General features: G+C 44.2%; 2 protein-coding genes across 4 annotated transcripts; one reads left to right on the top strand and one right to left on the bottom strand.

Annotated features, from left to right (window-relative positions):
- Positions 1-59408: 59408 nt before the first annotated feature.
- Positions 59409-94973, bottom strand: POP1 (POP1 homolog, ribonuclease P/MRP subunit). Its single transcript, XM_069731636.1, has 16 exons — positions 94914-94973; positions 92422-92568; positions 90169-90291; positions 89317-89492; positions 88764-89012; positions 88360-88447; positions 86829-87016; positions 86277-86530; positions 69341-69434; positions 68628-68733; positions 65338-65457; positions 64864-64979; positions 62717-62908; positions 62473-62627; positions 60690-60950; positions 59409-60188 (listed from the first exon to the last, which is right to left on the bottom strand). The coding sequence occupies exons 2-16, from the start codon at positions 92543-92545 to the stop codon at positions 59552-59554; spliced, it is 2883 nt and encodes a 960-aa protein (XP_069587737.1). The 5' UTR covers positions 92546-92568; positions 94914-94973; the 3' UTR covers positions 59409-59551.
- A 92-nt stretch (positions 94974-95065) lies between these two features.
- On the top strand, positions 95066-143963 carry RIDA (reactive intermediate imine deaminase A homolog). 3 transcript variants are annotated; one of them, XM_069731633.1, is made up of 6 exons: positions 95066-95228; positions 137267-137372; positions 140540-140594; positions 141051-141119; positions 141523-141578; positions 143727-143963. In XM_069731633.1, the coding sequence occupies exons 1-6, from the start codon at positions 95164-95166 to the stop codon at positions 143793-143795; spliced, it is 420 nt and encodes a 139-aa protein (XP_069587734.1). In that variant the 5' UTR covers positions 95066-95163; the 3' UTR covers positions 143796-143963. The 3 variants fall into 3 exon arrangements, with proteins under 3 accessions (XP_069587734.1, XP_069587735.1, XP_069587736.1); XM_069731634.1 differs by lacking the exon at positions 95066-95228 and adding an exon at positions 108152-108295; XM_069731635.1 differs by lacking the exon at positions 95066-95228 and adding an exon at positions 109960-110067.
- The last annotated feature ends 216 nt before the right edge of the window (positions 143964-144179 follow it).

Here is a 144179-nt window from a genome sequence, read left to right as displayed (position 1 = left end):
GGTGCGGGCAGATCGCGATTCTGCCCGCACCTATTGCGGGCACATGTCAGCTGTTCAAAACAGCTGACATGTCCCGGCTTTGATGCGGGCTCACCGCGGAGCCCTGCATCAAAGCAGGGGAGCTGGCATCGGACGGTATAGTACGTCCGATGCCGGTAAGGGGTTAATTTATTTTAGATTTTGATACCTCTGACATTTCTGAAGTTGGCGATACCAAATATGTGTTTTTTTTTATTGTTTTATTTTCAATGGGGCAAAAGGAGGGGATTTTAACTTTTTGTATTTTTGTTTTAAAAACTTTTTTACTTTTTACTGCATTTAACAGTCCCCTCAGGAGGCTGAAAGCTGTGATCATCTGATTGTTTGTTCTATACATCGCAGTGCATCAGCACTTATATATATATATATATATATATATACAGTACAGACCAAAAGTTTGGTAACCACTTCTCATTCAAAAATTTTTCTATATTTTCATGACTATGAAAATTGTACATTCACACTGAAGGCATCAAAACTATGAATTAACACATGTGGAGTTATATACTTAACAAAAAAGTGTGAAACAACTGAAATTATGTATTATTTTCTAGGTTCTTCAGAGTAGCCACCTTTTGCTTTGATGAGTGCTTTGCACACTCTTGGCATTCTCTTGATGAGCTTCAAGAGGTAGTCACCGGGAATGGTCTTCCAACAATCTTGACGGAGTTCCCAGAGATGCTTAGCATTTGAACCTCATCAAGAGAATGCCAAGAGTGTGCAAAGCAGTCATTAAAGCAAAAGGTGGCTACTTTGAAGAACCTAGAATATAAGACATAATTTCAGTTGTTTCCCACTTTTTTGTTAAGTATATAATTCCACATGTGTTAATTTATAGTTTTGAAGCCTTCAGTGTGAATTTACAATTTTCATAGTCGTGAAAATACAGAAAAATCTTTGAGAAGGTGTGTCCAAACTTTTGGTCTGCACTGTGTATATATATATATATACATATATATATATATATAATCAAAAGCTAAATGGTAGCTTTCACAGGAAGAGGATCATAATGACAGGGCCGGTGGCAGTAGTGGGCCGCTTGCCAGCGCCGACTCCCCGCCAGCACCGACTCACCCCCCCCCCCCCCCCCCCCACCAGCGCTGCCGCATTTAATTATACCGGCGTCTGACGCTGGTACAGTTGAATGCAATGATGGAGGAGAGAGCGTCTGCTGACACTCCCTCTCCCATCCTTCCCCGCTCTGCCTCTGATACTGCGGGTGCGCGATGACGTTATATCATCACGCACCTGCTGTGTGTCGGGCGGGCAGAATGCAGCTGCTGAGACCAGAGCCGGGAGCAGCGTGGGGCATGTGGAGAGGTCAGGAGAGTGTTTTTTTTTTTTTTAAATATATCAATGGGTGATAATAACTGGATTGTGAGGCTATTGGGGGGCTGCATTACATTCTATGGTGGCTGTGCTGTATTATATTCTATGGGGGCTGTGCTGCATTACATTCTATGGGGGCTGTGCTGCATTACATTCTATGGGGGGATTTATTACATTCAACTGAGGGGATTTATTACATTCTATTGGGGCTGGCTGCATTACATTCTATGGGGGCTGGCTGCATTACATTCTATGGGGGCTGGCTGCATTACATTCTATGGGGGGCTGGCTGGATTACATTCTATGGGGGCTGGCTGGATTACATTCTATGGGGGCTGGCTGGATTACATTCTATGGGGGCTGGCTGCATTACATTCTATGGGGACTGGCTGCATTACATTCTATGGGGGCTGGTTGCATTACATTCTATGGGGACTGGCTGCATTACATTCTATGGGGGCTGGCTGCATGACATTCTATGAGGGCTGGCTGCATTACATTCTATGGGGGCTGTGCTGTATTATATTCTATGGGGGGCTGTATTACATTCTCTGGGGGCTACATTATATTCTATGGGGGGCTGTATTATAATCTATGGGGAGGTGGGCTGTATTACATTCTATGGGGTCTGTATTACATTCTATGGGGTGCTGTATTATATTCTATGGGGGGCTGTATTATATTCTATGGGGGCTGTACTACATTCTCTGGGGGCTATATTATATTCTATGGGGGCTGTATTATATTCTATGAGGGGTGATTGCATCATACTCTGAGGGGGCTACACTATATTCTGTGGGGAGCTGCATTATATTATATGAGGAGGGCTGCATTGTATTCTATGGAGGGGCTACATTATATTCTATGGGGGGCTGCATTATGCTCTCTGAGGGGGCTACCATATATTATATATGCAGGGGCTGCATTATACTATATGAGGGGGCTGCATTATATTCTCTGGGGGGTTACATTATACTTCGGGCTACAATATATTCTGTGAGGTGGCTGCATTATACTCTGTATCGAGGACTATGGGGAATACATTATACTATATGAAGAACTATGGGGTGCCTTATACTATGGGAAGTGAATTGTATTACATGGATGACAATGGCGGGGCATTATACTATATGGAGCACTATGAGGAATGTATTATACTATTTGGAGGACTGTGGCAGTACATTATACTATATGGAGGACTGAGGAGTGTATTATACTATATGGAGGAATTGCAGTGCATTTTAATATATGGAGGACTATGAGGAGTGTATTATACTATATGGAGGACTGAGGAGTGTATTATACTATATGGAGGACTGAGGAGTGTATTATACTACATGAAGGACTATGAGGAGTTTATTATACTATATGGAGGAGTATATTATACAGGTCCTTCTCAAAAAATTAGCATATAGTGTTAAATTTCATTATTTACCATAATGTAATGATTACAATTAAACTTTCATATATTATAGATTCATTATCCACCAACTGAAATTTGTCAGGTCTTTTATTGTTTTAATACTGATGATTTTGGCATACAACTCCTGATAACCCAAAAAACCTGTCTCAATAAATTAGCATATCAAGAAAAGGTTCTCTAAACGACCTATCACCCTAATCTTCTGAATCAACTAATTAACTCTAAACACATGCAAAAGATACCTGAGGCTTTTATAAACTCCCTGCCTGGTTCATTACTCAAAACCCCCATCATGGGTAAGACTAGCGACCTGACAGATGTCAAGAAGGCCATCATTGACACCCTCAAGCAAGAGGGTAAGACCCAGAAAGAAATTTCTCAACAAATAGGCTGTTCCCAGAGTGCTGTATCAAGGCACCTCAATGGTAAGTCTGTTGGAAGGAAACAATGTGGCAGAAAACGCTGTACAACGAGAAGAGGAGACCGGACCCTGAGGAAGATTGTGGAGAAGGACCGATTCCAGACCTTGGGGAACCTGAGGAAGCAGTGGACTGAGTCTGGTGTGGAAACATCCAGAGCCACCGTGCACAGGAAATGGGCTACAGGTGCCGCATTCCCCAGGTAAAGCCACTTTTGAACCATAAACAGCGGCAGAGGCGCCTGACCTGGGCTACAGAGAAGCAGCACTGGACTGTTGCTAAGTGGTCCCAAGTACTTTTTTCTGATGAAAGCAAATTTTGCATGTCATTCGGAAATCAAGGTGCCAGAGTCTGGAGGAAGACTGGGGAGAAGGAAATGCCAAAATGCCTGAAGTCCAGTGTCAAGTACCCACAGTCAGTGATGGTGTGGGGTGCCATGTCAGCTGCTGGTGTTGGTCCACTGTGTTTCATCAAGGGCAGGGTCAATGCAGCTAGCTATCAGGAGATTTTGGAGCACTTCATGCTTCCATCGGCTGAAATGCTTTATGGAGATGAAGATTTCATTTTTCAGCACGACCTGGCACCTGCTCACAGTGCCAAAACCACTGGTAAATGGTTTACTGACCATGGTATTACTGTGCTCAATTGGCCTGCCAACTCTCCTGACCTGAACCCCATAGAGAATCTGTGGGATATTGTGAAGAGAAAGTTGAGAGACGCAAGACCCAACACTCTGGATGAGCTTAAGGCCGCTATTGAAGCATCCTGGGCCTCCATAACATCTCAGCAGTGTCACAGGCTGATTGCCTCCATGCCACGCCGCATTGAAGCAGTCATTTCTGCCAAAGGATTCCCGACCAAGTATTGAGTGCATAACTGAACATTATTATTTGATGGTTTTTTTGTTTGTTATTAAAAAACACTTTTATTTGATTGGATGGGTGAAATATGCTAATTTATTGAGACAGGTTTTTTGGGTTATCAGGAGTTGTATGCCAAAATCATCAGTATTAAAACAATAAAAGACCTGACAAATTTCAGTTGGTGGATAATGAATCTATAATATATGAAAGTTTAATTGTAATCATTACATTATGGTAAATAATGAAATTTAACACTATATGCTAATTTTTTGAGAAGGACCTGTACTATATGGAGGAGTGTATTATACTATATGGAGGACTGAGGTGCACATTATAACATATGGAGGACTATGGGGTGTATTATACTAAACAAGCAAAATGCTGCCTATTCATCGATTGATTGGATTGTTTATGTGGGAACAGAAATCCTTGTTCTCAGCAACACATCATAGGTGTAAACTGTAGATGTGCTGCTGATAACATGATACTGTATGGGGACAGATTGATCTAATTGTGATTGTTCTGTTCCCTTCATTCTTTCTCAGTTGGTGTATAGAGGCAGGGAAACAAGTGAACGACTTCAGTATTGTTGATCACACTCGTTTAGTGGCCTGAGATCAGCGCATCTAAATACAGCAGAAATGCTACGCAGGGAGACCAGGCAAGGATGATGACAGTTGTAGTTAGCACCCGGCGCCTGGGAATAGCGCTAACTCTACTGCTTTTCCCAGCCGCTAGAGCATTTAATTCTGGTATGTGTAATGATTTTTAGGGTTGATTTCAGATGCGTAATGTCAGCTGCTATCAATCCCTGGTGTAAGTAATGGAGAGGTGTCTATCAGACACCCCCAGTACTAGCCCAGACCTGGCGAGACCCAGTGACTCTGAAGAGTAGTGACGGTAGTAACAATACCGCTCTTCACAGTCGCCGAGCTCAGCGCAAGACCCGGAATATCTGAAGAGCGGTGACGTTACTGATGTCTCCGCTCTTCAGAGTCACTGGGTCTCATGCTGCGCAGCAGAACCAAAAGTGGCTGTAGGCAAAGTTTATGGAGCATCAGAATGAAGTTTCACAGCCTTTGGTCGTCTCAATCCCTTCATTATCTACGAGATCCAGTTATGTAGGTAAAGTAGCGGCTTTTCTTGGTACTGCAGCTAAAAGCAATAAATAGGACTGAGCTATAATGCTGGATACAGCTGTGATGATATGTTATATAGTCGTGTTACACTCCCCTCACTTCTTGTAACCTACAAGTGTACAAAGAGATTATACAGTCACCATGTGACAAGTGGGCCTGTGTAACTTCAAATGCCAGGGCTGAATTTTAGTCAAAGTCCAGCCCTGCCGATGTACACAGGGAATGGCAAATTAACATCCGTTAAACAGGTTAACAGAGGCATTTAACAACTGTTAGAGGCAGATGATGGCTGATAATCAGCCATCATCTGCAAGGAAATATGCGGGCTTGGCTTGTGAGCCTGCATCAGAGGCAAGGACATAACATATGACGAAATTGTACACCATATGTTGTGAAAGGGTCAAAAGTGTCCGTGGGCCCTGTTCTGATGCTTCCCTCGTATCAATGTACAGCGCACGTGAAATTAGCCTGTTATGGTAGCATTCAAAAGAGGAGTCCATGGCATCCATACTATGCTAGTGTCACATTAGAGGCCAATTTCACCCTAGTTGTAGACTTTTGCGCTACTATACACTAGTTATACTAGTGTGGACTTGCATGATCCTGTCTGTACTACGGTACTTCAAAGCATTGTATGGTGTTATCCAAAATAATGTTGTGATCAAGTTGCGGTTCTGCTCACCTGGTAGGGTTGTGTTAGACAAAGCTCTAATATGGTATTAATTAAGGTTCCAACTGCTGCAGCCCCTCCTGGTTGGTAGATTTAGGAATGGAGATAGCTGGTATTCTGTGTGGCGCTAAACTTTTTCAGGAGAATTTATGGTTCTCCTGAAGAAGTTGTAATACTTGGAAACATGTCGAGAATAAACCACACTGTCAATATCTTTGCTCGATTGCAACTTCGTTATTGGTTGCAGACTAGCAGCCCAGAATGCCATCTATCTCCCTTCCTTTATACAGTCATATGAAAAAGTGTTTGCCCCCTTCCTGACATCCTATTTCTTTGCATGTTTGTCACACAAACCAAACACTTCACCAAACAAATTTAAATATTAGACAAAGACAACACAAGTAAACTCAAAATGCAGTTTTTAAATGAAGGTATTTATTATTAATGGAGAAAGAAATCCAAACCCACAGGGCCCTGTGTGAAAAAGTTATTTCTACACACCCCACCCCTTCCTGAAAACATAAATTAGCTGTAGTTTATCTCATCTTTGGGAAGCTGAGTTCAAATTCCTTAGCCACACCCAGGTCTGATTATTGACACACCTGTTCTCAATCAAGAAACCATTTAAATAGGACCTGCCTGACAAAGAGAAATAGACTACAAGATACTCAAAAGCTAGACATCATGCTGTGATAATAAAGACATTTTGGAACAAATGAGAAACAAAGTAATTGATCTATCAGTCTGGAAAAGGTTATAAAGCCATTTCTAAAGCTTTGGGACTCCAGTGAACCACAGTGAGAAACATTATCCACAAATGGTAAAAACATGGAACAATGGTGAACCTTCCCAAGAGTGTCCGGCCAACCAAAATTAACCCAAGAGCGCAGTGACAACTCTTCTAAGAGCTCACAAAAGACGCCACAACAACATCCAAACTACAGGCCTTGCCTCAGTTAAGGTAAGTGTTCATGACTCCACCATAAGAAACATATTTGGGAAAATATGGCCTGCATGGCAGAGTTCCAAGAGGAAAACCACCACTGATGAACAATATGAACATAATGGCTCTTCTCAGTTTTGCCAGAGAACATCTTGATGATCCCAAATACTTTTCTGAGAATACTCTGTGGACTGATGAGACAGAAGTTGAACTTTTGGAAGGTGTATATCCCATTACATCTGGTGTAGAAGTAACACAGCATTTCAGAAAAGAAGCATGAAAGCAACAGTAAAATATGGTGGTGGTAGTGTGATGGTCTGGGGCCCTTTTGCTGCTTCTGGTCCAGGAAGACTTGCTTTGGTAAATGGAACTGTGAATTCTGCTGTCTACCAAAAAACACTGAAGGAGAATGTACGGCCATTTGTTTGACCCCCAAGCTGAAGCACACTTGGGTTATGCAGCAGAACAATGATCCAAAACACACCCTCAAGACCACCTCTGAATGCCTTAAGAAAAGCAAAATTAAGACTTTGGAGTGACCTAGTCAAAGTCCTGACCGTAATCAGATTTAGATGCTGTGGCAGCATGACCTTAAAGGGACACTGTCACTTGAATTTGGAGGGAACAATCTTCAGCCATGGAGGCAGGGTTTTTGGGTTTTTGATTCACCCTTTCCTTACCCGCTAGCTGCATGCTAGCTGCAATATTGGATTGAAGTTCATTCTCTGTCCTCCGTAGTACATGCCTGCACAAGGTAATCTTGCCTTGCGCAGGCGTGTACTATGGAGGACAGAGAATGAACTTCAATCCAATATTGCAGCCAGCATGCAGCCAGCGGGTAAGGAAAGGGTGAATCAAAAACCCAAAAACCCCGCCTCCATGGCTGAAGATTGTTCCCTCCAAATTCAGGTGACAGTGTCCCTTTAAAGAGGTGGTTCATGCTTGGAAACCATCCAGTATGGCTGAATTACAATGATTCTGCAAAGATGGGTGGCCAAAATTTAAGAGATTGTAAGAGACTCATTATCAATTATCGCAAACGTTTGGTTGGAGTTGTTGCTAAGGGGCCCAACCAGTTAATAGGTTTAAGGGGCAATCACTTTTCCATACAGGGCCCTGTAGGTTTGGATTTCTGTTTCCCTTAATAATAATGACCTTCATTTATAAACTGCATTTTGTGTTACTTGTGTTATCTTTGTCTAATATTTTAATTTGTTTGGTGATCTGAAACATTTAAGTGTGACAAAATACAAAAGAATAGGAAATCAGGAAGTGGGCAAACACTTTTTCAACTGAATCTAGCCTAAATGGCATGATAAAACTTATGTATGGAGTTATAGCATGGTAATATGGGTATTCTTCTAAACGTGCAAAAAAACAATGCAGGTCTTCATTAGTGTAATTTCCACTTTGCCAAATATTCAGATGGTATTTTCGAAAGTATCCTTCCTTTTTTGTGAGATTGTAGCTATAGATCAAAGAAGAAGGAAGTTAAAACCATAGATGCATGCCAAGTGTACATTGCCATACATGGGACACGGCGTTCTCCCCACCACAAATCTGCTCTTCTCCGGTTAGTACGTCATGTCAAATGACATTATACACACTACTTGTTTAAGTAAACCTCCTGTTTCCTACACAGAATTCAGCCCAAAGATATTTTTATTCTGAGCAGAAAACCCTCCAAACCACTAACAGGGAAAAACAAACTTTTCCATTCTTTCCAGATACGTTTACTGGCCGGTAATTAGCTTACCAGATGCGTACAGTCAGTGATCCTAGAGAAATGCAAATCACTGCTGCGAGGTGAGGCTGCTCTTCTGCATACGGAAATAAATTGAAAGTTTGAAATAATGTTTATGATTTGGTCCTTAAAAAAATATTTACTTGGTGAAGTAAAAAATTAGAGATTTAAATGTATTCGGTGTAGATAAAGTTGTGTGCGCTAATATATGGATGAAACAAATGAAAACTGAGGGTTCCCTGGACTCCAGACCTGGGACTAAAGGCGTCATCATCCCAACACACCAACTCTCTCTGGGCTCATTCAGACGGCGGATTTTTCTACGTATGAGAAAAATGGACCAATTGTTCTGATCAGAGTTTGGTCCAGTTTTCTCGCATGTGGAGCAATAAAAATTTTTTTTCTCCACCTCCTTTCTAACAGTCCATGAAATTCGGACTGCACTCTGATGATATCCGTGTGCAGGCCAATTTTTTCACATACCCATTGACCCTTGGCTCAAAATTGGACATGTCTCTGTGGTTTTTCATGGACCTTTTGGTCTAAGGCAAGAGTCGCACTTCCAAGATTGTTGGAAGACCATTCCCAGTGACTACCTCTTGAAGCTCATCAAGAGAATGCCAAGAGTGTGCAAAGCAGTCATCAAAGCAAAAGGTGGCTACTTTGAAGAACCTAGAATATAACACATAATTTCAGTTGTTTCACACTTTTTTGTTAAGTATATAATTCCACGTGTTAATTCATAGTTTTGATGCCTTCAGTGTGAATTTACAATTTTCATAGTCATGAAAATACAGAAAAATCTTTAAATGAGAAGGTGTGTCCAAACTTTTGGTCTGTACTGTACATACAGGACCCGTATACAGGCAGATAATGGCATCACAATTGCATATAATATGAATAAAAAAAGATAAATTTTATTTATAAAAATGTGAATTAAATAATCTACTATACATTCCAATTAGAGCAAAATGATGACCATAGAAACCGCTGATAGCAGTGCACCCCAAATTGATCTTGGTCTATGGATATCCACAAGCAAAACTCAGTGTTCTATGATATTTAAGTTACCTCTAATTGCATTAAAGTATAAACCTTAGTTAGGGAATTTGGAGAAGGTTGTTGTTCCTCATCTACTGTTACCGATCATTCTTCAACCTAATTACAGCCGAAAAATATATAAGCCCACATACCTACTTCTATGTTCAATTACGTCAAGACTATGTATACGGATGAATATAATCATTTTCTTGAATTGGAGATTATATAAGGAAGGGTTATACTATAAATCCCAACAGCAAACTCCTGATCGCCCCTCAATCCAGAAAAGGATATTCTATTATGTTAACCCTAACTTACAACAATTAACCCTGAGGGTCTTAATAAAACCATTGAGTACCCAATGGTTTTATTAAGACCCTCAGGGTTAATTGTTGCCAATTGATTGATCAATCTCTGAAACTGATCAGAGATTGTGTCTGATATGAGTTCTAATATTTTTAAACGCAGGTTCAGGGTTTTTTTTTTCATGATAAATAAAAAAAAATGTTTTGATAAACTGTGGTTCAATACCTCACTTCTAATGTTTTCATTCTATTGTGGGTGGCTGGCACCACCAACCTACTGAAGTCCACAGCTGCATTCGAGTAGATAAATTAAAAAAAGATGAATTACAATTTAACAATTGATTGATAGGAAAGACCTCACCAGTAATGGAATAGAATGGAAGTGTCTTCACCCATGTGGAATCGTCCCGCAACATAAACATTTAGAACCCCGCATCCATAAACCCCTACCAATTCAGGAAAAACGGAATAATAACCAGTTTGCAGGCTCAGTACTTTCTTACTAATATGGCTAGGTGTAAATAAAATCCTTCAAATTTCTATTTTTTTTTTAAAACAATATTGTTCTCTTATTTGGTGTATACTCTGAGCAAGTATAAGGTCATTCCCCAGAATGAATCAATACTCCCTAAGCAATCCCCTAACCTGATTGTGGGAATTGTTAAAAGGTTACAAAACTGAATTTGGACTTTTCATCAATCTAATATCCTGACCCAGTCATTGATTGGTTTATACTCATTATTGATTTTCGCTGAACAATCCAACTGCCTTAAGTTCCTAATACTTCTGAACGCAACTTTTAAAATGCCCTTAGGGATAGCCCTTTTCCCGGAACCGTTTCCTCAGAACCCGTAACTCCTGAAGAAAATCACTATCATTCGTTCACTTTTTTCGTATCTGCCAATATTGGCCGTACGGCACGTTCCTAATCCATTTATGTCATTGGCTACTTGAGAGATCCAAATGGCTATTTACATGCACTTTCTTGAAGTGGGTAGCCGTGAAGACTGAAGATCCCTACTGAGTCATTCTTAGAAATAACCAGATCTAGGAATTTTATACAAGTATCAGAAAAAGTGAACCCCCAAACCTATGAGTTTTTCTTCAAATTGTCCACAGACATTGGGCTTCATCTCGTGTTCCTGTCCAAATGAAAAATAAATTATCTATAAATCTCTTGTAGAACAGAATGTGGCCCATCGGCAGGAACAACTGCCCAATGAATAGGGATTCGAAGCGCCCCATGAGCAGATTGGCATAACTGGGTGTGAATCTTGTCCCCATGGCACAGCCCCTCAGCTGCTGTTAGGTCACATCCTCAAAAGAAAAAATATTATGATCCAAAATGAATTAAAAATGAATTAAATGATAAAAGATTTGTAAAATGCTATGTGAACATTGCAATAGTCATTTTTGGGGTTTCTCCATCAGGGCTTTAAGGGGTCAAACTATAAGTCTGTAGTAATTCTATGGGACTGAAGACTTGTGAATCCTCACATCAGGCTCTCCACGAGAATTCAACGTATCAGCGCCGGAAGCAGGTAGTCATGTGACTGCAACTACGTTATTTGCCTACTTCTGGCCACTTTCCGACTAGACTGTATCTGGCCTCGCTTAATACACTGGCATTGAGTGCCCAATGTAAGGGTTCACAAATCTGCAGTCACATAGAGTGACTGCAGAATTCTAATTGAAGACCTTTCAACTCCTTTAAAAAAAATAAAAATGAAATACCGGTACATTTTTTATATGCTATGTTTGCACAAAAATTGTGTGACATATCACCATTTTGTGCTTTCGTTCCCCATACATTTCAAAGCTGTGACAAGTGAGGTGGACAGTGGTTATGGGAGGTGGTTGACAGATTTGCAATAATTTACGCCAGAAATTGGAATTAATTACAGAACAAATCTACACCTGCTATGATTTCATTTTCTGGTTCATGGACAGATAAAGAAATGCCAAATTTCTAAAGCGAAGTGAGCCGCTTATATTTGGTTCATCCTGCTCCAGCACAACTGAATGTAAGATTGGTATATGACACGCCAGTCACAGTCAAATCTGCCCATAATCGTGATGTTCGGGGGCGTTTAGATGAAGTGTATATAGAAATGTCCGCCAAAGTCATCATATGCAGGGCTCCACGCCACAAGGACAGAACAGAGAGAACATGGATTCCTTTCTTGCTTCTCAGGCTGATTATATCACTTTGTGAAGACCAGGTGTCCTTCTTCAGATGGGTCGGGACTGGCCGTGTCTACACTCAGACCACAGCTGATTGGGGATGTTTTGATTGGTATTGGTCAGATAAGTAGAATGTAAAGCAGCTGTGGATTACATCGTCCTGTTTTATATATCTACGTCAAAAGCTTTGACATATGTTTATTGACATTTCTGTGTTTTCGTGGAGTAAGACAAGGGAATTTCAAAGTGCTCAGTGCAATCAAAAGAAGCCCAAATTATGAGGTCAGTTCCAGAGCAAGAAAATTGTGATCACCAAAACTTTACAATATCAGGAAAACGCTATGTGACATAAGTGTCATTTTGAAGAGGACCGGTCATCTCTTCTGAGATATCTGCTTTTGTATACAGTACACAAAAATAACATTGCTGGAGAATATTTTCTTTGAACTCTGAGTTGTGCTTCTTTAGTCTCTTGTCCCTGATTGTTGTCTGTGCCTTATCCCATCCTCATTTCAGTGTTAGAGATAGCAGGAGAGATAGGGACTTGTAAACAGAGAGGCCAGAAAGTATTTTGGAAGGTACAGAAAACAGGATGAAAACACGTAGAGAGGAAATAAATACTCTATTACACATATGCTGATACATGAATGCAAGTGAAGACACTAGCAACCTGGATATACACAGAGCTCGCATCCAGCCTATATTACTGGAAGAGACACTCTCACAAGAGAATCTGACACTTGGATCATACTGCACCTGCACATCTTTGGGTTGAAAATTAACGACAGAAAGAAGATTACAGGATGAAACGTAGTGGTTACCTTTACTAAAATTGTACTAATACAGTTGTGTGAAAGTGGTTTCCCCCTTCCTGATTTCCTATTCTTTTGCATGTTTGTCACACTTAAATGTTTTTGATCACTAAACAAATTTTAATACAAGACAAAGATAACACAAGTAAACACAAAATGCAGATTTTAAATTTTAAAAAATAAATACAAACCTACAGGGCCCTGTGTGAAAACGTGATTGCCCTCCCCCTTGAAACATAAATTAACTGTGGGTTATCACGTCTTTTGGGAAGCTGAGTTCAAATTCTCTAGCCACATGCAGGCCTGATAACTGCCACAGCTGTTCTCAATCAAGAAATCACTTAAATAGGGCCTGCCTGACAAAGTGAAGTACACCAAAAGATCCTCAAAAGCTAGACATCATGCCGCAATCCAAAGAAATTAAGGAACAAACGACAAAGTAATTGAGATCTATCAGTTTGGAATAGGTTATAAAATCATTTTTCAAGCTTTGGGACTCCAGCGAACCACAGTGAAAGCCATTATCCACAAATGGTGAAAACATAGAACAGTGGTGAACCTTCCCAGGAGTGGCTGGCCTACCAAAGTTACCCCAAGAGCGCAGCAATGACTTGTGCAAGAGGTCACAAAAGACTCCACAACAACATCCGAAGAACTGCAGGCATCACTTGACTCAGTTAAGTACAGTGTTCATGACTCCACCATAAGAAAGAGACTGGGCAAAAATTACCTGCGTGGCAGAGTTCCAAGACGAAAACCGCTGCTGAGCAATAGGCACATAAAGGCTCCTCTTAGTTTACCAGAAAACATCTGGATGATCCCCAAGACTTTTGGGAGAATAATCTGTGGACTGACGAGACAAAAGTTGAACTTTTTGGAAGATGTCAGATTACATCTGGCATAGAAGTAACACAGCATTTCAGAAAAGGTACATCACACCAACAGTAAAATATGGTGGAGGTAGTGTGATGGTCTGGGGCTGTTTTGCTGCTTCAGTACCTGGAAGACTTACTGTAGTAAATGGAACCGTGAATTCTGCTGTCTACCAAAAAAACCTGAAGGACAATGTCCGTTCATGACCTTAAGCTGAAGCACACTTCGGTTATGCAGTATGACAATGATCCAAAACACACCAGCAATTCCACTTCTGAAGGGCCTAAGAAATACAAAATTAAGACTTTGGAGTGGCCTAGTCAAAGTCCTGACATTTATATCATTGAAATGCTGTGGAATGACCTTAAAATGGCAATTCATGCATGGAAATCTTCCAAAGTGGCTGAATTACAACAATTCTGCAATGATAAATGGTCCAAAATTCCTCCAGAACATTGTAAAATACTCATTGTCAGTTATCGCAAATGCTTGATTGCAGTTGTTGCTGCTATGGGTGGCCCAACCAGTTATTAAGTTCAGGAGGCAATCACTTTTTCACACAGGGCCCTGTAGGTTTGAATTTCTTTTTCCCTTAATAATAAAGACCTTCATTTAAAAACTGCATTTTGTGATTACTTGTGTTATCTTTGTCTAATATTTAAATTTGTTTGGTGATCTGAAACATTTAAGAGTGACAAACACAAAATAATAGGAAATCAGGAAGGGGGCAAACACTTTTTCACACAGCTGTGTATTTAAAAATATGCTTTGTGCAATGTTCCATACTATAGGCCCCTATACTAATGTGTATGACGACCCCCAACAGATGATGTTGAAACAGATTTTGAAGGCTCTGCATATCTGATTTTGAAGGAACAACCACAGCCAACATAGGATAGTCCAAGAAAACTACCAAGCAGGGATAAGATATAAAAATGCCTTTATTTATATATAGTTGGCAATATTAAATAAAAAAAATATATATATCAACAAATGTGCGCACAACAGGACAATAATTGTAATGAATAAAATCAATCTGAACAATGGTACAGGCTGACCATAAAATTTTTTTTTTAAAAATATAGATAACAGGCTATTACACCCCCAGGGGGTGTTATCTATATTTTTAAAAAAAAATTTTTTAGGGTCAGCCTGTACCATTGTTCAGATTGATTTTATTCATTACAATTATTGTCCTGTTGTGCGCACATTTGTTAATATATATATTTTTATTTAATATTGCCAACTATATATAAATAAATATAAATATATATAAATATCTTATCCCTGCTTGGTAGTTTTCTTGGACTATCCTATGTTGGCTGTGGTTGTTCCTTCTTGGTACGGTGGTGGTTTCCACATTCTTTCTCCACAGGACGCTAGTCACTGGCACTAACATTCAAGTTGTACTTTATATTGATTTTATTATTTGGCATAAAGTGATTGGTGGATCTGTGGTTGTTGCTATATCTGATTTTGGAATCCTTTTGTTTTCTAAGGGCTTAGCCGCCGCCAGAGATGTCTGACAGTGACTTTTACCTGGCAGGCATGTAACTACAACAGGTGCAGGGGTTGCAATAGCGACCCGGGCCCTAGAACTGAGGGGGCCCCAAAAATCTCTCTGGTCTATATAAAAAGACCAAACCTATGAAAGACTTGCAATAATTGGGTCCCTGTTGGAATTTTTTCAGTTGGGCACACAAGCTTCAAGTTACGCCACTGGCTCCTGGTAATAAGAGAGTCAGGCGAGATACCAGACAGCCGAGCAATCGGTCAAATCATTGTTCGGCTGTCAGATATCTAAAGTGTATGGGGGGGACTAAGAGTACTATGATGGCAGACACAGGGACCGTCGTGTTACTCATCAGTATTTTGCTGCATTGTAAGTGATAATTACCAGAATTCCAAGAAGGCCGCAGTGTTTCCTATCACATCGGCTCATTGTGAATTCACGGCTCAGTACAGAACCTCTTGGTGAAATGTAACACTGTTAACCTCATTACATCCTGCAGACGGCACAGTACTCCTCCATTTATCTGCAGTATAAAGGAAATATGTGATGATGCTGAAGTGGTTGCCTAGTAACAGCCATCAGTACAGTCACCTGCAAAGCAATGAGCACAAAACTTCAGGCTGAGATGTTCCCATTAACACCTCAGGGACAATTCAACATGTAGCCAAGAAAATCAAATTGATGTCTCCCCCTTAGAAAGCACGTCTGTGTAAAGTGCGCAATATAATGACAGCTAGAGCAAATGTGCTCAATCCAATGTATTTCCTAGCTATCCATCATATAAATGCAATATCGATCCATGTATCTATCTATGGAAATCCCAGGATGGATAGACATGTGAATGATATGCAAATTATTTAAAAAATGGAAAAAAAATGTTTTGAAACAACTCGATTTATTCACTATGAGCTCCATGAACATAAATCCCTTCAGTTAAACATTTTGGCTGCGATACAAGAGGCTATTAATGGTTGTCTGAGGAATGTGTAACGTGGCACAGGGTGGTAACCGTGGGCGAAGAACTTGTGCTTCATGTCCCAGCATGCTAAGTGAAAATGGGGTCCTGGATGGGCGTGTGGACTATAGCTGGTGCCATTGTTTTCAACCGGCCAGGACCAGGTGTTTCAGAGATCAATGAGAGAGGCCATAGCTCATAAATAAACTTATTTTTACTGAACAATAACGTCTGAAGAACTATGTTCAGCAGAGACTAGACATTCATCTTCGTGGACGTTTCTGTTATTACAGGGAACATTATCACACACTTCTGCCTCCCTTTCCTGGAATCACTCTCTCTTTCCACTTCTCTTAGCTGTTCTCTCTTAGCACAGCACAGCCCAGCACACTGTCCCGGGAGCCTCCTCGTCCCCCAATAACAGCACTACAGTCCAGCAAGCAAGAGTCGTATACTTTCACCTGCGGTTCCATGTCCTTCTCCCAGGTTAGTTTTCTATGCCAATAATTGCGCAACTTAGCTTTCCATTTTATTGATGCTTCTGGAGTCTGGACCATGACACAGGGCACTTCCTCTTCATTTCGCTTATCTTTCCTTCTCTGGCCCATTACCCAACTGTCAGACAAGTCCGTACTGTCCCGCTAGGCTTCCTGCCCCAGGCCTGATACTTTTTACTTTCCTCTCTTTCACTCTGCACAGGTTCCAGACTGTGACTCGCTTCTCTGTAGGATTTTACTATCTGCTCGATTGTCCCTCTTTTGTCACAGGACACCCCCTGCACGCAGTTCTGCTTCTCAGTCAGACCTAAGGTCTGTAGTGCTACATGCTCGTCCCTATCTGACCCACTACCAGGAAGTTATTTGCTGTGCTGTTACTTAGTTCATCCCCTCTTTCCCCTGGGCTAGTCCCAAATATTAACTCCACCTATTTCTGTCAACTACCCTGTGCTGGGCAGAACAGAGCTCCATTTCCAACAATATAAATCATTAGACACTTCAAACACCGTAAGGCATAACATTATTTTACATATCTTCAAGGTGAAACATGGGCAACACTTCCACTTCCTTACTAATGTTCTGGCACACAGATTGCACTTGGGCATCAAGATCCACTGCTGACAGCTCCCATATGCAACCTCCCAGATGTGGTTGATGGTAGACAAGTGTAAAGTTGCAAGAGCTGTAATCAAGACTGAGCTTCTCTCCGGTAACGCTCTGGAACTTTAAAGAAAAACAATGTCCAAGTCAAAGTATGCTGGCAGGCATGGGGTGCATCACACTCACCTGTAGACAGCAGGTCTCCGCTATCTTGAGGCCTCCATCTTCACGAGCTGCTGCACACCGTTCAGGGAGTACCAAGTTCATTGCAACAAGCAGACGTTTACTGGTCAGTTCAAATTCATCAGGTTGTGACATGTGGGATAAGACACAACACTTCATACTTCCTTAGTACAACACCTCTTCAGCCCTACCATTTGTTTGTTCTGGACTGTCCCTAAGCCTGCTGACTTCATCAGCCTCAAGAATTTCCTGTCCACCTAAACAGTGCACCTGGATCCAGTATCTTCCATCTACACAGGTCACTGTCCATATTTCCCTGTACGCCAGAGGACAAGATGTGCCCCACAGCCCCCTATCCCAGACCTTGGGCTCCAGAAATGACAAGAGCTTCATCTCAAGACTCCAATATGCCTCTCACTGCTTCAAATGACTGATACATGCCAGACCTAGCAGCCCACTGTACTTGAACTTGACCTTGTCACTGCACTTCCCTATCTGACCTACTACCAGGAAGTGTCCCCTTTTTACCAACACTATCCACCACTCGCTGTGGGCTAGTTCTATACATTAACTGTATCTTATCTTTCTAATATCAACCAACTACCATCAATGTACATTAAGCATTTTATCACTATCTTGTCTATGTCTATTCCTGTGATTACCTTGCACTATACATTAGTCATAATGTACATTAACAACAGCCCTATAAGTACGATGTTGTTCTAAAACAAGTAAACAAAGTGGCCAGACAGAAGTAAAAAACAAGTACATGGGCAATAACCACAGGGTAGAAGGATTCACATGGAGTCAAAGAAATAACCTTATAATTAATGAGCAAGTATCTAACCACTTGGTTGGCATTAGCGTATACAAATGCTGTCAATACTCTGAATTGCCATACTATAAATGCATATTAGCGATGAGTGAACATGCTCGGATAAGGCATTATCTAAGCATACACCCAAAAAATGAGTACAGAGACCACTACACCACAGACAATATAAAATCAATAAAGTTTATTGAAAAATTCATCTAAAATACATATCATACCATGTGAGGATCTCAAAAAGACTCAAGACAATCAAAATTCCATATATAGCAGTGGTAACTTGTCAGCACCCGTCACCAAGCATTGTATGTTTAGTCTATACCAATACTTATCCCATATGAGGCTCACAAAAACATCCTTTAAAGGGACACTGTCACCTGGATTTGGAGGGAACAATCTTCAGCCACGGAGGCGGGGTTTTGGGGTTTTTGATTCACCCTTTCCTTACCCGCTGGCTGTATGCTGGCTGCAATATTGGATTGAAGTTCATTCTCTGTCCTCCATAGTACACACCTGCGCTGTGCAATCTTGCCTTGTGCAGGCATGTACTACGGAGGACAGAGAATGAACTTCAATCCAATATTGCAGCCAGCATGCAGCCAGCGGGTAAGGAAAGGGTGAATCAAAAACCCAAAAACCCCGCCTCCATGGCTGAAGATTGTTCCCTCCAAATTCAGGTGACAGTGTCCCTTTAAGGTTACCATTTGATGTATTGTTACCCGGATGATGAGAACTTAACATTAGGGACATCTAAGAGAATATTAAAAGTAAATCAATGCTTACCCATTCTGAGTTAAAGTGCCACTGCAAGGAACGCCCTAACGCGCGTTTCGCCCACGTGCTTTCTCAAGGGGAGTGTATTCCTTACCCCCACCTTACCTCATTAAATATCCCTTGAAATTTCAAGCTGGCCAGTAAAATGCTTCGCATGCGGAGACGCTCCATCCTACTCACAGGTGCAACAAGTCCGGCACTCATTCCCGATGTACGTCGGAGGAAATATCTCCTTGACGTCATTTGACGCACACCGGAAATTCATAGAGACCTTCGTTGATGCAGGAGCAAAGGATGTGCGAGTGCGCATGCGCATACCAGCGCCATCTTTAAGAAGTCCTACGGAGGCTACCATATTACGTTAGTCAGCGAGACAATAATAAGTGAGAAATGCGCCTGCGCACCTAGGCGCTATCTTTAAGAAGTCCTATAGGAAGTGACATATTTCTCAATGCGGAATATCTCGGGAGTATTCTCATCATCCATGTAACAAACATCAAAAAGTGCATGCCCGTGTGCTAACTGAGGAGTTTGGTAGGCAATGCCTAGATGTGTTGCGGCTATTGAACAGCCATGAGACATGCACCTGTGGGGACTCGCACATATGTTTCGAACACGCTGAAGACGGTCAATTAGCACACGAGCATGCTCGGATAACACATTATCCGAGCTTGTTTGCTCATCACTAATGCATATATGCTAAATGGTAGGATAATAAGCCACAATAAATCTCAATGTAGGAGGCTAAAATGCCTTCAAAAGAAACACCAAAGAACCCTGTTGAACCCACACAAGCTAAATACATATGTCCTATTAAACATAATAAAATACAGTGTCAAAGACAAACAAGCTCAGGTGGAGCCAGTTTTGCCTGAAATAAAAAAGGTACTATGGTCTGGCTATGTCTATTATCCAGAAATCCATAAGCCAAGTAACTTTTTACTTCAGGCCATATTGTCTCCACCTGAGCGTGTTTTTCTTTGATACTGTATATTATGTTTGAGTCCGTGATGACCACCACCTAGGACAGTGTTCCCCAACTCGGGTCCTCAAGAGCCACCAACAGGTCAGGTTTTCAGGATTTCCTTAGCATTGCTCAGGTGATAATTGCAGAACCTGCACAGGCAACAAGTCCATCACCTGGGCAAAACTAAGGAAATCCTGAAAACATGACCTGTTGGTGGCTCTTGAGGACTTGAGCTGGGGAACACCAACCTAGGAAATACTAATTTTAGTGGGATGAAACTGCATTGGCATTAGTTTACCACCGTTACTATTATCATCTATTTAATATGACACATGCATTTAGCATGTGTGGGTTCCACAGAGTTCAAATTTCTGTCTTGAAGATTGAGCTTTTAATTTAAAAAAGTCCCTAACGGACGATATACAAGAACATGAAGTGGATGAGTTATTATTCTCAATAACATTTTGGACTTCACGGTCTGGGAAATTCCAAGTAATTCCTTTCCACATCTCCCTTTAGAGGTCAATCATTATCAACCCTCTACACTAGACATCTCAGCCAGATGCGGGGTGTAGTACTAGTAACGCGTGTATATCCCGTAGATATAAAAGAGCATTACATTAAAATGTTACCTTTCACCTCATTACATAATTCCCATAAAATACAATATAAATGTGTTTATTGGGACTTCGTAGTACAGTTACTGTCCAACATTTAGGGAATGTGCACACAATGCCTTTTAGATGATGCTTTATCCCTGAAGAGTCTTTTTTTGATACCTTTTAGAGGTGCTTTTTTTATTTCTGTTTTATAAACTACTAGCTGAAGAGCCCGGCGTTGCCTGGGCATAGTAAATATCTGTGGTTAGTTATAGCACCTCACTTCTCTTATTTTCCCATCACGCCTCTCATTTTCCCAATCACATCTTTCATTTTCTCCCTCACACCTCATTTTCTCCCTCACTCCTCTCATTCCCCCCTAACACTTGTCATTTCAACCTCACATCTGTCATTTTCCGATCACTCCACTATTTTCCCTCAATCCTCTCATTTTGCACTCACACCTTTTCATTTTCACCTCACACCTCTCATTTTCACCTCAGTATATACATGTTTGTCATCTCCCTTATATATAGTATACACCTGTATGTCATCTCCTGTATATAGTATATACCTGTATGTCATCTCCCCTGTATATAGTATATACCTGCTGTGTGTCATCTCCCCTGTATATAGTATATACCTGTATGTCATCTCCTCCTATATATAGTATATACCTGTATGTCATCTCCTTCTATATATAGTATATACCTGTATGTCATCTCCTCCTGTATATACCTGTGTCTCATCTCCCCTGTATATAGTATATATCTTTGTGAAATCTCCTCCTGTATATAGTATATACCTGTATGTCCTCTTTTATATATAGCATATACCTGTATGTCATCTCCTCCTGTATATAGTATATACCTGTAGGTCATCTGCTCCTGTATATAGTATATACCTGTGTGTCATCTCCTCCTGTATATAGTATATACCTGTAAGTCATCTCCTCCTGTATATAGTATGTACCTGTAGGTCATCTCCTCCTCTATATAGTATATACCTGTGTGTCATCTCCCCTGTATATAGTATATACCTGTGTGTCATCTCCTCCTGTATTAGACCTCGTTCACACGTTATTTGCTCAGTATTTTTACCTCAGTATTTGTAAGCTAAATTGGCAGCCTGATAAATCCCCAGCCAACAGGAAGCCCTCCCCCTGGCAGTATATATTAGCTCACACATACACATAATAGACAGGTCATGTGACTGACAGCTGCCGTATTTCCTATATGGTACATTTGTTGCTCTTGTAGTTTGTCTGCTTATTTATCAGATTTTTATTTTTGAAGGATAATACCAGACTTGTGTGTGTTTTAGGGCGAGTTTCGTTTGTCAAGTTGTGTGTGTTGAGTTGCGTGTGGCGACATGCATGTAGCGACTTTTGTGAGATGAGTTTTGTGTGGCAATATGCGTGTAGCAACTTTTTGTGTGTCGAGTTGCATGTGACAGGTTAGTGTAGCAAGTTGTGTGCAGCAAGATTTGCGCATGGCGAGTTTTGCGCGTGGCGAGTTTTATGTGTGGTGCCTTTTGAGTATGTGCAAGTTTTGTGTGAGGCAACTTTTGCATGTGTTGCAACTTTTGTGCATGTGGCAATTTTTCCGCGTGTGCAAGTTTTGCGTGTGGCGAATTTTCCATGAGGTGAGTTTTGCACTTGTGGCGAGTTTTGCGTGAGCCTAGTTTTTGCATGTGATGAGTTTTGCGCGTGGCGAGTTTTGAGCGGCGACTTTTGTGTTTCGACTTTTATGTGGCGAAGTTGGTGTATGTGTGGTGAAATGTGTGCTGAGGGTGGTATATGTGTTCAAGCATGTGGTAGTGTGTGGCGCATTTTGTGTGTGTGTGTTCATATCCCCGTGTGTGGTGAGTATCCCATGTCGGGGCCCCACCTTAGCAACTGTACGGTATATACTCTTTGGCGCCATCGCTCTCACTCTTTAAGTCCCCCTTGTTCACATCTGGCAGCTGTCAATTTGCCTCCAACACTTTTCCTTTCACTTTTTTCCCCATTATGTAGATAGGGGCAAAATTGTTTGGTGAATTGGAACACGCGGGGTTAAAATTTAACCTCACAACATAGCCTATGACGCTCTCGGGGTCCAGACATGTGACTGTGCAAAATTTTGTGGCTGTAGCTGCGACGCCTCCAACACTTTTCCTTTCACTTTTTTCCCTATTATGTAGATAGGGGCAAAATTGTTTGGTGAATTGGAACACACGGAGTTAAAATTTCACCTCACAACATAGCCTATGACGCTCTCGGGGTCCAGACATGTGACTGTGCAAAATTTTGTGGCTGTAGCTGCGACGATGCAGATGCCAATCCTGGACATACACACACACACACACACATACAGCTTTATATATTAGATTGAACGAATTCCAAGCGGAAGCCACCTGAAGAAATCAGGTCACTTTTTTTTTTATAACTTTCGAAACCTGAAGAGATTAAAATAATTTCAAAAGACAGAAAATATGTACAGCAATACATTTTTACATGGAAAAGCATATGCTAATTCTTCTTAGAACATATTTAGTGCTGTTGTAAAGTGCTGCAGAGTGGTAGTCACAACTGAGCTGCTGTCCGGTTACGCTCTGGCACTTTATACACCAGGGGTGTCCCTGTCCCGGTGTGCTGTCTGGGGTGCACCACACTCACTTGTAGGCTGCAAGCCTCCGCTGCGTCCAGGCCTCCATCATCAGTAGCCACCGCACACAATTCATGGGACACCAAGTTCTTTATAACAGGCAAACGTTTACTAGTCAGTTTAAGTTCGTCATGTGGGTAGAGGTGGGATAGCGCACAGCAATTCCCATTTCCTTCCTCCTTAGTACATCTCCTCTTCTGTCTCGCCACCCATTCATCCTGAACTACCCCAAGCCCCCTGACTCCATCAGCTGTTATGAATAGGTAATTCAGAACCACTATGGACCTTGAAGTTCAGAGCACACAAAGTGACCTGACAATAACCAAAAAACATAGGACGAGCTCTGAGACGTGGGAACTCTGCTGACCGCAATCCCTAATCCTATCACACCACACTAGAGGTAGCCGTGGATTGCGCCTAACGCTCCCTATGCAACTCGGCACAGCCTGAGAAACTAGCTAGCCCTGAAGATAGAAAAATAAGCCTACCTTGCCTCAGAGAAATTCCCCAAAGGAAAAGGCAGCCCCCCACATATAATGACTGTGAGTTAAGATGAAAATACAAACACAGAGATGAAATAGATTTAGCAAAGTGAGGCCCGACTTACTGAATAGACCGAGGATAGGAAAGATAGCTTTGCGGTCAACACAAAAACCTACAAACAACCACGTAGAGGGGCAAAAAGACCCTCCGCACCGACTAACGGTACGGAGGTGCTCCCTCTGCGTCTCAGAGCTTCCAGCAAGCAAGAAAAACCAATATAGCAAGCTGGACAGAAAATATAGCAAACAAAAGAACACCAGCAGAACTTAGCTTATGCTGGGAGACAGGCCACAGGAACGATCCAGGAGGAAGCAAGACCAATACTAGAACATTGACTGGAGGCCAGGATCAAAGCACCAGGTGGAGTTAAATAGAGCAGCACCTAACGACTTAACCTCATCACCTGAGGAAGGAAACTCAGAAGCCGCAGTACCACTCACCTCCACCAACGGAAGCCCATAGACAGAATCAGCCGAAGTACCACTTGTGACCACAGGAGGGAGCTCGACCACAGAATTCACAACAGTACCCCCCCCTTGAGGAGGGGTCACCGAACCCTCACCAGAGCCCCCAGGCCGACCAGGATGAGCCATATGAAAGGCACGAACAAGATCGGCAGCATGGACATCAGAGACAAAGACCCAGGAATTATCTTCCTGACCATAACCCTTCCACTTAACCAGATACTGGAGTTTCCGTCTCGAAACACGAGAATCCAAAATCTTCTCCACTATATTCTCCAACTCCCCCTCCACCAAAACCGGGGCAGGAGGATCAACAGATGGAACCATAGGTGCCACGTATCTCCGCAACAATGACCTATGGAATACGTTATGGATGGAAAAAGAATCAGGAAGGGTCAAACGAAAAGACACAGGATTAAGAACCTCAAAAATCCTATACGGACCAATGAAACGAGGCTTAAACTTAGGAGAGGAAACCTTCATAGGAATATAACGAGATGACAACCAAACCAAATCCCCAACACGAAGTCGGGGACCCACACAGCGTCTGCGATTAGCGAAACGTTGAGCCTTCTCCTGGGACAAGGTCAAATTGTCCACTACATGAGTCCAAATCTGCTGCAACCTGTCCACCACAGTATCCACACCAGGACAGTCCGAAGACTCAACCTGCCCTGAAGAGAAACGAGGATGGAACCCAGAATTGCAGAAAAACGGCGAAACCAAGGTAGCCGAGCTGGCCCGATTATTAAGGGCGAACTCAGCCAAAGGCAAAAAGGACACCCAATCATCCTGATCAGCAGAAACAAAACATCTCAGATATGTTTCCAAGGTCTGATTGGTTCGTTCAGTCTGGCCATTTGTCTGAGGATGAAAAGCCGAGGAAAAAGACAAATCAATGCCCATCCTAGCACAAAAGGCTCGCCAAAACCTCGAAACAAACTGGGAACCTCTGTCAGAAACGATGTTCTCTGGAATGCCATGTAAACGAACCACATGCTGGAAGAACAATGGCACCAAATCAGAGGAGGAAGGTAATTTAGACAAGGGTACCAAATGGATCATCTTAGAGGAGCGATCACAAACTACCCAAATGACCAACATTTTTTGAAAGACGGGGAGATCCGAAATAAAATCCATAGAGATATGTGTCCAAGGCCTCTTCGGGACCGGCAAGGACAAAAGCAACCCACTGGCACGAGAACAGCAGGGCTTAGCCCGAGCACAAATCCCGCAGGACTGCACAAAAGAACGCACATCCCGCGACAGAGACGGCCACCAAAAGGATCTAGCCACTAAATCTCTGGTACCAAAGATTCCAGGATGACCAGCCAACACCGAACAATGAACCTCAGAGATGACTTTATTCGTCCACCTATCAGGGACAAACAGTTTCTCCGCTGGGCAACGATCAGGTCTATTAGCCTGAAATTTTTGCAGCACCCGCCGCAAATCAGGGGAGATGGCAGACACAATTACTCCCTCTTTGAGAATACCCGCCGGCTCAGGCAAACCCGGAGAGTCGGGCACAAAACTCCTAGACAGGGCATCCGCCTTCACATTTTTAGAGCCCGGAAGGTACGAAACCACAAAGCCAAAACGGGAGAAAAACAGAGACCAACGAGCCTGTCTAGGATTCAACCGTTTGGCAGACTCGAGATAAGTCAAGTTCTTGTGATCAGTCAAGACCACCACGCGATGCTTAGCTCCTTCAAGCCAATGACGCCACTCCTCGAATGCCCACTTCATGGCCAGCAACTCTCGATTGCCAACATCATAATTTCGCTCAGCAGGCGAAAACTTCCTGGAAAAGAAGGCGCATGGCTTCATCGCCGAGCAATCAGAACCTCTTTGCGACAAAACAGCCCCTGCTCCAATTTCAGAAGCATCAACCTCGACCTGGAACGGAAGCGAAACATCTGGTTGACAACACAGGGGCAGAAGAAAAACGATGCTTTAACTCTTGAAAAGCTTCCACAGCAGCAGAAGACCAATTGACCACATCAGCACCCTTCTTGGTCAAATCGGTCAATGGTTTAGCAATACTAGAAAAATTACAAATGAAGCGACGATAAAAATTAGCAAAGCCAAGGAACTTTTGCAGACTCTTCAGAGATGTCGGCTGAGTCCAATCATAAATGGCCTGGACCTTAACAGGGTCCATCTCGATAGTAGAAGGGGAAAAAATGAACCCCAAAAATGAAACCTTCTGAACACCAAAGAGACACTTTGATCCCTTCACAAACAAAGAATTAGCACGCAGGACCTGGAACACCATTCTGACCTGCTTCACATGAGACTCCCAATCATCCGAGAAGACCAAAATATCATCCAAGTATACAATCAGGAATTTATCCAGGTACTCTCGGAAGATGTCATGCATAAAGGACTGAAATACTGATGGAGCATTGGCAAGTCCGAATGGCATAACTAGGTACTCAAAATGGCCCTCGGGCGTATTAAATGCAGTTTTCCATTCATCGCCCCGTTTAATACGCACAAGATTATATGCACCACGAAGATCTATCTTGGTGAACCAACTAGCCCCCTTAATCCGAGCAAACAAATCAGATAGCAGCGGCAAGGGGTACTGAAATTTGACAGTGATTTTATTAAGAAGGCGGTAATCAATACAAGGTCTCAGCGAACCATCCTTCTTGGCCACAAAAAAGAACCCTGCTCCCAATGGCGATGACAACGGGCGAATATGACCCTTCTCCAAGGATTCTTTTACGTAACTCCGCATAGCGGCGTGCTCTGTTACAGATAAATTAAACAGTCGACCCTTAGGAAACTTACTACCAGGAATCAACTCGATAGCACAATCACAATCCCTATGCGGAGGTAGGGCATTGGACTTGGGCTCATCAAATACATCCCGGTAATCAGACAAGAACTCTGGGACCTCAGAAGGGGTGGATGATGAGATAGACAGAAATGGAACATCACCATGTACCCCCTGACAACCCCAGCTGGACACAGACATTGATTTCCAATCCAATACTGGGTTATGGACTTGTAGCCATGGCAACCCCAAAACGACCACATCATGCAGATTATGCAACACCAGAAAGCGAATATCCTCCTGGTGCGCAGGAGCCATGCACATGGTCAGCTGGGTCCAATACTGAGGCTTATTCTTGGCCAACGGCGTAGCATGAATTCCTCTCAATGGAATAAGACACTGCAAGGGCTCCAAGACAAACCCACAGCGCCTAGCAAACTCCAAGTCCATCAAATTCAGGGCAGCGCCTGAATCCACAAATGCCATGACAGAATAGGAAGACAAAGAGCAGATCAAAGTAACGGACAAAAGTAATTTCGATTGTACCGTACCAATGGTGGCAGACCTAGCGAACCGCTTAGTGCGCTTAGGACAATCGGAGATAGCATGAGTGGAATCACCACAGTAGAAACACAGCCCATTCTGACATCTGTGTTCTTGCCTTTCAGCTCTGGTCAAAGTCCTATCGCACTGCATAGGCTCAGGTTTATGCTCAAATAATACCGCCAAATGGTGCACAGATTTACGCTCACGCAAGCGTCGACCGATCTGAATGGCCAAAGACATAGACTCATTCAGACCAGCAGGCATAGGAAATCCCACCATGACATCCTTAAGGGCTTCAGAGAGACCCTTTCTGAAAATAGCTGCCAGCGCACATTCATTCCATTGAGTGAGCACGGACCACTTTCTAAACTTCTGACAATAAATCTCTATCTCATCCTGACCCTGACAGAGCCAGCAAATTTTTCTCTGCCTGATCCACTGAATTAGGTTCATCGTACAGTAATCCGAGCGCCAGAAAAAACGCATCAATATTACATAATGCAGGATCTCCTGGCGCAAGGGAAAATGCCCAGTCTTGAGGGTCGCCACGTAATAAAGAAATAATGATCTTAACTTGTTGAACTGGGTCACCAGAGGAGCGAGGTTTCAACGCCAGAAACAGTTTGCAATTATTTTTGAAACTCAGAAATTTAGCTCTATCTCCAGAAAACAAATCAGGAATAGGAATTCTTGGTTCTAACATAGAATTCTGAGCCATAAAGTCTTGAATATTTTGTACTCTTGTAGTGAGATGATCCACACATGAAGACAGACCTTTAATGTCCATCACTACACCTGTGTCCTGAACCACCCAAATGTCTAGGGGAAAAAAAAGGCAAAACACAGTGCAAAGAAAAAAAAAATGGTCTCAGAACTTCTTTTTTCCCTCTATTGAGAAGCATAGTACTTTAGGCCTCCAGTACTGTTATGAATAGGTAATTCAGAACCACTATGGACCTTGAAGTTCAGAGCACACAAAGTGACCTGACAATAACCAAAAAACATAGGACGAGCTCTGAGATGTGGGAACTCTGCTGACCGCAATCCCTAATCCTATCACACCACACTAGAGGTAGCCGTGGATTGCGCCTAACGCTCCCTATGCAACTCGGCACAGCCTGAGAAACTAGCTAGCCCTGAAGATAGAAAAATAAGCCTACCTTGCCTCAGAGAAATTCCCCAAAGGAAAAGGCAGCCCCCCACATATAATGACTGTGAGTTAAGATGAAAATACAAACACAGAGATGAAATAGATTTAGCAAAGTGAGGCCCGACTTACTGAATAGACCGAGGATAGGAAAGATAGCTTTGCGGTCAACACAAAAACCTACAAACAACCACGCAGAGGGGCAAAAAGACCCTCCGCACCGACTAACGGTACGGAGGTACTCCCTCTGCGTCTCAGAGCTTCCAGCAAGCAAGAAAAACCAATATAGCAAGCTGGACAGAAAATATAGCAAACAAAAGAACACCAGCAGAACTTAGCTTATGCTGGGAGACAGGCCACAGGAACGATCCAGGAGGAAGCAAGACCAATACTAGAACATTGACTGGAGGCCAGGATCAAAGCACCAGGTGGAGTTAAATAGAGCAGCACCTAACGACTTAACCTCATCACCTGAGGAAGGAAACTCAGAAGCCGCAGTACCACTCGCCTCCACCAACGGAAGCCCATAGACAGAATCAGCCGAAGTACCACTTGTGACCACAGGAGGGAGCTCGACCACAGAATTCACAACAATCAGCCTCAGAGATTCGTTATCCATTCCGGCAGTGCATCGGCCTCCTCTCCCCACCTAATTCCAAATCTGCCGACCTAGTGCTGTCAGAAGACCAGGCCCACGCTGTGGTACCTGGCCTGAGCCTGAGCCCTAGGCCCCAGACTTTGCAGAAATGTCAATCAGAGAACTCTATGCCACTGCTTCGAAGAGTTGGCCCATGATGTCCCTAGTAACCCACCGCACCTGAACTTGGTCTTCACTATAAACTTCTCTAACTACTCCTACCCCACGTCTACCAGGAAGTGCCCCCCTTTTATTAACACTAGTGCCCATCACTGGGCTAATCCTATTTTTAACCATTTCTATCTCGTATGCTGTTGCTAAACCACTTACTGTATTAGCCTTACTTATGCTATCCTAAGCTATAGTCTACTCACATTATGCATCAACACTTCACATACTGTACATTACCATAATACATTATATAGGGGACACATCACATGACGCATTTGTTGCCTTCAGGGGTAGAAAGAGGGTGAGAGTCCACATCCCTACACTTCTTCAAGTGTAGGGCATCTCTTTGTCCCTTGTTAAACTAAATGTTAGGCCCCGATAAAATAATAAAGCCTATACTCACCTCCCGTGCCGGTGCCATTCCCGCATTCTCGGTCCAGGGGCTGTGATGTGGTGGAATGACACATGATGCCGAAGCCCAATTAGCGCTGGCGTCACTGTCTCCACCTTCGGACAAACTGAACATGAAGAGGAAGTCAGGGCTCTAGCTGATCCCCGCCTTCCTCTTCATGTTCAGTTTGTCCAAAGGCAGAGACAGTGACGCCGGTGCTGATTGGGCGTCGGAGTCACGTGTCATTCTGCTAACATTTAGTTTAAGAAGGGGTTGTCCTAGTAGTGGACAACCCCTTTAAGAGTACGGTAAAAATTAACTTTTTGAAAATCATACCAAAGGACACAGCTAGATCGCATTACGTGAGCATGACCTAACAGCGATATAAATGGCAAATTCACACTCGCCCGGGATGTCAGAAACCAAATTTTTTTCATTATTTATTTAATGTGTCGGCTTTGTTATTTTTGTATACTGTTCTGATTCTGCATTATTTATGGTGTTGGAATATTATTTTCCCTTACAGCAGCTTAACATAAGCATACTTTTTTTTTGTCCTTTTTTTTGCAGATCTCTACTGACTGCTATATCGGATATTCTGCAGTGCAGATTAGTAAGGTTTAGCCGTGGTTTCTGGATCCTTTGGATACTTCCGTCTGGATTAGCAGCACCGGTTGTTCTGGGCCGCAGCGATTCCAATGAGCCTTGTTCTCTTTTTCAGTTCTCCAGTATTACAACTGGTCTCAAAAACTTAGAAGATTCTGCTCCTAAAGCTCAGAAAAAGACTGTGTGCACAGACCCCAACAATGGGGATTACATAAATCTGTTCCCCCCATTAGATTTTATTACCAGTCTACTCCACCTTGTATTGTATTGTATTCCATCATATGAGGGGCCCCGGGATTTACTACTGGTCATAGCCATGAAACATGGATTCCATGTGAATTTTCAAATATTTTTCACGCAGTCTCTTGTTTGTGTGTTATTTTTTACTTTACTTTTATAAGTCAATTAAAACACAAAATGCATAGATATTTTTTCAGACACATGAAGGTGTAACCAGGTGCTCGTTCATCAGCTGACTGGCTCATTAATACATGTCATTAAATTGTTAACAGCGGCCTACATCCCCAGATAAACAGGGGGTGTGCTGCCAATTATAAGGTCGGTCCAACCTCATACAGTTTCTAGCTAGTGATGAGCGAATATATTCGTTACTTGAGATTTCTCGAGCACGCTCGGGTGACCTCCGAGTATTTTTTAGTGTTCGGAGATTTAGTTTTCATCGCCGCAGCTGAATGATTTACATCTGTTAGCCAGCATAAGTACATGTGGGGGTTGCCTGGTTGCTAGGGAGTCCCCACATGTAATCAAGCTGGCTAAGAGACGTAAATCATTCAGCGGAGCTGAGGAAAACTAAATTTCCGAGCACTAAAAAATACTCGGAGGTCACCCAAGCGTGCTCGGGAAATCTCAAGTAACGAGTATATTTGCTCATCACTATTTCTAGCGACTGGTGTGGAAAGCGTTTTGTACGAGTCAGAGATCTGCCTATGTATACACATGCTATGGCCTCAAGTCAGTGATTTTCTTTTACACCAAAAAGATGAGTTTCAATAGTGACTTTTCATGTATGAAAAAGAAAAAAAATAGAATGCTTCACCTAGTGAGCAAAATAAGTATTTGATACAGACAATTTTGTAAAGGTACCGTCACACTGAACGATATCGCTAGCGATCCGTGACGTTGCAGCGTCTTGGCTAGCGATATCGTTCAGTTTGACAAGCAGCAGCGATCAGGATCCTGCTGTGATGTCGTTGGTCGCTGCAGAAAGTCCAGCACTTTATTTCGTCGCTGGACTCCCTGCAGACATCGCTGAATCGGCGTGTGTGACGCCGATTCAGCGATGTCTTCACTGGTAACCAGGGTAAACATCGGGTTACTAAGCGCAGGGCCACGCTTAGTAACCCGATGTTTACCCTGGTTACCAGCGTAAAAGGTAAAAAAAAAAAAACTACATACTTACCTTCCGCTGTCTGTCCCCGGCGCTGTGCTTCTCTGCACTGTGTAAGCGCCGGCCAGCCGGAAAGCAGAGCGGTGACGTCACCGCTCTGCTTTCCGGCCGCTGTGCTCACAGTCAGTGCAGGAAAGCACAGCGCCGGGGACAGACAGCGGAAGGCAAGTATGTAGTGTTTGTTTTTTATTAACTTTTACGATGGTAACCAGGGTAAACATTGGGTTACTAGGCGCGGCCCTGCGCTTAGTAACCCGATGTTTACCCTGGTTACCGGCATCGTTGGTCGCTGGAGAGCGGTCTGTGTGACAGCTCTCCAGCGACCAAACAGCGACGCTGCAGCGATAGACATCGTTGTCGGTATCGCTGCAGCGTCACTGAGTGTGAAGGTACATTAAGTTTTCCCACCTACAAAGAATGAAGAGGTCTGTGAATTTTATCACACTACAACTATGAGAGACAAAATCTTTAAAAAAAAAATCCAGAAAATCACATACGATTTTCACATAATTCATTAGATAAAATGTTAATTAATTATTTGATCACCTACTAACCAGCAAGAATTCTGGTTTTTAAAAGACCCGCTAGTTTTTCTTTAAGAAGCCCTCCTACTCTGCACTCATTACCTGTATTAATTGCACCTGTTTGAACTTGTTACCTGTATAAAAGACACCTGTCCACACATTCAATCACACTCCAACCTCTCCACCATGGTCAAGACCAAAGAGCTGTCTAAGGAGACCAGGGCCAAAATTGTAAATTTGGACAGGCTACGGGATGATAGTCAAGCAGCTTGGTGTGAAGGCAACAACTGTTGGCACAATTATTAGGAAATGGAAGACACACAAGATGTCTGTCGATCTTCCTTGGTCTGGGTCTCCATGCAAGATCTCGCCTCATGGGGCAAGGATGATTCTGAGAAAGGTCAGGAATCAGCCCAGAACTACATGGGAAGACATGGTCAGGAACCTGAAGAGAGTTGGGATCATAGTCTCAAACATGAGCATTAGTAACACACTACGCCGTCATGGACTAAAATCCCACAAGGCACACAAGGTTCCCCTGCTCGCCCAGCACATGTCCAGGTCCATATTGTGAGGACTCAACTGAGGATACAAAGGAGTGGACCCACCAGACCGTGACAACGATCCTCCCACGAGCGAGCTGACCAGATGGATCACCCCTTATACAAGGAGCGTTAGGGGCAGACCCGCGTGAGACTATCGCCACGGCAGCTGGAAGACAAGAATGGACAAAAAGAACTCTCGGAAACACGGACTGGACGGGGAATGAGAGCAGTCAGGCTGGAGCCAGGAACGCGGACTGGAAGCAGGATACATATTGGCAGGCAGGACTCCGAGGGAATTGACAGGACAAAGAGGTTGGACTGGAGGGAAACACGGACTGGATGGAGGATGAGGACAGGACGGAGATCATGAACAGGACCTAGGAAGAGAATAGGTAGAAGCACAAAGTCAGGTTACTAGAAATGCAGAATAATAGTGCGGCCAGAATCACTTGTAGAACACAAATGAACACAAGGCATGGCAAGGAGGAAGGGGCAGGATAATAAGGCCAGCGCAGAGTAGTACTTCCGGGTTGGAGTCCTCCCCAGGGGATAGAGAGGACAGGAAGGAGAAGCTGGGACGAACTCAGAAATGTGCGCGCGCAGCCGACGAGTGGTAGAAGCTGGGAGCGAGCGCTGAGAAGACGCCAGGCGGGGATCAGCAGCATTGGAGGCGCGCCGGGACGCCGAGGACACGTGAGTATGACAGGGCGCGGGAAGTGGCGGCGGCAGCAATGATGTGACACATATGCAGGGCCGGACTGGCCATTTGGCAATTCTGGCAAATGCCAGAAGGGCCTCTCTGGTTGTGGGCCACCTTGTCTGCTTCGCTGTTAACAGAATCTATGTTCTCAAGACACCCATACTGTTAAAAGTTGTGACGGAGGTATCATTAGAAATATATGTCTTGTAGTAAATCTTGCTTTCCTCCATACAGGGTAATATTAGTAATCCATCTGGTTCTTGGGAACAGGGACAGCATGGGCCTGTCTGATTTCAAATGCCGGGGCTGAATTTCAGTCCCAGTCCGTACCTGCACATATGAATTTCGCCAATGACCATCTGGATGATCCAGAGGAGGCACGGGAGAAGTTCATGTGGTCAGATGATACCAAAATAAAACTTTTTGGTATCATCTCAACTCGCCGTGTTTGGAGGAAGAAGGATGAGTACAACCCCAAAAACACCATCCCAATCATGAAACCTGGTGGGGAAAACATCATACTTTGTGGGTGCTTTTCTGCAAAGGAGACAGGATGATTGCACTGTATTAAAGGGAGGATGGATGGGGTCATGTATCGCAAGATCCCTCAGTAAGAGCATTGAAGATGGGCTGTGGCTGGGTCTTCTAGTGTGACAATGACTCGAAAAAGACAGCCAGGGCAACTAAGGAGTAGCTCCGTAAGAAAGGTCCTTATGTAATGCAATAAAATTCTAATTAATTATGTAAAAATCATACAAGGTGACTTTGTTTTTATTTTTAGATTCTCTCACAGTTGAATTGTATCAACAATAAAAATTACAGACCCATCTACTCTTTGTAGGTGGGAAAATCTGCATAGTATCAAATACTTATTATCCCCACTGTATCCATTAAAATGTTAGTCAGTGATGCCATCCGTGTGTTGTCCGCTATTTCACTTGGTTAAGTAATTTTGATCCATAACTTGGATCTAAAAAACAGACAAGTCTCTATGGTTTTCTTTTTGCAGACACAAAAAACACTCCAACTTCACAGACAATAACAGGAACAATTTAGCTTAAAAAAACAACTGGTAGAACATGTACATTGATTAACAGATGTCTGAATGAAGCCCATCAATGACTACTGATTGTCTGCAGTGGTCATATGCAGAAAGACAGTAACTAAAAGACAGGAAGAAATAAACAAGCAGTAGTGCTGAAAAAACAAATGGGAATATTGTTTTCTAACATTTGCATAGGCAAATATGAGGCTGTTGAGTTTGGGCTGGGAGACTCACAGACAGCCTGAGCATTGGGGGTCCGTGCTCAGAGTTCCACGGACACCTGCATGAGCCCAATGTCAAAATTTAACATCTATATTGAAAACCTGATCTGCTTTGCATACGCATTTTGGAACTCAGTCCTAACCTATGGCCCAAAGTGAAGAACAAGTGCAATAAGATTCTGGTATTGTGGGGTTGCTCTAATCAGTGCCAGACTGGGGTGCCAAGGACCCACCAGTAACCAAAGCCAGGGTCCCACATTTCAACTACATGCAAATGTGACATTAACCTCAATCACAATTCTATAGCATTGATCCGGGCAGATTGTGAAATAAATAAGATTCTGCCTTTGACAATAGTGATTCAAGTATATAGTGCCAAGTACTGCTCATAAAAGAAGGTAGTGGCCCACCAGAGGATTCTCCTGTGGCCCAGTCCAAGGCTGGCTATAATTAAAGTTCTAGCAATTGTGTCCTGTTAGGGTGAAATTAGCTTTAGTTGATGGCTAATAATCACTACTCTGATTTTAGTTCCAGGAACTCACATGGTTACATGGTTACATAGTTATTAAGGTTGAAGGAAGACTATATGTCCATCTAGTTCAACCCATAGCCTAACCTAACATGCCCTAACATGTTGATCCAGAGGAAGGCAAAAAAAAACCCATGTGGCAAAGAGTAAGCTCCACATTGGGGAAAAAAATTCCTTCCCGACTCCACATACGGCAATCAGACTAGTTCCCTGGATCAACGCCCTATCAAGGAATCTAGTGTATATACCCTGTAACATTATACTTTTCCAGAAAGGTATCCAGTCCCCTCTTAAATTTAAGTAATGAATCACTCATTACAACATCATACGGCAGAGAGTTCCATAGTCTCATTGCTCTTACAGTAAAGAATCCGCGTCTGTTATTATGCTTAAACCTTTTTTCCTCCAAGCGCAGAGGATGCCCCCTTGTCCCCGTTTCAGGTCTATGATTAAAAAGATCATCAGAAAGGTCTTTGTACTGTCCCCTCATATATTTATACATTAAAATAAGATCACCCCTTAGTCTTCGTTTTTCCAAACTAAATAGCCCCAAGAGTAATCACCTATCTTGGTATTGCAGACCCCCCAGTCCTCTAATAACCTTGGTCGCTCTTCTCTGCACCCGCTCTAGTTCAGCTATGTCTTTCTTATACACCGGAGACCAGAACTGTGCACAGTATTCTAAGTGTGGTCGAACTAGTGACTTGTATAGAGGTAAAATGATGTTCTCCTCATGAGCATCTATGCCTCTTTTAATGCATCCCATTATTTTATTTGCCTTTGTAGCAGCTGCCTGACACTGGCCACTGAATATGAGTTTGTCATCCACCCATACACCCAGGTCTTTTTCATTGACGGTTTTGCCCAGAGTTTTAGAATTAAGCACATAATTATACATCTTATTACTTCTACCCAAGTGCATGACCTTACATTTATCCCCATTAAAGCTCATTTGCCATTTATCAGCCCAAGCTTCTAGTTTACATAAATCATCCTGTAATATAAAATTGTCCTCCTCTGTATTGATTACCCTGCAGAGTTTAGTGTCATCTGCAAATATTTAAATTCTACTCTGAATGCCCCCTAGAAGGTCATTAATAAATATGTTAAAAAGAAGAGGGCCCAATACTGACCCCTGTGGTACCCCACTGCTAACCGCTACCCAGTCCGAGTGTGCTCCATTAACCCCTATCTGACCTTGGACGGGATAGTACGTCCAAGGTCAGATCCCCTGCTTTGATGCAGGGCTCCGCGGTGAGCCCGCACCAAAGCTGGGACATGTCAGCTGTTTTGAACAGCTGACATGTGCCCGTAATAGGCGCGGGCAGAATCGCGATCTGCCCGCACCTATTAACTAGTTAAATGCCGCTGTCAAACGCAGACAGCGGCATTTAACTACCGCTTCCGGCCGGGCGGCCGGAAATGACGTCATCGCCGACCCCCGTCACATGATCGGGGGTCGGCGATGCGTCTCCATTGTAACCATAGAGGTCCTTGAGAACTCTATGGTTACTGATCGCCGGTGGCTGTGAGCGCCACCCTGTGGTCGGCGCTCACAGCACACCTCCATTTCTGCTACATAGCAGCGATCAGCAGATCGCTGCTATGTAGCAGAGGTGATCGCGTTGTGCCTGCTTCTAGCCTCCCATGGAGGCTATTGAAGCATGGCAAAAGTAAAAAAAAAAAAAGTTGAAAAAAATGTTAAAAAAAATAAAAAAAATATAAAAGTTTAAATCACCCCCCTTTCGCCCCAATCAAAAGAAATCAATAAAAAAAATATCAAATCTACACATATTTGGTATCGCCGCGCTCAGAATCGCCCGATCAATTAAAAAAAAGCATTAACCTGATCGCTAAACAGCGTAGCGGGAAAAAAATTTGAAACGCCAGAATTACGTTTTTTTGGTCGCCGCGACATTGCATTAAAATGCAATAACGGGCGATCAAAAGAACGTATCTGCACCGAAATGCTATCATTAAAAACATCATCTCGGCACGCAAAAAATAAGCCCTCAACCGACCCCAGATCACGAAAAATGGAGACGCTACGAGTATCGGAAAATGGCGCAATTTTTTTTTTTTAGCAAAGTTTGGAATTTTTTTCACCACTTAGATAAAAAAATAACGTAGTCATGTTAGGTGTCTACGAACTCGTACTGACCTGGAGAATCATAATGTCAAGTCAGTTTTAGCATTTACTGAACCTAGCAAAAAAAGCCAAACAAAAAACAAGTGTGGGATTGCACTTTTTTTGCAATTTCACCGCACTTGGAATTTTTTTCCCGTTTTCTAGTACACGACATGCTAAAACCAATGATGTCATTCAAAAGTACAACTCGTCCAGCAAAAATAAAGCCCTCACATGGCCAAATTGACGGAAAAATAAAAAAGTTATGGCTCTGGGAAGGAGGAGAGTGAAAAACGAACACGGAAAAATGAAAAATCCCATGGTCATGAAGGGGTTAATAACCACCCTTTGTTTCCTATCCCTGAGCCAGCTCTCAACCCACTTGCACATATTTTCCCCTATCCCCATTATTCTCATTTTATGTATCAACCTTTTGTGTGGCACCGTATCAAAAGCTTTTGAAAAGTCCATATACACTACATCCACTGGGTTCCCGTGGTCCAATCCAGAACTTACCTCTTCATAGAAACTGATCAAATTAGTCTGACATGAACGGTCCCTAGTAAACCCGTGCTGATACTGGGTCATGAGGTTATTCCTCTTCAGATACTCCAGTATAGCATCCCTTAGAATTCCCTCCAGGATTTTATCCACAGTAGAGGTTAAGCTTACTGGCCGATAATTTCCGAGTTCAGTTTTTGTCCCCTTTTTGAATATTGGCACCACATTTGCTATACGCCAGTCCTGTGGTACAGACCCTGTTATTATGGAGTCTCTAAAGATTAAAAATAATGGTCTATCAATGACTGTACTTAATTCCTGCAGTACTCGAGGGTGTATCCCATCCGGGCCCGGAGATTTGTCAATTTTAGTGATTTTTAGATGCCGCCGCACTTCCTGCTGGGTTAAGCCGGTGACATTAAGGCCATGTTCACACAATGCGTTTTTCCGCAGCTGTTTTCCATGCAGGGTACAGTACAATGTACCCTATGGAAAACAGGAACCGCTGTGCCCACATTGCGGAAATGCACTAAAGAAGCCGCGCTGAATAGCTGCGGTAAAAAAGAAGGACCATGTCACTTATTTGTGCGGAACTGCAGCGGTTCTGCACCCATTGACCTCCATTGTGAGGGTCAAACCCGCAGTAAAACCCGCAGACGAAAAAAATATCTGCGGGTTTTCTGCGGTTTGTGGTGCAGAACTGCTGCAGCAGGAAGTGCGTGGGCGGAGTGTGGCTGTAACCCAATCCCACCCCCCCGTGCTCCGACGCCCCCCGTGCCCTCATCTCCCCCCCTTATACTTACCGGGCCTCCCGGTGTCCGTCCGTCTTCTCCCTGGGCGCCGCCATCTTCCAAAATGGCAGGCGCATGCGCAGTGCGCCCGCCGAATCTGCCGGCCGGCAGATTCGTTCCAGGCACATTTTGATCACTGTGATAACCTCACAGTGGTCAAAATAAAAAAAAAGGTAAATGACCCCCCCCCCCCCCTTATCACCCCCATAGGTAGTAACAATAATAAAATAAAGAATTTTTTTTTTCCCCCCCACTACAGTTAGAACTAGGGTTAGGGGTAGGGTTAGGGTTAGAGGTAGGGTTAGGGGTAGGGTTAGGAAGTGGTAGGGTTAGGGTATTTTCAGCATAAAAAACCGCACTAAAAACCGCATCAAAAAACGCACCTGCGTTTTCTGCCAAGAGCTGCGGTTTTTAGTGCAGAATAAACAGCAGGGAAATCAGGAACGTGTGAACATGGCCTTAATTGGGAATTTTTATCACTAGTCATTTTGTCTGCCATGGGATTTTCTTGTGTAAATACTGATGAAAATAACACATTTAACATATTGGCTTTTTCCTCATCCTCATCCACCATTTCACCCAGACTATTTTTAAGGGGGCCAACACTATCATTTTTTAGTTTCTTACTATTTATGTAGTTAAAGAATATTTTGGGATTATTTTTACTCTCTCTGGCAATGAGTCTCTCTGTCTCAATCTTTGCTGCCTTGATTTGCTTTTTACAGCATTTAATTTTTTGTATTTATTTAATGCCTCCTCACTACCTACTTCCTTTAATTCTCTAAATGCTTTCTTTTTGTCACTTATTGCGCCCCTTACAGCTCTATTTAGCCATATTGGTTTCCTCCTATTTCTAGTATGTTTATTCCCATACGGTATATACTGTGCACAGGTCCTATCCAGGATGCTAATAAATGTCTCCCATTTTCTTTGTGTATTTTTGTGTATCAGGATATCGTCCCAGTTAATTGCACCAAGATCCTCTCCCATCCGTTGGAAATTTGCCCTCCTGAAGTTTAGTGTCCTTGTCACCCCTCTACTACAAATCTTATTAAAGGATACATGAAAACTTATTATTTTGTGATCGCTATTTCCCAAGTGACCCCCAACCCTTATTTTTGATATGCGGTCTGTCCTGTTCGTTAATATTAGGTCTAGCAGTGCCCCCCTTCTTGTTGGGTCCTGAACCAGTTGTGAAAGGTAATGGTCTCTCATAGTTGTCAAAAACCGATTACCTTTGCTGGAACTGCAGGTTTCTGTTCCCCAATCTATTTCAGGGTAGTTGAAGTCCCCCATAATAATGACTTCTCCTTGAGTCGCAGCTTCATCTATTTGCTTTACGAGGATATTCTCCATTGCTTCCATTATTTTTGGAGATTTATAATAAACCCCTATCAGTAATTTATTATTTTTTCCCCCTCCCCTTATCTCCACCCACAGGGATTCTACATTTTCATTAAATTCACCTATATTATCACGCAGGATGGGTTTTAAGGACGATTTTACATACAGACACACCCCTCCCCCTCGCTTATCTGTACGGTCATTTCTGAACAGACTATAGCCCTTGCAAGTTAACAGCCCAGTCATGGCTCTCATCCAGCCATTTTTCAAATATCCCCACCATGTCATAATTATGCTCCAACAACATTAGTTCTAATTCGTCCATTTTGTTGGCGAGGCTTCTGGCATTAGTATACATGCACTTGATGTTCCTCTCTGTACCTCTATTCTTTCTTAAATTATTAACTGTTCTAACCCCACCCCCCCATGCCACCGCCACCAGCAACTTCCTTATTTGTGCCCAGGTCTCTGTCTGCACTATCTTCCCCTCCTATAAATTGGATACCCTCCCCCCCATTCCTAGTTTAAACACTCCTCCAACCTTCTAGCCATTTTCTCCCCCAGCACAGCTGCACCCTCCCCATTGAGGTGCAGCCCGTCCCTAGCATAGAGCCTGTAGCCCAGTTCTGCACGAACCCAAACCCCTCCTTCCTACACCAATTCTTGAGCCACTTATTAACCTCCCTAATCTCCCGTTGCCTCTCTGGCGTGGCACGTGGTACAGGCAGTATTTCGGAAAGTACCACGTTGGAGGTCCTTGCTTTCAGCTTGCGGCCTAAATCCCTGAAATCATCTTTAAGGACCTTCCACCTACCTCTAACTTTGTCATTTGTGCCAATGTGCACCATGACCGCTGGGTCCTCACCAGCTCCTCCCAATAATCTGTCCACCCGATCAGCGATGTGTCGGACTCGAGCCCCAGGTAGGCAGCACACCATTCGACGATCCCTGTCTTTGTGACAGATTGCCCTATCTGTTCCCCTAATAATTGAGTCTCCCACTACCAGCACCTGTCTGGCCTGCCCTGCGCTCCTATTTCCCTCCTTACTGGAGCAGTCACTCCTCCGGCTTTCAGAGGACATGCCTGGCTGCAGCAGTGCTACCCCTGTACTGGCACCCCCCTCATCTGCCAACTTAGCAAACTTATTGGGGTGTTCCAGATCAGGACTAGTCTCCCTGGCACTCTTCCCTCTACCCCGCTTCCTAACTGTCACCCAGCTTGCTACTTCATCGTCCTGCAGCTCCATCCCACCATCCCCCCCCTCATCTGTCCCATTGAGCGTCTGCTCCGTGAGCAGAAGACTCCTCTCCATATTGTCAATGGATCTCAGTGTTGCCAGCTGCACATTTAGAGTCAGAATCTGGGTTTCCAAATGCACAACGTGCTCACATCTCGCACAGCAGTATGCACCCTCGATCGGCTGCTCAAGGACTGCATACATGTGGCAAGACGTGCACTGGATGGCATTAACAAGAGTGGAGCACATTTCCTAATGGGGATTGCACCAGACAGAAAAGTTAAATAAAAAAAATAAAAAATAAATACAAAGTATTAATAAAAATCAGACAGCAATTCAGTAATTCCTCCCTTGGAAACTCCCTGACTCCAAAGTCACTGAATCACAAGTCACACTTACCGCCGTCCACACTTACAATCAGGCCACACTCAGCTCGCTCACACTCGCTATGCTGAAGATTTATAGATTTTTTTTTTTTCTCTAGTTCCCTTAACAGCAATCCACCTTGCTGTCCAAATGCACTTCCAAAAAGGTTAATTCATCCCAAATGGTACATGGTATTGAAATTAGCAATCATTTACACAATGTTCAGAGACCTATACAGAACTAATGCCATGTGTCACCCAATTCGCTATACAACAACAATTCAGTGAGAAACTCAGATTTCACGGCCCGAGCTGCTGTAACTGTGGCATTTACAAGGCTGACCTGGTAGATCAACATATACAAGTGCGTGTCACAAAATTAGAATAACATCAAAAAGTTAATTTATTTCAGTTCTTCAATACCAAAAGTGAAACTCGTGTATTATATAGAGTCATGACAGAGTGATCTATTTCAAGTGTTTATTTCTGTTAATGATGATGATTATGGCTTATAGCCAATGAAAATTCAAAAGTCATTATCTCAGTAAATTAGAATACTTTATATCACCAGCTTGAAAAATGATTTTAAAATCCAAAATGTTGGCCTACTGAAATGTATGTTCAGTAAATGCACTCAATACTTGGTCAGGGCTCCTTTTGCATCAATTACTGCATCAATGCAGCGTGGTATGGAGGCGATCAGCCTGTGGCACTGCTGAGGTGTTATGGAAGCCCAGGTTGCTTTGATAGAAGCCTTCAGCTTATCTGCATTGCTGGGTCTGGTGTCTCATCTTCCTCTTGACAATACCCCATAGATTCTCTATGGAGTTAAGGTCAGGAGAGTTTGCTGCCAATCAAGCACGGTGATACTGTTGTTTATAAACCAGGTATTGGTACTTTTGGCAGTGTGGACAGGGGCCAAGTCCTGCTGGAGAATGACATTTCCATCTCCAAAAAGCTTGTCGGCAGAGGGAAGCATGAAGTGCTCTAAAATTTCCTGGTAGACGGCTGCGCTGACTTTGGTCTTGATAAAACACAGTGGACCTACACCAGCAGATGACATGACTCCCCAAACCATCACGGATTGTGGAGACTTCACACTAGACCTCAAGCAGCTTGGATTGTGGCCTCTCCACTCTTCCTCCAGACTCTGGGACCTTTATTTCCAAATGAAATGCAAAATTTACTTTCATCTGAAAACACCTTGGACCACTGAGCAACAGTCCAGTTCCTTTTCTTTTTGGCCCAGGTAAGACGCTTCTGGCGTTGTCTATCGGTCATGAGTGGCTTGACACGAGGAATGCGACACTTGTAGCCCATGTCCTGGATACGTCTGTGTGTGGCTCTTGAAGCAATGACTCCAGCAGCAGTCCACTCCTTGTGAATCTCCCCCCAATTTTTGAATGGCCTTTTCTTAACAGTCCTTTCAAGGCTGCGGTTATCCCGGTTGCTTGTGCACCTTTTTCTACCACACGTTTTCCTTCGACTCAACTTTCCATTAATATGCTTGGATACAGCACTCTGAACAGCCGGCTTCTGTAGCAATGACTTTTTTTTGGCTTACCCTCCCTGTGGAGTGTGTCAGTGACTGCCTTCTGGACATCTGTCAGGTCAGCAGTCTTCCCCATGATTGTGGAGCTACTGAAACAGACTAAGGGGCCTTTTTAATTACAATACTTAGGAAGCCTTTGCAGGTGTTTTTTGTTAATTATTCTAATTTACTGAGATAATTACTTGAGTTTTCATTGGCTGTAAGCCATAATCATCAACATTAACAGAAATAAACACTTGAAATAGATCACTGTTATGGCTGGCAATCAGGCAACACAGCGTGCAGTAATCAGCGCACATACAGAGATCTGGCAATAACCAAAAACAATAGGACGAGCTCTGAGACGTGGAATCTCTGTAGACTGCAGTACCTGATCTATCCTCACACAACTATAAGCAGCAGTGGATTGCGCCTATCAACTACCTATGCAACTCGGCACTGCCTGAGGAGCTGACTAGCCTGAAGATAGAAATACAAGCCTGACTTACCTCAGAGAAATACCCCAAAGGAATAGGCAGCCCCCCACATATAATGACTGTTAGCAAGATGAAAAGACAAACGTAGGAATGAAATAGATTCAGCAAAGTGAGGCCCGATATTCTAGACAGAGCGAGGATAGCAAAGAGAACTATGCAGTCTACAAAAAACCCTAAAACGAAAACCACGCAAAGGGGCAAAAAGACCCACCGTGCCGAACTAACAGCACGGCGGTGCACCCCTTTGCTTCTCAGAGCTTCCAGCAAAAGTTAATAGCAAGCTGGACAGAAAAAACAGAAAACAAACTAGAAGCACTTATCTAGCAGAGCAGCAGGCCCAAGGAAAGATGCAGTAGCTCAGATCCAACACTGGAACATTGACAAGGAGCAAGGAAGACAGACTCAGGTGGAGCTAAATAGCAAGGCAGCCAACGAGCTCACCAAAACACCTGAGGGAGGAAGCCCAGAGACTGCAATACCACTTGTGACCACAGAAGTGAACTCAGCCACAGAATTCACAACAGTACCCCCCCCTTGAGGAGGGGTCACCGAACCCTCACCAGAACCCCCAGGCCGACCAGGATGAGCCACATGAAAGGCACGAACAAGATCTGGGGCATGGACATCAGAGGCAAAAACCCAGGAATTATCTTCCTGAGCATAACCCTTCCATTTGACCAGATACTGGAGTTTCCGTCTAGAGACACGAGAATCCAAAATCTTCTCCACAATATACTCCAATTCCCCCTCCACCAAAACAGGGGCAGGAGGCTCCACAGATGGAACCATAGGTGCCACGTATCTCCTCAACAACGACCTATGGAATACATTATGTATGGAAAAGGAGTCTGGGAGGGTCAGACGAAAAGACACCGGATTGAGAATCTCAGAAATCCTATACGGACCAATAAAACGAGGTTTAAATTTAGGAGAGGAAACCTTCATAGGTATATGACGAGAAGATAACCAAACCAGATCCCCAACACGAAGTCGGGGTCCCACACGGCGTTTGCGATTAGCGAAAAGCTGAGCCTTCTCCTGGGACAAGGTCAAATTGTCCACTACCTGAGTCCAGATCTGCTGCAACCTGTCCACCACATAATCCACACCAGGACAGTCCGAAGACTCAACCTGTCCTGAAGAGAAACGAGGATGGAACCCAGAATTGCAGAAAAATGGAGAGACCAAGGTAGCCGAGCTGGCCCGATTATTAAGGGCGAACTCAGCCAACGGCAAAAATGACACCCAATCATCCTGGTCAGCGGAAACAAAACATCTCAGATATGTTTCCAAGGTCTGATTGGTTCGTTCGGTCTGGCCATTAGTCTGAGGATGGAAGGCCGAGGAAAAAGATAGGTCAATGCCCATCCTACCACAAAAGGCTCGCCAGAACCTCGAGACAAACTGGGAACCTCTGTCAGAAACAATATTCTCAGGAATGCCATGTAAACGAACCACATGCTGGAAGAACAAAGGCACCAAATCAGAGGAGGAAGGCAATTTAACCAAGGGCACCAGATGGACCATTTTAGAAAAGCGATCACAGACCACCCAAATGACCGACATTTTTTGAGAAACGGGAAGGTCAGAAATGAAATCCATCGAAATATGTGTCCAAGGCCTCTTCGGGACCGGCAAGGGCAAAAGCAACCCACTGGCACGTGAACAGCAGGGCTTAGCCCTAGCACAAATTCCACAGGACTGCACAAAAGCACGCACATCCCGTGACAGAGATGGCCACCAGAAGGATCTAGCAACCAATTCCCTGGTACCAAAGATTCCTGGATGACCGGCCAGCACCGAACAATGAAGTTCAGAGATAACTTTACTAGTCCACCTATCAGGGACGAACAGTTTCTCGGCCGGACAACGATCAGGTTTATTAGCCTGAAATTTCTGCAACACTCTCCGCAAATCAGGGGAGATGGCAGACACAATGACTCCTTCCTTGAGGATACTCGCCGGCTCAGATAACCCCGGAGAGTCGGGCACAAAACTCCTAGACAGAGCATCCGCCTTCACATTTTTAGAGCCCGGAAGGTATGAAATCACAAAATCAAAACGAGCAAAAAATAACGACCAACGGGCCTGTCTAGGATTCAAGCGCTTGGCAGACTCAAGATAAGTAAGGTTCTTATGATCAGTCAAAACCACCACGCGATGCTTAGCACCCTCAAGCCAATGACGCCACTCCTCGAATGCCCACTTCATGGCCAGCAACTCTCGGTTGCCCACATCATAATTACGCTCAGCAGCAGAAAATTTCCTGGAAAAGAAAGCACATGGTTTGAACACTGAGCAACCAGAACCTCTCTGTGACAAAACCGCCCCTGCACCAATCTCAGAAGCATCAACCTCGACCTGGAACGGAAGAGAAACATCAGGTTGACACAACACAGGGGCACAGCAAAAACGACGCTTCAACTCCTGAAAAGCTTCCACGGCAGCAGAAGACCAATTAACCAAATCAGCACCCTTCTTGGTCAAATCGGTCAATGGTCTGGCAATGCTAGAAAAATTACAGATGAAGCGACGATAAAAATTAGCAAAGCCCAGGAATTTCTGCAGACTTTTTAGAGATGTCGGCTGAGTCCAATCCTGGATGGCCTGAACCTTAACCGGATCCATCTCGATAGTAGAAGGGGAAAAGATGAACCCCAAAAATGAAACTTTCTGCACACCGAAGAGACACTTTGATCCCTTCACGAACAAGGAATTAGCACGCAGTACCTGGAAAACCATTCTGACTTGCTTCACATGAGACTCCCAATCATCTGAGAAGATCAAAATGTCATCCAAGTAAACAATCAAGAATTTATCCAGATACTCACGGAAAATGTCATGCATAAAAGACTGAAAAACAGATGGAGCATTGGCAAGTCCGAACGGCATCACCAGATACTCAAAATGACCCTCGGGCGTATTAAATGCCGTTTTCCATTCATCTCCCTGCCTGATTCTCACCAGATTATACGCACCACGAAGATCAATCTTAGTAAACCAACTAGCCCCCTTAATCCGAGCAAACAAGTCAGAAATCAATGGCAAGGGATACTGAAACTTAACAGTGATCTTATTAAGAAGGCGGTAATCAATACACGGTCTTAGCGAACCATCCTTCTTGGCTACAAAAAAGAACCCTGCTCCCAATGGTGACGACGATGGGCGAATATGTCCCTTCTCCAGGGACTCCTTCACATAACTGCGCATAGCGGTGTGTTCAGGTACGGACAAATTAAATAAACGACCCTTAGGGAATTTACTACCAGGAATCAAATCGATAGCACAATCACAATTCCTATGCGGAGGTAGGGCATCAGACTTGGACTCTTCAAATACATCCTGAAAGTCCGACAAGAACTCTGGGATGTCAGAAGGAATGGATGACGAAATAGACAAAAATGGAACATCACCATGTACTCCCTGACAACCCCAGCTGGTTACCGACATAGAGTCCCAATCCAATACTGGATTATGGGTTTGTAGCCATGGCAACCCCAACACGACCACATCATGCAAATTATGCAGTACCAAAAAGCGAATAACTTCCTGATGTGCAGGAGCAATGCACATGGTCAGCTGGGCCCAGTACTGAGGCTTATTCTTGGCCAAAGGTGTAGCATCAATTCCTCTCAACGGAATAGGACACCGCAAAGGCTCCAAGAAAAATCCACAACGTTTAGCATAATCCAAATCCATCAGATTCAGGGCAGCGCCTGAATCCACAAACGCCATGACAGAATATGATGACAAAGAGCACATTAAGGTAATGGACAAAAGGAATTTGGACTGTACAGTACCAATAACGGCAGAGCTATCGAACCGCCTAGTGCGTTTAGGACAATTAGAAATAGCATGAGTAGAATCACCACAATAGAAACACAGTCTGTTCAGACGTCTGTGTTCGTGCCGTTCTACTTTAGTCATAGTCCTGTCGCACTGCATAGGCTCAGGCTTACTCTCAGACAATACCGCCAGATGGTGCACAGATTTACGCTCGCGCAAGCGACGACCGATCTGAATGGCCAAGGACATAGACTCATTCAAACCAGCAGGCATAGGAAATCCCACCATTACATCCTTAAGAGCTTCAGAGAGACCCTTTCTGAACAAAGCCGCTAGTGCAGATTCATTCCACAGAGTGAGTACTGACCATTTCCTAAATTTCTGACAATATACTTCTACATCATCCTGACCCTGGCATAAAGCCAGCAGATTTTTCTCAGCTTGATCCACTGAATTAGGCTCATCGTAAAGCAATCCCAGCGCCTGGAAAAATGCATCAACATTACTCAATGCAGAATCTCCTGGTGCAAGAGAAAACGCCCAGTCCTGTGGGTCGCCGCGCAAAAAAGAAATAATAATCAAAACCTGTTGAATAGGATTACCAGAAGAATGAGGTTTCAAGGCCAAAAATAGCTTACAATTATTTCTGAAGCTCAGGAACTTAGTTCTGTCACCAAAAAACAAATCAGGAATCGGAATTCTTGGTTCTAGCATCGATTTCTGATCAATAGTATCTTGAATCTTTTGTACATTTACAACGAGATTATCCATTGAGGAGCACAGAGCCTGAATATCCATGTCCACAGCTGTGTCCTGAAGCACTCTAATGTCTAGGGGAAAAAAAAGACTGAAGACAGAGCTAAGAAAAAAAAATGATGTCAGGATTTCTTTTTTCCCTCTATTGGAAATCATTGAAGGGCTCCTTGTACTGTTAGGGCTGGCAATCAGGCAACACAGCGTGCAGTAATCAGCGCACATACAGAGATCTGGCAATAACCAAAAACAATAGGACGAGCTCTGAGACGTGGAATCTCTGTAGACTGCAGTACCTGATCTATCCTCACACAACTATAAAGCAGCAGTGGATTGCGCCTATCAACTACCTATGCAACTCGGCACTGCCTGAGGAGCTGACTAGCCTGAAGATAGAAATACAAGCCTGACTTACCTCAGAGAAATACCCCAAAGGAATAGGCAGCCCCCCACATATAATGACTGTTAGCAAGATGAAAAGACAAACGTAGGAATGAAATAGATTCAGCAAAGTGAGGCCCGATATTCTAGACAGAGCGAGGATAGCAAAGAACTATGCAGTCTACAAAAAACCCTAAAACGAAAACCACGCAAAGGGGCAAAAAGACCCACCGTGCCGAACTAACAGCACGGCGGTGCACCCCTTTGCTTCTCAGAGCTTCCAGCAAAAGTTAATAGCAAGCTGGACAGAAAAAACAGAAAACAAACTAGAAGCACTTATCTAGCAGAGCAGCAGGCCCAAGGAAAGATGCAGTAGCTCAGATCCAACACTGGAACATTGACAAGGAGCAAGGAAGACAGACTCAGGTGGAGCTAAATAGCAAGGCAGCCAACGAGCTCACCAAAACACCTGAGGGAGGAAGCCCAGAGACTGCAATACCACTTGTGACCACAGAAGTGAACTCAGCCACAGAATTCACAACAGATCACTCTGTAATGACTATATAATATGAGTTTCACTTTTTGTATTGAAGAACTGAAATAAATTAGCTTTTTGATGATATTCTAATTTAGTGAGAAGCACTTGTAGAAGATCAAGAAGGTCCAATTACACAGACCCGTATGTTCTCTACCCAACGGGACGCTTCCCACATCACTGAGCCGCAGCGCTTCCTGCACCAGCCTCGGGGTTACAGGAGACTAATTATAAAATACAGGAAGCCGGGGATTGAATGATCAGATTCTAAAAACACATTACTTTCCACAGGGTGAGACTACGCTCCACTGCACCTGTAATTCAATTATATCCCATGACACAATCCCCCGTCCCTTGATGTACGCCATTTACTAGAATGCTAACAATTGCCGTGCTCCAGTGAAAGGATAACACTGCGTCATTTATAGCTCTGACCTATTGCTCCATCTTCTTTTTTCCTCCGCAATAACAGGAGAATGGAAGCAATTTTAAAGAGTAAAGGTTAGAAGAATAAACATTGAAAAACCCGTGTGCCTGAAGGAATGGCTGCAGAAATGGCAGATTATGAAACGGTTACTCCATAGAGGAGGCAGAATGCAATGGTTCCTATACATTACATTTGAAGAGCAGGTATCCAGCACATAATATGTAAGTCAAACATGAATCTTTATATTTTACCATTTTTAGGACTTTTCAGAGAATGATGGAGAAATTGGTTTATGCTCCAATACTGCCATCTAGTGGCGGAAATAAAATACAGCATTTAATGCAACTGCATGAATTAAAGTGTCACTTCATTCAGACGTCCCTTTTTTTCCTCGCAGATACAACCCATACCTATTATAATCCATGAAGCCAATCACAGGTCCATATTTTTTCACAGACTGTCTGTGCAAAGGTCTCGGAAACCTGTCTGTTTTTCGGCGGTATCACAGATGAAAATAACCAAATACAAGATCTACGGGTCTGTGAAAAATACGTACAGCACCAAGATGGCAGTAGTGTGCAGTTCGCATTCAATATTGCAAAGTATAGGAAAAGCTTTCTAACACTGACACGCGGTCTATACACCGATCACCCAGTACCATTTTTCACACAAGTCTTTAAAGCACTGGTGTGATTTAGGCCTAAAAGGAAGTCTGACAGACAGAAAATTACTGTTAAAATTAAAAAAACAGGCGCATGGAGCACCCCTAACATGGTCAAACCGTTTATTTCACCTTCCTGCCTAAAATTAGTATTTATTTATTTTACTCACTTATACAGCGCCATTAATGCCACAGGACATTACAGATATCATCATATATGTATATATTGCACAGTGCTAACCACTAAGCCACCGTACTGCCCTAGATGTAGCACAGGGCTAACCATTGAGCCACATAGTAGTGTTAACCACTGAGCCACCTTGTTGCTCTATATGTAGTACATTTCTAATCACTGAGACACCATTCTGCCCTATATGTACTACATTGCTAACCACTGAGCCACCCTGTTGCCCTATATGTAGTACAGTGCTAACCACTGAGCCACCCTGCTGCCCTACAAATAGTAGTGCTTACCACTGAGCCAATGTGCTGCCCTATATAGTAGGGCTAACCACTGAGCTACTGTGCTGTCCTATATGTAGTACAGTGCTAACCACTGAGCCACAGTGTTGCCCTATATATAGTAGTGTTAACCACTGAGCCACCCTGCTGCCCTATATATAGAAGTGCTTACCATTGAGCCATGTTGCTCTATACAGATATAGGAAAAACTTAATGTTTTATAAAAAAAAAAAAACGTTTTTGCAACTGCTATTTCAGTTTCATATATCTAAACTGTTAAACACAGTAAGGCTACGTTCACATTAGCGTTGCGCCGCCCTGCGTCGGCGACGCAACGCGCGACGCATGTTAAAACGCGCGCAAACGCGCGCAAAAACGCGCGCGTTTTGCGACGCGTGCGTCGTTTTTGACAAAAATCGGACGCACAGAAAATGCAACTTGTTGCATTTTCTTGCGTCCGACGCTAGCGTCGGAAACGACGCACGTGGCGAAAAACGCCACCCAAAAAACGCACGCGTCCCCTATGTTAAACATAGGGGCGCGTCGCCGCTGCGTCGCCGCTGCGTCGCCGACGCAACAGCGGCGCAACGCTAATGTGAACGTACCCTAATGTTTCTTCCTTGAAATTAGGTTTATTGTACTAACAGAAAATGTGCAATCTGCATTCAAACAAAATTTGACAGGTGCATAAGTATGGGCACTCTTATTTTCTTGTTTTAAATACTCCTACCTACTTTTTAGTGACTGACTAAAGCACTTTTTTGGTTTTCTAACCTCATTGAGCTTTGAACTTCATAGCCAGGTGTATGCAATCATGAGAAAGCACTTGCAAGTTGTTCTCCTGTTTGAATCTCCTCTGAAGAGTGGCATCATGGGCTCCTCAAAACAACTGTCTAATGATCTGAAAACAAAGATTATAATTATTCAACATAGTTGTTCAGGGGAAGGATACAAAAAGCTGTCTCAGAGATTTAACCTGTCAATTTCCACTGTGAAGAGCATAGTAAGGAAATGGAAGAACACAGGTACAGTTCTTGTTAAGGCCAGAAGTGGCAGGCCAAGAAAAACATCAGAAAGGCAGAGAAGAAGAATGGTGAGATCAGTCAAGGACAATCCTCAGACCACCTCCAGAGAGCTGCAGCATCAACTTGCTGCAGATGGTGTCACTGTGCATCGGTCAACTATACAACGCACTTTGCACAAGGAGAAGCTGTATGGGAGAGTGATGCGAAAGAAGCTGTTTCTGCAAGCACGCCACAAACAGAGTCGGCTGAGGTATGCAAAAGCACATTTGGAGAAGCCAATTTTTTTTGGGGGAGAAGGTCCTATGGACTGATGAAACCAAGATTGAGTTGTTTGGTCATACAAAAAGGCGTTATGCATGGCTGCCAAAAAACACAGCATTCCAAGAAAAACACTTGCTACCCACAGTAAAATTTGGTGGAGGTTCCATCATGCTTTGGGGCTGTGGCCAATGTCGGCATCGGGAATCTTGTTAAAGTTGAGGGACGCGTGGATTCCTCTCAGTATCAGCAGATTCTTGACAATAATGTTCATGAATCAGTGACAAAGTTGAAGTTACGCAGGGGATGGATCTTTCAGCAAGACAATGATCCAAAACGCCGCTCCAAATCTACTCAGGCATCCATGCAGAGGAACAATTACACTGTTCTGGAATGGCCATCCCAGTCCCCAGACCTGAATATCATTGAACATCTGTGGGATCATTTGAAGAGGGCTGTCCATGCTCGGCGACCATCAAACTTAACTGAACTGGAATTGTTTTGTAAAGAGGAATGGTCAAAAATACCTTCATCCAGGATCCAGGAACTCATTAAAAGCTACAGGAAGCGACTAGAGGCTGTTATTTTTGCAAAAGGAGGATCTACTAAATATCAATGTCACTTTTCTGGTGGGGTGCCCATACTGATGCACCTATCAAATTTTGTTTGAATGCAGATTGCACATTTTCTGTTAGTACAATAAACCTCATTTCAAGGCAGAAACATTACTGTGTCCAACAGTTATTAGATATATGAAACTGAAATAGCTGTTGCAAAAAAAAACAAACAATTTTTTATAAAACATTAAGCTTAATATGGGTGCCCAAACTTTTTCATATAACTGTATATAGTGCAGTGCTTATCACAGACACCATGCTGCCCTATATGGAGTACAGTGCTAACCACTGAGCCAACCTGCTGACCTATATGTAGTACAGTGCTAACCACTGAGCCACAGTGCTGCCACATAAATAATAATCTTTATATAGCGCTAACTGTTATGATCTGGTGGCCTAGGAGCAGCATGAGACGGACTCTGGAGAAGGTGGTCCCTGTACTGACCGCAAACCCTGAACCTAGCAGCGCAACTAGAAGTAGCCGTGGGGGGTACCTAACTCTCCCTAGACCCCTCGGCACAGCCTAAGATCTAACTACCCCTAAAGACAGAAACAGGAAACCTATCTTGCCTCAGAGAAAATCCCCAAAGGATAGATAGCCCCCCACAAATATTGACTGTGAGAGGAGAGGGAAATAACATACGCAGATATGAAATCAGATTTTAGCATAGGAGGCCATACTAGCTAAAAAGAAATAGAACAGAGTAGGGTTGAGCGAAACGGATCGTTCATTTTCAAAAGTCGCCGACTTTTGGCAAAGTCGGGTTTCATGAAACCCGACCCGATCCCTGTGTGGGGTCGGCCATGCGGTACGCGACTTTCGCGCCAAAGTCGCGTTTCGTATGACGCGCTTGGCGCCATTTTTTTTCAGCCAATGAAGGGGCGTGGGCAGAGTGATGACATAGGTCTTAGGGGCGTGGACGCCTATCGCCATGTTGTCGCTTGTGCGCTGTAGCGATTTGCACTGTGTAACACCAGCTGTTCGAGAGAGAGAGAGAGAGAGAGAGAGAGAGAGAGAGAGAGAGAGAGAGAGAGAGAGAGAGAGAGAGAGAGAGAGAGAGAGAGAGAGAGAGAGAGAGAGAGAGAGAGAGAGAGAGAAAAAAAAAAAAAAAAAAAAAAAAAACCATTGGGTTTCGTGTTTCGGTCGATCCTCGACTTTTCGCCATAATCGGCCGATTTCACTCGACTTTTGAGATAGTCGGGTTTCGCGAAACCCGGCTCGACCCTAAAAAAGTCAAGGTCGCTCAACCCTAGAACAGAGTACTATGCGGTCAGTATAAAAACACTAGAAAATATCCACCGCAGAAAATACAGATCACCACATCTGACTAAAGACATGGGGGGTATATCTGCATCTCCAGAGAAATAGCTAGGCTGCAAAAAATCCTTCACAGACTAATCTGGACAAGACAAAAACATGAAAATGCACAGCAGGTGGACAGCAAAAACAAAGCCAGGACTTATCTTTGTAGAAAAGCACAGCAAACTGGAGAGACCAGCATGGAAGTGAATCCTTCAAGAACAATGGACAACTGGCACTGACTAAAGGATCCTGTAAAGCTATATACCCCAGTCAGTTTTGCAATTAGTAGATACACCTGTCCACTCCTGCAGTCCAGGCACAACTGCATTACCCTCTACAACCACCGAAGGAAGCCCAAAAGCTGAATTCACAACAGCTAACATATTCCGTAGCGCTTTACAGTTTTGCACACATCACCGTCCCCGATGGGGCTCACAATCTAGATTCCCTATCAGTATGTCTTTGCAATGTGGGAGGAAACCGGAGTACATGGAGGAAACCCACGCAAACAAGGGGAGAACATACAAACTCCCTGCAGATGTTGTCCTTGGTGGGAATTGAACCCAGGACTCCAGCGCTGCAATGCTGCATTGCTATTCACTGAGCCATCATGCTGCCCTATATATAGCACAGTGCTAACCACTGAGCCACCGTTCTGCCCTATATGTAGTACAGTGCTAACCACTGAGGCACCATGCTGCCCTATATGTAGTACAGTGCTAACCACTGAGGCACCATGCTGCCCTATACAGTACAGTGCTTACCAATGAGCCACCCTACTGACATTATATATATATTGAAACCAATGGCAGACAAACAAACACATAGAAAACACCTTAAGGCTATATGCACACGTTGCGGATTAGCCTTAGGAATTTCTGGTGCGATTCTGCCTCTCCTGGCAGAAAACGCACCTGCGGATCTGTCGTGTTTTTTGTGCGTTTTTGCTGCGGTTTTCTATAATGGAATGGGTACAAAAACGCTGCAGATTCACAAAAAAGTAGTGACATGCTACTTTTTTTTTTAAACCGCAGCGTTTCCGCAGCGGATTTTCCGCAAAGTATGCACAGCATTTTTTTTTCTCATTGATTTACATTGTACTGTAAATCAATTGCGGATTTGCAGTGTTTCTGCACCGCAAAAAACGCTGCGGATCCACAGAGAATCCGCAACATGTGCACATACCCTAAAAGGTGTCCAAAAGCTGACAAACTGCTCAGAAGTCACAACATATGGAAAAGTCACAAGTACATATAGTCATGCGAAAATAAAAGAGGTGGAGGAGTAAAAGGAGGAGGAGACACAGATATAGGCATGTCATGCCCTTCTAAAAATCAAGAAAGGCTGGAGTAAAAATCTAATATCAGCCTACCAATACCCAGACGTCGTGATGAAAAGAAATATCTTTAGGTAGAATGGCGGCGGGTTCATTCAAAACACTTTCCTTAGAAGAGGTAGTGTTATCCCCGTTGGGGAGTCGTGCCAAAAAAGGAACCCAATACATTCAGACTAATCCACCATTTGTCATATCCAAGGGGCAGGTCAGTAAACGACAACATCGACGCGGAACCAAGTACAGTACTATATACTGACAAGGCAATCAGGAGGGTCAAGAAGTTGGGAAGGGGCACCCTAATGGCCAAAACAGACATTGAGGGGGCTTTCCGGTTACTACCTGTGTCTCCGAATAGTGTCCTCTCATTGGGCTGCTTCTGTGAAGGAGCATACTACATAGATCGCTGTTTGCCCATGGGATGCTCCATATCCTGCTCACTATTAGAGGCGTTTAGTTGCTTCCTCGAATAGGTCATCATGGACGTTTCTAAAGGGGCACATATTATCCATTACCTCGAAAACTTCTTATGCCTGGGCCCAAAAGATTTGCCAGTGTGAATACACGCGGTAGTCCACCTGTGAGGAGAGAGCTGGAGGGAGAGCAGACACCCCAGAGCCGAGGGGTTAGGGCTTGTTTCCATTCGCAAGACCCTTATGTCATCATCTCGCGAGACCGCAATGCACTCGAGACCGGAGCGCACAAGGAGCGTTGGTAACCGCTTCCTGGATCCAGGGGCCAACGGAAGGTGAGTATATAACTTTTTTTTAATTTTTTTTAACAGGGATATGATACCCACATTGCTATACACTATGTGGGCTGTGCTATACACTACGCATACATATTCTAGAATACCCAATGCGTTAGAATCAGGCTGCCATCAAAAAATTATATATACACACACACACACACACACACACACACACTAGTTTTTCAAGAAAATTTTACGGGCATATTCGTTTTTGAGGTGACTTATTAGAAAACTCCCAAAAGTGATACCATTTTGAGAACATAGTCAGTTAACATTCAACCCTGTCTTCAGGTAATTAACCCTTCAGGTGCTTTTCAGGAACTTATTCTGTGTAGGCCCCCTATAGCAGGTAAACTCTAAGGCAGGGGTCCCCAACTCCAGGCCTCGAGGGCTGCCAACAGTGCAGGTTTTCAGGATTTATTGCATCGGTGGTAATGTGATCATCTGCACAGGTGATGATGCCAACCCCTGTGCAATGCTAAGGAAATCCTGAAAACCTGCACTGTTGGCGGCCCTCGAGGCCTGGAGTTGGTGACCACTGCTCTAAGGCCATTGTTTGGCTATGGCAAACCATAAGGACCACAGTCATGATCTCATGGTGCCGAGGGGGTTAATGAAGGAGCACCCACATTCCGTTAACCATCTAAATGCTGTAGTCACCAATGTGCCGTACTCCCTACATGCCGTAGTCTCCTATTGACCGCAGCATCTAAGGAGTTAAACAGCCATGGTCAGTGCCAACACCAATCGTGGCTGATGCAGCAGGGTGTCCGCTATAGCAGGGGTGTCAAACTGCATTCCTCAAGGGCCGCAAACCATGCGTGTTTTCAAGATTTCCTTGGCTTTGCACAAGGTGCTGTAATCATTATGTGTGTAGGTGATTAAATTATCACCTGTGCAGTACAAGGAAATCCTGAAAACATGACCTGTTTGCAGCCCTGGAGGATTGCAGTTTGACACCCCTGCGCTATAGTGTACAGCTGACATCTCCACCCCTCCGGGGATGCTGTTCACTTATATCTCAGGTCAGTTTTAGGTCATATTGGTGGTCACTAAGGGGTTAAATGTGGTGCTTGAGTATTTAATATTTTAACAAGTCTGCTTCTTACCTCTAGAAACTGAGCAAAGTATTTCGTGTCCATGGGCTGCCCCTGGTATCGCATCAATGCCTATTGAAGTGAATCATGAAGAGCAGCAATACTGAACACAGGTTTTGGATAAGCACAATTTTTTCCACCTCCTAACAAGAAAATTACAAGCTCCACACTTGTACATAATTGAGTTAAGTTATTCTTCGCTTTTTCATAAAGGTTATAAAAAAAGAAAAAAAAAATGCAGCACAAACCCAGCCTTAAGGGGTATTCCGATCTCCAAGATCCTATTTCAACATGTAGTAGTAGTTGTAATAATATTATTAATAATATTAGCAAATGCCTACAAATTAGTGATGTAGAATAGTTTTTCTGATTAGTCATGTCTCTTTCTTCATGTGCAGGCATTGCAAGACATTGGGTATCCATGGTTACGACCTCTAGCAACTAACCAATTTCCTGTCACTATATCAGTGGTCGTAACTACGGATACCTAAGGTCCGACAATGCCTTGCACATGAGGAAAGACAGCGAATCAGAAAAACTATACATTTATAATTGGCGGCATTTGCGAATATAATTACACCTACTACATATTGGGATAGGATCTTGGAGATGGGAATATCCATTTAAGGCAAATTGAAATCTTGCTTCAAAGGTTAAAGCGTAATTCTAGTTCTAGTGTTAGAGATTGTAAAAAGCTTACGCCCTATGCACAGGATAGCAGATAACTTCCCAATCGCTGGAGGGCCGCCCGTCTGGCCCCCCCACTGATCTGGAGAGAAGAGCTCTCTGCGCCCTTCATTCTCTATTGGAAAGGCGTAGGTAGCCAAGCACTGCATTCGGCTAGTCTTCGGCACTCATTAGAATGAGTGGAGCGGCAGTGATCAACAACCGCTCCAGTCACAAAGACTTCTTCAAAGCCTCCGTTCTTGGGAGCGGTGGGGGTCCCAGCAGTAATTCCTAGCAATAGGCGATAACGTTTTACCAAGTTTGGAAGTTAAGACCAAACCCAACATCAATTCTACTAAGTCCGGAAATACTGTCGGTGAGGAATATCAGTTGGAATTTTAAAATTTCTTTCCAGAGTTTGACCTTACTACGAGGCCAGTTTCACACATCCACGCATCACAATAAATACGGACCATGAAGCACAGACCCTCTACAGGGCTCCTGATCCGGACTCCGCAGACTCAGGCACATATGACACGGTCACATTTGGGTTAGGAAACCTGTGGCCGATACGGACATCACAGCACAGACACGGATCTGTGAAATTGGCCTTCTGGTAGACCGGAATGTCCGTCTCCAGCACTTACATGACCCAAGTCCACACACACACAGGGCAATATGAATTTACACATATCCAAGTTTATACACAGGCAGGACAGAAATTGGACATATCGCAATAATATATTAATGCGCAGTTTGATATATTGGCAGGAGCTGATAGATATCTACAGCAGTCCGCTACAAAATGTGTCTCCAAGAAAATAAAGCAGGATTAAAAAGTAATTTGTTGCAGATAACACAAGAAACAGAGCAGATATTGGAGGTCCGGTCTCTTGCACACGGCTCAGATTCACACTGAGAAGCGTTCGCATAAAAAAAAAAAAAAAAGTACCCGAGGGCTCATCAGTAGCCAAATCCCATTAACATGTGACCTGACACAGCCTGCGTATACCATGGTACAAGGTTAGGTATATGTTATTTTTTCCTCACACAAACACTGGGGGCACATGTAAAGTGAAAGAATGGGGTGGAAAACCCCATTTTCAGGATATGGCAGAACCATACCTGGTCCACGTAAAAGATTCATGGGGAGATCACTAATTGTGTATAATGGAGCACGCCAGAATACTACAGAAAAATAAACCTGGGTATGGCCCAGTATAACATATCAGCACTTCTACTGGAGCCCATCATGGAGCTGTAGGATGGCCATGTGCATGAGGCTCCACATATTAATTCGTAACGTAGGAATTCATCTTGACCACAAGAGTAAGCGGTAAATGGCACTTGTCACCATCATGCCTTCAGTGCGTAGGTGCCATTTTTTAATCTTTATATACTCCAATATGACAGAATTACGGCTCACACCAGAGTGGTCAATGAGGCACCTTGCACTTATCTCAGTGTAAAGCCAGAGAACTCGTTGAAATTTATACCTCAACGGTCAATTTAGCAAATCTATACTGAAGGGACGTGAGGTTCCTAATTAGCACAAGTCCAGCCTTGTCTTCAGGTTGACCAGATAACATGTGTGCTAGTCCCGTCAAACTAACAAAGCCTAAGCCCTCGCCGGAACCCACAGCCATGGAGAAATCTCCTTGGGTTACATAACCTAGAAGCAGCCGCCTGCAGTGAGTGGTGAGCTCCGGTAGAGGACTAGGCCAGAGCCCTAGCGTCAGGTCATCACTACACGAGGGCTCTTCTGTGGCATCACTTCGGTCCGTTTTGTCATTTGTCTTTACTTTCTTTTTCTTTTTGTCCTTCTTAATTTTCAGTATTTTCTTCTTAAAATGATCCCCATGTTTGGGTTCCAGGGGCCCAGCGAATGACTTGTCCTTTTGTAGGTTAAGAAAGTCCTGCTCAGATGGGATGCAGATCAAGGAGTGGAGCTCAGGACTCCCCTTAGTCACCATTGACAGCCGGACCCAAACCAAGGACCGTGGGAAGTGTGACAGAACGGAGCCCAATAGACTGGACAAGTCGTGAGAACGCAGATCACTTGGTCTTTTACTTCCATGGCCAACCGGAGCAACAAGGGCAGAAAGCATCTTCAGGATCTTTTTACTCCTAGTGAACAGAAAAGAAAAAATATGTTTATCCGAGCACATGAACTGTTAAAGGGAACATGTCAGGCAATTCACGCAGAATGAATCGCAGACCAGCTGCACAATTGAGGCAAAGCATATTATTCTCCGAAATTCTTCTCAGAGAAGATAATCTTTGAAGGAACAAGTCAAGCAAGTTCCAGCAAGAGCTTACAAGTGCTGCACTCCTAACCTAACAGACTGGGCACCTCAGATAGGAGTGCAGAAGTGGCTGGTAACCTAGGCATCAAGCAATAAACTATACAAAATGAAGGAAAAAAATAAAAAAAAATCACTGTTCTTGAAAAGGGAGAGTAGTAATAATAAGGGAAGTTGCAAAACAGCTTGCTTGCAATTTTACCCATTTATGATAACTCCCCATTCATTTTCCAGCCACATCTGCTGCAACTTTTTTCCCCAGTTACTACTTTTCAGTAAAAAAAATACTTTCCGACATTATTTCTGCATTAAAAATGCCACAAACCTTAGGACAGAGAAGTCTCTTCTCGTGTCCTCCTCCAGTGTGGTCTCCGGCTCAGCGTTGACTGCAGAAAACTCCATTTCTTCATTATTTGGAGAAGTTTTTACTTTGGTCTCAAGTTCATCGATCTGTGGCTTCACTTTAGAAAGTTCCACCCCAATGGGAAGCCGCATCTGCCATTCTCCTGTGAGCGGATTCCAGGGGCAATAAAAAGGGGCCAAAACGCCATGCTTGATGAAATTTGTTCGCTTTGCAGGTGGACGTCTAGTGTAGACCATAAAACGTGATGTTATATCTTTAAATATTATCCTAAAGTGCAAATGTTTCTTAATGATTAGAGATGAGCGAGTATACTCGTTGCTCAGGTTTTCCCGAGCACGCTCGGGTGGTCTCCGAGTATTTGTGACTGCTTGGAGATTTAGTTTTTGTTGACACAGCTGAATGATTTACAGCTACTAGCCAGCCTGACTACATGTGGGGGTTGCCTGCTTGCTAGGGAATCCCCACATGTAATCAAGCTGGCTAGTAGCTGTAAATCATTCAGCTGCGGCAAGGAAAACTAGATCTCCGAGCAGTCACAAATACTCGGAGATCACTCGAGTGTGCTCTGGAAAACCCGAGCAACGAGTACACTCGCTCATCACTATTAATGATAAAAAAAAGTACTTTTTAGGCTCAAATTATTTATTATTGTACCCTTAAATTATAATAAAATCATGGACACATCAGTGACTTGAGCAGTGGGCGTGAATCCACATTTTCCCTCCATTAACACAGGGCACATTAATTCCTATGTTTCAGCAACAGGTGAGGGTTGGCGTGCACAGATCCCCTGCGACATGTAGTGAGAAATTACTTTAAGCCTTTTGTGCCTCACAACATGGTTGGATGGCAGCTGTGGGTGCAAAGAACATAATTGACAGGCCAATGCCGATTTACCATTTTTTTTTTTTTTTTTTTTTTCGGACTATAAGAACCACTGGACCATAAGACGCACCTAGGTTTTAGGAGGAAGAAATTCAGAAAAAAAAAAAAATAATTGAAGCAAAAAATATTGTCAATGCTGTACTGCTGTAATATCCCCTTATCCTGGTATGCATGGCCCCCTCATCCTGGGGTGCATGGTTCCCTCCCCCCCCCCCCCTCCTGGGGTGCATGGTCCCCCTCCCTCATCCCCATCCTGGGGTGAATGGTCCCCCCACCCCCTCATCATCCCCATCCCGTGGTGCATGGTCCCCCCACCCCCTCATCATCCCCATCCCGAGGTGCATGGTCCCCTCTCATCCCCATCCCGGGGTGCATGGTCCCCCCCCCCCCCCCCTCATCCCGGGGTGCATGGTCTCCCCCCCCCCATCCTGGGGTGAATGGTTCCCCCCCCCCACATCCCCATCCCGGGGTGCATGGTCCCCCCACCCCCTCATCATCCCCATCCCGGGGTGCATGGTCCCCCCTCATCCCCATCCCGGGGTGCATGGTCCCCCCCCCCCCCTCATCCCGGGGTGCATGGTTCCCCCCCCCCCCCCCCTCATCCCGGGGTGCATGGTCCCCCCCCCCCCCCCCATCCCGGGGTGCATGGTTCCCCCCCCACATCCCCATCCTGGGGTGTATGCACCACCCCCTCCTCATCCCTAGCCAGTTGGGTCTTCTAGTCTGAGAAATACGGTAAATATTGGCCAAAAGATAACTTTTGAAAGCTACATCTGAATAAAGCCACGACTCTGGGATTGTCCACATGTGCTACAAAAGTATGAAAACACCACGAAATACCGCAGTTTAATGGTCTTACCTGTTGTACTTTTCAAGCAGCTGGGCTTTAGCCTCCTGTGCAGACAGGACTCCAGCAGGGGTGTCAGGGAAGTCACCTGGCACATTTGGAGCCCCCATATATCTATAGTGTTGCAGCCCTTGCTGTTGACCCCCAACCCGGACACCCCTGTAAATCTGAAAATTTGCATTATATAGACTCCAGATGACATTGCATTAAGTTAAAAAAATAAATAAATAAATAAATTATAAAACCATTAACTTACAAGTGGAATCCAGAAGGCCATTCCCCATCCTTTTGGAAGGCAGATGTCCCATCCGCTGCCCCACCCTGGGCGATCTTTACCAGTCACCTTGCCAGGCTGCTGGATTAACAGGACCGGGATCTTAGACTCACGATTGCCTAGCTGCAGCTTTGAACCTGGTACAAGCAGCGAACTCCTTAGTCTGTTAATATCCTGTAATATAACAGCTAGAATTCAGAAGTAACTTTTTTTTTCCGCCATCTCTGTTAGTCATGTAGACGTAGCTGCGCTTGCATAAAAAGTTTTAGGGTACTATAAACATACCTCTAATTCAGGTCATAGACCAGATGAGGATTCCTCCCACCCCCGTACACATGCATGCTCAGATCAGCAGATCACGAATGTGTTCTCAATAGTGAGGAATACTGGGACCAAGGTTATTCAATGAGGCAGCGCAGATATAAGTATTTTTTCTTAGCTGTAATTCGCATGCTGTGATTTACTCTGAGATCTGATTGGTGTAAGGAAGGGGGGCGGGGGTGGGGGGGAGAAAAAAAAAAATATAAAATCTGATAAATCTGAAGCCGTATGGACCATTAGTATGACATTTAATTTTTACAGATGGCATACAATTCTGTAGCATAGGAAACTGTAAATGGTCCTGTAAAAGATTAATATTAATGAGGAGATCTCATGGGCTGGCGCACAGGACCACGAATAGGGCAAATCATGCAGATGACACGCTGGTCAGTGTCAGCATAGTGTGACCCGATTCTCTTGAATGAGAGACTCTGAGTACACTGCAGGGAAGATGGAGAACACAATTTCTCCATCTTCTCCATTGTGTCAGTGCGTGGAAATCAGAGGACATCTGTGTGCCGTCCGAGGATTTCACCGCACTCCCTGATTTGCATGGCCGCATGCGATCCGATAATTGGATAAAATGGACATGCTGCAATCTTTTCCTCAAGCCGGCTTGGTCCGAGGGGAGAAGATAAGAAAAAAAAAAAAAAAAAAAAACACGAGACTTCTATAAATGTCATTTCCTTTTCTGGAACTGTAAGACCATGTGATTTTTTGCGCAGTGAAAGTTTCCAGCGTCAAAAACTCATTAGGGGAACTTTACCTAAAGGTTGCATTCATCATAACACTTTCCGGTCAGGCCCACCTCTTGTTACTATGTGACTAGGAGACCTCACATGCAGAAACAGCAGCGGTGACTGAGCAGAGTGGGTCTAAAAGGGCTACAACGTCCTCTTAGGAGTCTAACAGAAAGAAGCAACGCTATCGCAAAGGGACAGTGGCCTATTACGGCAGTCATAAGCCCAACTATGGCCTCCAAGTCTGCTACAGCCATCTTTCTTTTAGGCCATGCCATATACATGGCTTAATAGTTCGTAGTTTCACAATAACACAGGAATCACTCGATTATGAGGCCCCAACATACGTTTGCACCATGCCTATAGTCACATCTTTGCTTGAAATCAATGTAAACACAATGTCCGAAGAAATAATGCCTTGTACAGAACGACCTGGGCGAAATGCAGCCTTCTGGCTATCTCAGGCCAGTCGTCAATCAAGACAGTTGAAGGGCTAAAAATGATCCATGACCTGCACCATGCCCACCACTATATATATATATATATAGATATATATATATATATATATATATATATATATATATATATATATATATTTATTTTACACATACATACACACACTTGAGATGAAGACGCAGTGAATACATTGGAGAAGACTCCTTCTTCCACCAATCTGCCTGTGTGACAGACAGCAGCCGCGATGAAGTCACAAGATCACGTGTCTGCTGTGCAGAGAGTCAGTGCACCGGAGACCATAGAAGAGTGACGGGAGAGGAGTGCATGTGGTTTTTTTTCTAATTATAGGTGTATGGGATGTATGCCTGTATATATTTGGCTATGGGGAGGGAGTGGGGCGTAGGGGCTGGAAGGAGAGTCTGCATACTCAATTTTGCTCAATATTAGGCGATACAAATTGTATTAATATACAATAATTAAAAACACAATGTTGAGCAGAATTAAATTTCAGCCCATTAGTGCAGCCCTCCACAACAGTCACAGTTTCTCATACGGACCCCTTGGGAACATTGACTGCCCACCCCTGCCTTGGAGATATTGCCCTGCGTTCACCTGCTCTGACATTTTATTATCCACCACGTGCGATCGCACATCAGAAGACCAGATGAGACTCTCCGTGCACTCCACGGGAACTCCTGCCACTGCTAAGGACTTCACCTTCTCTCCATCTAGAGGATGAAAAAACAGAGGACAAATTCCATCTATCAACAGGCAAACGCTGCCGAATCTGGAATATCTGTACAGATCGCAGCGACAGGCTCCAAAGGGTTCACCCAACTCCAACAGTGACCTTTAAGGGAAATTCCTACCATCACCAGGAGTGTATACATACATATAGACACACCACCAGGAATAATGCATGAATCAGCAAGAAAATCAGCAGAGTACTCTATTTGGCCAAGCCAGGAATCGAACCTGGGTCATCTGTATGGAAAGACAGAGGCTCCCACCGAGCACAAGGCCAGTAGAGAAACAAAAGGGCAACCTAAAATCCTCAAAAAGGCTGCAGGAAGATCGGAGCTTCACCTGTGTAGTTTTTTAGATTTGGAATGGATTTTGTCCTTTTATTGGGCAAGTTCAGCCTTGGATCCCCGACAGTGAGGCCCAAAACGGTTCCAGCTGGTATCTGTGCGGGAGACTCTACACCTGGAAACACACAACAGGTTTATACAGATTTGTGAAATTAAAAAATGGCTAACATGGGACAAAATTAAAAAACAAAAAAAAAAATTTTTTTTTTTTATACAGATATTACATTAATTAAAAAATAAAACTATACACATTTTGATGCAAAGATGGGCAAACAAGTTATGATAAAAAAAAAAAAGTACCGTATATACTCGAGTATAAGCCGAGATTTTCAGCCCAAATTTTTGGGCTGAAAGTGCCCCCCTCGGCTTATACTCGAGTCACGGTAGCGGTGGGGTCGGCGGGTGAGGGGGTGAGGGCGCTGGGGTATACTTACCTAGTCCCAGCGATCCTCGCGCTGTCCCTGCCGTCCCACGGGCTTCGGCGCTGCAGTTTCTTCCTCTCTTCAGCGGTCACGTGGGACCGCTCATTACAGAAATGAATAAGCGGCTCCACCTCCCATAGGGGCGGAGCCGCTTATTCATTTCTCTAATCAGCGGTGCCGGTGACCGCTGATAGAGAAAGAAGCTGCGGCACCGAAGACAGGAGGGGACAGCGCGAGGATCGCCAGGACTAGGTGAGTATAGCATATTCACCTGTCCGCGTTCCAGCCGCCGGGCGCCGATCCATCTTCCCGGCCGGCGCCTCCATCTTCCCGGCGTCTGCGCTCTCTGACTGTTCAGGCAGGGGGCGCGATGACGCATACAGTGTGCGCGGCGCCCTCTGCCTGATCAGTCAGAGCAGAGACGCCGGGAAGATGGAGGCGCCGGAACGAGACGCCGGGAGCTGCAATCAAGGGAGGTGAGTATGTGTTTTTTTTTCTTTATTGCGGCAGCGGCGGCACAAATTTATGTGGAACAGCTATGGGGCACAGTGAACGGTGCAGAGCACCGTATATGGCACAGCACAGCTATGGGGCACAGTGAACGGTGCAGAGCACCGTATATGGCACAGCACAGCTATGGGGCACAGTGAACGGTGCAGAGCACCGTATATGGCACAGCACAGCTATGGGGCACAGTGAACGGTGCAGAGCACCGTATATGGCACAGCACAGCTATGGGGCACAGTGAACGGTGCAGAGCACCGTATATGGCACAGCACAGCTATGGGGCACAGTGAACGGTGCAGAGCACCGTATATGGCACAGCACAGCTATGGGGCACAGTGAACGGTGCAGAGCACCGTATATGGCACAGCACAGCTATGGGGCACAGTGAACGGTGCAGAGCACCGTATATGGCACAGCACAGCTATGGGGCACAGTGAACGGTGCAGAGCACCGTATATGGCACAGCACAGCTATGGGGCACAGTGAACGGTGCAGAGCACCGTATATGGCACAGCACAGCTATGGGGCACAGTGAACGGTGCAGAGCACCGTATATGGCACAGCACAGCTATAGGGCACAGTGAACGGTGCAGAGCACCGTATATGGCACAGCACAGCTATGTATGGGGCACAGTGAACGGTGCAGAGCACCGTATATGGCACAGCACAGCTATGTATGGGGCACAGTGAACGGTGCAGAGCACCGTATATGGCACAGCACAGCTATGGGGCACAGTGAACGGTGCAGAGCACCGTATATGGCACAGCACAGCTATGGGGCACAGTGAACGGTGCAGAGCACCGTATATGGCACATCTATGGGGCACAGTGAACGGTGCAGAGCACCGTATATGGCACAGCTATGGGGCACAATGAACGGTGCAGAGCACCGTATATGGCACAGCTAGGGGGCACAATGAACGGTGCAGAGCACTATATGGCACAGCTATGGGGAAATAATGATCTATTTTTATTTTTGAAATTCACCGGTAAATGCTGCATTTCCACCCTAGGCTTATACTCGAGTCAATAAGTTTTCCCAGTTTTTTGTGGCAAAATTAGGGGGGGTCGGCTTATACTCGGGTCGGCTTATACTCGAGTATATACGGTATTAGAAAATCATGGATCAATTATCCTCATAAGATGCACCATACCTGTCCGTAGGTAGTGTCTGGTAATGCAGATCTGCCTAAATGAAGTGAATAGGTCTGAGCTCCAAGACAGATGTGGCGCTTTTTCCCCATTGGAGCTAGCAGCCATATTTTTGCAATGTTTTGAACCTATTAAAAGTTTGCAGCCATAAAAGCCACTCTCCATTTACTGAGAGTTGTACCAAAGCTGGATATAAGAGATGTGTCATCGGGACAGCCCTGTGTTCCCTGGATATAAGAGTTGTGCCATCAGGACAGCTCTGTGTTCCCTGGATATAAGAGTTGTGCCACCAGGACAGTCCGGTGTTCCCTGGATATAAGAGTTGCGCCACCAGAACAGCCCTGTGTTCGCCTGGATATAAGAGTTGCTCCATCAGGACAGCTCTGTGTTCCCTGGATATAAGAGTTGTGCCACCAGGACAGTCCGGTGTTCCCTGGATATAAGAGTTGTGCCATCAGGACAGCTCTGTGTTCCCTGGATATAAGAGTTGTGCCATCAGGACAGCCCTGTGTTCCCTGGATATAAGAGTTGCTCCATCAGGACATCCCTGTGTTCCCTGGATATAAGAGTTGCGCCATCAGGACAGCCCTGTGTTCCCTGGATATAAGAGTTGCGCCATCAGGACAGCCCTGTGTTCGCCTGGATATAAGAGTTGCGCCATCAGAACAGCTCTGTGTTCCCTGGATATAAGAGTTGTGCCACCAGAACAGTCCTGTGTCCCCTGGATATAAGAGTTGTGCCATCAGAACAGCCCTGTGTTCGCCTGGATATAAGAGTTGCGCCATCAGAACAGCTCTGTGTTCCCTGGATATAAGAGTTGTGCCACCAGAACAGTCCTGTGTCCCCTGGATATAAGAGTTGCGCCATCAGAACAGCCCTGTGTTCCTGGGATATAAGAGTTGTGCCATCAGGACAGCCTCTATTCGTCTTGTAGGGTTTATGTAGCCTTTGTTCCCGCAAACTTGAGTTCAATGTAATACTGCAGCGATACACCAAGTGTGCGCCTTATTTAATTCTATGACAAAAATGTAGTTCTAAAAGAGTACTTGTACTTTAAATAGCGCTTACCGGTAAAGGCAAAGGGTGGGTGGCATCGGACTGGATCCAAAAATACCCCAAGGTACGTTTCGCTTCTTTAATGCATAGCTTTATCAAGGGGATGGAACCAATATAAACATGCAGATGCGGAATAGGAAAGACTTACTTTTCAGTAACTTAAACAAGGATTCCTGACTGCTATGACGAAGAACATCATCTGGATTTTGACAATAATCTGCCCACCAGTTGTGCGGTCCTGAATCTTCAGTGTCCTGTGTGGGAAACCATTATTCATCATCATAGTTAAATTTATTATATCAAAAAGGAAAAAACAAAAATTTAAAAAGGGAAAAATATTTCAGCTTCTGTAGGGTAAACAGGAGCCTATGGATACATTTAACAAAATGGCCAAGAATCTTGTGCACCTGGTGAGACTGGTGTACATTCTGTTAGGCTGGGTTCCCATTGCGTTATGGGACCGCGTTAAACGGACAGCGTTGCACGGCGAAATTAACGCCGTGCAACGCGTCCGTTAACGCGCCCATTCACGCTAATGGGAACGCGCTACACTAGCGCGTGCCATGATCGGCACGCGCTAGCGACGCGCCGGAGATTCCTGGCGCGCCACGGACGCTGCTTGCAGCGTCCGAGGCGCGCCCGCGGTCCGTTCCCCGCTCTCGCAGATCGGGGGATCTGCGAGAGCGGGGACGTTACCGCGACCCCGAACGCGGCCCCATAAAAAACATTGCGTTAGCGCAATCCGCTAGCGCTAAACGGATTGCACTAACGCAATGTGACCCTAGCCTTAGATATAATTTTGCTTTTTTTAAATGTAGAGATCGATAAGACAAAAAAGGCAGGCGCTAATCATATTCTCACCTTATGCAGTGGGGCAACATGCAGGGCATCACCAAGCACACAGTTGGACATTGGCCCAACAAGTCTATAGCGTACAATTTCCATTGTCAGGTCTCTGAAAAAAAGTTAAATTCTATTGATTATTTTGTGGTTGAGCATTTGTTGAGCTCGACTAGAGAACGCGCGAGCGTAAAAGCCAAATATATTGTGCAGAAAACCAGGCCTACAACTTGTAATAGACAGTAGAACGAGTCCCAACCTTATGTATAGGAAATAGTGATGAGCGAATATACTCGTTACTCGAGATTTCTCAAGCATGCTCGGGTGTCCTCCGAGTATTTTTTAGTGCTCGGAGATTTAGTTTTTATTGCTGCACCTGAATGATTTACAGATACTAGCCAGGCTAAGTACATGTGGGGGTTGCCTAGTTGCTAGGGAATCCCCACATGTAATCAAGCAGGCTAGTAGCTGTAAATCAACCAGCTGCAGTGAAAAGAAAAAAAAAAAACAATCCCCGAGCGCTAAAAAATACTTGGAGTACACCCGAGCAACGAGTATATTTGCTCATCACTAATAGGAAACTAAAAACAAATGTATTTACCGTAATCTTGGCCACCCTGAGAATGGGGCCAGAATATCTGTGTAGCTAGACAATGTAATCTCTAGGTCAGCTTTAATTCTCAGGACATAGCAGATCTAGAAAGTCTGCATACTGTAAAAAGTGTCAGGATGTTTTTTTACATGACAAGAAGGAAGTCATACAATCATTTGAGAACTTTTTGCACCTTTATAATGGGTTGCCCACTACCAGGACAAACCCTTCTTGATCTAAATGTTTGGTTTCGATAAAAAACAAAAAACAAAAAACAAAACAAAACCTTGTACCGGCGCGGTTCCTGCGGTGTCTGCACTTGCGGTCCTGGGGCTCACGTGCGGTTGTATGACACGTGGTACCCAACGTCCAATCAACGCTGGGGTCACTGTCCACGCCTCCTGTCGAATTGAGCAGGAAGAGGCAGTCAGAAATCAGCTGCAGCCAGGACTTCCTCTTCATGTTCAATTTCGTATTAAGAGAGGGACAGGGTGTGTTTGTTTTCGATCCTCATGGATCATGTTTTAAATGGTTTTATATTTTGTATGTCCTTTGTTTCTATATAATAAAGTTGGATTTCATATGCACACATTTATGCAGTGTCTTTCTCTCCTTGCTTAAAATTAGCCAGTTAAACTCACTAAGGCCGGTTTCACACGTCAGTGGCTCCGGTACGTGAGGTGACAGTTTCCTCACGTACCGGAGACACACTCACGTAGACACTTTGAAGTCAATGTGTCTCTGCACGTCAGCGTGTTTTCACGGAGTCATGTCAGTGTTCGTGGGAGCGCACGGATTACAAGGACCGATTAAAGTCAATGGGTCAGTGTAAAACACGTACCGCACACGGACGTGTTTTACACGGACGTGTGCCGTGCAGGAGACAGCGCTACAGTAAGCGCTGTCCCCCCATGTGGTGCTGAAGCCGCCATTCATATCTTCTCACCAGCAGCGTTCGCTGGATAGAAGATATGAAAAATACTTTTTTTTTATTTTTCGTGTTTAAAATAGGGATTTTTGTGTGTACTCACCGTAAAATCCTTTTCTCCGAGCCACTCATTGGGGAACACAGGACCATGGGTTATGCTGCTGTCACTAGGAGGCTGACACTAAGCTGAGACAAAAAAAGGTTAGCTCCTCCCCTGCAGTATACACCCTCATGCTGGCTTCCAGAGACCCAGTTCAGTGCAAAAGCAGTAGGATAACAACAATATATCAAGTAACATTAGAATATAACATGTCAAAGACCAAAAAAGGTAACGAGCCGTAAGGCTACCAGGGTGGGTGCTGTGTCCCCCAATGAGTGGCTCGGAGAAAAGGATTTTACGGTGAGTACACACAAAAATCCCTATTTCTCCTTCGCCTCATTGGGGGACACAGGACCATGGGACGTCCCAAAGCAGTCCCTGGGAGGGAAACAATATAACCAAATAACTGTGTACCATCTGACTACAAAATGCGCAACGGCCGCTTGCAGGATACGCCTGCCAAGGGCCGCGTCCGCAGAGGAGTGAATATGTGGACATTGTAATGCTTCGTGAAAGTATGCAGGCTGGACCACGTTGCGGCCTTGCAAACCTGCTCCGCTGTTGCCTGGTGCCGGATGGCCCAGGAAGCACCCATCGACTGAGTGGAGTGTACTCTAATCCCCGCCGGGATAGGACTGCCCCTGACCCGATAGGATTCCTGGATAGCAGATCGGATCCATCTGGCTATCGTGGATTTAGACGCAGCCAAACCCTTTCTGTGACCCTCCGGGAGCACAAAAAGGGCGTCCGATTTTCTGAAATGAGCCGTTCTGGAAATGTACCTCCTGAGGGCCCGTACCACGTCCAGAGTATGGAGAGCCTTCTCAACCCTATGTTTGGGCTGCGAGCAAAAGGAGGGAAGAATGATGTCCTCGTTAAGATGAAAAGATGAGACCACCTTCGGAAGAAACGCCGGGGAAGGGCGTAGGACTACTTTGTCCTGATGAAAGGCAAGGAAAGGAGCCCGACAGGATAAAGCGGCGAGCTCTGAAACCCTTCTGATGGACGTCACCGCTACCAGGAAGGCAACCTTCCATGAGAGGACAGAGAGCAGAACGTCTTGAAGGGGTTCGAACGGAGGTTCCTGAAGAACCCCCAGGACCAAGTTGAGATCCCAGGTCTCTAACGGCATCCTGTAGGGGGGAACCACATGGGAGACTCCCTGAATGAAGGTCTTGACCTGAAGGTTGGCGGCGATCCTGCGCTGGAACAGCACGGATAACGCTGAGATCTGGCCTTTGAGGGAACTTAGTGCCAAGCCGGAGTCCAGACCGGACTGAAGGAAATTCAAGATGCGAGGGATAGAGAAAGCGAGCGGAGGGTGACCTCGGAGCCTGCACCATGACAAGAAAGATTTCCAGACGCGGTGGTAAATGGAGGCGGAAGACGCCTTGCGAGCACTTAACATGGTGGGAATGACCTGCTGAGAGAAACCGGCTCGAGTTAGAATCCAGGTTTCAACAGCCACGCCGTTAAACGTAGGGCCCCGGAGCTCTGGTGGTAGATCGGCCCTTGGCAAAGCAGGTCTGGGCGGTCTGGTAACCGCCAGGGAACGTCGGCTACGAGCTGAACGAGTTCCGCGTACCAAGCGCGGCGTGGCCAGTCTGGGGCGACCAGAATGACCGGGACTCCCTCCGTCTTGATCTTTCGGATCACCTTCCGCAGTAAGGGAAGAGGAGGAAACACATATGGGAGTTGAAACTGATGCCACGGAGAAATCAGCGCGTCTACTCTTATGGCCTGGGGATCCCGAGAACGTGCAAAAAAGTTGTGGACCTTGGTGTTCAACTGGACGCCATCAGATCCACGTCCGGGGTCCCCCAGCGAAGACAGATCTGTCGAAAGACCTCTGGGTGGAGTTCCCACTCCCCAGAGGCAAGGCCCTGGCGGCTCAGGAAGTCCGCCGCCCAGTTCTTGACTCCCGGAATGTGCACCGCAGAGATGGTGGAATGGTTGGTTTCGGCCCAACGAAGGATGTGAGAGACTTCCTGCATCGCCGCCCTGCTGCGGGTACCCCCCTGGTGGTTGATGTAAGCCACCGCCGTAACGTTGTCCGATTGGACTCGTATTGGGTGACCCGCGAGCAGGGCGTGAAAGCGACTCAGGGCAAGTCTGATAGCACGAATCTCCAGGATGTTGATGGGGAGTCTGGATTCCCGAACTGTCCAACGGCCCTGGGCAGAGTGGTGAAGAAACACCGCCCCCCAGCCGAGGAGACTGGCGTCGGTAGTTACCACTAACCAGCGGATCGGGAGGAAGGACTTGCCCTGAAGAAGGGATGGACCCAGGGTCCACCATACGAGAGATTGTCTGACCCGCGGGGACAGGGGACAAGGGCGGTCGAGAGATGGGAGACTCCTGTCCCAGTTGTCCAGCAAAGCCTGTTGCAAGGGGCGGAGATGGAGTTGAGCGAAAGGAACCGCTTCGATTGCTGCAACCATCTTTCCCAGTATCTTCATGGCGAACCGAATGGTTCGCGGGCGAGGATGGCAAAGCGTTCGGGCTCCCTGCTGAAGCGCTTGGGCCTTGGACCGAGGAAGCAAGACCAGCCCCCTTGAAGTGTCCAGGATCATTCCCAGAAAGGAAATCCGACGGGCAGGAACGGGAGAGGACTTGTACAAGTTGATCAACCAGCCCAGGCGCGAAAGAGAATCCAGGGTAATGTGGACGCTTGACTCGCAGGCCTGAAAAGACGGGCCCTTTATGAGGAGATCGTCTAAGTAAGGTAACACGACGACTCCTCGAGAATGAAGGATGGCCATGACAGCCGCCATGACCTTTGTGAATACCCTGGGCGCCGTGGCAAGACCGAAGGGTAAGGCCGTGAACTGGAAATGGTCCTCCAGAACGGCAAAGCGGAGGAACCTCTGATGAGGCGGGAATATCGGAATGTGAAGATAGGCATCCTTGATGCCTATCGATGCCAAGAATTCCCCTCTTTCCATCGAAGAGATGACCGACCTGAGAGATTCCATCCTGAAGTGCCGTACTCTTACGCACTTGTTCAGGAGCTTCAGATCCAAAATGGGGCGCACTTTTCCGTCCTTCTTTGGTACGACGAAGAGGTTTGAGTAGAAACCTTTGAACCTCTCGTGTTCCGGGACCGGAACAATGACCCCGCTCTGGCGGAGGGAGTGAATGGCGCAAAGGAGGGCGCGAGACTGAGCTCCCGAACTGGGGAGACGAGAGGGGAAAAACCGAGTTGGAGGAGGAGTGGAGAACTATTTTGTAGCCAGACGATACCAGATACCTGACCCATTCGTCGTGAATGACGGAGAGCCAGGCTTGCCGAAAAAGGAGTAGACGTCCGCCTACTCTGGTGGTATCGACTGGCGCCGTTCCCGAGTCATTGAGACGGGAATCTGGGGGGTCTCGAACCTCTAGTTCTGGGCTGCCTCGGCTTTCCGCGCCAGGACGGATTCGGCCTGAAGGAGGGACGAGCGTCTCTGTCTGTGCGAGCGGATCGGTCCGATCTGGAAAGACCGGAAGGATTGGACCAGGCTGGGCTGGTACGAAAGGGCCGAAAACGAAAGTAAGGCTGGCGCTGGAAGGCCACCTTGGGCCTCTGTTGGGGGAGGAACTTGCCCTTTCCCCCTGTGGCATCGGAAATAAGCTGGTCAAGCTTTTCGCCGAAAAGGCGCCCGCTTTGAAAAGGGAGAGAGATCAGAGATTTTTTAGAGGAGGAATCTGCGCGCCACTCTGAGCCAAAGTGCCCTTCTGATAGAGATGGCGTTAGAAGCCGCCGATGCTGCGCAATTCGCTGCATCGAGGGATGCGTACATCACGTAGTCACTAGCCATGGCTATCTGTTTAGCCAGGTCCGCCATCTCAGACGGGAGGTCCTGTTCATGAATGGATTTCGCTAGAGCCTCCGCCCAGGAAACCATTGCCTTGGCCACCCAAGCCACGGCGAAGGAGGGGGATAGGGAAGAGCCTGAGGCTTCGTACACTGAGCGAGCTAGAGAGTCTAGCTGGCGTTCAGTGGGGCTCTTAATTGAAGCGCCGTCCGGGACTGAAAGAAGCGTTTTAGAAGCCAGGCGCGAGATCGGAGGATCTACTATAGGGGGATCCGTCCAGTCTTTCACGAGATCTGCTGAAAAGGGATACTTCGATACCAGGTCCTTCTTACCCGTGAAACGCTTATCTGGACGCTCCCTGTGACGCCTGACTATATCCAGAAAAGCTGGGTGAGAGGCAAAAGTCTTGTGGGAACGCTTGGTTCTGGTAAAAGAAACAGCGTGTTCCGGAGCGGAGTTAGAGTCATCATCCACCTTAAGTGCGTGATTGACTGCTACTATGAGGGAATCAACCGTAGCCCTGAACTCCGGAGCCTCCGGGTCCAATGATACTTCGGACTCATGTTCAGAGTCGTGAACGCTGCGAGCCCCCAAAGAGGGTGAGCGAGAGGTGGAGCTGCCAGAGTCTGAGTGGCGAGGTGAGCGCTCAGGAGAGGTAGTGCGGATCCGTTTTCTGGATGACCGTGCCTCTTTATGGGGAGAGCGGCCCCTGCTGGCCGACGATTCCCCTGCTACGGAGGGATCTCTTAGGACCTGTAACGGATTGCCCCGTTCCCCGGGAGGATTTTGAATGGATTTGATGGCGTTGGCTAAAAAATCCACGGACTGCGAAAGTGAAGCGACCCACGGGGGGGGGGGGGACTAGGTACGCCGAGTCGGTGGCGGTGGAGGGCTCCTGGGCACATGGAGCCTCGCAGGCAGAGCAGAGGGGAGAAATTTGAGGCCGAGGAAGTGGGGCCTGGCAGGTGGTACACGCAGAAAAAAAAAATACCGGATTACGTACCGGTAATGCTCTTTTATAGAGCCCACGACAGCACCCACTAGAGAGAGGGGATCCGCCCCTAGGAACAGGAAACCTACAGAGAGATAAAAGGGGCGGCCCCCCCCCTCGCTCCTCAGTTGTTTTACAGAGAATAGGAGGAACCGCCGCCAGGTTTTAGTTAACAGGTTCAGGTATATCCATATATATATACATATTTACAACCTTATGCTACTTTCTTCTAATATTTACACCTCACCAAAGAAGCACCACGTGCGACTATATACAGAAAAGGGAGGGATGTGAACGGGTGCTATCGTGGGCTCTATAAAAGAGCATTACCGGTACGTAATCCGGTATTTTCTATTCGCCACGACAGCACCCACTAGAGAGAATTTCAGAGACTATAGACTGGGTGGGTTTACTGAGTCAAGGACCGATACCCCAAAAGTCAGATCAGAAGCAGAGGATAGATCTAATCTATAATGTTTATAGAAGGTATTAGGTGAAGACCAAGTTGCAGCCTTACATATAAGGTCTATTGGCACATTCGCCCTTTCTGCCCAGGAAGTCGACAAGGCTCTTGTAGAGTGCGCTCCCACATGCATTGGAGGATCTTTCCCTCCAGCTTTATACGCCAGGATTATGGCCTCTCTGATCCAGCGAGATAATGTGTTCTTTGTCACTCTGGTACCTTTGGTTTTACCCTGGAAAGACACAAAGAGAGCCCTACTCTTCCTCCAGTCCCTAGTTCTCTCTAAATAGGTCAGGACAGTCCTTTTAACATCTAGGGTATGAAGTCTTTCTTCTTCTGGAGTTGAGTGGTTCTCATAAAAGGTAGGTAACAAGATCTCCTGGGTTCTATGAAAAGTAGTGGCTACTTTAGGAAGATAACAAGGGTCTGTTTTCAAAATTATCCTATCTGATGTTACAGATAAAAAGGGAGGATCTATAGATAATGCCTGGAGATCACTCACTCTTCTAGCAGAAACTAATGCCACTAACAATACCGTTTTCAAAGAAATATTTTTTAGTGAGGCTGTATGGAGAGGCTCAAACGGTGGCTGTGTCAATGCTTCCAGGACTATGGATAAATCCCACTGAGGTACCTGCGGTATGCTAATTGGTCTTGAACGCTCACAGGCCGATATGAATCGGGATATCCACCTATTACCCGCAACATCATAATTAAAAAGAGCTCCTAAAGCTGAAACCTGGACCTTCAGAGTGCTTACGGAGAGTCCTAATTCCAAACCCCTTTGTAGAAATTCCAACACTGGAAATATAGGAACTTCAGATGAAAGTTGTGAAGTATGGAATTGAAGAAATTTTCTCCAAATTCTAACATAAATTCTAGTAGTTGAAGGTTTTCTACTCTTCATAAGAGTGTTAATTAACCCACTAGAAAACCCCCTTATACTTAGTAACTGCCTCTCAAACTCCCGGCAGTCAGGTTCATGCCCTTTGCCTGAGGATGGAGGAATGGTCCCTGAGAGAGCAAGTCCTTGGACTGAGGTAGAATCCACGGGTCTGACACTGACATCGCCCTCAGCCATGCGAACCATGGCCTTTTGGGCCAGAATGGGGCTATTAACAGAACTCTTGCGCCTTCCTCCCTTATTTTTCTTATTACTATAGGTAATAGATTCCATGGGGGGAAAGCATAGGCCAGGTCGAATGTCCATGGTACTTGGAGGGCATCGAGTATGTCCGGCTTGTCCTCCCTGCATAGAGAGGCAAACCTCCTGACCTGACGGTTGGCTCTTGTGGCGAATAAGTCTATTTGAGGAACACCCCATCGAGCTGTTATTAATCTGAAAATCTTCCTGTTCAGCATCCATTCTCCCTGATGAAGAGTGTGACGGCTGAGGAAATCGGCATGAAAATTGTCTATGCCTCTGATGTGCACTGCTGACAAGGATAGCAGATGGCCTTCGGCCAAGTCCATGATGTCTGAAGCCACTTTTCTGAGTTTGTCCGACCTTGTACCTCCTTGATGGTTCAGATACGCCACCGCAGTGGTGTTGTCGGAGAATACTCTTGTGTGTGAGCCGCTGAGCTGAGGAAGAAAGTGAAGTAGGGAGTAGTATATAGCCCTCAACTCTTTGACATTTGAGGAATTATTAAGTTCTGAACTGGACCAAATACCCTGGACCCATTGATCCTGAAAATGTGCCCCCCAGCCTTCAGGACTAGCGTCTGTGGTCACTATACTAGAAGGAGTGATTACCCATAGAACCCCTCTCGAAAGATTTTTCCGATTCAACCACCACATAAGGGAGTGTACTACTTCTGACGTTAGGAAAACTGTTTTATCCAGACATCCTCTATTTTTAATGTCCTCATCCAATACAAATTTTTGTAGATGCCTAGTATGGAACTGCGCCCACTGGACCGCAGGAATGCACGATGTTAGAGAACCTAATAGTGACATGACATTTCTTAATGACATACTACGCTTTCTGATCGCTAAGGACACTTTATCGAATATGGAAGTTTTCTTATCCTCAGGAAGCTTGCAAATCTGGTCAACTGAATCTAGAAGGAGCCCAAGGAATTTCTGACACGTTACTGGCTGGAGTCTAGATTTTTCCCAATTAACCAGCCAGCCCAGGTTTTGTAACGATGACACTACCTCCTGTAACCTCTGCTCACACTGTAGGGAGTTCTTACCTACAATCAATAGGTCATCCAAATACGGAATGACCAAGGTATCTTTTATCCGTAAAAAGGACATTACTTCCAGTAGCAATTTTGTAAAAACCCTTGGGGCCATAGATAAACCGAAGGGCATTGCCCGGTATTGTAGATGACGAATTTGCCCTTCTATACAAACTGCTACTCGAAGAAATTGCTGATGTAAATGGTGTATAGGAATATGGTAATAAGCATCTTTTAGATCCAATACTACCATGTAACAGTTCGGAAATAGATTTTTTATGGCCGAACGTATGGATTCCATTTTAAATGTTTTGGGTCTTATAAAGGAGTTCAGTTTTCTCAAGTTAATTATAGTTCTGAAAGAGCCATCCGGCTTACTAATCAGAAATAAGGGAGAGTAAAATCCCCTCCCTATCTGGGAAGATGGAACCTCTACCAGCACTTGTTTGAGTAAGAGGGATTTAACTTCGGTTTCAAGTGCCTCTTGTTGAGGCCTGGATCTTAAGGTGGTAAGGAGGAAGGAGTCCGGAGGCCTTCTAATAAAGTCTAATGTGAGGCCTGAAGATATTAAATCAATGGCCCATGGATTAACCGTTATGTTTTTCCACTGCTTACTAAATTGTTTTAGTCTTCCTCCCACCGGTGAAATATAATCAGCGGAATTTATCTGCTGGCTTGAAGGGCCGTTTATTGAACAAATTTCCTCTTTGTTTGAAATCCTTGTTATTCCATCGGTCCCTGAAGCCTCCCTTCCTTCCGAATGGTGGCTTCTTGAACGCCCTTCTGTAAGAAGGAATAAAGGGATTAGGGAACCCCTTCTTCCTTTCACCTGCCTTAGTGAGAATTTCATCTAAGACCGTTCCAAAGAGGTACTCACCCTGGCAGGGTATAGTACACAATTTAGCCCTGGACTGGGCATCCCCTTTCCAATTCTTTAACCATAAAGCGCGCCGTGCCATATTAGTGAGGCTGGCTGTTCTGGCTGCTAGGCGGAGAGAGTCTATAGAGGCATCAGAAATGAAGGCTGCCGCCCCCTTAATCAAAGGAATAGAGGCACGTAGTTTGTCCCTAGATACACCACTCTTAATATTTTGGTCCAACTGCTCCAGCCAGACCAGCATAGATCTACTAGTGGACGTGGCTGAGATCGCCGGTTTAAATGCCGTGACACAAGCTTCCCATGACCTCTTAAGCAGAGCGTCTGATTTTCTATCCATGGGGTCAGGCAAGGAGCCCGCATCCTCTACGGGTAAGGAGGATCGGCGAGAAGTTGATGCTACAGCCGCATCCACTTTAGGTATTTTTGACCAAACTGCCAAGTCCTCATCATCAAAGGGGTACCGCCTCTTACATGATACCGGTACAAAGCCCTTCTGTCCTTTAGCCCATTCTTTTTTAACAAGGTCTTTAATGGCCTGATTCACAGGGAATACTTGGCCCTTTCGCTGCGATAAACCTGCGAACATGATGTCCTGTGGTGTCTGGGGATCTTTAGACTCTGACACCCCCATTGTTCCTCTTACAGCTTTAACCAAATTATTTACATTGTCTGTAGGAAAACAGACATAATCTTCCTCCTCCGAGGAATCCAATCTCTGAGAGATGTCTGAGTCCACCTCTCCACTTTCTGCTGATGTGTCGGCTATAGGTGAAAGAGTCCTTCTACTTCTCCTTTCCATATTAACCGCCGGACTACCCCTCAAGGACTGAAGCTCTTCCCGGATCATGAGACGTATGTCATTCATCCTGACCGAACTCTCCTGCTGTAAAGTGTTATCAATGCAATGTTGACATAGCTCCTTAATATATGAGTCAGGTAGGGGCTCATTACATATCTTACACTGCTTATGTTTAGATTTTGACGTCCGCTTAGCCTATAAAAAAGACACAAGCAGAGGAGACTACTGTAAGAGATATGAAGCTATATATACACTTATCCGGAAAACAAAACATATACCGGCTGCAGAGTTGTCTGGTCGGCCTGGGGTTTGGAACGGGACGATTTTTTCCCTGATTTATCCGTGGAATCACTCATTTTTGAGTGTCCGCTGATTTTCTTATTAGCATCACCACTAGGCAGGATTACAACCTCCAGTGGGCGCTCAATATCTTCCTGAGACGACATGGTGCGCACAGTGCCATGTGTCTCCAGCCTTATATAGAGCCGTTCTTACAAGGGATACACGCCCCCATGTTTCCTCCCCCCTTTTTTTTTTTTTTTTTTTTACCTGACCAACTTTATTGGTCCTCTCCACCGCTGTTGAGCGCCAAGCGTCCACGCCAGCATGCTCAGCTGACCCCGCATACCCGGAAGTTGCCTTTACATCCGGGTACGCCGACCATACAGCGCCTGCATGTGCGCTCGCGCGTCTTCCTTCTATGCTGCAGAGGAAGAGAAGCTCCTGCTACCGCGGCCGTTCATGCCCCACTGTGGCCGGAGGGTAAGCGCTTTCTATAGCGTCACTTACTTGGTGTGCTGACGGGGATTCTTTAGGCAGTGGAGCAAAAACCAACGGTCTCCCAACAGGGAGACTGTTGTAATCCCGGCATGCTGATGCATCCAGATGAGGGGGGAACCAACAGGAACCCCCGTCTCTGATGCTCGCTCTGGGGCCCCTGTCGCTCAACAGAGACGTACAGGCTGTGTTCCAGGCGAGCTTTTCCTCTTCTTAGCTGCAGAGATTCTCTCTGAGGGTTCCCTCCTTGGGAACAGGAAACCAACTGAGGAGCGAGGGGGGGGCCGCCCCTTTTATCTCTCTGTAGGTTTCCTGTTCCTAGGGGCGGATCCCCTCTCTCTAGTGGGTGCTGTCGTGGCGAATAGAAAAAAGGTCGTATGCACCTTAGAGGATTTTTTAGACCTTGACTGGGACATGATTCTAATGCAAAAAAATAGACCACAGGGTCTATAAGGTAGGGAAGCAGAGGGCGACGCTGCAGAGGAGAGGCTGACGAGGTCTCCTTACCCAGGTCCTGTGTCCCGCTGTCCTGAGAAGACGAAGGGTGGAAAAATGGCTGCACGTGGGCGCTGTGTCGCCTAGAAGCTGCGGCACGGCTGAGCTGCGGCGTGCAGTGAGGGACCAAGATGGCCGCCGAGATCAGGAGAGAGATCTCGGAGGCTGCGAGAAGCGCCAGGACCGGGGGGTGCCGCCGCCGATGACGCGAAGAGAGGGGCGGAGCCAATCGGCAGCGTCCTGCAGCTAGGCCGAAACCGGGGACTAAATTTGCGGCTTCGGTCCGGCGCGCGGCCGCAAAGTGCCGAAAATGAGAGGCCCAGCCAACCGATGTGCCGCTACTTAGGAGGAGCCCTCCGGACCGCAAAACCGGCGACCCCCCCCCATCCCCCACGAGACACTTACCCCGAGGAGGTGAGAGGTGCCTTGGAATGGCAGGCAGGGACGGTGCAGGGGTTGGGAAGCCTCCATCCACCAGCCCCAGACAGGGGGGTGGAGAGGAACCGTCCACCACCTGAATCACGCATAGGTATTGGTGATGCAGTGTGGTCTGCACGGACGCCACAGGAATAGAGCCTCTGTACAGCCGAGGGAGAACCTGGTGGACAGGGCAGATGTCCGGCAATAAAAAGGCCTGGCTGCAGAAGAGGATACTGGAGGTAAAACACCAGTGCTCGTTTGAACAAAGTGGGGAGATCGGCTCCCTTTTAGGGAAAAAAAACCGTCGCCCCAAAAAAGGTCAGCTCAGGCAGTGGCTCCCACGTCGCAGGAGAGGATACGGTGAGGTGAAACTCCCGTGCTCGCCTGTTGCTGGTTCGGGGGAGATCGGACCTTGAAAGAATCCGTCGCCCCCTTCATCCGGAATAGGAAGGTTAAAAAATCAGTGAGATTAAAAAATCAGTGTGCCTCCTACGGACACTAAGCTTGAACTGGGTCTCTGGAAGCCAGCATGAGGGTGTATACTGCAGGGGAGGAGCTAACCTTTTTTTGTCTCAGCTTAGTGTCAGCCTCCTAGTGACAGCAGCATAACCCATGGTCCTGTGTCCCCCAATGAGGCGAAGGAGAAATAAAAGATCCCTGTCCCCACCCCCCTCCCACCCTCTGTGCGCCCGCCCGCTGTTATTTAAATACTCACCCGGCTCCCTCGCAACATCCTGTCCTCGCCGCAGCTTCTCCTGTATGAGCGGTCACGTGGTGCCGCCGATTACAGTCATGAATATGCGTCTCCACCTCCCATAGGGGTGGAGCCGCATATTCATCACTAATCGGCGGCACCACGTGACCGCTCATACAGGAGAAGGTGTGGCGAGGACAGGATGCTGTGAGGGAGCCGGGTGAGTATTTTATTAACAGCGGGCGGGCGCAGGGATCTTTTATTTTAAACACAAAAAAAAAAAAAAATTAAAAAAAAAAGGATTTTTCATATCTTCTATCCAGCGAACGCTGCTGGAGAGAAGATATGAATGGCGGCTTCAGCACCAGATGCAGGGGACAGCTCTTATCTCTAGCGCTGTCTCCTGCACGCTCCGTGTGGTACCCAGTCGGCACACGTGTGCCACACGGATGGCGTACGTGAGCTCACGGACACCCGGATAATGCCGGTACCGATTTTTCCGGTACCGGAATTATCTGGACGTGTGAGACTGGCCTAAGTAGTAGTGAGACAGTGGTCATCATTTAAAGGAATTCTAATTATCCCCATATATTATGTTTAGCTGCTCTAGGATTCTTCATTTTTTTTTTTTTTGTTGCATTTACAGCAAAGGCCATGGTCTGTAAACAGCTTACAACACAGCAAAGGGATCTCATTGTTGACAGTTATCAAGATAAGGGAACAAAAAGGTTTCCAAGGCATTAGATATACCGGGAAACACTGAAGACTCATCAAGAAATTTCTTAACTCCTTCATCCCCGGGTGATTTTCCACTTTCATTTTATACTCCCCTTCTTCCAAGAGCCATAACACTTTTTTTTGTTTTTGTTTTTTTTTTTTTTAACTCAAAAAAGGGCTGAGGGCTTGATTTTTTTTTTTTTTTTTTTCAGGACGAGTTATACTTTTGAATGACCTTGTTCATTTTATTATGCGATGCACTGGAAAGCAGGAAAGAAAAATAATTCAAACTGTATATTTATTTTTTCTGGTGCGGGGGTGGGGTTTACATCACAGGAGTGCCGATAAGTGGGTGCAATGACGTGAAGTCCTGCAAGAGTGTGCTAAATACCATCATCAAGAGATTGAAAAGTTAACAGGCGCAGGTGGAGCAGACCTCTGACTGCAGCTGTTAACCCCCGGAGCTTTTTTTGGTTTTGCGTTTTAGTTTTTCGCTCCCCTCCTTCCCAGAGCGATAACTTTTTTATTTTTCTGTCAATATGGCAATGTGAGGGCTTATTTTTTTGTGGGACGAGTTGTACTTTTGAACGATAACATTGGCTTTACCATGTCATGTACTAGAAAATGGGAAAAAAAAATTCCAAAGTGCGGTGAAATTGCAAAAAAAAGTGCAATCCCACACTTGTTTTTTGTTTGGCTTTTTGCTAGGTTCATTAAATGCTAAAACTGACCTGCCATTATGATTATCCAGGTCATTATGAGTTCATAGACACCTAACATGTCTAGGTTATTTTTTATCTGATTGGTGAAAAAAAAAAAGTTCCAAGATTTGCTAAACAAAAAAAAAAATAATAATTTTCCGAGACCCATAGTATCTTCATTTTTCTTGATCTAGGGTCCGGTGAGGGCTTATTTTTTTGTGTGCCAAGATGATGTTTTTAATGATAACATTTCGGTGCAAATATGTTCTTTTGATTGCAAGTTATTGCATTTTAATGCAATGTCATGGCGACCCAAAAAAAAATGTAAGTCTGGCGTTTAAGTTTTTTTTTTTAATCGCGATCAGGTTTTTTTATTGATAGATCGGGCGATTCTGAATGCAGCAATAACCAATATGTGTAGGTTTGATTTTTTTTTTTTTTTTTTTATTGTTTTATTTTGAATGGGGCAAAAAGGGGGGGGGGGGGGGGGGATTTAAGTTTTTTTGTTTTTACTCTTGCCATGCTTCAATAGCCTCCGTGGCAGGCTAGAAGCTGACATAGCCTGATCGGCTCTGCTACATAGGAGCAATGCTCAGATCGCTCCTATGTAGCATAATTACTGCATTGCTATGAGCGCCGGCGACAAGGTGGCGCTCACAGCAATCTGGCATCAACAACCGTAGAGGTCTTCAGAAGAACTCTGGTTGTTATGCCAACGCACCAATGACCCCCAATCACATGACAGCGCTTGTTAAATGCCGATGCCAGCGTTTGACAGCGGCATTTAACTAGTTAATGGCGGCGGGTGGATCGCGATGCCACGTGCCGCTATTGCGGGCACACGTCAGCTGTACACAACAGCTGAAATGTCCCAGCTTTGAGGTGGGCTCACCGCCTGAGCCCGCATCAAAGCAGGGGATCTGCCATCGGACTTACTATTCCGTCCGATGCCAGAAAGGGGTTAAAGACACATGACGGCTGAATAAATCAGCATGTGAGCCTGCATCAAAGGCAGATACATGACAAATGACATACATTAAAAGTCACCAAGCAATTTAACTTGGCTTAGCGATATGGGACTGGATGTCCCTCAAAAACTGATGAAATGACAAGCAGAAAACTGGTCCAGGAGGCTCCATGACGCCCACAACAACATTAAATGAGCTGCAGCAATTTCTGGCAAGTACTGGCTGTGTACTGCATGCAACAACAATCTTTCATATTATTTATATGTCTGGCCTGTGGGGTAGGATGGCAAAATGGTAGCTTGTTCTTGTAGAGAAAAAAACATCCATGTCCATCTATATTTTGCCAAAACCTACAATCAACCCTGCCAAAAGCAGCAGGAGGGGAGTGTAATATGTGTTATAGACTGATGAGTCCAAGGTTGAATTTTTGCCTACAATTATTAAAAAAAACAAAAACAAAAAAAAAAAAAACAAGTGTATGTTTGGGGCAAAGCCAACACTACTCATTAGCAGAAGAACACCATACCCACCGTGAAGACTGGTGGAGGCAGTGGGGCTGTTTTTCCACAACAGAAACTGTGCATTTAGTTAGTTAAAGAGGAGGGAATTAAGAATAGTTCCAAGTATCAGTCAATTTTGCTATCAAACTTTCAGGCCTCTGATAAAAACTGATGGGGAATTTTAAACTTTCAACACGACAACAACCCTGAGCATAACTAAAAAAAAATAAACAAAAAAAGAGTGGCTTTGCCAGAAGAAGCTGAAATAGCCCAGCCAGAACTCATACCTGAATCCAATTGAAAGCCTGTGCATCGATACACAGGAGATACCCTCAATCTGACAGATTTGGAGCTGCTGTAAGAGTGGGCAAAGATTGGCAATTCTACATATGCCATGCTGATCGATTCCTACCCAAAAAGGCTGAATGCTGTCAAATTCAAAGGGGTTCTTCAACAAGGTTTAGTTTACAGGCGAGTATATTTATGCAACCACATTTTTTTTTCCGTCTTTATATATCCATTTCCATTCGAAAAGATTACAATCTATCGATCAATGGAAATGTACAGATTATGAGTGACATGAAAAAGGTGGAAAAAGTTCTGAAATTTCTCTTTGCATGATTTTTTTTTTTTTTTTTACATTACAAATTGACATTTTAACATGGGTGTGTAGAATTTTTATATCCTTTACATCAGTAATATCAACCTCATATGTCTACAGTATTCCCAGGCTGTATACTCCCACACCAACCGATCAAATTAACGATTTATTTTTTGCCAAAAATTTGAACATTCAAGAGCCAAGGTGTAGACACAAATAAAAAAAAAAAAAAAAACAGAAAAAAAACTACTGTAAATATGTGGAAGTATGGAATACCTTAAAATGATAGAATGAAAAAAAAAAAAAGAAAAAAAGAAAAATTCAAACCCAATAATAGTCTGTTCGTACCGTACGGTAATGCCGGTTTGTGTGGAGGTCCAGTAATAAGGTTCAGGGGTTGCCCTTGTTCCATCCCCAATTATCTTTTTCACAGGCACAGCTTTTTCTCCTTCTTTGTCGCGCAATTTCCTCTTTCTCCCTGCAATGGTCACCCTTGCTGGTGGCTCTTCCTTTGGAGGAGGTTGTGCTGGCTCGGAGATCCTCACAAAGTTGTCAGGCCTGTCTTCACACACACAAACAAGTCTGAGCTCCTTTAGGCAATCCTGACAAGAAAAGGAAAAAAAAAAAAAAAAAAAAAAAAAAAATCACACGGGAGCACTAAACATGACATTAGAATGCTGCCTTGTCATGGTAAAAACAATCTACGTGCATGCGATTAGTCCACGGTCCTCCTGTAGATACGGATTTCCTGTAAAACTGAAGTTTGATGAAGTTTTTATTTCAAAAGGTCACAATTTAGGCGTAATGGAAAAAGAAGGTCAATCTCCGTCCATGATAAGTTGTCCTACTCTAGCATAGTGGGACGGTATACACATCAGTGAAGAGGTGGTCCATTATTACCGCTTTTAGAGCAGGGTGCATCCATATCCAGAGCTGTCTCTTATCACTCGCGGTTTCTGAAACACTCCTGGCCTTCCAGATAAAGCTGACGTGACCGAGTGCGTCCGATGGGTATTTATCAGCTCTGTAGAGGACCAGGGAGCCCTGCCGTCTCCCAGATATACATGGGGCAGCCATAAATGTTGGACCTAGGCACAACAATATATAAACATAAGGCAGAAAACTAAAAATAATCTAGAAAAAAGGTTCCCCATAGATCATAGTAATTAGTAGAATTGAGCAAAAATATTCGATCTAACCTGGTAAGGCATCCAATTAGGTCCGCCATTGCACCGGACCAGTGCCGTGTTCACTGGCAATGCGCCATCTGGCACCTCTGCTGCTGTCTAGGCTGCTGCACGGTCAGGAGGTTGTGCGAGGTCTGGTAAGCAGCAGAGGGGCCAAGGATGCTGGTCAGAGGATTGTCAGCGCACAAGGAGTGAACCCTGATCTGGTCCGGCTGCCATAGAAAACGGCACTGGATGTCGGACCGGGTGACCTAATCTTTTGCTCATGGCTAGTAATAACGCTGCACTACAAATACGACTTTACATTCACCAAAAGTCCCAGCAAATATGTGATCAGATATGTACATGAAATCACCTTTACATTTAATACAGTTGGAGTCGTGTGATCGCAGCGCATCTTAGCCAAACATACAATCACGCGTCCCTGGATAAACTGGGATATCTTCTGCAGAGTATTAAAAGGGGAATCCGTCGCCCCATTCGACCGTAGTAAAAAGTAAAAAAAAAAAAAAAAAAAAAAAGAGTTCTTTGGGTCTGAATAGCAGACCCGTCCGTGTGCCTCCTACGGACACTAAGCAAGAACTGGTTAGCTGGGGGCAAGCAGGAGGGTGTATACTGCAGGGGAGGAGCTAACTTTCTTTGTATTACTTAGTGTCAGCCTCCTGGTGGCAGCAGCATACACCCACAGTCTGTGTCCCCCAATGAGGCGAAGGAGAAAGGGTATTCTCAAGTTTGGAAACAATCTTATTCATGTGATATATGATAATGTTCCAATCGTTGGTTGTCTGACCACCAAAATCCCCATCGATCCAGAGAAAAGTCCTGTGTGAATGGCGTGGTGGTCAATCATGCACCAAGTCAGACATGTCAAAGACTAGTGGGAGGTGGAGATAAAGGGAAAACAGATGTGAAGGTGTATATAAATGACTGGAGCACTGAGCTGCGGGACTTTGTCCTTTAAGAATGAACTGAGCCGCAGCATGCATGATCGACCACGTCATTCACACAGTTCTCTTCAGAGCCCCGGTACTCAGGATCGGTGGTGGTGCCGGTCAGACCCATAAATTAGGGGATAATTTCCAAACCCAAGAACACAGCGTTAAGCATTGGAGGGTCCAAAAGATGCTCTTTAACGTGCTTGGTGAGTTAATTAACATTGCGATTTTGCACTGCAAAAAGGTAAAGCAATGAAAGGTTTTTGAACATCTTTTCAGAGCACAAATGCATAGCGAAATTATTAATACCTGTATCTACACTGCAAAGTCTGGACAGCGCCTTCACAAGATCTTCCTCTTTGCCCAATACCTCCACACAACAGTAGTAAGACAGATCCTAGCAAAACAGAATAGTCACAATATAGATCACCAAGATGTAAAACTAACCCAAAGAAGTAAATGCATTAAAGTTCTATTAGTAAGATGGTCCTTACAGACTGAGGAACGGCCAACAAACTAGTAGTAAGGTGAAACAACCCCCATGCAATCTGGCAGCTCACATGTCGCCACCCATGTTTCCGCTAGGATATACTGACAATATCTAACTGGTGGGAGACCAACCGCCATGACGCTTGCTGACTGCTGGCACAATGTGGCAGCACCGTGTCCCTTTGACTTCATTTTACTTAATAACGAGCCAATAAGATCGTTACCTGGAGAAGACAGTGATTAGACTGGGCGCGGTAACACGCTCGGTAACTCTTCATTGTCGGCCGGTCTGCCAGGCAGTAACCCCACTTCTTCAACATGTGAAAGCGCTTTGCATGCCATATGTGGGTCTCCAGCCACATGTTCTTCCTCTGCCTTCGGTTAAACTCCAACTGAAGATTGCCATGGCGTCTAAGTGCTTTACGACATTTGCTTTTTGACTGTTCTTTCTTCTGGTGCACAGTTTTCTCCATCTAAAATATACACAAAATGTAGATCCTTAAGATTTCGAAGCAACAGAAAAGAAACAAACACTAAATATTGCAGTTGTTTTAGCAGTAGCTACTAGATATATAAATTTAAAAAAAAAAAAAAAAAGTTACCAGATTCGCCTGATTTGCCACAGTTTTCTTGCACAATGACAGGTTTTTACCTATATGGCAAGTGTGCAACCCGAGGGTCAAGACATGCAAGGCCAAAAATCCATCACTGACAAATGCAAAGGGGAAAGTCCAAGTTCAGCAGAACTTCTACTTTACTATTCTGTGCGGCACATACCTCTTTTTTCGCAATCTCACGCAGTCTTCTAGGCAGTCGTTTAATGTTGTGCCCCATGGCTCGCCTCCGCATGTGTCTGGGTAAAGTCTGAAACACCAGGGAGTTGGAAGATTTCTGAGAGACAGCCTTCAGCATGGCGTTGATTTCTGAGGCACGGGCCTGAGCAAACTTTGTGGCTGGAGAATAAATGGCGAGCGTTATAAAGGTTCAGGAGTGCCATAATATATTAACTGGAGACCAATAGAGGAATCCTAAAATGTAAATGACCCTACAGTGCCCAATTAAAGGGAGATCTGGCCAAGAATTTTCTTTATCGCAGTGATTAAAGTCTATCGATAGGATTCCATGTCAATGCAGCTCAGATACTGTACTTTATAGCAGGGCTGTGGAGTCAGAGTCGGCATAAAATGGACTGCCTACTAAAATATATAATAAATTGGGTTCAGTAATACAGTGCAGGATGTGCTGTAAATGTTTTTATAAGAATCTTGGAAAGTTATGAAATGTCCTATAAATGTCTGTTCTTTCCCTCATCTAAGGATCTCAGCTTTTAAGTGGAGATCAATCTATGCTGCACTTTATGTACATGCTCATGAATCTGTGCTGCACTTTATGCCCATGCTCAGTAATAACCAGTGCTGTGGAGTCAGAGTCAGGGAAAATGAGGAGACGGAGGTTTGGCTGACCGACTCCACAGCCCTGCTTTATAAAGCAGAAATGTGCAGGACGGCTCCTGACGACATTCCTATTGGGCCGTCAATCATTTCAGACTTTTTAAAAAGAGAGACAAGCAGTGACACAGGCGAGTAGAAAACATCATAAAAGAGGCCCTCAGCCACAGCATACACTTACCAGTCACATATTTTGGAGTTGTCTGGGACTCACTGTGTCCCCCCCTTCCTCTACCTCCCCTGGAGTGGAAACGTGACTGGTGGGCATCCCTCTGCTGCTGGCCAGAGGAACCAGGGTTACATCCTTCAAAAGAAAAAAAAAAAAAAATGTATTACCGTATATACTCGAGTATAAGCTGACCCGAGTATAAGCCGACCCCCCCTAATTTTGCCACAAAAACTGGGAAAACTTATTGACTCGAGTATAAGCCTAGGGTGGGAAATGCAGCAGCTACCGGTAAATGTCAAAAATAAAAATAGATGCTCCATACTGTTCATTATTGCCCCATAAGATGCTCCATATAAAGCTCTGCCATATAGTGCTGTGTGCCGTTCAGTACTGCCCCATAGCTGCCATATAGTGCCGTGTGCCGTTCAGTACTGCCCCATAGCTGCCATATAGTGCTGTGTGCCGTTCAGTACTGCCCCATAGCTGCCATATAGTGCTGTGTGCCGTTCAGTACTGCCCCATAGCTGCCATATAGTGCTCTGCGCCGTTCAGTACTGCCCCATAGCTGCCATATAGTGCTGTGTGCCGTTCAGTACTGCCCCATAGCTGCCATATAGTGCTGTGTGCCGTTCAGTACTGCCCCATAGCTGCCATATAGTGCTGTGTGCCGTTCAGTACTGCCCCATAGCTGCCATATACTGCTGTGTGCCGTTCAGTACTGCCCCATAGAAAGCTCTGCCATTGCTGCTGCTGCTGCAATAAAAAAAAAAAAAAAAAAGCCATACTCGCCTTTCTTGCTTGCAGCTCCCGGCGTCTCTGCGCACTGACTGATCAGGCAGAGGGCGCCGCGCACACTATATGCGTCATCGCGCCCTCTGACCTGAACAGTCAGAGAGGAGCGACGCCGGGAAGATGGAGCGGCGCCCGGAACGCGGACAGGTGAATATGACATACTTACCTAGTCCCAGCGATCCTGACGCTCCCTCTGCCTGTCATAGCTGTCTTCGGTGCCGCAGCTTCTTTATCAGCGGTCACCGGCACCGCTGATTAGAGAAATGAATACGCGGCTCCACCCCTATGGGAGGTGGAGCCGCCTATTCATTTTTCTAATTAGCGGTCCCACGTGACCGCTGAAGAGGGGAAGACGCTGCAGCACAGAAGACCGTGGGACGGCAGGGGGAGCATCAGGATCGCTGGGACTAGGCAAGTATGCCTCAGCGCCCTCTCCCCCTCACCCGCCGACCCCACCGCTACCGTGACTCGAGTATAAGCCGAGAGGGGCACTTTCAGCCCAAAATTTTGGGCTGAAAATCTCGGCTTATACTCAAGTATATACGGTACTTCCTTAATTTTTTTTTTTTTTTTCTTACACAAGAAATGAAAAAAAAAAAACTGTTTCTGTGTATGATAATTAGCAGATTGTGCTAGCCTCAACTTACCAATTCTTTGTCGAATTAGAGTTGCCCCTTCCAGCCCATATAGTGCTCATATAAATGCGGTAATGAAACATTCAGGCAATGTCAAGTGACCATGATGATCCAGCCCTTACTCAAAAAAGTGATCTTCTGTTCTCAATGATGCCACATGGTAGCCAACAACCACCATGGTGTCACCTTGATTAATCATCAAGGGAGTGCATGACTATTGGAAGCTCCAGTCATGCAAGACATGGACATCATGCATTTAAAAATTATACATACATACATATATATATATATATATATATATATATATATATATATATATATATATATATATATATATATATATATATATATATATATATACACACATACACACTTTTTTTAAATACATTTAATTTTTACATTTTAAAAGGAGACCTTATACTGGAGGTTATTTTTTTTATTATTTAAACTGGGTACTCCCTTCAATTGGAACTACGCTTCAATTTCTGGAACATTTTTTTTTTCTGTGCCCTTCCATTCCAAATCCATGCCACATAGTAATAAGCCATGTTGTCATTGCCTTATCTCCTCTGATATTGGCCAAAGCCCAAAAACAAATTCTGCGTACATGTCCAGGTGACTGACGGGAAAATCTGCATCTTTATTACCAGGAGTTATGGCTTTGGAACAAAGGGGACAGAAGACAAAAGAAAAGTTTTTCCATACTCAGCGGAATGGCACCAGTTGGAGGATGGGCTGCGTTTAATAAAAAAAAAAAAAAAAAAAAAAAAAACAATTGAAAAGTCTTCTTTATAGAAATTGCTTCAGAGAAGTAACCGTGTCTCAAAAAGGAGTTTACCTCTGTACGGTTGGAAGGAGCCGCGTCCTTCATGGTGGGGACGGCCATCGCTCTGATCAAGACTCACATTAGAAGGCTGATTTCGCATTCGCTTGGCATATTTCTTTTCTTTTGCTGTAGACATGACGTCATTCGCTGGATGAGAAGCTGCAAATGAAATAAGACAGCTGGAATTTACGACACAGTCGTCAAGAAAAGGGAAAAAACTAAAAATGACAAAAACCACAGCACTGTGATGCCAAGGCTGGATCTACGGTATTCATAGCGATAAAAGGAAAAGCTTCTTCGTATTCACTCCCATTTGGCTCGAAAAGTTCTGCAACCATCACAGCTCATATACATCATTCACGTGACTGCTGCAGACAATCATTTGCTCAGAGATCACCTTGGCATGTACAGCCAAAGGCAGTAATTGGCTGCAGCGGTCTCACAATTAATGGTTGTAATGCCTTTACTGCCCGACTGATGGAGCAGCAGGGGAGTTGATATTTCTTTATTTTCGAACATGCTCCATTCTTGGTCATGTTTCTCAGGAGCCATGCTAAACCTTCACCCTATAATGTCAAATTGGTCAAAAGATCAGACACGAAGACGCTGCAGCAAGGTAAAGAGGACCTGACTAGTTGTAGACATGGGGGGGGGGGGGTTTTCCATTTAGGGATAATTTTTATTGTCTTTACCAAGGGGACGACGCTTCCTGGATTCTCTGGGGTGGGGGAATTTAGGTTTTTCTGCTTAATTATCTGTAAGCATCAGGCCCTTATAAAGCCCAGAAAAACTGCACCAAAGAGGCCCAGAGCTGTGCAACTGGATGGTGGATAAAAAAAAAAAAAAATTAATAAAAATAAATAAACTTGGGACACTCAGGAAAGCAGCGACAATAAACCAAGAGCAAGAACTGGCGACAGGTCCTCTTTAGACTACGTTCATTGGTGAGTATTTGAGGTTGCAGATTCTCTGCCCCCTTTTGGTAAATTAGGTTACTTGGTTTTTTTTCCCCCCCATTGAGTGTTTTTTTTTGTTTTTTTTCACATGTTTCTAATCGCTTTCTTTTTTTTTTGTAAGCTGGTGTGTGTGTTATTGGTACAATATGTTTTAAATAAAGCTGTTTTGTTTTATTTATAGTTCCTGGGATTTGAGATTTGGCTTTAACAAAACTTTGTTGATCTAGTCATGTTCTTAGATGCATTTCAGCCGTGGCAACGTGTGTGCTTTTTTTCTTACCTGCATATATTCGGCTTACAGTGCAAGTCTATGGGAAAAAAACTGCACAGAACACTCGGCGTATCCACAAGAGAAACTGACACGTTGTGGATGTGAAACACGCTGCGCAGGTCAAGTTACGCCGAGTTTAATAAAAAGTACACCAAGTAGGAGATTTCAATATAGTTCCAGCCAAGTGGATGGGATTTAAGATGCTGCATTTTTGATGGATTGAAGATACGCAGGGAGAAAAAAAAAAAACAAAACAAAAAAAACTACCAAAATGCACAGCGAGCACAGAGCCTGAAAAGGAATGCATGATGGGAAAATTACCTATTGTTTGGGGGAGCTGCTTGTCGGGCTCCCCCAATACACACTGTGCAAGTGCGGCAATGCAAGAAACTGTGCAAGCGCGGGCTATACAGCAAATATCACAGGGAATAATTCAAATTGCGCAGGCAGGGACAACCCTAACAAATGCATGAAGCACAGCCCTAAGATTAAACAAGCAGGTAACATAGAACTACATAAAGTGGTTTTTTATAAGGTTTACAGCGGCGATTTTAATGGAAAAAAACGTGTTCGTGACGCACCAATAACGCACTGGGGAGACTTTAGATGCTACAAATGACGCGACTCGTTCCCTTTAAGCCAGGACCCCTTTAAGCAGGGCATTTGCTGTGGCAGATATACAGGCAACGCAACTGTACGGCCCTGCAGGCGGTCACCACTCTGTGCCCCATATTGGCTCAAGAGGGAGACCCAACCAGGAGGCCATTATGTAGATCTGGAATAAAGGTCTGGAGAGAGAGGGGGAAAAAAAAAAAAGGGGGGGGGGGGGATAGGACTGACAAATTTCAAATAAAAATACAAGGAAAAAAAAAAAAAAAAGTATCAGAAAATCAATGTGAACAAGAAACTAAAGAAGCCCAGAAATGAAAGCAGGGGATCCGGAGTGAATCCCACCAGAACAGGTGGGACTGTTAACCCTTTAGGTGCTGGAAGACGCAGCAGAGAACAGGCCAGCAGACATTGTGGACTTCCTGCCAGTAATTCCTTTTGATGAACATTATATTTCCCACCCCAAGTGGCAGATAACAGGGGACAATAGACTGCACGACTAACAGCCGACAATGCACGTGTAGATCCGTCTGACGGGCGCCACACCGATCACTGTGCTGATCTAAGGCAACAGGAAGCCGTGACCTCTCGGCTACAAGAAAACCAGCAGTAAGCAGATAACCGGAGATCAGTGTACGACACCGGAGAGAATGGTAACAACAACTCACCGGCACAGAACTTCCAGGTTCAGTGACTGCACTTCATTCACACGTGGTAGAGCTGCTCTGCGTTCCAAGCCTCGCTCTAAAACACCGGCTGTGAATGTGATTGGTGGCTTTAGGGACACGTGACGTCTTTAGAACGTTTCTCTGGGAAGCTGAGCACTACGCATGCGCGGAGCACATGTGAACGTTCTCTGCTCTAGACTGAGCTGTAGAAAGTCCATAGTTTGTGTCAGGTCGGGTGGAGCTGTCAGCCATGGCGTCCGTGGTCAGGAGGATTATCTGCAGCGCCAAAGCTCCGGCTGCTATCGGCCCATACAGGTAATGTGCACTGGAGTGTAATAGTGTGAGGTGACTGTGCTGACAGCTGCTGACTGCACCGGGCACAGACCGTGTACTGCTCATTACCTGTGTGCTCACAATGGATATAATACTGATTCTAATACTAGATTGTGGCCCGATTCTAACGCATCGGGTATTCTATAATATGCATGTCCACGTAGTATATGGACAATGATGATTCCAGAATTTGCGGCAGACTGTGCCCGTCGCTGATTGGTCGAGGCAACCTTTATGACATCATCGTCGCCATGGCAACCATTATGACATCTACGTCGATACTGTGCCCGTCGCTGAATCAGAAACGTGGGATTTCTACGTCCTTTATGACATCATCGTCGCTGTTCCCGTCGCCGATTGGTCGAGGCCTGGCGGCATCGACCAATCAGAGACGCGGGATTTCTACGTCGATGCTGTGCCCGTCGCTGATTGGTCGAGGCCTGGTGGCCTCGACCAATCAGAGAGGCGGGATTTCCAGGACAGACAGACAGACGGAAAAACCCTTAGGCAATTATATATATAGCTGAATCACCAAAACATGAGGAGATGAATGAAAGCAGCACTCACCCGTGATCTTCAATGATAATATAGACTATATTATCATTGAAGATCACGGGTGAGTGCTGCTTTCATTCATCTCCTCATGTTTTGGTGATTCAGCTGCGTCTTGTGCATGCACCGCCCCGTCTTCAGAAGAAGCTTACCTCGTCTGGTCTCTAAGGAGAATTTGTGGAGGTCTGAATGTGAGAAAGCTCGTTCAGTGCCGATCGACTGACCTCTTGTGACTGTGTATAATTATATATATAGATTACATATCCTACATATTATACACGCCTCAATATGGAACTGCAATGCAAAGAGGAAAAAGTCATAGAATTCTGGAACTCGCTGGATGGAGCCATTACTGATCTGTAACTGAGAAACATCTGTATTTATTCAGTATGGAGTAACCCAGAAATCCCTGCGCTTACACATGTCGTGTGATAGCAACGAGGTTATTAATGTTATCCAAAACAATAGCCTAAAAATAAGGCACTTCCAAATTTCAACAAATATCAAACAATAGAACCACAACGGAAGCTTAGATGCCAATAAAAAACTAAATTTTATTAATAGTACAATTAAAAATTCTATTAGAGTCCAATTACAGTCAGTGGAGATACATGAGACAGAATTATACTGTCTGCTGAGGAAAATACATATAATACCTAATATAAATCATATGATCCCAAATAAATACATATAAAACCCACAAGAATCAATAAGGCATGAGTGTTACACAGTACATCTATATATAAAGGCCATAAGTGTGCCATAAAAGGAGAAATGCCTAAGGGATATGAGCTGGATTAATATGTGTTGTGAGTTCTGTTTTTGGGCTCCCTCTGGTGGTTACTGATGGTACTGGGTGACTTGTCTTTCCTGGGTTTCTGGGTTCCACCTGTTCCATCAGCATATGGGAGTTTCCTATTTAACCTGGCTTTGCTGGCATTTCCTCGCCGGTTATCAATGTATCCAGCATCCTAGAACCTTCTGGTCAAGCTAAGTTTGGATTTTCCTGTTTTGGTGTTTTGCTTTATTTGGTTTTTAGTCCAGCCTGCAGATATGTGATTCTTGCTGCTGGTTGCTCTAGTGGGCTGAAATTGCTCCTCATGTACCATGAGTTGGCACATGAGTTCAAGTAATTTCAGGATGTTTTTTTGAAGGGTTTTTCGCTGACCGCGCAGTTCACTTTTGTATCCTCTGCTATCTAGCTTTAGCGGGCCTCATTTTGCGGAAACTGTTTTCATACTGCGTATGTGCTTTCCTCTCATTTCACCGTCATTATATGTGGGGGGCTGCTATTTCTGTGGGGGATTTCTCTGGAGGCAAGAGAGGTCTGTGTTTCTTCTAATAGGGGAAGTTAGATCTTCGGCTGGAGCGAGACGTCTAGGATCATCGTAGGCACGTTCCCCGGCTACTTTTATTTGTGTGTTAGGTTCAGGGTCGCGGTCAGCTCAGGTTCCATCGCCCTAGAGCTTGTTTGTATCTGTGCTTGTCCTTTAGTGATCCCCTGCCATTGGGATCATGACAAATATGCCTACGAGAGCAAACATACATTTGATTTAACCCTTGGTATCCGTGACATTTGTCAGCAGCCATTGCTCTCGTAGACATATTAATCCAGCTCATATCCCTTAGGCATTTCTCCTTTTATGGCACACTTCTGGCCTTTATATATAGATGTACTGTGTAACACTCATGCCTTATTGATTCTTGTGGGTTTTATATGTATTTATTTGGGATCATATGATTTATATTAGGTATTATATGTATTTTCCTCAGCAGACAGTATAATTCTGTCTCATGTATCTCCACTGACTGTAATTGGACTCTAATAGAATTTTTAATTGTACTATTAATAAAATTTAGTTTTTTATTGGCATCTAAGCTTCCGCTGTGGTTCTATTGTTTGATAGAGGTTATTAATGGTTGAGGAATGTTCTGCCAGGTTGAATGCACTTTGGCAAATCATCAAGATCCGCTGCTGGCAGCTCCCTGTGCAATTACTGAATGATGACATCCCAGATGTGCTCAATGGGACACCATTCTGGAGGCGCTGCAGGCCATGGTAGAACGTGTAGGTCATGCAGGATTCTCAAAGTAGCATGAGTAACATGCGGCCTTGGGTTGTCAAGTTGAAAATGACTCCTGTGACACATGGTGAAATAGCCGAACCACTGGTTCCACCACCGAGTCAATGTAACGCCGAGCTGTTAGTAGATCTGGAATGAAAACTAGAGGGGTCTGGCTAATGTACATTGTGCCACCCCACACCATAATCCCAGAATTAGGACCGGTGTGACATTCCTTTCTGAAAGCCTCTCATAGTGTCGCCCACGTGATCTCCATCATTGTATCCATGATAAAAGTGGGATTTCTCACTGGAGAGGACAGACCCCCATTGCTGCTTTACTCTGCACTATGGTAGCCTTTGAAAGCGGTGGTGTGAGGTCCTTGGACATCTGACTGGTAGCCCAGTTTCTGATGGTTTGTGTAGACACTGACCCCTTATCCTTAGTATGTGACATCTAATTTCACTTGCAGTATAGAATGGATCAATCGTGGATCTAGTACCACAGTCATTTCTTCAGTGCCCCAAGAGACATTTTTGAGCACAACATAAACAGGCTGCATGTTGCTCGTACTACTGTGAGCAGCCTGCGTGGCCTAAATGTGTTTCCATAGCCTGCAGCATCTCCCGATTTGTTTCCCATCACTCACATCTGGGACATCATTGGTCGGCAATTGTAAAGCAGCTGCCAGCAGCGGATCTTGATTATTTGCCCAAGTGCATTCACCGTGGCAGAATATTCCTCGTAGAATCAGTAATAACTAGTGATGAGCGAATATACTCGTTACTCAAGATTTCCCCAGCATGCTCGGGGGTCCGCCGAGTATTTTTTTTAGTGCTCGGAAATTTAGTTTTTATTGCTGCAGCAGATGTAAATCATTCAGTTAGCCAGCATAAGTACATGTGGGGGTTGCCTGGTTGCTAGGGAATCCCCACATGTAATCAAGCTGGCTAACAGATGTAAATCATTCAGCTGCGGCGATGAGAACTAAATCTCCGAGCACTAAAAAATACTCGGAGGACACCCGAGCGTGCTCGAGAAATCTGGAGTAACGAGTATATTCACTCATCACTAGTAATAACTTCATTGATAGCAGCCAAGGTGTGTAAGTACGGGGATTTCTGTGCCTGGTGCTCCTAGTCCATGGTGAGTAAATCATGATCTTTTGAAACCTTTATTATTTGCATTTCATTAACATGTATATCCATCCTGTTAGAAATCTGTATACACACAACACATTATAGAATACTTATTTATGTAAATTGATGTAATTCTTACATATTTTTAATTGTGGTTTAGTAATTTTAAAACACGACTTCAGCATTTTTTTTTTTTTTTTTTTAAAGGGAACCTGTCACCCCGTTTTTTCAGATTGAGATATAAATACTGTTAAATAGGGCCTGCGCTGTGCGTTACTATAGTGTATGTAGTGTACCCTGATTCCCCATGTATGCTGAGAAATACATTACCAAAGTCGCCGTTTTCGCCTGTCAATCAGGCTGGTCAGGTCGGGTGGGCGTGGTGACATCGCTCTTTTCTTCCCCAGCTTTCCGTTGGTGGCGTAGTGGTGTGCGCATGTCGCAGTGACGAATCCACTGCGCGCACGTGAAGAAGCAGCGCGCGATCTGCGCTATTACCCCCTGTCATCGGTGGGGGCGGCCATCTTCCTGGGGCCGCGCGTGCGCAGATGGAGTGCTCTGCTGCACGGGGCTTCAGGAAAATGGCCGCGGGATGCCGCGCATGCGCAGAAGAGATCGCGGCGGCCATTTTCCCAAAGCCGAGATGCAAACTCGGGAATCAGGGTACACTACATACACTATTGTAACGCACAACGCAGGCCCTATTTAACAGTATTTATATCTCAATCTGAAAAAACGGGGTGACAGGTTCCCTTTAAATTTTACCAATGGAATGGTGCCACTAATCGGAGATCCCTGCCCGTATTCTCATACTTATCAGCCTCCTTCTTCATCTTTTATCAGTGCCGCTCCAGTTGGTCTTCTGCGCATTGTGTCCTATCGGATCGCAGCAGTGTTTGCTGGGCGATCTGGAATTCACAACTCCATGTAAGTCTATGAAAGTCAGAACGAGGCCCTCATACACTTACATAGGGCTTGTAATCGCTGACTTCTGGTCAGTCGGAAGTTACGATCACATCCTGGTGGCGCTGCACCGGACCAGGGACGGGAACAGCTGAAGATGAAGGCTGGTAAATATAATACAAGGGTCAGGGACCATATGACAGAAAACGCTGGAGTGGAGGTTTAAATAGTTACCTGGCTGCTTACAGGAACGGGAGGCATCCATATATAGCATGATTGCCAATGGTCATGGACGGCGCGGTATGTGACGCTTGCAATCCTTTTCAGTATTGAATTGTGGCCAGTATAGGCTGAATTTTACATACCGTCTTCCTCTATATGCCGTACGTTACTTATTGCCCCTCTGATATTGCTTACATACCGGTCCAACATTCTTCTTCTTTTTTCCACAATGATGCCATTGTGTACATGTAGCGCTGCCGAAGAATGAGAATTCGTGCTGTGTTCAAATGGTAACCAAGAACCCCCTTCTACAATAAGTCCCCACTCCCAAATTCCTAATTCTCAAAGTTGTCCTTCCTTCAGATGGTGTATCATTCATTGCCCAGAAGAAGCCGAATATGATCTGTGACGCTTCATTGGGAGTGTGTAGTCATATCGCCTGGGCCATTTTGTATTTTATGGATTCACAAAGGGCAAAATGAGTGAAGACTACTGGCCCTAACATCGCAGGAACAAACTTTGGGACTGGTATTCATGTGACTGCTTCTTATTTGAGTATACTAGAATGATGGAAATATTGTCATGTAGCATAAACCATGTAATGTATTTCTGAGGTTGCATTTATGTAGAAATGTTATAGGAACACCAGTATAAAGGGTTTTATGGAATAGGAAATTATTAATGTAGTTATATGAACTGCTCAGTGTAAACACAGGAGCGACGCTGTCCGAGTCCACAATTAAGGCCTCATTCACATGTTAGTATTTGTATGCCAAAACCAAGAGGGGAACTTGCAGAAACCATTATATTAGAAAGGTTAACACCTATTCTGTATTTTGGAGACACTCCTGGTTTTGGCTACAAATACTGATGGAATGCGGATGCAAATAACTGATGTGTGAATGATGCCTTAAACTGTGGCAGCTGGCAGGGAAGGTGAAGCAGGAGTTCCTTTGGAGTCACTGATACTGACCCTGGTCTCTTACATCAGCCATCCATACAAAAAAATAAACATATGTAACATATGGCAATAGGTTCACACTGAATTGTTTTTGGAGCAGAAACTCTCCATATCTTCCTTTCAAACTCGCGCCTTGATTCATCAGGGTGTTTACTTCAGAATTCTGGCCAAAAAAAGACTTTGTTCAAAAATTTGACCCATTTTCAATGATAAGCAATTCCAAATTTTGGTGTTTTCATGCCACTTTCGACCAGTTCTGCTAAAGTAGGACAGTGCCTGTGAACACGCGCCTGACAAATTCATCAAAAATTGCAGTGTACATCATGTGAGAGATGATAGTCCAAGCCCTGACTGCAGTAATATTTCTGGCGAGGCCCACGCCACTAGGATGTGCCAAATTCATTAAGTGGTGTGCGCTGAATTAATTAAAAAAAAAATGTTTATTTCTGCACTCCTGTCGTTAAGACAGATGCATGAAACGTCAATCTTACGCCTCAAACCTGTCTTTCTTGTTTGCAGTTTGGGAGAGCGAATTGGTGCTTGTATGCCGTATTTTAGTAGCCACTGACTTCTTTGGGAAAATTGGATGACATGTAATGTAGCATGGCATGTTATCTTTTTATTTTTTTTTATTTTAACTTGCAGTGTGATAATATGGCTGCTGAATGATCTACTATATAATTGTCTAAGGGTCACTTCCATCTGTCTGTCCTTCTGTCACGGTTATTCATTCGCTGATTGGTCTCGGCAGCTGCCTGTCATGGCTGCCGCGACCAATCAGCGACGGCCACAGTCCGATTTAGTCCCTCCCCCTACTCCCCTGCACTTACTGCCCGGCGCCCGCTCCATAATCCCCTCCACTCACCGCTCACACAGGGTTAATGGCAGCGGTAACGGCCCGCGGTGTGACGCACTCCGTTACCGCTGCTATTAACCCTGTGTCCCCAACTATTTACTATTGATGCTACCTATGCAGCATCATTAGTAAAAATATGTCATGTTTAAAATAATAATAAAAAAAAAAAAACCTGCTATACTCACCATCCGCCGCCTTTCCCGCTCCTCGCCACGCTCCCGGGACTGCTCCATTGCAAGCGGCAGCGTTTTACACTACAAGTCTATGAGAAAGCTCGAAAGACACCCAGGCGACTTTTGGCACATTTTCCCATGGTTTTTGCTTAAAACAAAATGCTAGAAGTTTCTTCATTACTCAGTGAACTGAAAAAACATCCTGAAAGCCGAAGTAAAAAAAAATGTATATATTGGAAGAACTATTGAAAAAATTATTTGGAAGTGTCCTCAAAAACAACTCAAAACTATTCAGGGAAAAAAATGCTGGATTTCGAAAGTGTGTTCAGCTTGAAAGGTTTGCCTGAGGTTAAAAGACGCTGTTGGCAAATACCCATAAAGGGTTTTTTGTTAATCTTTGTGGCATCTGGGAAGATTACTTATTTGGACTAGTGATGGGCAAGTGTGCTCAATACTTGATCGAGCATCGGGGTACTTGGGCACACTCTGTATTCGGTCAAGTATCACAGGTTCTCGAGCGCCATGCTTGAGTTCCCACCCCAGATGTCTAACAGGTGCCAGACAGCCAATGAACATGCAGGAATTGCACGCTATACACTTTAATGTCGGACCCATGTTGGATACTTTCATTACTTTCATTAGTTAGCCACATCGTTTGGTAGGATACCAGTTAATGGATTCCAGTATGTTTCCCAGCACCTCCCTTTCTTCCACATGGCCGAGTCTCACTAGTCAAGAATGTAAACCACATAATCCTCATCCTGCTCCTCCTTCCTCCCACCATGACGATTCCCAGGAGACAAAGGATTCCACACTCGGACACTTCGAGGAGCTCTTTACATTTCCATTTACGGATTTTGGCCTCTCTCCCTGCACTTTTCATGAGCGACATTGAGGAGCTTGGGTGTAGTGATGCCCAAATATTTCAGCACCCAGAAGAAGACGGTGGGGAATGGCAGTTAGTGTCTCAAGAGGGAGATGATGATGATGATGAAACACAGTTGTCAATAAGTGATTTTGTAAAGTCAATAAATCAGGAGGACCAGAGTGCAGAAGTGGAAGATAAGATGGTGTACAATTAAGTCACTGACCCAACCTGGGAAGGTGCTATGCAGAGCAAGGCCTGCAATGCAGAGGGTCGGGGATCGTCAGCACTTCCACAGGCAGGAAGAGGCAGTTGGGTGGACAGAGGGAGAAGGTGGGTAAGTGTTCCCCAGTCTGGCTCTTTTTTTAAAGAAAGTGCAGACAATAAACAAAACAAATGGTCATTTGTAGCCTGTGCTGTATCCAGATTAGCAGGGACCTGACCACTAACAGCGTGATCACCTCCAGCATACTCAGGCACACGTCATGAAAGAACCCGACTAGGTGGGCCAAACACCTGGGTCCACAAACTGTTTCTGTAGGTGATACCACTGCCTCTTCCCCTGTGCTACGTGTTTACCAAGCTCCTGTACATGATGTATGCATGGATGTTTCCTGCCCTGCACCTGTCATTGCACATTTGCGAGCACCATCAGCAACCACGTACACTTCCTTATTCCAGCGCAGCCTTCAGCTGTCCCTACCCCAGGCCTTGAAGTGTAAGCAAAAATACCCACCTACAGGCCCAAACACTAAATGGGCACATTTCCAGTCTGCTTTCCCTGGAAATGTTGCTGTCTAGGCTTGTTGATGCCGAGGCTTTTGGAAACCTCATGTAATTTTCCCGTTGTGCTGACCTTGCCTCGCACCAGCTCTTGTCCCATAATATCACCCATGCCATGACCAACGCAGTTACTGGGAAGGTCCACTTAACAATCGACACGTTCACAAGTGCTTGTGGCCAAGGGCGCTACATTTCCCTGACTGCATGCTGGATGAACCTAGTGTAGGCCGCGACCGAGTCGGAACCTGGGATGGCACACGTGTTACCAACGCTGGGGATTGCAGGCCCTAGTTTCATCAGGGTTTCCTCCACCTCCTACACCAGTTACTGCATCCCCTCATTGCCATCCATCTTTCGAATTGTCATCCATGTCAGTTGCAAGCTGGAAGCACTGCCCGGGTGAAGCAGCAGCAGGCTGTACTGAAACTAAATTGCTCAGGTGGCAAACGGCACACCACTATCGACTTGTTGAAAGATATAACAGACCAGACAGATCTTTGTTTCTTGCCACTGTTCCTTCAACCAGGAATTGTTGGGTGTGATAATGGCCGTAACCTGGTGGCGTTTCTGACACTTGGCAAATTCTCACACGAACCATGCCTGGCCCACATGCTCAACTTAGTGATTCAGCTGTTTCTGAAAACCTACCAAGATTTGCCTGAGATACCCCTGAAGGTATACCATGTATGCGCCCATTTCCACAAGTCAGCTACAGCTGCTGCCGGCCTGGCAGTGCTGCAGCATTTGCAAATGCCAGCTGGTGTTGCGATGTGACCAGGTGGTGGAGCTCCATATTCCATGTGTTGGTAAAGCTTTGTGAGAAGCTGCGTTTAGCAGCGATACGCGTGGGGCTCCCCCCACACTCTCTGTATCCCGGGTTCGCCCTTTTCCACCTTTGACTACTGACTGCCGACGACCCATGCCACACACTGGATGACCTACTTTGGGTATTTATCTTTAACCCCTGTATCTTTTTACATCATTGTGCCACATACTTCCATCTTTATGGACGCCTTCTCTATACCTGAGTGGGTTTATTTCCCCACCTGGCTGCTTTGCTTGTCGCATCTCTTTACTTAGCTAATATATATATATATATATATATTTTTTTTTTTAATATTATCCTCTTATGCGCTTATTGGGGCCCCATTGATGGTATTAGTCTCTTTCTCTATATTAGGGCACTTTATTTATTGCAAGGTTGTCTGGGGACGCCCAGACTCTTATGCTCATATATGTTTATATTTGTATAGATATTGTTATATTGTGGCTATTTGAAATATTGAGTCATATTTTACCTATATAAGTATCAGGGGGTTCTTATTTTCCCATATTATAGGCCTTTCCCATATATTGTTTTGGAAAAGGTATGTATATATATTCATGCATATACTTCTATGGTATAACAATCCAATTGTGGCATGTGTTTATTGTTGTCGTTTAATATCATTTATATTTGGGCTGTTTATATATGAATATCTTGGGACCAGTAGTGTGGTTGTTGTATTTTACATGTTTTTATTTTTGTGCATTTGTCTCTTTCTTTAATAAATTATTTTTGTATTTTTTGCTATTCAGTTTGTATTTTTTTGGGCGTGCGCCCTGTTTGCATAGCTTTCTTTCTCTTGTTGTTTTTCCATTGTGAGAAGCAGAGGGCAGTACTTGAATACAAGCTACAACATGGCAGTCGGTATTCAGGTCAGCATCTGCACATGACAACTGGCGAGCGGCCATGGATGTCTGACATCTGTGAGGTTCTTCAAAACTTTGAGGAATCGAGCAAGATGGTGAGCAGTGAGGACTCCATAATCGGCGTAACTACCTTTCTTCTGTGTCTACTCAAACGCTCACTGCTCACAAATAAAGGGGAAGCTTTGCATGTGGACCAAGTAGAGCTGGAAAAAGTAAGTACACAGGCTGATACTTCCCAGCCCAGCATCATCTCCTCTTCTCAGTGTGGATTGGGTAATGATGAGTAGGAGGAACAGGAGGTTGCGCTACTGATGGTACTACCCCCACCAGCTTCATCCTGTCTGTTCAGCTTGGATGGGCTTAAGAGGAGGAGAGGGAGAGTCATCCTCTTTGTGGAGACAGGGAAGTCTAGTCTTCTGGTAGTCTGGCACACATGACTGACTGTCCTGCTGCCTTTCCTGTAACCCTCGTGTTTTAACTTATAAGCATTTTGGCCAACACTAATTACTGTTTTTTTTCTACCATCTCGACCCATGCTACAAGGATATCTTTCCATCTCCCCTTCCTGCGGCTGAGAGGTCTAGTAAATTGGTGCAATAGCAGAAGACCCTAGTCGAACAATTAGTACAAAAATTCCCAACTGACAATGCTGGCGGCAGAGGTTCTAGGTCATTGAGCAACCAAGGAGGAAAGGCAAGAGAGGCACACATCAGGTCCAACAGAGGCAGGGGAACACTATCAAAGATCTGGGACAGTTTCATTAGACTGTCCTAGCACCCAGGCCCTGATGTGCAGGGTAGTCTGACAAGGAGGGAAATGGTTTTTTTTAAGGAGTACCTAACAAACTGTACCAGCATGCTCAGTGATTCCTCTGTGCCATACAACTATTGGGTATTTCTTCTTTTTTTTTTTATCACCACCACCTCACACTTTCCCTGTTCCCTTACCTGCGTTGAGTGAAAGGATCGTTTTGGTTTAGAGGCATCTAGGCAGGGTTTAATATTGCTATTGCAGTACTTGTATATCACTGCACTGTTAAAACAGTCCTTGTCAGGACTAAATATTTTCCTCTCTTTAGTAAAACCTTTTACCTGCATTGTGTGACCATGGTAGGCACAAAGTACCATTGAAAGATAATGGGACAGACATCCGAATGGATGGCCGCAGTCACAGGGATGTGTAAGCGGCCTGAGGTTATCCAAAGTCGCAACGCTTACGGTGAAAGCGCAGCTGGGGAAGGCCGCAAAGGACCGTCCCGACTCTGCGCCCGCTACCCCGGATTGGTTTTGGTCTGATAAATGCACACTTCTCTGGCGGTCGGCGCTTGTTTGCATATATTGGCTCTAGAATTACCACAGTTGTCCAAGTCAACGGTTTTGATTAATCAAAGGAGCTATAACTGATAAAATGAGTTGTTTGCAGTTTCACTGTACAGTCAAACTTTGTAGGCTCCAAATTTTTAGAGGGTCGTCATGCGGCACTCGTTCAAAAATTGTCTTCCATGGTGTATTGCAGTCCCTACTTCTAATTTTTAGGCAGCCCTTGAACTTGCAGCATAGGCTTTACCATTTTAGGAGTTCCATTCCTTTAAAAACAGGAAAAAAATGTTTTTCTGAGGCCCTCCTCGACGTGTCTACCAGGGTTTATTGCAGGCCCTCCTTGTAATTTTTGGCAGCGCTTGCACTTGGTACATGGGACTCCTAGACTCATAAAGCCTATTACCTAACAACAATTTTACCAGAATGTGTATGACGCCTTTATGTCTAATACAAGGTGTATTGGAGTCCATTTTCCTTCTATTGTTTGGCAGTTCTTGCATTTTCAGCATAGGTTTGGTGAGTTTGAGTCCCTCTTTTTATTACGGTAATTAAATTTAAACAGTGTGTATCTGACCATGTCACACACCTAGTTAAGGTAGTAAAATGTTAAAATTTACCGGTGAGTGTAGTTTTTCTTTCCCCCTCTACTACGTCATCTACTGTAGTCATAGGTGACGGAAAAATATGGTGAGTAGTGCTCCAGCTATTAAGGGGTAGAGGAGGCTTTTTGATTTCTTTTCTATTTTTCATTTTGCTTTATTTACAAGTGATTATACAGAAAAGAAAGTCTCATAACATTTTTTCCTATAAAATCATTTTATCTTCCGTTTTGAATGTTTTATTGTCAGTCCGTAAAAGTGGTGTAACACTCTGATAGTACTCATCCCATCGGCAATTTAGGAGTCAGATGTGTCCAGGTGTCTTCCCCATGGTGTTCCAATTCCGTTTGAACACTATTTCCTACCATTTCAGTGATTTTTTTCCAGCCCCCTGTTAAAGTCTGCTGGAAAAAGGCTGCAGCTAATCACTGGCACCATCGGTCTTGTTCCATAAACCGCTGAGGCCAGTGATTGGCTGCAGTGGATTAGTAGGGTATAAGGGGCCATCACGAATGGAGGTGCTGGAACAGCAAAGATGTGTAAGTATCCTTTTTTTTTATTATTGCCTGATTTTGCCTGTTTGTGGTCGGGGACAGATATTTCATTACCTTAGTTCATGTGTCGGATGTCAGTGGTTGCTCATACAAACCTCTCGTTAAGCAGTTGTGCTTTCAGGAGGCGACACGTGTTTATGATCAACACTTCTCAGATTGATGTTGTTTTTATTGGTCAGATCGAGCCAGTAGGATCTTCCGACCGTAACTTGGGTGACTCCCTAAGTCAATAGCAATCAAAGGTTATGTCTTCCGCTGGCTCCTCAGATCCTGCAGTTACAGGTCGACGCTCCAGAAAACATCATGTCATTCACAATGAGACGCGTCATTCTTACGCCGAGAGCGCCTGTTCTCCAGGGGGTTTACAGGTACGATTGTTGGTGATTTGTCTATTGTACCGTCTGTGACTTAATATATCGGTGACATATCAATGTGCAGAAATAAACTTATTCATGTCATATCATTACAATACGTTCTTCATGGAAAAATTATTTTAAAAGATGCTTTGGGGAACCTTCACGTTTCAGACCACATTAATGATTGTATGGGGGAATTGCTTAAATAGCAATTCCTCAAAGGTAATGTTATTGCAGTCCTTCCCATTTCATGCAGGAATATTTCTATAATAACATAGGGCTGTAATACAAACCTGCAAAAACTGGATTGTCAGTGCAATGATCATTTTATTGTAATATTCAGCATCCATATTAGTTTTTGATGCAACTACTACTGAAATTCCAGAACATAATCATTATTTTCCACACAAATATACAAACAGCTTTAATAAAGCAAAGCAGCAATGTTAGGTTCAAATCTGGAATGACTTGCTGAGATATAGATAAATATCCTGTAGATATATAATTTCACCCCACCACCACCACCACCACCACCACCACCACCACGTTTTAAAATTGGACCCTTTGGTGCCTTTCATGTGGAATTTATTCTATAGCTTTTTATGCTTGTTTAACCTAACAAATAAAAAAAAAATGACATGGGGTTCCTCCTTTAATATGAAGGCAGCAAAGGTAAAGCAGACAGCTGTGAGCTGATGTTATCAGGCTGGGAAAGTCCATGTTTATTGGGCCCTTTCTAGCCCAAAAATACGCATCACATCAGATACACGGTGTTTCGCCTTGGCTCTTCCACATTGCCCTGATGCCTTGGAAATTGGGGTAATGGGGCTCGGGGTTGATGTCAGATGTGAATTGTCCAAAACCACGGCTGACATCAAGCCCTGGTGTTAGTAATTGAGAAGTGTCTATCAGACACCCCCATTACCCATCCAATACTAAAGAGAAAAAAAATACTTTATTTAAAAAGAAAAACACACTTTCCCTGGTGGTTCACCAATTTATTTAAAAAAAAATCATGCAGGTCAGACGTAGTCAAGGGATTCCGACGTAATCCACAAATAGAAACCTAAAAAGACAGAAATAAAAGCAAGGGGTTGAAGGTAGAAATCGGTCACAAGAGCGCTGAAAGGAGACACTGACACTGTCCCTCGTTCACCAATTTATTCTGGGGAAAAAAAATAAAGGCCGATGTAGTTCAGCGCTTCCCATGACGTTCCCTGAATCTGTCGTCCAAAGCCTACGGTGCCACGTTCTGAGCCTCCATAAAAATTTAGATGCCAGTGACACCAGTGCTGTTTGGGCGCCAGAGTCCCATGTCACAACAACTGCGCAAGAGCCCCGGAACTGAGTGATGATATTTGGAACGGCGCCAGCACGGGAGGTGAGTATAATTGTTATTATTTTATGGAGGACAAACATTTTCATCAAGAAGGAGTTGTCCTAATAGTGGACAACCCCTTTAACTTTAAAATTCCCAGCAGATTCTGTATAAATAAGTTTCCACATTGCTCAGCATTAGATGAATATATTATCACCTGTATGTGTGAAGATCTAGCGGTCTGCTGGATGACTTGTCTGTGGCTCACACTGTATAGCAGTAATGGGGCAAGATCAATAATCCTCTCTCTGGCTGACTTCTACGTCAATAGAATTCAAAGGTTATAACTTTCACTGAGCGCGGAGATTCACAATGACCGGGCAGACACACCACAGACCAACATGTCTGATATACTAAGGCGCATTATTTATACTCCCACAGCCCCTGACCGAAGGAATCTCTACAGGTATGAGGTCTTTATACTGCTCAATATATGGTAAATTGCTGCATGACAGTCATCCTATACGGAGATTATATAATTGCATTTGACTTTACCGCGTCTGGTGTCTTGTTTTACAGCTTTACATTGTGATAGTAATACCGTCGGCAGAAATGTCCTAAAGTGTGTAATATGCCTTTGTCACTTGCTTTATTGTACATGTACCTGATCTCTGTGCGTCCTTATGTACTGTAAATGTAGCTGATCTCTGTGCGTCCTTAGGGTGCCTTGCGAAAGTATTTGGTCCCCTGGAACTTTTTTCAACCTTTTCCCACATATCATGCTTCAAACATGAAGATACCAAATGTAAAGTTTTGGTGAAGAATCAACAAGTGGAACACAATTGTGAAGTTGAACGAAATTTATTGGTTATTTAAAATTTTTGTGAAAATTCAATATGCAAATTGCCTCTTCTGAGAAAAAGAGGACTTAACTCTATAGCGCCACCTGTTGGAAGTAGTGATCCTACAAGTCACAATCAACTCTTTAACGAGTTGTGCAATATGACTTAAGATAAAAGCCAAATTAGTATCTCAATTCGCAGACACGGTGTTTCGGGCTGTTGGCCCTCGTCGGTGCGAAGCATGAGAACTAATTTGGCTAGGTGAGAGGCTCTGGACTGGGGTCTAAGGGGTATCGTTTCTCCTTATGGAGAGTGACATACCATCTCTGCCTTGTCAAGGTATGGAGGCTAATTTGCCGTGAAAATTCAAAAACTGAAAAGTGGGGCGTGCAATATTATTCGGCCCCTTTAACCTTTGTTGCGCCACCTTTTGCTGCGATTACAGCTGCAAGTTGCTTGGGGTATGTCTATCAGTGTTGTACATCGAGAGACTGAAATTCTTGCCCATTCTTCCTTGGCAAACAGCTTGAGCTCAGTGAGGTTTGATGGAGATCGTTTGTGGACAGCAGTTTTCAGCTCTTTCCACAGATTCTCGCTTGGATTGAGGTCTGGACTTTGACTTGGCCATTCTAACACCTGGATACCTTTATTTGTGAACCATTCCATTGTAGATTTTGCTTTATGTTTGGGATCATTGTCTTGTTGGAAGACAAATCTTCGTCCCAGTCTCAGGTCTTTTGCAGACTCCAACAGGTTTTCTTCAAGAATGGTCCTGTATTTGGCTCCATCCATCTTCCCATCAATTTTAACCATCTTCCCTGTCCCTGCTGAAGAAAAGCAGGCCCAAACCATGATGCTGCCACCACCATGTTTGACAGTGGGGATGGTGTGTTCAGGGTGACGAGCTGTGTTGCCTTTACGCCAAACATATCGTTTGGCATTGTTGCCAAAAAGTTTGATTTTGGTTTCATCTGACCAGAGCACCTTCTTTCACATGTTTGGTGTGTCTCCCAGGTGGCTTGTTGCAAACTTTTATCAACACTTTTTATGGATATCTTTGAGAAATAGCTTTCTTCTTGCCTCTCTTCCATAAAGGCCAGATTTGTGCAATGTACGACTGATTGTGTCCCACCTCAGCTGTAGATCTCTGCAGTTCATCCAGAGTGATCATGGGCCTCTTGGCTGCATCTCTGATCAGTCTTCTCCTTGTTTGAGATGAACGTTTAGAGGGACAGCCGGGTCTTGGTAGATTTGCAGTGGTATGATACTCCTTCAATTTCATTTGATCGCTTGCACAGTGCTCCTTGGGATGTTTAAGTTTTGGAAATCCTTTTGTATCCAAATCTGGCTTTAAACTTCTCCACAACAGTATCACGGACCTGCCTGTTGTGTTCCTTGGTCTTCATGATGTTCTCTGTGCTTCAAACTGAACCCTGAGACTTGAGACTATGTGCACACGTTGCAGATTTGCCTGCGAATTTTTCTGCACTAAATATGCAGCTCTTGGCAGAAAACAGAGGTGCATTTTTGATGCAGTTTTTGGAGGTGGGTTTGTATGCGTTTTTGAAAGCTAAATAAAGATGTATTATTGAACAAAAAAAAAAAGATTTGTCGTGTCTTGTCCAACCTCCTCTTTTACATTTGTCTAACCCACACTCCATTACATACACAGATAGACAGACAGATGGATATATAGATACAGTTGTGGCCAAAAGTATTGACACCCCTGCAATTCTGTCAGATAATACTCAGTTTCGTCCTGAAAATGATTGCAAACACAAATTCTTTGTTATTCTCTTCATTTAATTTGTCTTAAATGAAAAAATACAAAAAGAAATGTCCTAAAGCCAAATTGGATATAATTCCACACCAAACATAAAAAAGGGGGTGGACAAAAGTATTGGCACTGTTCGAAAAATCATGTGATGCTTCTCTAATTTGTGTAATTAACAGCACCTGTAACTTACCTGTGGCACCTAACAGGTGTTGGCAATAACTAACTCACACTTGCAGCCAGTTGACATGGATTAAAGTTGACTCAACCTCTGTCCTGTGTTCTTGTGTGTACCACATTGAGCATGGAGAAAAGAAAAGACCAAAGACACCGTGCGCAGTGTCATCAAGAAGTTTAAAGCCCATGGCACTGTGGCTAACCTCCCTAGATGTGGACAGAAAAGAAAAATTCACAAGAGATTTCAACGCAAGATTGTGCGGATGTTGGATAAAGAACCTCGACTAACATCCAAACAAGTTCAAGCTGCCCTGCAGTCCGAGGGTACAACAGTGTCAACCCGTACTATCCGTCGGCGTCTGAATGAAAAGGGACTGTATGGTAGGAGAGCCAGGAAGACCCCACTTCTTACCCCAAGACCTAAAAAAGCCAGGCTGGAGTTTGCCAAAACTTGCCTGAAAAAGCCTAAAACGTTTTGGAAGAATGTTCTCTGGTCAGATGAGACAAAAGTAGAGCTTTTTGGGCAAAGGCATCAACATAGAGTTTACAAGAGAAAAAAAGAGGCATTCAAAGAAAAGAACACGGTCCCTACAGTCAAACATGGTGGAGGTTCCCTGATGTTTTGGGGTTGCTTTGCTGCCTCTGGCACTGGACTGGTTGACCGTGTGCATGGCATTATGAAGTCTAAAAACTATCAACAAATTTTGCAGCATAATGTAGGGCCCAGTGTGAGAAAGCTGGGTCTCCCTCAGAGGTCATGGGTCTTCCAGCAGGACAATGACCCAAAACACACTTCAAATAGCACTAGAAAATGGTTTGAGAGAAAGCACTGGAGACTTCTAAGGTGGCCAGCAATGAGTCCAGACCTGAATCCCATAGAACACCTGTGGAGAGATCTAATAATGGCAGTTTGGAGAAGGCACCCTTCAAATATCAGGGACCTGGAGCAGTTTGCCAAAGAAGAATGGTCTAAAATTCCAGCAGAGCATTGTAAGAAACTCATTGATGGTTACCGGAAGCGGTTGGTCGCAGTTATTTTGGCTAAAGGTTGTGCAACCAAGTATTAGGCTGAGGGTGCCAATACTTTTGTCTGGCCCATTTTTGGAGTTTTGTGTGAAATGATCAATGTTTTGCTTTTTGCTTCATTCTCTTTTGTGTTTTTTCATTTAAGACAAATTAAGTGAAATAATAATACCAAAGAATTTGTGATTGCAATCTTTTCAGAAAGGCTAGGTTCACATTGCGTTAGGGCAGTCCATTTAGCGCATAGCGCTACGGACTGCGGTAACGCAATATCCCAAAAGGGATCGCGTTTGCCGATCCCGCTAAGGCAGATGCATGATCTGCGCTAGCGAGGAACGGACCGCGAACGCTGCAAGCAGCGTTTTGAGGTCCATCACTCAAATGACGGCACATCGCTAGCACACGCCCAATATGGGCGTGCGCTAGCGATGCGTTCACCATTACAAGCAATGGCGGCGTTAACCGACTACGTTACACCGTGTTATGCCGCGGTGTAACGTAGTCCGTTTAACGGGTTCACATAACGCCATGTGAACCTAGCCAAAGAAACTATTAGTATTATCTGACATAATTGCAGGGGTGTCAATACTTTTGGCCACAACTGTAGATGTAGATAGATATATGGATAGATAGGCTACTTTCACACATCAGGTTTTTGCCATCAGGCATAATCCGGCGAGTTTTGAAAAAATGTATCCGGTTTTTCGCCTTTTTTTTTTTTTTTTTTTTCGTAGAGTTGTATTAGCGCCTGATGGCCTCACGTTTCATCCATTTTTTTGCCGGATCTGTCAAAAAAAAACCTGTTTCCAGCGGACGGAGAAAACGTATAGAGGAAAGTTTTATTTCTGTCCAGCGAAAAAACGCCCAGCGACGGATCCTGCGAAAAACATATGAAACTGAGATGTGAAATTATTATTATTATTATTTATTATTACAGCGCCATTTATTCCATGGCGCTTTACATGTGAGGAGGGGTATACATAATAAAACAAGTACAATAATCTTGAAAAATACAAGTCACAACTGGTACAGGAGGAGAGAGGACCCTGCCCGCGAGGGCTCACAATCTACAAGGGATGGGTGAGGATACAGTAGGTGAGGGTAGAGCTGGCCGTGCAGCGGTTTGGTCAATCGGTGGTTACTGCAGGTTGTAGGCTTGTCGGAAGAGGTGGGTCTTCAGGTTCTTTTTGAAGGTTTCGATGGTAGGCGAGAGTCTGATATGTTGTGGTAGAGCATTCCAGAGTAGGGGGGATGCACGAGAGAAATCTTGTATGCGATTGTGGGAAGAGGAGATAATAGGGGAGTAGAGAAGGAGATCTTGTGAGGATCGGAGGTTGCGTGCAGGAAAGTACCGGGAGACGAGGTCACAGATGTATGGAGGAGACAGGTTGTGGATGGCTTTATATGTCATGGTTAGGCTTTTGTACTGGAGTCTCTGGGTGATGGGGAGCCAGTGCAGGGATTGACAGAGGGGAGAGGCCGGGGAATAGCGGGGGGACAGGTGGATTAGTCGGGCAGCAGAAATGATGAATCCGGCCTCCGAATCCGGTTTTTCATACATTTTTTTTTTTTTTTTTTTTTTTTCTTTTTTCCATTGAAATCATGCACATCTTCCGTTCTTTCTCTCGCTCTCTTAAAAAAAAAAAAAAAAAAAACGATCAGTTGCATCAGTTTTTCACTATTTGCAACGCATCCGTTTTTTCAAAAATGTGCCCGATCCTGCCTGACGGAAACAAACTGATGTGTGAAAGTAGCCTAACTATCCATATATTCATCTACATCTATCCATCAGGCAGGATCCGGCGAATTTTTGAAAATACTGATCCGTTGTAAATAGTGAAAAACTGATGCAACTGATCCGTTTTTTTTAAGGTAGAGAGCGGAAAATGTGCATGATTTCAATGGAAAAAATGCTTGAAAAACCAGATTCGGATGCCGGATTCATCATGTCACTTCTCCGTTTCATAAGTTTTTCGCCGGACAGAAAAAACGTTCTTCTGTACGTTTTCTCCGTCCGCTGGAAACCGTTTTTCTGACGGATCCAGCAAAAAACGGATGAAACGTGTGGCTATCAGGTGCAATCCGGTGCTAATATAGCTATGAGAAAAAAACTGATCTGGCGGAAAAAAACACGGATCCGTCTTTTTTCAAAACTCGCCGGATTGTGCCTGAAGGCAAAAACCTGATGTGTGAAAGTAGCCAGATAGATATATGGATAGAAACATCTATGTATCTATAGATATATCTATCTATAAATATATCTATAGATCGATATAGCCATAGTTATATCCATAGATATATCCATAGATATATAATAGCGAGGCCTATGTTTCTTATTGAATGTTTAGTTAAAAAAAAGAAAAAAATGGCGTGGGCTCCCGCGCAATTTTGTGCGCTAGAGGGGCAAAGCCGACAGCCGGGGGCCAATATTTGTAGCCTGGGAAGGCGGTAATACCCATGGCCCCTCCCAGGCTATGAATATCAGCCCGCAGCTGTCTGCGTAGCCTTTACTGGCTATTAAAATAGGAGGACCCCCCCCCCCCAAAAAAAGACGCGGGGTTCCCCTATACTTTATAGCCAGGCTACGCAGACAGCTGCGGGCTGATTTTCATAGCCTAGAGAGGGGCCATGGATATTGGGCCCCCCCGGCTACAAATACCAGCCCTCAGCCGCCCCAGAAATGGCGCATCTGTGAGATGCGGCAATTCCGGGACTTAGCCCCTCTCGTCCCACTCCCGAGTGGCGGTGGGATATGGGGTAATAAGGGGTTAATGTTACCTTGCTATTGTAAGGTGGCATTAAGCCGGGTTAATAATGGAGAGGCGTAATAAGACGCCTATCCATTATTAATCCTAGAGTAGTGAAAGAGTTAAAAAACAAAATAGACACAGCCAGAGAAAAGTATTTTAATATTCTTAATGTAACCATACTTGCCATACTCGATCGCCTGTAAAAAATTAAAAATAATAAACCGTATACTACCTGTCCGCCGTAGTTCAATTAATAACGGGTGTCCCACAACGATCTGCCCTATAGAACAGTGACATCGCGTGATGTCACTGCTCTATAGACCTTCAGTGGCACACTGACTGGAGACGATGGCTCCTGCAGTGCATCACTGAAGAGGTTACCTTAGTTCAGGGTCTCATTTTATGACATTGCTGCGTGGTAGCTTTCTCACACAGCAGTGCCACAAGTGAGACTAGGGACTATTTTTTTACAGTGTTGGAGGAATACAGTGCGGAAGGATACCTTCCGTCATTGTATTCCTGGAGCCCGTGGAGAGCGGTCGCATCTGCTGATGCTGCTGCTCTCCACGGGAGATCGTCGTGGGACACTCGTTTTAATTTGATTTCTGCGGATCAGGGAGTATATTGGTTATTTATTATTTTAATATTTTTTACAGGTGACACTGGCTTCGGGGATCAAAGTGACAAGGTGATGGTGAGTATGTACTCTATGTATGTATATATATGTATGAATGTACTGTATGTATGCATTGTATGTTATATGTTGTATGTTCTGTTATATGTTGTGTGTTCTGTTATGTTGTATGTTGTGTGTTGTATATTGTGTTGTATGTTTGTGGGGGGGTTTTTTTGTACATTCAACACATTAGCCGGATGATGGGACTACTACTGTCCCATCATTCACTAATCTGTCAATCACTGTCCTTGTAGCAGGCATAGCCCGATGGGACTTGTAGTCCCATCGGACGATGCCTGCACACACACACAAAGACCCCCGGCAGTCCTGCACAGACCCCGCCTGCACACACAGACAGTCTCCACCCACTCCCCCCTACCGATCTGCAGCGTTTTCACCCGCAGCTAAACCTCAGATCTTTTTTACATCTGCGGTTTTGCTGCGGATGTGCCCGACTCAATGCAAGTCATTGGGTGCAGAAACGCTGCAGATCCGCACAAAGAATTGACATGCTGCGGAAAAAACTTCTGCGTTTCCGCACGTTTTTTTCCGCAGCATGTGCACAGCGGATTTGGTTTTCCATAGGTTTACATGGTACTGTAAACCGCATGGAAAACTGCTGCAGATCCGCAGCGTCAAAAACGCTGCAGATCCGCGGTAGAAAACCACAATGTGTAAACATGGCCTTATACGGAGACTTGATTACACATAGGTGGATTATATTTATCACTATTAGGCATTTAGGACAACATTGGATCATTCAGAGATCCACAATGAACTTCTGGAGTGAGTTTGCTGCACTGAAAGTAAAGGGGCCGAATAATATTGCACGCCCCACTTTTCAGTTTTTGAATTTCCACAAAAATTTAAAATAACCAATAAATTTCATTCAACTTCACAATTGTGTTCCACTTGTTGATTCTTCACCAAAAATTTACATTTGGTATCTTTATGTTTGAAGCATGATATGTTGGAAAAGGTTAAAAAGTTCCAGGGAGCGGAATACTTTCGCAAGGCACTGTATGTACTATAAGGGTATGTTCACACGTTCCTGATTTCCATCCTTTTTTTTTCAGGACTGTTTTTTAAAAAACTGCAGCTCTTGGCAGAAAACGCAGGTCCTTTTTTTGGTCCTTTTTTTTATCCGTTTTTTGATCCTTTTTTTTTATCCTTTTTTTTATGCAGTTTTCTATGCAGAGTCTGTGTGTTTTCTAGGAAGTTTTTTAGGGTTAAAATGGCTGAAAATACCCTACCCCTAACCCTAACCCTATTCTAACCTTAGTGGAAAAAAAAAAAAAATTCTTAATTTTTTTATTGTCCCTACCTACGGGGGTGACAAAGGGTGGGGGTGTCATTTACTATTTTTTTTATTTTGGTCACTGAGATTATATCTGTGATCAAAATGCACTTTGGAACGAATCTGCCGGCCGGCAGATTCGGCGGGCGCACTGCGCATGCGCCCGCCATTTTGCAAGATGGCGGCGCCCAGGGAGAAGACGGCCGGCCGGACACCGGGACGCCGGGTAAGTATAAGGGGGGGAGATTAGGGCACGGGGGGGGCATCGGAGCACTGGAGGGGGGCATCGGAGCACGGGGCGGTGGGATTGGAGCACGGGCGGGCGGGATCGGAGCACGGGGGGGCAGCCACACTCCGCCCACGCACTTCCGCCCGCTTCCCCGCACTTCCTGCTGCAGCGGTTCTGCACCACAAACCGCAGTAAAACCCGCAGATATTTTTTTCATCTGCGGGTTTTACTGCGGGTTTGACCTCACAATGGAGGTCAATGGGTGCAGAACCGCTGCGGCTCCGAAAAAAGAAGTGACATGGTACTTCTTTTTTCCCGCAGCTATTCAGCGCGGCTTTTTTTTTTATTTTCCGCATTGTGGGCACAGCAGTTCCTGTTTTCCATAGGGTACAATGTAATGTACCCTGCATGGAAAACAGCTGCGGACCCGCAGCGGGAAAATCGCGGCAATTCCGCATGAAAAAAAGGATCGTGTGAACATGGCCTAAATGTAGCTGATCTCTGTGCATTCTTAGGTATTGTACATGTAGCTAATCTCTGTGTCCTTATGTATTGTACATGTAGCTGATCTCTGCGTTCTTATATGTTGTACATTTAGCTGATCTCTGTGCGTTCTTATGTATTGTACATGTAGCTGATCTCTGTGCGTTCTTATGTATTGTACATGTAGCTGATCTCTGTGCGTTCTTATGTAATCTCTGTGCGTTCTTATGTATTGTGCATGTAGCTGACCTAGTCTCCGACACTTCTCCTGGCGTCTGTTGTTTTCAGTGTTGATGCTATATTGGCATGAGCTTATTGATTTGCTTCATCGTTGTCAACGTGACATCCGTGCTGCAAACAATAACAGACACCCAGAGCAGTGATGGAGACTTAGTTTTCTGAAACTGGAAAACCCCTCTAAGGATGCAGTCAAACAGCCGGATTACTTGCGCGAGAGTCGCAACCCAATCCTTGGTCTGGCCGTCGGCTCTCCTGGTCTGAGCGAGACAGCCGCATAAAAATACAGGCTGTCACATTTGGGTCCGGCATTTTATTTATAGAGATGCTGGAGTTCCCCAGATATAAACCATATCACTGCATGAAACATGGTCATGTGTTTTGTTTGTTTTTTTTTTTTTTTTCTCAGCAAACTCGGGTACCGTACTTTTCGGGGTACAAGACGTACCAAGGTTTTATATGGGGAAATTAGAAAAACTTAGAGCATGGAGAGCAGTGAATATTCATTTCTCTTTACAGTGGGCACAAGCGTTAGCTGCAGCCACCGGCTCCTGCCTCCTTTGACCCGCTGCCGCTCCCTCACAACCCATCTATAGCCAGAGCAAGCACATCGGGACTATAAGACGCACCCCCTATTTTCCTCCACATTTTCGGAGTAAAAAAGTGCTTTGTATAGTCCAAAAAATATGGTAATTGAGGGGAAAAAAAATGCAGCTCAAAAAAATGTTAACAAATGCTCTAAACAGTACAATAAACAAAAATAGGAAAGAAAAAAAGCAACCTAAATTACGTACTTTATGCAGAAACTAAAAATGCTCCAAGACCGAACCATGGAAACTTTGGCTGTTTTATTAAACTCCATGCTAAAAACACAATCTAGCAGGCTCGATGTGTGGGTGTTATGTTTGACACTAATCTTTCCTTCACTTCCTATATACAATCTCTCACCGCTTGCACCTGAAGAACATCTCTAGAATCCGCTCCTTTCTCACCATGGAAATGACGCCTTACCCTCACTCTACTTTACTTTCCCCTCTGCATCCTTAATGCAGCAGACGGGGGTCATCTTTCTGGCTAATTGTTACTCGGACGCCTCTGCTCTGTCGGTCATTGCACTGGCTGCCCAAACATTATTGGATCTAATTTAAACTGCTTCTTCTCCCCCACAAAGCTCTCCACAGTGCGGCATCCCCCTACATCTCCTACCTCATTTCTGTTTATCGGCCTACCTGCTCCTTACGCTCTGCAAGCGACTTTCGACTAACATCCACACTAACTTGAGTCCATGACTTCTCCTGAGCTGCATCTATTCTTTGGAATGCTCAACCCCAAGAAATTAGAACTAACCACAACTACAGTTTTAGGTGCTCCCTAAACACACATCTGTTTAGGGCGGCCTATCACGTCCCCTAATCGAAGTCCTTTTTATATACAGGTCCTTCTCAAAAAATTAGCATATAGTGTTAAATTTCATTATTTACCATAATGTAATGATTACAATAAAACTTTCATATATTATAGATTCATTATCCACCAACTGAAATTTGTCAGGTCTTTTATTGTTTTAATACTGATGATTTTGGCATACAACTCCTGATAACCCAAAAAACCTGTCTCAATAAATTAGCATATTTCACCCATCCAATCAAATAAAAGTGTTTTTTAATAACAAACAAAAAAACCATCAAATAATAATGTTCAGTTATGCACTCAATACTTGGTCGGGAATCCTTTGTCAGAAATGACTGCTTCAATGCGGCGTGGCATGGAGGCAATCAGCCTGTGACACTGCTGAGATGTTATGGAGGCCCAGGATGCTTCAATAGCGGCCTTAAGCTCATCCAGAGTGTTGGGTCTTGCGTCTCTCAACTTTCTCTTCACAATATCCCACAGATTCTCTATGGGGTTCAGGTCAGGAGAGTTGGCAGGCCAATTGAGCACAGTAATACCATGGTCAGTAAACCATTTACCAGTGGTTTTGGCACTGTGAGCAGGTGCCAGGTCGTGCTGAAAAATGAAATCTTCATCTCCATAAAGCATTTCAGCCGATGGAAGCATGAAGTGCTCCAAAATCTCCTGATAGCTAGCTGCATTGACCCTGCCCTTGATGAAACACAGTGGACCAACACCAGCAGCTGACATGGCACCCCACACCATCACTGACTGTGGGTACTTGACACTGGACTTCAGGCATTTTGGCATTTCCTTCTCCCCAGTCTTCCTCCAGACTCTGGCACCTTGATTTCCGAATGACATGCAAAATTTGCTTTCATCAGAAAAAAGTACTTGGGACCACTTAGCAACAGTCCAGTGCTGCTTCTCTGTAGCCCAGGTCAGGCGCCTCTGCCGCTGTTTATGGTTCAAAAGTGGCTTTACCTGGGGAATGCGGCACCTGTAGCCCATTTCCTGCATACGCCTGTGCACGGTGGCTCTGGATGTTTCCACACCAGACTCAGTCCACTGCTTCCTCAGGTTCCCCAAGGTCTGGAATCGGTCCTTCTCCACAATCTTCCTCAGGGTCCGGTGTCCTCTTCTCGTTGTACAGCGTTTTCTGCCACATTGTTTCCTTCCAACAGACTTACCATTGAGGTGCCTTGATACAGCACTCTGGGAACAGCCTATTTGTTGAGAAATTTCTTTCTGGGTCTTACCCTCTTGCTTGAGGGTGTCAATGATGGCCTTCTTGACATCTGTCAGGTCGCTAGTCTTACCCATGATGGGGGTTTTGAGTAATGAACCAGGCAGGGAGTTTATAAAAGCCTCAGGTATCTTTTGCATGTGTTTAGAGTTAATTAGTTGATTCAGAAGATTAGGGTAATAGGTCGTTTAGAGAACCCTTTCTTGATATGCTAATTTATTGAGACAGGTTTTTTGGGTTATCAGGAGTTGTATGCCAAAATCATCAGTATTAAAACAATAAAAGACCTGACAAATTTCAGTTGGTGGATAATGAATCTATAATATATGAAAGTTTTATTGTAATCATTACATTATGGTAAATAATGAAATGTAACACTATATGCAAATTTTTTGAGACGGACCTGTATATAGACCATTCTCTATTTGAACATCAAACTCCACCACACCCAAAACACTACAAATATTGGCTGGTGATCAGCTCATGCTGCCTTTATCTATCCCCCATTCCCTCAAGATGGCTGGGCAATATACTGCGTGGCTGGGCAATATACTGCGTGGCTGGGCAATATACTGCGTGGCTGGATAATATACTGCGTGGCTGGGCAATATACTTCGTGGCTGGGCAATATACTACGTGTCTATGCTGTATACTACGTGGCTCTGTGCTGTATACTACGTGGCTCTGTGCTGTATACTACGTGACTGGGCAATATACTACGTGGACATGCATATTCTAGAATACCCGATGCGTTAGAATCGGGCCACCATCTAGTTGTAAATAAGCCCCTTGTGTCACCCCCACCTCATTGTAGATTGTAAGCTCTGAAGAGCAGGGGCGTCATTATTTTGCTTAAATTATTGTATAATCTTTTAACTTTGTTACTTATAACTGTTGTATATGAACTGTTGAATTGTAAAGCGCTGCGGAATATGTTGGTGCTATATAAAGATTATTATTATGTAGGATATTGAACAATTCTGCGGTAACAGAACATAATGGCAAGAAGTGTAGTAGCTCAGCACAGCATGGCCTTCTTGTTTTTTACCAGTATTTGAGTCTTGATTGCAGGCTGTCGGCTTTACCTTCAGCCAAGGGCAAGACGACCTTTTGAACTGTCTGTAAATAAGTAAAACAATATCTCCGAGGAGTTGCCTCCCGCTGTCCAGTCATATGGGAGTCCTCCGGCAAGTCCCACCAAGCTCCTCCATGCCCCAGTGCTGCGCCGACACCCTCCATTTCTGGGACACTAGATCGCTTCTCTCATGTAGGAAAAATAAGGAAATGGTTCATGTAGTAACTATTCACCTGTCATAAGTGACACGGGTAAATATTAACTTTTTGTGTCATCATATATTAAGGGCAACACCACTGTAAAAATATCTCGTTTCTACTCTAAATCCAAATTGAAAGGCGTTTGTTTTTTTTTGTTTTTTTAATAATGCAGAATTTGAGTAATGACAAATGTTTCTCCCAGTGTACTTTGTTAGCATTGTCTACATGTCTGCTTATTATTAGTGAATTTTTACATTCATATGGTTAAACCCCGTCTATGGCTACTCCTACAGTTATATACAGTCCAGACAAAACTTTATGCCGGATTCATCGCCTTATTCTTTTTAATTTGCATCTTTTTTAAAGTCTTGTTCGCCATTATGGGCAGAGTTTGGGGTTTCCAGATGTTTTTACTTGATTCATCAACTACGACTTTTTTAAAAGTCGCAAAATTTGTCACAAATGAATGTACTCAAGTCCTCCCTGGAGTGATTCTCCACATTATGCCTCATCCACACATGGTGGGGCGAAAAAGGATCACGTTCCATCAGTGTGCTGGATACTCATCAGTTTCTCATGCGCCATATCTGCAGTCGCACCCCTATAAATGAAAGCCAGAGACTGCCGGGAGGAATAAAGTTAATTTCCTCCAGGCAGCGGGGCTCTCAGTGCGGCGGCAGCACGGCTTTAGAACGCTGATTAACCTCTTTCTGACCTCGGACGGGATAGTACGTCCGAGGTCAGATACCGCGCTTTGATGCAGGGCTCCGGCGGTGAGCCCGCATCGAAGCCGGGACATGTCAGCTGTTTTGAACAGCTGACATGTACCCGCAATAGCGGCGGGTGAAATCGCGATTCACCCGCCGCTATGAACTAGTTAAATGCCGCTGTCAAACGCTGACAGCGGCATTTAACCAACACTTCCGGCCGGAAATGAGCGCATCGCCGTCCCCCGTCACATCATCAGGGGTCAGCGATGCGTCAGAATGGTAACCATAGAGGTCCTTGAGACCTCTATGGTTACTGATGCCGGCCTGCTGTGAGCGCCCCCTTGTGGTCGCGCTCATAGCACACCTGCATATCTGATGATCGCTGCTATGTAGCAGAGGCGTGCCAGCTTCTAGTCTCCCATAGAGGCTATTGAAGCATGGCAAAAGAAAAAAAAAAGTCAAAAAAATTAAAAAAAAATATAAAAGTTTAAATCGCCCCCGTTTCACCCCATTCAAAATAAATCAATAAAAAAAATCAAACCTACGCATATTTGGTATCGCCGCGTTCAGAATCGCCCGATCTATCAATAAAAAAAAGGATTAACCTGATCGCTAAATGGCGTAGCGAGAAAAAATTTGAAACGCCAGAATTATGTTTTTTTTGGTCGCCGCGACATTGCATTAAAATGCAATAACGGGCGATCAAAAGAACGTATCTGCACCAAAATGCTATCACTAAAAACACCAGCTCAGCACGCAAAAAATAAGCCCTCACCAGACCCCAGATCATGAAAAATGGAGACGCTACGGGTATCGGAAAATGGCGCAATTTTTTTTTTAAGCAAAGTTTGGAATTTTGTTTTCACCACTTAGATAAAAGAGAACCTAGACATGTTTGGTGTCTATGAACTCGTAATGACCTGGAGAATCATAATGGCTGGTCAGTTTTAGCATTTAGTGAACCTAGTAAAAAAGCCAATCAAAAACCAGTGTGGGATTTCACTTTTTTTGCAATATCACCACACTTGGAATTTTTTTCACGTTTTCTAGTACACGACATGCTAAAACCAATGATGTCGTTCAAAAGTAGCCAGGCAGCAGCTGCCAAGGCAAACAGGATCATGGGGTGCATTAAAAGAGGTCTGGATACACATGATGAGAGCATTATACTGCCTCTGTACAAATCCCTAGTTAGACCGCACATGGAGTACTGTGTCCAGTTTTGGGCACCGGTGCTCAGGAAGGATATAATGGAACTAGAGAGAGTACAAAGGAGGGCAACAAAATTAATAAAGGGGATGGGAGAACTACAATACCCAGATAGATTAGCGAAATTAGGATTATTTAGTCTAGAAAAAAGACGACTGAGGGGCGATCTAATAACCATGTATAAGTATATAAGGGGACAATACAAATATCTCGCTGAGGATCTGTTTACACCAAGGAAGGTGACAGGCACAAGGGGGCATTCTTTGCGTCTGGAGGAGAGAAGGTTTTTCCACCAACATAGAAGAGGATTCTTTACTGTTAGGGCAGTGAGAATCTGGAATTGCTTGCCTGAGGAGGTGGTGATGGCGAACTCAGTCGAGGGGTTCAAGAGAGGCCTGGATGTCTTCCTGGAGCAGAACAATATTGTATCATACAATTATTAGGTTCTGTAGAAGGACGTAGATCTGGGGATTTATTATGATGGAATATAGGCTGAACTGGATGGACAAATGTATTTTTTCGGCCTTACTAACTATGTTACTATGTTACTGTGTAAAAGTACAACTTGTTTCACAAAAAAATAAGCCCTCACATGGCCATATTGATGAAAAAATAAAAAAGTTATGGCTCTGGGAAGAAGGGGAGCAAAAAATGAACACGGAAAATCCCAAGGTCATGAAGGGGTTAAACCCATGTCTGCAGGTTAATAACAGGTTTTTTTTTACCTCTCCGGTTCCGTTAACTTTTTTGTTCTATTCAAAGGAATGGGAAAAACAAATGTATGTACAAAGTGGATCTTTTTAATTAATGCAAATGGAAGCAAAGAGTTTCCATTGACTATTATGGGCTCCGACAGGGTCCCATATTATATTAACCCTAGAATGCGTGACCATAGAAATCTACACTATTACATACCTGGGGCCTTTGAGGCCTGTTTTCAAATAACATGGAATAACTCAAAAAAAATTTTTTTTCAAAGTTATTTGAAAGTAAGCATGCATTCCCACTAGCTCTGGGGTCCGCCTGGACGGGATTTCGTAATGGATCTGACCTCCTGGTGACCCCGGCTAAGGCTGGTAGAACGCGTACCTGGGGCCTCGCAGGCCTGTCAGGTTACTTTTTTATTATTTTCTGTAAAACTACTTTAGTTACAATATTGAAACTCAAGGTATTCCTCAGCTATATAGTTGTTAGTAATTTCCAGTTGTTCGTCTATTTTTATGTTATAGGCATTTCGTATAGCAACGCTTTTTTTGTGACTACCCCATATTCACGTACCTGGGGCCTTTTAGGCCTGTGTGCAAATAACATGGAATAACTCAAATAAAAATACTTTTCAAAGTTTTATTTTAAATTTGCAAAGTAAGGATGCATTCCCACTAGCGCTGGGGTCCACCAGGAGGGGATCCGTAATGGATCTGACCTACTGGTGACCTCAGCTAAGGCTGGTGGAATCCCGGCATTCCATCAGCCTTAGCTGGAGTTACCAGGAGGTCAGATCCATTATGGATCCCATTCTGGTGAACCCCAGCGCTACTTGGAACATAGCCTAAGATGTGTATAATTCCAAAAAAAAATTATGTACATAAAACAACAAAAATGTAACTAAACGGGCACGTCCAATATATTCACTCAGTACAATTTTTTATGATGGATACATTTTTTCTTATAAAAAGTTTTTACATAAAGTCTGTAGCAAACTTGGTGCAGGAATATTTATTTTCGACTTTACATATTCCCCCGACAATTCTTGCATATTATTTTTTCTTCAGAATGTTCCCTGCATACATTTTGTCCGCAAGTAGAACAGAAACGCTCCGATTTTCTTTCTTTCTTTGCTGGACAAATATAGCAGCGCTTTCTTTTTTTTTCTCTTTGCTCTGGCTGTTCCTGAAAGCATATTCCACATCGGATCATTGCCTCTGTAATTTGCCTTGATAAGCATTTTGTGCTGCTTCTCTCTAGCATAGTAGGCATCAAAAGTTCATAACAAAGTTCTGTCAAAAATAGACTTCTCTTGTCATTCCTGTTGGCATGGAATTCTGGATTAGTTTGACAAACAATATAGCTATTGAGGGATGACACATCAAGGATATTGGGAAAAAAGGGCAACAGGCCAACGTTTAGTCTGCCTTTTACACGAATATTCAGTAATCATTTCGTCCATCTTGTCAACACCTCCTTTTGTCTTATTATAATGAAGTATAATTTCAGGTTTTTGTTTCCTGTCATTGGTGTCAATACTTTCATCGTGATGCATTGAGCTCAGTAATATCACAGATTTTTCTTTCTTGGCTTTATAGGACACCATTGTTGCCTCATTGCAGAAACCGAATACACTCTCGTAGATTGGTCGCTGTGTGCATTGTGCTTCATTATTGGTGGAATTTCGCGGCGGTTTGGTCTCATTGTACCAACAAGTGTTAGTTGTTTCTGAAGCAAAAAATTGGCCAGTTCTAAATTAGTAAAATACCGGTAATTATCCATAGTGATATTTTTTCCAGAATGGAAAATTGGTAAAGCTAGTGTTTTCATTATGTTGGAACATACAGGTCCTTCTAAAAAAATTAGCATATAGTGTTAAATTTCATTATTTACCATAATGTAATGATTACAATTAAACTTTCATATATTATAGATTCATTATCCACCAACTGAAATTTGTCAGGTCTTTTATTGTTTTAATACTGATGATTTTAGCATACAACTCCTGATAACCCAAAAAACCTGTCTCAATAAATTAGCATATCAAGAAAAGGTTCTCTAAACGACCTATTACCCTAATCTTCTGAATCAACTAATTAACTCTAAACACATGCAAAAGATACCTGAGGCTTTTATAAACTCCCTGCCTGGTTCATTACTCAAAACCCCCATCATGGGTAAGACTAGCGACCTGACAGATGTCAAGAAGGCCATCATTGACACCCTCAAGCAAGAGGGTAAGACCCAGAAAGAAATTTCTCAACAAATAGGCTGTTCCCAGAGTGCTGTATCAAGGCACCTCAATGGTAAGTCTGTTGGAAGGAAACAATGTGGCAGAAAACGCTGTACAACGAGAAGAGGAGACCGGACCCTGAGGAAGATTGTGGAGAAGGACCGATTCCAGACCTTGGGGAACCTGAGGAAGCAGTGGACTGAGTCTAGTGTGGAAACATCCAGAGCCACCGTGCACAGGCGTGTGCAGGAAATGGGCTACAGGTGCCGCATTCCCCAGGTAAAGCCACTTTTGAGCTACAGAGAAGCAGCACTGGACTGTTGCTAAGTGGTCCCAAGTACTTTTTTCTGATGAAAGCAAATTTTGCATGTCATTCGGAAATCAAGGTGCCAGTCTGGAGGAAGACTGGGGAGAAGGAAATGCCAAAATGCCTGAAGTCCAGTGTCAAGTACCCACAGTCAGTGATGGTGTGGGGTGCCATGTCAGCTGCTGGTGTTGGTCCACTGTGTTTCATCAAGGGCAGGGTCAATGCAGCTAGCTATCAGGAGATTTTGGAGCACTTCATGCTTCCATCGGCTGAAATGCTTTATGGAGATGAAGATTTCATTTTTCAGCATGACCTGGCACCTGCTCACAGTGCCAAAACCACTGGTAAATGGTTTACTGACCATGGTATTACTGTGCTCAATTGGCCTGCCAACTCTCCTGACCTGAACCCCATAGAGAATCTGTGGGATATTGTGAAGAGAAAGTTGAGAGACGCAAGACCCAACACTCTGGATGAGCTTAAGGCCGCTATTGAAGCATCCTGGGCCTCCATAACATCTCAGCAGTGTCACAGGCTGATTGCCTCCATGCCACGCCGCATTGAAGCAGTCATTTCTGCCAAAGGATTCCCGACCAAGTATTGAGTGCATAACTGAACATTATTATTTGTTGGTTTTTTTGTTTGTTATTAAAAAACACTTTTATTTGATTGGATGGGTGAAATATGCTAATTTATTGAGACAGGTTTTTTGGGTTATCAGGAGTTGTATGCCAAAATCATCAGTATTAAAACAATAAAAGACCTGACAAATTTCAGTTGGTGGATAATGAATCTATAATATATGAAAGTTTAATTGTAATCATTACATTATGGTAAATAATGAAATTTAACACTATATGCTAATTTTTTGAGAAGGACCTGTAGATCTTTCTGGACTGGAGCGTCAGCTTCTTTTCCACAGTAAATCATGCCATTCATCCCATAATAAGTTGCTGAATCGCACATCTAGAAAATTTTTATGCCGTATTTAGCTGGCTTACTGGGCATATATTGGATAAATTTGCAACGTCCCCTAAAGGCAAGAAGTTGTTCGTCCACTGTCACATATTCGCTAGAATTGTAAAGTTTGTAACAGTTCTTGATAAAAAGATTCCATATATAGCTAATAGGCGCTAATTTATCGGTTGCCAACCTCACAGGCCGAGTTCTCTTTTCATCAAAACGAATGCATCTCCAAATAGCCTCAAATCTATCTACGGACATAGTGGCTTTGTAATGTGGATCTGCAAATGGGTTCAGAAATAACTCTCTGATTGGCACATCATATGATTTAGTCGACCCTGCCAGAAGAGTAAGGCCAATATAGCCATATAGTTCCTCTTTAGTTAAATTTTTCCAAGTTTTTTTTTTTTTTCCGAAGCAATACGTTTACCTTCCACATTCGTACACAAAACTACCTCATCTGCAATATCATCTGAAACAAATTTACTGAAAACATCTTTTTTGGACATGAATTGGGAAATTCCGACAGCTCTACAACTCTAATAATGTTATGTGATGGGGTGCGTGCATGAGCCACAGCAGTACTGTTCCAAAAACATTTGTTTTAGATGTTCTACTTGCACATTCTGCTGGATCCATTACTTCTTCATCATCTGAGGAATCGCTGGACGATGAAGTTGATACATTAGCTGGTGGAATATACTCTTCATCCGACAAAGAAATGTCATTGTCTTCATCACTATTGAAAATAATCGCCTCAATTTCTTGGACAGTCAGTCCCCTTGATGTAGACTGTGCCATTGTAATCTTAGATGTGAGTAAACTAAAATGAAAAGTAAAAAATAAAGATTACAATCAGGCTTGTGCACTATACACTGTGTGTGCTAAGACTTTGTTAGTGTTTGTGTGCTTAGGGTAAAGTACAGCCCCCCTACTCTTACCTTCAACAGATCACTTTCTTGTAAGTGCAGTAGAAGCCTCTGGTTTTGGAGCTCAGAAAGGTTCTTTGTTACAGACCAAAGAAAGCTGACTTCTTCCTCCAAAGTCTCTCCAGCAACTAGGATTTAGGACTAAAGGACCTGTACTGACATCATAATCACGTTACTTTGTGAGGGGAAACTCCCTTCCAGGATCACATTACCATGTCAGGCAGAATCCACACTCTTCCCAGCAACAGCCATCGACCAAATAGTCATAAAGACTGAGTCATAAGTTCTTCCCCAACAACAGTACAGACAAAAAGACTGAGGAGTACATGTAAACCAAAGCAGGCCTCAAAGGCCCCAGGTACGTGAATCTGGGGTAGTCACAAAAAAAGCGTTGCTATACGAGATGCCTATAACATAAAAATATATGAACAATTGGATATTACTAACAACTATATACCTGAGGATTACCTTGAGTTTCAAAATTCTAACTAATGTAGTTTTACAGATAATAGAAAACAAGTAACCTAGCAGAATGTAACATCAGTAACAATATACATAAACCATCTGTGTGGCCAGAAGAAGCCAGGTGCGAAACGTGCGTTGGGGTGAGGTGGAACGCTGTGCTGCTACTTGCAGGTAGATATGGCCACACAGATGGTTTATGTGTATTGTTACTGATGTTACATTCTGGGCATGCTGGGGCAGCTTGAGAGGTACAGAATTGAGCATGTCATCTTGATACCACTACCATGCTAAATGATAATTTGATTGAATATACTGCACACAGCCTCCACCTTATGTTAGGGTGCTTGGGCAAGTTTTATGCATGTTATTTTGTTCTTTAACCCCTTAGCGACCGCCGATACGCCTTTTAACGGCGGCCGCTAAGGGTACTTAAACCACAGCTCCGTTAATTAACGGCGCTGTGGAAAAGTAAATAGCGCCCCCCAGAGTCGGATTTTCTCCGGGGTCTCGGCTACCAGGGGTAGCCGAGACCCCAGAGAACATGATTCGGGGGTTTTTTAACCCACCCCGCATTTGTGATCGCCGGTAATTAACCGTTTAACGGCGATCGCAAAAAAAAGCGATCTCTTTTTAATTTCTCTATCCTCCGATGTGATCGCACATCGGAGGATAGAGAAAAGGGGTCCCAGGTAGCCCCCCAATACTTTCCTATCTCCCCCGATGCTCCTCGTGGCTCCCGGTGAGCGCCGCCATCTTGAAAATGGCGGCGCCGGCCCCCGTGAGAATCTTTGGGGTCTCGGCTGCCGGGGGTAGCCGAGACCCCAAAGAGCATGATCGGGGGTCGGTTTTAGCGACCCCTGTTTTGCGATCGCCGGTAATTAACTGTTTACCGGCGACCGCAAAAAAAAAAAAAAGCTAACTGTAATTCTCTGTCCTCTGATGTGATCGCACATCAGAGGACAGAGAAATAGGGGGATTCGGGGACCCTATCATACTCACCTGTGTCCCTGGATCCTCCTGCTGCTCCTCCTGGCCGCCGGCATCTTCTGGGCAAAAGAAAATGGCGGGCGCATGCGCAGTGCGCCCGCCATCTGTCTCCATCTGCCGGCCGGCAGGAGAAGAGCAGTTGGGGCTAAAATTAGGGTTAGGGGTAGGGTAGGGTTAGGGGTAGGGCTAAGGTTAGGGTTAGGGCTAGAGTTAGGGCTAGGGTTAGGGTTAGGGCTAAATTTAGGGTTAGGGTTGGCGCTAAATTTAGGGTTAGGCTTCTTTCACACTTACGTCGGTACGGGGCCGTCGCAATGCATCGGCCCGACATACCGACGCACGTTGTGAAAATTGTGCACAACGTGGGCAGCAGATGTAGTTTTTCAACGCATCCGCTGCCCAATCTATGTCCTAGGGAGGAGGGGGCGGAGTTACGGCCACACATGCGCGGTCAGAAATGGCGGATGCGACGTACACAAAAACGTTACATTGAACGTTTTTTTGTGCTGACGGTCCGCAAAAACACTGATCCAGTGCACTACGGACGCGACGTGTGGCCATCCGTCACAATCCGTCGGCAATACAAGTCTATGGGCAAAAAACGCATCCTGCGGGCACATTTGCAGGATCCGTTTCTTGTCCAAAATGACGGATTGCGACGGATGCCAAACGATGCAAGTGTGAAAGTAGCCCTAGGGCTAGGGTTAGGGTTGGGGCTAAAGTTAGGGTTAGAGTTGGGATTAGGGTTAGGGTTTGGATTAGGGTTGGTATTAGGGTTAGGGTTGGCATTAGGGTTACGCTTGGGATTAGGGTTAGGTTTGGGATTAGGGTTAAGGTTAGGGTTGTGATTAGGGGTGTATTGGGATTAGGGTTAGGTTTGAGGTTAGGGTTGAGATTAGGATTCGGGGTGTGTTGGATTTAGGGTTTTGATTAGGGTTATGGTTAGGGTTGACATAAGGGTTGTTTTGGGGTAAGGGTTGTGATTATGGTTAGGGTTAGTGATTAGGATTATGGATCGGGTTGGGATCAGGGTTAGGGGTGTGTTGGGGTTAGGGTTGGAGCTAGAATTGGGGGGTTTCCACTGGTTAGGTACATCAGGGGGTCTCCAAACACGACAGCCAATTTTGCGCTCAAAAAGTCAAATGGTGCTCCCTCCCTTCTGAGCTCTGCCGTGCGCCCAAACAGTGGGTTACCCCCACATATTTGGCATCAGCATACTTGGGATAAATTGGACAACAACTTCTGGGGTCCAATTTCTCTTGTTACCCTTGTGAAAATAAAAACTTGGGGGCTACAAAATCCTTTTTGTGGAAAAATATATATATATTTTTTTTATGACTCTGCATTATAAACTTCTGTGAAGCACTTGGGCATTCAAAGTTCTCACCACACATCTATATAAGTTCCTTGGGGGGTCTAGTTTCCAAAACGGGGTCACTTGTGGGGGGTTACTACAGTTTAGGTACATCAGGGGCTCTGCAATCGCAACATAATGCCCACAGACCATTCTATCAAAGTCTGCATTCCAAAAAGGCGCTCCTTCCCTTCCGAGCTCTGCCGTGCGCCCAAACAGTGGTTTACCCCCACATATGGGGTACCAGCATACTCAGGACAAATTGGACAACAACTTTTGGGGTCCAATTTCTCTTGTTACCCTTGTGAAAATAAAAACTTGGGGGCTAAAAAATCTTTTTTGTGGAAAAAAAAATATTTTTTATTTTCACGACTCTGCATTATAAACTTCTGTGAAGCACTTGGGCATTCAAAGTTCTCACCACACATCTAGATAAGTTCCATGGGGGGTCTAGTTTCAAAAATGGGGTCACTTGTGGGGGATTTCTACTGTTTAGGCACATCAGGGGCTCTCCAAACGCAACATGGCGTCCAATCTCAATTCCAGCCAATTCTACATTGAAAAAGTAAAACGGCACTCCTTCTCTTCCAAGCTCTGCGGTGCACCCAAACAGTGGTTTACCCCCACATATTGGGTATCAGCGTACTCAGGAGAAATTGCACAACAACTTTTGTGGTCTAATTTCTCCTGTTACCCTTGTGAAAATAAGAATTTGTGAGCGAAAAGATCATTTTTGTGTAAACAAAAGCGATTTTTTTATTTTCACGGCTCTACGTTATAAACTTCTGTGAAGCACTTGGGGGTTCAAAGTGCTCACCGCACATCTAGATAAGTTCCTTAAGGGGTCTAGTTTCCAAAATGGTCTCAATTGTGGGGGGTTTCCACTGTTTTAGCACATCAGGGGCTCTCTAAACGTGACATGGTGTCCGATCTCAATTCCAGCCAATTCTGCATTGAAAAAGTCAAACGGCGCTCCTTCACTTCTAAGTTCTGCGGTGCGCCCAAAAAGTGGTTTACCCCCACATATGGGGTATTGGCGTATTCAGGAGAAATTGCATAACAAAATTTATGGTTACATTTCTGTTTTTACACTTGTGAAAATAAAAAAATGGTTCTGAATTAAGATGTTTGCAAAAAAAAGTTAAATGTTCATTTTTACCTTCCACATTGTTTCAGTTCCTGTGAAGCACGTAAAGGGTTAATAAACTTCTTGAATGTGGTTTTGAGAACCTTGAGGGGTGTAGTTTTTAGAATGGTGTCACACTTCATTATTTTCTATCATATAGACCCCTCAAAATGACTTCAAATGTGATGTGGTCCCTAAAAAAAAAATGGTGTTGTAAAAATGAGAAATTGCTGGTCAACTTTTAACCCTTAACTCCCTAACAAAAAAAAATGTTGTTTCCAAAATTGTGCTGATGTAAAGTAGACATGTGGGAAATGTTATTTATTAACTATTTTTCGTGACATATCTCTCTGATTTAAGGGCATAATAATACAAAGTTTGAAAATTGCAAAATTTTAAAAATTTTCGCCATATTTCCATTTTTTTCATAAATAATCGCAAGTAATATCGAAGAAATGTTACCACTAACATGAAGTACAATATGTCACGAAAAAACAATCTCATAATCAGCGGGATCCATTGAAGCGTTCCAGAGTTATAACCTCATAAAGTGACAGTGGTCAGAATTGCAAAAATTGGCCCGGTCATTAAGTACCAAATTGGCTCTGTCACTAAGGGGTTAATAAAGCCTTTATGCATATTACTCTGGATCTCTTTGTTTGGGCAACCATGTGTTGTTTGTAGAGTTCCTATAATGATGGGATGACCATCATTATCTTATGATCTTATCTTATATACTTCTTGGATATCGGTCGGACGCCTCTCACACAGCCAAACCAGATCTCCACTTTGCACTGCTGAGGGGCAGTACCCCGAAACAGAGTCTGCAAATTGAGATTCTGGTTTGGCTTTTATCCTAAGTCATGTGACAAGGCTAGTTAAAGGGTCGACATTGACTTTTAGGATTGCTACTTCCAATAGGTGGCACTAAAGTTCTAGTTCCCTTCCTCTCTGAAGAGACAATTTGCATATTTCCCAGAGGAGCACTGCGGCTTTAAGTCTCCTCATCTCGGCATGCTTAGCATGTCAATCTCCACAAGGAGAAACAATACTTCTTGGATATCTTTATAGGTGTGACTGACCACTCAACAACTTTAACACTTGGGTATTTTCTTACAAGCCAAGCAGTTTTTGAAAAGCTGAAGTTTGTTTTTCTTTCGTTAGGCTAATTAATTAGTATTTACATGGGGCTAAGTTTTTGGACTATTTCGTAGAAGCAAAGTGCGACGATGCATTTTATTTTATTTTTGTCTCTTGTCTAAAGTCAGGACCGCACAGAGATATATTGCTGTATTTGGGATATGGATCAGGTCTAGGGCCATGTTCATGAAGCCTTAGGTTATGTGCACACAATGTGGATTTTCTGCATAACCATACTGCAGGAATCCACAGGAAAGTCCTCCGTGCCAGATCTGTTCAAATCCATATAGATCTTGATGCCAATCTCTCTGAAAAAATGGAGTACATCCCTCTGCCGCCGATTTCTCTGCCCCTAGCAGAGTGTGATTGGCTGCAGCGGTTATACACCACTGAACGTGGAGACCAGAATGAAACGAGACCCAGCATGGAAATCCATGATAAATCTTCAGTAAAAGTATAGTGGTTTGTTTTGTAGCCGGATGCACAGGTACAACAAAGCGTAATCTGTACAAGTAACAGGCATCATTGTTTTAACCGTAAAATGATTGAGAAGCTCATTCACATAGTACAATTTTTTTTCTCCGGGGGCGTGGTTTGCAGGGGACAGGAGCGGACGTGCTTCTGCATAGCTCCTGATAATCCCCTATTTCAGCTACTGCAGCTTACTTATTTGGGGTATATTTGGTCCTAAAACCTGTAAGAATATGCCTGGATAAAAGATGACACATCAAAAAAATTTCCTTTTCCGAGACCGGGAGGTACCGGAGGGAAGCCTAATGGAGGCCTGCGTTCTCCTGAGGTAAAAGTGACTGGACATTTACCTCATAAATTGGATCACTGCCAAAACCCAATGGTATCAAAGCCTTATAGATCTAAGAAGACCTGTCGGACATCTGTAATAAAGACTCCTGCTCTTATTGTGGCTCCGATATCAGCTGATAGTGACCCGGGGGGGAAGGCGGGTGAGCGGGACGGACACTGAGACTGTGACGCTGCAGATGGGAAAAAACGTGTGCAGCTGAAGGACCTGTGGACACGCCGCTCTCAGGTCACAAGGTTGGATCAGGTGAGCATTCAATCCATCTTCCCCCATGTAACTGGAGGACCTGCGGTGACTGCTCCCTGCTGTGGGTCACAATGGTTGGGTCATTCTCCTTCACTACTGTCCATGGATGGACGGGCCCCTAAGCAGTCCGGGCCCCGTTGCAGCTGCGACCGCTATAATTACGCCCCTGACAGTATATATATGTATGCCTGTCTTTTTTTCTTTTCCTTTTTTCCCTTACCCTTTACCCTTCACCTCTATTAAATTTGTAAAACCAATAAAATTGGTTGGAAAAACAAATTTTTTTTTTTTCTCCTTTTCATTTTTGACTGTTTTCTTGCCTAATATTAAAGTAGACAGGATTTTAAAGGGGTTTTTCAGCTCCAGGAAAGTGGGACCCTAAAATAAGTTAGTATCCCCCCTCCCAAGTCCAGCACCAGCTCTCCGCTGCTACTTGGGTTTCAGTGCTTTGAATGCAGCTATGAAGTAACGTCGACAACGAACGTCACTGCTGCAGCCAATCAATTTAGCAAAAAATCCATCCCCAGCAAAATCAGTGTAAGTATGGGAGTAGAGGAAGATTCCATTACATTTCATAAGGAAAACATAAGGTCACATGCTGTATTATTCTTTTTTTTTTTTTCCTTCATGGCTAACCAACAGACACCATGGCAGGCCTTGAACCTCATTATAGACACTTGGGAGTTTCCGCACCCTCAGCGCTCATCAAGTGCCACATGCTGGTTTCGCTGTTGCTGTAAGCAAATAAATCTGGGGAGAAGAGAAAGTTCTGAGAGAATTTGTCAGCCTAAATCTTGTTTTATAACTAACCTTATTCTTGCTCATACAGGGCGCTTGCCGTTAACATGAATCATCATTTGATTTCCAGCATTTTCAGACTTCTTACCTGATAACTAAATACCGGGAGCCCAATGATGAAACCGCTAATCTCAACTTTCTACAAAACGCACCTTTTCTATAAAGTTCCTGTCGGGGGGATGGGAGGGAGGAGGACCTAATGGGAAACTTGGCTTTTTCTACTTGCTTGGTAAACGTTGTTTTTGGTAATGGTCGGCTTGTGTTCTGTGTTGCAGTCAAGCGGTGGTGGTGGATAAGACCATGTATGTGTCCGGGCAGCTCGGCATGGATCCTGCAAGTGGGCAGCTTGTGCCTGGTGGGGTTAAGAATGAGGCAAAGCAGGTAAAATATTATTTCTACTGTACTTTATATGATTCTCCAATGGCTGACATTTTATAATTGGCCATGTAACTGGCAAGTCTTAAGTGAGAATATTTATTTGCCAGTTGCTGAATCTTTATTAAGGCCAAGTTCAGACGGACATATTTCACGGTTCGAAAACTGATCGTAATTCCCGAGATGACCATTTGTCTATGAAACTGTCACTGCAGGTCAGGAGGCTCGTGGTTAGTCTGGGCATTGTGGTTCATATATGGACCATGAAATACATTACAATTAATCTGTTTTGACCAATCTTGACTGCACTCCCTCCTACCTGACCCCGGCTGCTCTTCTTACCACTTCTCAAAAGCGGTAAGAAAAAGTTAAAAATTGTTATCTTTGGCACAGACATAGGGCAATCCTCCGACTTTTCTACCCTGTAAAAATGTATTAAATAGTTTAAAGGCAGCTTAGAACTTTGAGAAATGTTAATTAACCTGCACATATGCTGATAAATATTGTGTAAATCCTGTGCACCTGGCTCACCAGAGCAGCGGCTACAGAGCGAAAATTAAGTTCTTTCTTCCCTGCAGCCACTTGCTTTCAGTCATTGGGGCAGTGCGGAGTGATTTCAATCACTCACCAGCACATTGATTGACAAACTGCACTGCAGCGTGTGTGTGCGTAGCAGGCTGTCAATCAATCAATGTTCTGGTGAGCGATTACAATCCTCTCACTTTGTAGTTAGTGGTGACTTTAACATGTCCCTACACCGTCCCGATGACTGTAAGCAAGTGGCTAGAGTTGGGGTAACCCTAACTTAATTTTCTCCCTGTAGCCGCTGCTCCAATAATCCTGGCACGCAGGCTCCAAATGCTATTAACCTGCAGATTACTTCCACATCTGCAGCTTAGCAGTATTTCTCAAGGTGCACAGGAGGCATACACCCGACAGAAGCCACAGTCAGAATGGGTGCTTAGACATACATCATCCATAGGGAACCATTGAGAACAAAAAAACACATATACTGCATGGTATATATGTTTTATTGTGGTTGCCTTCTGTATACTGCTATTTCCTATGCATTAAAAAACCGAACACAGACACAAACTGGTCAGATGGGGCAAAAAATACACTTTTGTCTGTGTCTGATAAATTGTGACCTATGGGATCGTTAAAGAGTAAGTCGTGATAAGCCCTTGACGTATACTTTTGGCTAAATGTACAGACACAGTGTGCACTTATCCTGATACGTTCTCCCTTTTTGCGTGTCATGTCGGGATGCAGATGTGGAAGTAAACCGCAGGTGAATAGCATTTGCAGCCTGCGTGCCAGGATTATTGGAGCAGCGGCTACAGGGAGAAAATTAAGCTAGTATTTTCCCAAATAAGGGATCAGATAATCCATGAGAGGGAGCAGTGTGCCTCTGTAAAGTCGGAGGTGCAGTATGGCCGCAAGGTGGTATGGGCACTGTGCACAGGCTTTTGTAGTGGATCCTATGCATGCTTTATATGGGCGAATATGCACCAGGCGAACACAGGAAAAATCCTTTCTGCTACCAAAGCCACCTACTAGTGTCCTAATTAACTAAATTCCCAACACTAATATGTAGTAATCTGTAGATGAGGTAGTGGTGGTATTGTACCAGAATAATGGTGCTGTTAATCCTGCTCTGGTAGCCGCAGGGGTCGTGTATCTGACATTTGGAGGATAATAAAGCTGAGTATATAGACAATTGGGAATGTGAGATTGTGCTTCATCATTTATTATCATTTCTAAATAGAGATTTACAATAACCGCCCAATATCTGAATATTCCCTGTAATGATAGCTGCTCATTCACTGAGCTGGACCACAAAGTGTTAGGCTATGTGCACACGTTGCAGAATTGCCGCGGAAATTTCCGTGGCAATTCTGCAACTCCCTGACGCGGGTATAACGCATGCAGAATTGGCATGCATATTCCCATTAAACACTAGTGTTTTGCAAGCGTAATTAGCTTGCAGAATACTAGCGTTTTCCAAGCGATCTGTAGCATCGCTTGGAAAACTGACAGGTTGGTCACACTTGTCAAACAGTGTTTGACAAGTGTGACAAACTTTTTACTATTGATGCTGCCTATGTGTGATGCTACGTCATCTGGGGTCATTGCCGCGTTGATGTACTCCCTCTGCCTGTCTTATTCCGGAGCCCTCCTGTAGTGACAGTTTTCTATGGAACCCTATCCATATATCCTTGCACATTAGGTCATCGCTGCTCCTATTCTATACTGTGGCTTAGACCACTTTACTCCAAGGACATTGGCTCTTCCTTTGAGGTTCCAAATAGCTTCCAACATAAGGAGCCTCTTTACATATATCAGTGCCTTAAGTATCCACACATCAGCAGTCGGCCTTACTGAAGAAGGTCTGATTATTTGACCGAAACGTTTTATTTTGCTGGACTGCTACTCAAGTAATAAAAATATTTTCTTTATTATCACTATCCACCTAGTTGAGTGCCAAGTCATTTACTTACTATTTGATTACTGGTGTGGGAAACCTCTCTTGAGCACCGACACAGCTGTGCCACGATATACTCTATTATTGCCGCTAGGCATTACTGACAACGGGAAGTGTGGGGAGCATCACGAGGAGCGGGAACACTGCGGGGGCCACTGGAAGGTGAGAATATCACTATTTTTTATTTTTTTAATTATTTTTAACATTATATCTTTTTAACATTCTATCTTTTTATTAGTGATGCTGCATAGGCAGCATCAATAGTAAAAAGTTGGTCACACTTGTCAAACACTCGGTTTGACAAGTGTGACCAACCTGTCAATCAGTTTTCCAAGCGATGCTACAGATTGCTTGGAAAACGCTAGCATTCTGCAAGCCAATTATGCTTGCAAAACACTAGTGTTTAACGGGAATATGCTTGTCAATTCTGCATGTGTTATACCCACTGCAGGGAGTTGCAGAATTGACGCGGAAATTTCCTCGGCAATTCTGCAACGTGTGCACATAGCCTTAAGGTCGGAAGTGTAACGATCAGAATAGGAGGAATTGTTCCGTTCTTGTATTCGGTCCGTAGTTTGATTCCTATCTTTGACCGCTGTTATTTTGATGTTTTTGAAGACTAAGGTAGAATATCGCCACCATGTTAGAATAGTGCCGTATGGCATTAACGCATTCACGTTGTTTCCAGGCCTTGGTGAATATGGGTGAAATTCTTAAAGCAGCAGGATGTGATTACAGCAACGGTATGTATGATGTTTTAGTTATACAGTGTGTGTGTGTGTTGTATAAGTGCTCATCTCTTATCACGGGAGTGTCGGAGTGTTCGGACCGCCTGCAGCCACGACAATGCAGAGTTAGCGCAGGGTGTGTATGAGCGATGGCGCTCTAGCCGTACTCACTAGATAGCGCTACGCTCTGCTGTCTCCATCAGTCCCGCACAGGAGCAGCAGCAGAACCTTCGCCTCATTCACACAGGAGAATTTGTGATCCTCGTTCTTACGATTGTTGGGGGTCCCAGCGTCTGATCCCCTTGTGATCACAACATTTTGGTTTCCTAAAACTGGATTTATTGGCACAAACACTGGCAAAGAAGCAATGCAGTAGCCAAACGTCTTTTTGCATATGCCACTTTTATTTCACCTGCGTATATTGTCTAATTATGATATCGAACATAACATCATCCCATGATTTTCTTCTAGTTGTGAAGACTACAGTCTTATTGGCAGATATCAATGATTTTAATGACGTTAATGACATTTACAAGCAATGTAAGTATTGGGAAAACGTCACGTATGTAGCGTCAACTTTTATGAATAAAAAAAAAAATCAACTATCCAAGCAAAATCAAATATTGAGGACTACGGACATCCTATCACTGAGAAGAAGCCATTCTTGTCTATCTACAGTAGTTCCAGGATGACCACCCACCAACTCATATAAGGCACATCGACAGGGCTGGTCTTCTCCACAGTGCAACCAGTCAAGTGTTTCCAGACCACCCTGACAGAAGAATTGGGTGTACCCCGCGCTGTGACACTTACAGCACTACCGTGCTTTGTATATGGAGAATCCTTAGTCTAACGCACATGGCCCTGGGATATAAGCGGGTTGTCATTTTAATATCTCTATTTTTTGCACTTGGTACCGTAATGATGTGTTTTTATTTCACAGTTTTTCGGAGTAATTACCCAGCAAGAGCTGCCTACCAGGTTGCTGCTTTGCCAAGAGTAAGTGTGTGTTTTGTAAAAATTATTTTACACCGGCTAATAGATTTCAACAGGATATGAGTGAGCAAATCGTCAACTCACAGACAGACTTTGCACAAGCCACTCCACATACCTCAACCTTTCAATCCTATCAAAGGATCTGTGGGGACCCCTGGGCTGCGTCCATAAAGTAGCTGCTGACCAATGGAGAAAGCTGAAGGACTAAAATATCCCATAGGACACAGACTAAAAAAGATGGCCAAGAGTAGTTAGGTTTATGTACAGGAGCTCCTGCGTGGGGCGTAGAAAGCAGGTTTACAGTTTTTTTATTATTATTCAACATACAGGTCCTTCTCAAAAAATTAGCATATAGTGTTAAATTTCATTATTTACCATAATGTAATGATTACAATTAAACTTTCATATATTATAGATTCATTATCCACCAACTGAAATTTGTCAGGTCTTTTATTGTTTTAATACTGATGATTTTGGCATACAACTCCTGATAACCCAAAAAACCTGTCTCAATAAATTAGCATATCAAGAAAAGGTTCTCTAAACGACCTATTACCCTAATCTTCTGAATCAACTAATTAACTCTAAACACATGCAAAAGATACCTGAGGCTTTTATAAACTCCCTGCCTGGTTCATTACTCAAAACCCCCATCATGGGTAAGACTAGCGACCTGACAGATGTCAAGAAGGCCATCATTGACACCCTCAAGCAAGAGGGTAAGACCCAGAAAGAAATTTCTCAACAAATAGGCTGTTCCCAGAGTGCTGTATCAAGGCACCTCAATGGTAAGTCTGTTGGAAGGAAACAATGTGGCAGAAAACGCTGTACAACAAGAAGAGGAGACCAGACCCTGAGGAAGATTGTGGAGAAGGACCGATTCCAGACCTTGGGGAACCTGAGGAAGCAGTGGACGTGTTGCAGGCGTGTGCAGGAAATGGGCTACAGGTGCCGCATTCCCCAGGTAAAGCCACTTTTGAGCTACAGAGAAGCAGCACTGGACTGTTGCTAAGTGGTCCCAAGTACTTTTTTCTGATGAAAGCAAATTTTGCATGTCATTCGGAAATCAAGGTGCCAGAGTCTGGAGGAAGACTGGGGAGAAGGAAATGCCAAAATGCCTGAAGTCCAGTGTCAAGTACCCACAGTCAGTGATGGTGTGGGGTGCCATGTCAGCTGCTGGTGTTGGTCCACTGTGTTTCATCAAGGGCAGGGTCAATGCAGCTAGCTATCAGGAGATTTTGGAGCACTTCATGCTTCCATCGGCTGAAATGCTTTATGGAGATGAAGATTTCATTTTTCAGCACGACCTGGCACCTGCTCACAGTGCCAAAACCACTGGTAAATGGTTTACTGACCATGGTATTACTGTGCTCAATTGGCCTGCCAACTCTCCTGACCTGAACCCCATAGAGAATCTGTGGGATATTGTGAAGAGAAAGTTGAGAGACGCAAGACCCAACACTCTGGATGAGCTTAAGGCTGCTATTGAAGCATCCTGGGCCTCCATAACATCTCAGCAGTGTCACAGGCTGATTGCCTCCATGCCACGCCGCATTGAAGCAGTCATTTCTGCCAAAGGATTCCCGACCAAGTATTGAGTGCATAACTGAACATTATTATTTGTTGGTTTTTTTGTTTGTTATTAAAAAACACTTTTATTTGATTGGATGGGTGAAATATGCTAATTTATTGAGACAGGTTTTTTGGGTTATCAGGAGTTGTATGCCAAAATCATCAGTATTAAAACAATAAAAGACCTGACAAATTTCAGTTGGTGGATAATGAATCTATAATATATGAAAGTTTAATTGTAATCATTACATTATGGTAAATAATGAAATTTAACACTATATGCTAATTTTTTGAGAAGGACCTGTATATATATATATAACTTGGTAGAGGAGCTTGGCTGGACCTGGAGTACATGAGCCATTCATTGTATACATGTAATACTGCAATCCCTGACAGCGAGGGGCAACCTGCTGATCACCAACACTGATTTTCAGACCACTCTCTAAGTTCAAATGCTTTTCAGGAGCCAATTGATAACCTGACAGTCTTCCCATTTTGCCTTTTAGTATTTCACTGTATTCCTACAGGTATACCATCTGCACCCTAACATCTTTATTGTTTTTGCTTTTTTTTTTTGAGGGAGGAAGAGTAGAAATTGAAGCCATCGCAGTCCTTGGACCGATCACTGAGGTTTCCAGTTCCCTATAAATATCATTTTCACAGAACGGTCTTTTCTTTAGTATTTCATAAAATCACAATAACTTTAATGGTTTCAACATTCCTAATGTTTAGTGCCGAGATGCATCCTGGACATTGTATACAACATTTTGCTGGGCATTGGTATTTTGGATTGGAATAAATGTTAATACTTCCAGACTTGTGTGATTTATTTATTTTTTTTCTGTGGATTTCTGCAGGTAGGATGTGGCTCCCATACAAAGGCCACAAACTACTGATGTGGCCATTAGGCCAAGTTCTGGCAAATCGATTTGCTCATCTCTAACAGTGTACCCATTTTGCCTGGTGTGTTTTTTTGTTGTTTTTTTTTTTTTTTTACATCAACAGTAAATCTATCTTTTAATAATTTTGTTG

The sequence above is a fragment of the Ranitomeya imitator genome, chromosome 6, assembly GCF_032444005.1.
Source record: "Ranitomeya imitator isolate aRanImi1 chromosome 6, aRanImi1.pri, whole genome shotgun sequence".
In the NCBI taxonomy this organism is placed as follows: domain Eukaryota; kingdom Metazoa; phylum Chordata; class Amphibia; order Anura; family Dendrobatidae; genus Ranitomeya; species Ranitomeya imitator.
Note: the sequence above shows the minus strand (reverse complement) of the source record. Positions and strands in the feature narration are given on the sequence as shown.

Coding starts and splice junctions, on each gene's coding strand:
- POP1 (XM_069731636.1), bottom strand. CDS start 92,545: ATGTCTACAGCAAAAGAAAAGAAATATGCCAAGCGAATGCGAAATCAG. Junction 90,292..92,421: donor CTCCTTCCAACCGTACAGAG/GTAAACTCCTTT, acceptor TTTCTTTTGAAG/GATGTAACCCTGGTTCCTCT. Junction 87,017..88,359: donor ACTTTGCAGTGTAGATACAG/GTATTAATAATT, acceptor TGTTGTGCCTAG/GTCCAACATTTATGGCTGCC.
- RIDA (XM_069731633.1), top strand. CDS start 95,164: ATGGCGTCCGTGGTCAGGAGGATTATCTGCAGCGCCAAAGCTCCGGCT. Junction 137,373..140,539: donor TTAAGAATGAGGCAAAGCAG/GTAAAATATTAT, acceptor CGTTGTTTCCAG/GCCTTGGTGAATATGGGTGA. Junction 140,595..141,050: donor AGGATGTGATTACAGCAACG/GTATGTATGATG, acceptor ATTTTCTTCTAG/TTGTGAAGACTACAGTCTTA.